We start from the raw sequence: 135264 nt of genomic DNA on the forward strand, positions 1-135264 counted from the left end.
TTACATCCATACTACCTTGAAGTCAGTATCTCAATAGTAAGAGTTTCCTGTTTCAAGGGCCAGTTTATTGAATGAGTGTAATGGGGCAGTTTTCACACTTACAGAGATGTCAGTACCAAGACATCTTATATCACGAACTTTAGACAGTTGTGTGAAGTATGAAGCCCTATTCCTATTTGACTTGATCTAAAGCACTGGTGTTTCCATCTCAGAGTGCACTGAAGTCTCCTCAACTGGAAAAAGTACATAGAGCCTTGAAACGAATTATGGAATAAGAATGTGATAAAATAATAAATTTATTAGATTTATTCAGCAGCATCATTTTACAGTTGTCTTTTCTAATCAAAGTATGTTACAAAGTAATTACAAGCATTCTAGTTAGAAATAGTATATATTTTGAGAATTTAGATATAAAACAATCAAATAGCAGAAGTCTCAATTATTATAACTTTAGGAATCTTTTATATGAGTACCTAGCCAGGAGTACTGAAGAATATGTTCCTGTAATTAGGTTTCCTCAAATGGTTCATGTTGTGGGAACTATCCTGGCTAATTAATAGAAGAGCTACTAAGATCAACAGTATGTTCTGATGGAAGGTTATAGAAACAACCAGATAACTACAAAGACTGCACTAGTAGAAATTGTTTCCCTTTCTATTCATGTCCACCTTAGGAAATAAATAGTCAATAAAATTAAATTTTCACATTAAAAAAAAAAAACACCTGAATAATTTCTTAAATGAACCAGTATCTTTCATATTTTGCTGTTTGGAAATAAGCCATTACAGAAATCTAGCTACTTCATTTAGTAGCACAAATTACTTCCACAGACTCCAGCCAAGAACAGAGCTATTCCATTGATGAGCAAGAGAAAAATCTCATTAAGTAGTCATGGCACTAAAATCTAAATACATCCAATCTTTTTAGGAAGACTATTAATGGAATGGTGTTAATTGGAACCTAGGAGAAAAGTATGTGCCTTATAGATCGAGAGGAAATTATCTCAGGCAGTTAAAATATTGTAAGAACAACATTTTCCACAGGTAACTATTCAGCATAATGATGCTGTATTGACTCTCCCATCTTTTGTTTGACACAAGATAAACAGAGACATCCTTTTTTACATACAGTAGTATATAAAAGGGTGGTAAAGATGCCCAGAGCACCAGGAGAAGTTTTAAAAGGTGCTGTTACAAAAGGTATACTCTAAATACCCTGTATATCAGTAATGTTCCTATATTTGCCTTGTTTGGTTCTTTTTTTAGTTTTAAGCACTTATATAATTAATTTATCCCTAAATATATGACCAATTCCATACAAATTTCTACTAGCAACATCACTGAACAACATAATCAGAAAAATTTACAAATGTACAATATATTTATAACATTACTTTCAGACAGCTTCAGTGCAAAGATATACATATAGTACATCATGATAATTGTTCACAAAAATAGAAATTGGCATTTGTCAAAAAACAAGGCATAGTTTCAATGTACATCTCCAGCTAGTGGCTAAGAGATGTGTATATTTTTATAAAGCATTTGAATGTGAACCTTACTCTTCTGTTTATAAAAAATATATGTGCAAATGGATGTGTCTAATTTTCCCTAAATCAGTTACCTAGTTATACCACAGAGTCCTCTTTAACAAGATTAGCGGTGTCTTTAAATGTATCCTCTGTTGCTGTGTAAGCTAATGGTTGGTCTCTCTTCAGAATAATCTTGGGAGGCAGTGAAGGAGAAGGGGTAGGGATATTTTCTGTGTCCTGTTGCCGTTCCTTTTCCATCTGAAACAATAATCATAAAATCCAAGTTTATATTCTAACGCACCATATATCCAACCTTAATTTTCAGAAAAGTTAAATAAATATTCCTAAAGTCAAATTTCACTGTCACTGACGTTACACTGTCAGTGTAAGTTATTTCTTCAAATCACCACCTGTAACAAAATCAAATGCTAAATTCACCTCAGGTAGTACAGCTAAGTAAATACAATATTCCAAGTCACTGGAACTTCTACTTTAATGCTTAGAGTCAGGAGTAGTTTGATATATCTTTATGCACATGCATGAGTGTAGATGCTGTTTGTAAGTGCTACATTCATTGGGGAAATGAATCTCCAGCTTTCTGAACTCTCTCACATTGTTCAAGCATTAGAAACCTAAATTCTTCACATAAGGCAGACAGTTTTAAGTCATGTGACTTTTGGAAGGAGGTTCTTAAGTCACTTAGGCTATTTGGAAATTTTAAGCTGTAAGATGAAAAGGGCTGGAATTACTGGTTCAAGTCAGTAGAACTCCAAAACTTCACACCCAAGCCCGGGGGGAATTCCTTCAGCACACATACCACCTGTTGGCACACTATCTGAAAAGAACTGTCTCACCCAACCATATGGGTAAGAAAATAATGCTGTTGTAGAAACAAGGCTGCAGTGCACAGAGCTATTGAATTTTTGTGCAGTGCTGAAGCCAGGACTGAGAGGACAGAAATAGACACTTCACTCCTGGTGCAGAAGAACAGCCTCCCAATTGTGCTGGGTCCTGGATCTGTGCCAGAATGCACCAACAAGCTGAAACCAGTCCCTGAGATCTCAGAGTAGGAGCAGACCACAATGTTCGGGCTGGGAATGCAGGGAAGTGGGGAATGCAGCTGTGCTGCCTAGCTGAGCCTGCTCAACATCTCATTTTGCAGGAGGCTTAGTAACTTTTCTCACAATTACTTTAGTCCTACCCTAACCTGGACTGGAATTTCTGTGCTGTTTTACATAGCAGCAGAATCTACCCATAATCTTTATTCTATGAGAGCAAGAACGAAGTCTAGCAACATGTTATCTGGAAAATAGAATTATTCAATATTAAACAATACCTCTGCATATATTGGGTTTTCAAAATTAGTGTTTTGTTTCATTTTTCTCTTGAAGAAACGCCACTTTGATTCCTGAAACATAAAAATTATTAGAACTTCACACATTTTTTCTGACAATTTCTCTGGAAACTGCCATTATAGTTGTTGGATTTCATTTGCACTGACTGCTAAAGCAGTGATTTCAGCTGGATGTTCTTACATTACCATGTTGTAATTCTAAGCATAGGACCCAACTTTCTTTTCTGCTACATAACCAGTTATTGTTACCTTACCTAAAGCAGCATTCACACAAGACTAGGCAATAAAAATGACTAAATTAATTCATGGAAGTCTATCATTCCAGACATGTACATCAAAGAAGAAAAACTGTCTTGAAAACAACACAAGAGGGACGTGAAACTACAACAGGTTGACAGTTGTCATTTCAAAGCTCATCAGAGGTGCCTTTAGGGCACAATGTATGAAAACAGTCCTGTAAACAAGCCACCACCAGCTCATTCAGATGGATTTTAAGATACAAAAATGTATCTTCCATGAATCAGTAATAATCTAGATGAGGCAATACTTCGATCTTGATTGCTGAAATGTCCCGCAAGAACACACAGAACAAGTGTCTTAAATGTCCTTGCTAGCTCTTTTAAATATGGATAAAATTACAAGTACCTGCCCTCAAAATATAGTACAACAAACAGTGAAAAAACCCTCTCTATTCCAATCTGTTCACTTTAAAATAGCTATGTAGGCCAGGAAGAAGAGGGGGTTTAATCTAAATAGACCCTTATTGTGTGCTTTAGGCAACCCTGTGATGCTTTTCTCTTATCGAACTGTTCCTGACCAGCTGTTGTAAATCTTGTAAATATAGTACAGTTAGGTGGACTTGATGCAGATGATGTGCCAAGCCCATGGCATTATTTAAAGAGATCAATTCAGTTTTGCTGATCTGGAGCAGAAAACAAACAAGGTAGCCTTAGAGTATCTCTATTTCTTACCTGAGGTGCATCTGTACTCTGAGGGGTTTCCTTCGGAGTAGTAGATATCACAGAGGCATACACAGGATTTTCAAAATTTTCATTTTCCTCACTGCCAGCTGCTGCTACCTGTAGGAGAAGAAGGAGAATCAACATTCTTCAAAGAAGAAAAGAAGGTCATAAAGGAAAATGAAAGGTGAAAGTCAAGCCTAAGTTTCTCTTACAAGTGTTGGTCGAACAACTGTAACTGCACCAGCTGTGCTGGCTCCGCCATCTCTGGTTGTATACATCGGATTTTCAAATGTGATCGGCTGTTTCCCTGATTCCACTGCAAAGTTTTCATTCTATGAAAGAAAAGAAAAGCAACAACTACTGCAGTGCAATAAACACTTCCATCCTCCTAGGAATTCATTTATAGTCAAATTTTTCATCTTGGGGAACAACACATGTTTACTTTCATATAGGCTTAGACAAAACCTAGCGTCTGTTAAAATCATAACATCAGTTTACCATCCACTATTTTACTCCCTGACTTAGCACCCTGGACCAGTGGTTGTTCCAATATTACCCCATTTCCTAGCTGGACAAAAAAACCCCCCACATTTCAATACTTGACTCAAAGTATTTTATGATGAGGAAAGATGACTCACAAATCACACCTTCAACAGAGAAGAGATATCAAAGGAAGCATAATCACAAAATAAATATTTTAATTTAGAGACTTCAAAATTACATACAAACTAATAAGCAGTAGCTTATTAGAATGAAATTCATGCATTTTGTCCCAGCAAGAAGATTGCTATAGTTTTTGAGACAAAGTAGTAAGCATATCCTCTTAATTAGTGCCATTCAGGGCTAGCCAGCTATGAATCAACAGGTAGAAGGGTAATGAAAACAAAACCCCACCCAGACTCATTTGTCCTCCTTCTTGTTACAGCCCCACCAAAGAACTAGCAAGGAATAAGACAGGAATAGTTCCATCAGCCAGTTTCTTAAACCTGCCTCATTTTTACAAACCCCTGCTCCATGCCACAAGAATTCATGCTTTATGCTATCAGAGTATACGTTTTTACCACACAGTAAACTCTTGTCAGCTCCCTCAAATTGGCCAAGCTCTGCTAAAACAGCCACACTGAAAAACATCCCTCTAACATCTACTCATGCATATATGACGTTAAAATTTTAGGAGGCACATCTCACAGTTCTTCACTTCAGTACACCAGACCCTTTGAATTCTCTCAGTGAACTACACAATTTTTTGTTTACTCTGAATACATAGGGAGAATTAATGCTACTTAAGTAGAAATAGTCTGTATCCAGACATGTTATTGGCAATGTATAAACTGCATTGGTTGAACTTCAGTACATCAATGTTAGGCCAGAAAATGCAAAGTACTATTTACCAAAACATTCATATGGTTGTTTCCTTACACAAGCTGCCTAGTTTTAACAAAGACTGTGTTTCTTCATCTAGACAAAGGTCATATATGTATATTATGAGCTTATCTTCTCTAGCTGTCTCATTTCATATTAATTTACCATCAGTTAGGTTTGTAATTTAAAAGTTTATGGAGTTTCCAGAGCATACTTTACAGCAAGTGCTTACTATTCAAGCATACCTCTGATCTGTTTCCTACAAGTAAAAATCTTTAGTACAATGTTCTTCTTATGGTAAACATGGGAATACTTTTTCCAGTGAAAAACTATACAGTATATAAAACACAAGGATCTGCTATTTCTCAGATGTCCTTAACAAAACATGTATGAAGTAGAGTTACACTTTATGATGTCCCCATAACTATTAAACATGATTTGTTTAAACTTCATAAATTAAAAATCTGCTGAATTTAGAACTTGCTGCACAAACTAGTGAATCCTGTGGTTAGGCTTGAGTTTTACCTCTGAATTTTCTAACATACCATCTGTATTTGAAAACCAGACATTTTAACATGTTCTGTGGAAGACAAAGGCCCTCAAAAAATTCTCTGTCACAATGCTGTCATTTCTCTATTCATTCCCTGCATATTCCATGAATATGCTGAAAGAGAAGAGGGGGTAATTGACTTAATTTCTACCACATAAATCTTGGGAAAAGTCACATTATTTTGAAGAACATCTTTCATTTGTCCTTGCCTTCAAATCTATTTCAGGAAACTATCGATCATTGTTCACATCTTTTTCTAGAATACATGTATCATTTCACTGTCATTTTTACATAAAAGGTTCCCCTCTATCAGCCAATAATTACACTAAAAGGACACAAATTAAGAAATTATTTGAGAACTAAACCTTACCATTTGCATTGCTCTGTCTATAGCAGAATCTCCCCCAAAGCCAGAGACTCCTATGTCCATGCTCACATCTGCTCCAGATCGGAAAGTTACCCCATTGCCATTTTCATTAGATTTTACAAGACTGCTTAAACTACAAAAAAACCCCAAACAAACCAAAACAAAATAAAGAAAGAAGACGTTACACAGAAAGAAGGCTTATAATACAGATTTTTCTACTTGTTCTTCTAAGTAATATTTGCTGGCTTTAAGCAAGCTAGCAAGGGTACCAGAATTTGGATTCCTTTATTAGTTCAACAGGTTTTTAAAAAAATCAAATAATTTAAAATATATTTTCTTCATCTTCCTTTGATTTAAAACATCAAATATTTCACAAAGCTGGTTTTCACTGGACAGTATGACTGTCAGCAGAGTAGATATTGTCTCAGGCATTGGAAACAGCTGGAAGTTCACTACACATGCACCATACTTTTAAACAGATGAATACAGTGTTGCAGATGAGCTCGGGTGTTCTATGTTAAAAGTCTCTTTGCCAGAATCTTCTTCTGACGAAGTTTTTTTAAAAAGCAAAACATGTAACTATGGTCTTTTGTATCTTTTTCAACTGAATATCTAGTTCCAAGTCTGGTAAACAGTCTTCTATATTGATCATTATTTAAAAGCAAATTTAGAATGTAGAAGTGTTTTACAACACAATAATGATCAGCTATGATATTGCTTGAATCGAAAATCTATTGGAACTGCTGCAACACTGCACTTCCTATATTCCACCAGAATGGGCACACAGCAAACAAACTGGATTTTTCAGAAATATTTAGAAACAAACATACATTTTCAGTTCATACACATTCCAGCTCTGAAAGCCTTCAAAACATACCTTGGTAGTTTGGGAAGCGCTGGTAAAAGGGAGCCTGTTCGTCTGTAGTTAAAAAAGCCTCCAACCGCTAACACTCCAATTATTATGATCAGTATGACTGTCAGCAACACTGCTACTGCTGCTATCAAAGACAGAAGAATAAGCAAACATTCAAGCAAGCATAGTTCAGTGCAAAAAAGGGCCCAGAGAATTAGAAGCTTGACCCCGAACAGGTATCATGGTGAGATATTATACATTCTTTAGCTCAAATATCAAGGGTAATATATACTTGAATCTTACTTGTTCCAGGAGGGACTCCTTTTGACAATCCTATTTCACAATAATTCCCAGTGTATCCATAAGAACATCTGTAAACGTAAGAAGGACCACTGACTGAATAGCTTTTATGAAGTTTAGGATATCAGTTTTATTCTTATATTCTACGTGCCATAGATTTTAACTCCATGTTCAGTAATTATATATTTCACTGACTGCAAATACAGTATGTCTGCTATATTCACAGAATTAAAAGTGGAAATAAAAAGTGCTGAGTCAGAAAACCAGGCACTGAAGTCAAAAGATTTGGTTTCAGTGGAGCATTGGTGGCACCTGCTGGCTGTTCCAAGCTACATTTACTGAGCAGTACTTATCCATTGTTATAGTTTTTTGGTATAGCATTTTATTAGAATCTGCAGTGGTTTGCCTTCCTTTGGGTTTTTGGACTTGGTGTCTTGGGGATTTTTTTCCACAAACTGATGCATTTACATTACTTATTTGTTGATATTTTTATGTATGTGTGTTTTTCCGTGGTTGTTACAAACATGCTCCGGCAGATGTATGACATGTTCTGAAGTGTGTCCAACACATTTCAAAGAGTTAAGTGTTTTGTGACATTAAATGAGCACAATCTGACCCAGGATTACCCTAACAACATACGGACTTACTTGCATTTTGGGAGACTGCTTTCATCTATATAGCAAGTTCCTCCATTCATGCACCTGCAAGCTGGTGGCATTGTGGGAGGGGATTCAATAGCTGCAAAAGCCAAAAGCCACACATGCATTGGCAAGACATCCTCAACAAAATAAGTACTACCAATAGATCATTTTATTTTTCTCTACAGAACTTGCATATGCAAACTCACTAGCTACTTTTCAGAACTTTTGTTTTCAATAGCACATGTGTTTGTTGCTCTATCTCTATTTTTTCCGCCAAAACAGCTTATTTAAATTGAAGTAAAACCTGTTCTCAGAAAATAACAACTTACTCAGCAGAAAGTAGGCACAGTCAACTCAAGAGCTGTATGTCTGCTCCCTTTATTTTGCTCCTACAATACAGCCCACCACCACCCTTCAAACGTCTCCATTCAGAAAGCAGCAATGCTTTATCTGTTTTGTCCATCCAGCCTGCTGGATGTTGCACAGAAAAGGCCACACGGGAATGCATTTACTTATAAGGGAAAGCATGGAATGGAAATGCACATACAGGAGGAGCATTATTCTAATGATGAATCAAGTGAAAAAAAAAATAGTATTAGCCTTCAGTAAGGGCTCAGGATATGCTCTCAGAAAAGTGCAGTTAATACAGAAAAAGCTCTGGATCTTAGCCATCAATATAGGCTATAAATTAAGGATGGACTTTGGCAATCTATCTTACATGGATAAGTTAGATCATAACAGTTTTGTACCAAAATTTTTATCAGCCAGAGGTAGAGGAAGTCTGTTGCTACAATGTTCCTTAGAGGTGAAACTCTCTTTAAGTAAATGGAGTACAAAAAAGGCAAATGCAGAAGTTTTACAGGCTGTTTCTCAGCAGCTGCAATATGAAGAAAGGACCAAATAAACCAAATGTATATAGAAAAGCTATGTTTGGTCAGTACACAGGCACAGTTTTCTTAATTCCTATATGTTTTATGTAAATAAGTTTCAGCAAAGAATATCAGTGTCCTCAGAGCAATAAACAGCAATTAGCAAATGCAATCAACAGTGTTATTGATCCCTAATTTAAACACATACTGCATACTTCCATGCATTATTACATATAATTAGCTCCTCTTTCTGCAGCTCACATCATGTGGTAATAGGAAAAAGCATTAACAATTTTTAAGAAAATGTAATTTAGAGGTAAGGTAGTGTAAAAAGTTATGACATTTTCTCTTTGAGTGCAAAAAGAATATAATTCAGAGAATATTAACCACAGGAAAGATGCCAGACATAATGTTATAAATCGTAATATATTAAAGATGTTGCAAAGACAAGTACAAGGACATCTGGCTACCACCCACATCACTGTAAGCTAAGAATGCAGACTCTCAGCCAGAGAGAAATAGAAATCCTGCAGTGTTATGCTCTTTCTTCTCAGTAAAGGCTGAGAAGTTCCATTTGATTGGTGCTCCTAGAAGCACTGTGAGAGCTTTGCTGCAATGCAACAACCAAGCACAAAATTCTAGTTCTTAAAAGGCTTTCCAGAGTATGCTAATTATCTAGAAGTTATCTCTGTCCAAACTCTGAGTTTTGTAAGCTTTAAGTTTCTATTATATTCTATTATACTGATTAAACAATACCTTTTACCAAATAGTAAATAAAATTGTTAAGAATAAGTTGTAAGAAATTCTTAGTTCTGAAATAAGTGCATTTAAAAAAAAGAAAAAAAAAAGAAAATATTTTGGAATTTCAAAACAAAAATCAGAAACCATGACCAATTTTGTAGCTGGGTCTGGTGTGGCTGGAGTAATATACCTATATCCATTTTACAAATGACATGCAAAGAGATTAAAGGAAATGCACAAGATGACCACAAATCAGTGATGACTGAGAATAAAAGCCAGATGTCCTGACTTACCAGTATCTATTAGATCATCCTTCCATATTTCTAATTCAGTAATGCATGTGCATTCCTAAAGAAAAGCTTCTTTTGCTTTCATATCCAGTTTGAGAAATTATTCTACCTGCATCACACTCTGTGCTGCTGCCTTCTATGAACCGAGTTCCTTGAGGACACGAGCAGGTGTACCCTCCTGGTCTCAGCAAGCAGAGATGGCTGCAGACATCTTTACAAGGATTAGGCACTGGAAAAGTGATAAAGACATTTGAAGAGCAATGCAGCATAATCCAGAGGTGAGGTAGGGCAATTCCATTGTCAGTAGTGCCAACAACACACACCAAAAATCTAAACAAGTCCGGATCCAGTTTTTAAAAGAACTGATGTCCAAATATCACATTTGTACCAAAACCTTCTCTCTGCCTTTTCTTACATTCTTAAGGGAGAGACAATGACTGTTGGGAGCCAGTGCAGCACCAAGAAGACACTGAATATCCCCAAGCAACCAGGAGCTTTCTGATTGTGAAAGCTAGAATGCCTTTAATGAGGGGTATGCTGGATGCTCCTCTGGACATTCTCCTCTGTGATTATTGTGGACATGCTATAGCAGGACACCCTGCCTAAGTAGGGGTAAAACACTTCACACTTTACTTTGCAAAAGTTATCAGTGATCGATGGAGAAGAGGGTTTACACTGCTTTTGGTGCTGAAGAATGCTAAAACCAACCTGACTCAACAAATCCCAAAATTAAACCTTCTGAGGCTGTGAAAAACAATGGTGTGGATATGGCAAAGTTACTGATAAAGGAACTGAAAAGTTACAGTACTGATAACTTAACTAAAGGCTGCTGAGCTGGCATAGCTAGTCTAGAAATACATGACTGACAGTCAATCACTTTGTACTATAAAGACACAGTTCCACTTTTTAACAGCAGGGTCTTCCAATGTACTCCTTCTAGGAGTGTGTGTGGAGATCCCTCCTTTGAGTGGAGAGGTCCTTCCAAGTTACTACTCAAGGCTGAGTGAAAAGACTTTTATCCATGGTCATTGGTATGGATAAGCAACATCAAGCTCTACTTTATAATTATTAATCTAGCTTTGAAATTATTATTTTAATAAATAGTGTTCTATACTAGTAGTTATAGTTATGACTACCTATACTGTATAGTAAATAATTCTGATTAAATTATTTTATTATAATCATTATAACTATTATCATCAATTTAAATAAATATTTTATTCATATTTGGTTTGCCATCCTAAATCCTGCAGGATGAAGTCATGTAAAGGCTCAATTATGCCTATATAATCCTTTACACATAAACCATTGACAAGTCCAGGATAAGGATTGGAGCAGCCACACCTAGACTCCTTTCTGAGAAGGAGTTTAGAAAGAAAGGGGGTCCTTTCTGAGCCTTGTGATTCAATGGGAGGGTGTCCTGATAAACTTTACCTGAAGCTTCCATTTTGCCCACAACCCATGTCAAAGCTGAAATATCCCCCTTGGAGGCAGTATTAAACAGCCAGCCCTTTGCCAGGATAAATGCATATTGTAACTGCCATCTCTATGACAACTCCAAGATGGAGAGGAAAAAGAGAAAGGACAAGGTCATAACTTAGAACTAAGGGACTTGAAAGAGCAGCGTGTGGTGTTCCACTGTTGATTTAATTTTGCATGGGCAGAAAATACTTGCCAGCCTCTATTTAATTTTTAGATTTTCAGAAACTAGTATTATCACATACTGATAGACACATTACCAGAAGATTAATAAGCTCTTTGAATACATCGATACCAACTTTGATCTCAGAGCAAAGCAAGGCTCACTGGGATCCTGATTACCCACCTGACTGGTTGTATCTGTGCTGGTGATAGATGCGCACTTGAGTAAGCCAGGGATTCACAGTCAGCACTTTCACTTTTTCTCCATTTCCAAATTTATCTTTCTTCCAGACTTCTCCTCGTTCTTTAGCTATCCAATATAAATGGCCTTCAAAGACATCAAGGCTGTATGGACTGCCTACTTCTCAAAGGAACCAAACAATAGACCATCAGCAAGCAAATCTCCAGCAGGAGTGACAAAACTGCTGTTCTTCAGCTTAAATATATTATCTCATCATTTCATTTTAAGACATTTGCAGCTATATATTTACAACCTTATGTGCCTGACCTCTTCACATCACTGTTCCTGCAGACTACTGAATTATATACTTTAAAAAAGCAAGAAGCCGATTTTCCACATTGTCTTCTATTAGGGTCATGTAAATAACCCTCAGGGAGTCTAGTTACCAGGAATCATGAGCTCTGAACCTGGTGTGCCACTTATCCCTCTACAAAGAAGAAAACACTACCAAGACTTACTCTTCAAAAAGCTCCCAAATCTAGTCCCCCTTGTGAAGCCCAAGTGCCTGTTAGCACACATCTTGGTTACTATTACATTAATTGCATAGTAAGTTCTTACCTCCATGTAAGACAATGGTTCTGTCTGTCCCATCAGGTCTCATAGATTCAATAATATTTTCTTTAGAATCACTCCAGTAGATCCTATCATTGTTCAAATAATCAATAGAAAGACCTGTTGGCCAGCCAAGGTCTTCAGAGATCAGGGTTTGTCTTTGTTGTCCATCCATCCAAGCACATTCAATCTTCGGCTGCCTTCCCCAATCAGTCCAATACATGAGCCTGAAAGGACAGAACCAGAATTTAATATAGTTCAGAATTTGGTTGCCATGAATATCCTTTGGAGTCTCATGGAAAAGATCAGTTGTGGAACAAAAAGCTGTTCAGCACCCTATGTTTTGCAGATGTTTTTGGGAAGGTCACAGAGAGTTCACTGAACAAGCTTGTTTTAAGTAGAGAAGATAAATACCAAAAGAACATCCATCAGTCACAACAGAGCTGCAGCATCCAGGCAACTTCAGGAAGCCATGCTGCTTTACCCCAACTGAGAGAAGCACATATCACAGTATGTCCTAATCCATCACATAATACTAGTTGTAGCAAGCACAGCTGTTGAATGTAGCAGTGCATTTACATTCCTTTCCCCTGCAAAGGAGCCTATGTCTGTATTGCTTGGAGGTGGTAAAGAGACATTCCCATCTATTTCCCTATTTCAGGAGTAACAGAGAAATTTGGTGGGCACACACAGATTCTTATTTGAACTGCCTGGCCTTGTCACCAACTCAAGTATCCACGTGAAATCTAACCCAAAACACTTTCCCATGCAAACTTCACAACATTATTAAAGAAAAATTCCAGAGAATATTCCCTTAGTCTTTCCTGGAAAAATTACTATTGCAGAAGGTTTTGGGTTTGAATAGCACTGAAAACAATTCTTTTAAGTCCTGTAATACTTACCCACGTTTTGGATTGACAGCGATAGCTGCTGGTTGATCCAACAGAGAAAAAATAAGCCATTTTCTGTACCGTCCATCTAATTTTGCCACCTCTATGCGATTAGTCCCTGCATCAGTCCAGTAAAGATGTCTGAATTATGTAAGACACAAAACATTCCAAAAGTAAATAGTTTACACTTGGAAGAGGAATAAAAAAAAAATTTAAGAAGAAACAATATATATAACCCAAGCAAAATTCATATAATGAAACTGCACTGATTACATCCAAACTTGTTCAGTTTGGAATATACAGGCCCTAAATACAGGTGAGTTTAGCAAAAGAGATCTATTGGTTCACCAGTTTTTCCCTCTGACAAAGTTTCTGCAGCTGCTTCTGTTACCTGTCAAATAATCTTCACTGAAGGGATACTGAAAACTTTTATTGTTACTTTTAAGCAGAAGAGGTGCCTAATAAGCATGTTTAAAGACTCTGCTCTCCAGGACGATGAGGTTCATTACCAGTAAAAATTTATTTACCATGTAATTTTTGCAGCAGCTCTGAAGGTGTCCGGCTTATTAGTTCACAGCTCCTCTCTAGATTTTTGTCTTATGACAAAGATACTAATAAATAAATTGGTACCGCATCAGATGCAAATGCTTTTAGTCCTAATAAACAGGGCACTCAGTCTAATCTTCCTTGAATTTTGTTTATCTTTATCATCATGGCTTTATTATATTTTTGAGCCTAGATAATAAACATTATTATGCACTCACTAATCACACAGTGCCTCCTGATTGAATAAATTATCTGATAACTGGCTTGGGAATATGTGCAGAAAATTAAATGTGGTTTTTAAAATAAGTTTCAACATGATCTGAAATCAGTGTAACACTATGTTTGAAGTGCTGAAGGTGCCAGCCTCACCAGGGTGATAGATACCCTTTATCCTTGCTCTCATGACCATTTAGATTTATGAATAGAAACTCAGATACTCCCTTTTGCCCTCAGAGACATTTGGTTTTCTAGGTGGCCTCCAGCTGATGATGCAAACAGCAAAATACTCTGAAGACTATCCCAGACCTTAATATATCTTTCTCACATTTTAAAACTGCTGGAAGAAAAGAGCGAATTTTTCACTTCTTTTTTGCTATCATGATTTATACCAGGGACATCCAAAATCTGGCAACAGCGTTCAGAAGCTTGACTCATGTGTGTCCATTCAGCTTCAAACAGAATCATAGACTACGCAGACTACATTTCATAGTGCCTATCTACAAGCATCAGGATCCTCTCAACATTATAGCAAATGAACTTCAGCTATGTCTGTCCACCACATCCTTTAAAAGTTACATTGCAAATAAATGATGCCATCAACATCAGAGTCAAACTCCCAAAAGTCATGCCTAACTTTCTCCCAGCTCTTTCCCGAGGTAGTAAATATAAGAAGTGATCTAATATTTCTATGATTAAGTTAAAAAAATTACCATGCTTTAGCCTAAAAAAATCCACAGCCAATAAAATGGAGAAAAGCTCTGTATAAGAACACGATTACAAAAATGTAACTACTTTCTGAGGAAACACATCTATTCATCAAACTTCAGAGCTGTTTCTGTTTTGGGGTTGCTCATATAGTACATGGTTGGTAAGAAAGGAGCAAAGATAAATTACATTGTGGATTGGGGAGGTTTCCCTTCCAAGAGCAGAAAAAGCTTGTTCCCTGGAGCTTACCTAAGTCATTGAAGAAGAATCCATCTGACATGAAGGCTGATGTATGAGCACTTTACTGCTGCACAACTGATCTGCCAGTTGTAGAGTAAGGCAAGTTTCCTCAGAAAATATGTGATGCAGTCAGCTGCATGCATGGGACCTATTAACCTGCTGCCTGGGCAAGGACACCTTACTGAACTACCTTCACACTAGACATCTTTGGAGACAGTTCATAAGGAAGAAAAAAGTGGATTTTGCACTGCCCAATCAAATCCTTGACACATTAAATGTACAGCATTTTTCTAGCTTTTCAGTGCACTTACCTTCCAACCCAGTCAACAGCCAACCCATCAGGACTAACTATGTATTTGAGATTTAAGTCAACTTCCTTTGTAGGATTGTTCCTACTGCTGTCAAATGTGGGCAGATAAGCACGTTTGATGGCTCCAAACTCAGAACCCTGTCCCAGAATGCTGAAGTACACAATACCTTCAAAAAAGATGACAAATGTCTAGTTAATTCCATATTTGTTGAAAATTCTAATCTTTCTGAGGCTCTTATGTGAAGTTACCAGACCCATTTATTTATGAATAACAGAGTCGTTCCTTCATTTAAATTACGTTGTGTTAGTGTGTAAAGTTTTAAGCCATCCATCAAATATAAGATCCACATCTAAAGTCATCTTGATCTAGATTACCAAGAAATATTATGTATCACATTTTTCAACAGTAAAGGATATTAGTTCTGAAGCCTTTACATATGATTTTGAGAGTAATTTAGAGTCTCATAACCTAAGGAGCAAGTATGGTCCAGGACAGTGGCCCTGGGAAAATGGCAAAGAAAGAGAACCTGAGGAAGAGCCAAAAAATATAAGCTAATACAGGGATCTAGTAGCCATTCCTGCTTAGTATAAGGATTAGTTCTGGCAAGACTTGAGCAAGGTTTGGGGATTTGAAAAGGTAAAAGAAAAGAAGGGGTTAATTTATAATAATCCTCTGTTGCAGCATAATCCTAAAGAGCTACAATTTCATAGCTAAACTCACACTGAAACGAAAGGAAAACCAGAGCAAAATGTATCTAAACTAAATTAAATCATCAAAGGAAACCACACTGATGTTGCAGAATGAGTAGAGGGGAGGGGTAGATTCAACCAAGACCTGGCCAGTTAATCTAATTTAATTTTGACTTCCAGTGTAAATCAAACACCTACACTGCAGAAATGCATCTTTTTAAACCAACCACTGCATGGTTGAGTATTAACATACTCACTCAGGCCTATCCCTTCAGGGTCCCAATCATAATCCAGAGCTTGGATGCGCTCCTGATTATCGATATAGTCAGAGTACTGTTCTGATGAGATATTGTACCTTCGAATCCGCACATTATCCGGCAGCAGTAACAATGGAGGATTACCTGGGAAATGATCATGAATTTATTTTCATGTATTTCTCATTTTAGAAGAAGCAGAAGAAAGTCACTTCTAGTCAAGCCTAAACTGGGATTTTCACAAGTCCTATCTGGACAAGAAGAACACAAGGCCACTTCTAAAGCTTCAGAGCTATTCAAACTTCTTGGCTTTGCAAAATTTATTAAAAGTTATTGAAATGCTTAACAGTGAGGATAGTATTATTCTTTTCACCATAGATCTTTTGCAGAGATAATCATTAAGGGATTATTCCTTAAAAATTCTTAAACATTACATTGTTGGCATATCATCACTTTACATTTCAAAAATAGATTGCCACTACACACTATGCGCTTCCACTTTCCTCCCTCTAAGTACAGGAAACAATTTTGAAAGTACAAATAAAGTGCCAGTACCCTATGACATGACCTGTCTTGAGTTGTTCTACCTGAAAGTCTTTAAATCTTAATGTCTCCATATTCAGATGAATGTTCTCCTGCCCACAGTTTAATTTGGAGTTAGCCTAATAATGTCCCACCAGGCCCTCACTTATGAGGGCTGTGAGTTTGTACTGCAAAGCGTGGCAGAATTCCAGGCATACATAGAAGTAGAACTTCAGGCACAACAAATTTCATTATGTAACCAGCTACAACCATATTATCTTCCATCATTTGGCCTTGAAAACCTGGTGTGCCTAGATGTTTCCTGAATAAATCCTATGAAGGAAGGTTTCAAAGAACTAGATTTCTGACACAGGCATATAAAGAGGCAGCCAGGCAGAAACTCAGGTGCAAATGTCCTTTTGCATTTCCAGCCTCATGCTCAGCAGTAAATATTTGCTGAATTAGGCCCCCGGACAGGAAAGCTGGAGACATTGTTTTCTCATAGCATTTTTCATAATACAAATAATTTTTAAGTTTCAAAATCTCCAGTAGCATGCAGGTTTGGTCACAGGCAGTATGTTCTGAAGATTTTACTATTTCACTAGGCACACCATATTTCTATCATTTATCTGTTAAAGCTGTTAAAGTCTAAATACTTTTCTAAATACAGTATTGTTTCTGTTTTATATAACATTGTCACTTTTTTCCTATCACCTCTTTATTTTTATTATTACTATTCTATTACTATTATTTTCTGAATCAACTCTACCTATTCAAAGACTGCCACACACTGTAGTCATTGCACTGAGGTATGATAAAAAGCCAACGATTGATGTTAAACATTGGCCAAAGTCCTTCTATTTGTGTGCATCAATCCATGAACAATGAATGGCAATCTGTCATCAAACTGCCTTTGATTTGTACCAGCTTAATGCAATTTTTTCTGGTGCATTATTTTGTTGAGAAAACCTTAACTTCAGGAACAGGCAACATTAATTTCCTTCTGATGACAACCACAGGATAACCGGTTTTTGTCTGCAGAAAACTTCAGGAGAAAGGAAGGCAGGTATCCAAATCAAGGTATTATTTGCAATGTTTACAATTGGAAGGAGAGATGAGCACTTTTTTTCCTGATTATGCAATAGTTGGAACACACAGATGCTACTATCTTACAGAAAAAGGATTGGTTTTCATTATCCCCTTCCTATAAAAGAGAGGATTATACTCATTAAGTTGCTATATTCCACTTGTTCTTTACAGGTAGTAATCTTGCTATCAGTTAACATACCATTAGCTGCACACTGCTTCCCTTGTTGATCACCCACAGACCTGAAGCCATCTGCACAGAAACATTCATAGCTTCCTTTGGAATTCTTGCAGTCCTGGGTGCATGTTCCAAAGATCTCACACTCGTTGATATCTAAACACAAGTAGAGAAAAGATTCCTAGAGCTTTCTTTCTTGTTTAGCCTGAAGGAGGCTCAGGGGGGACCTCATCACTCTCCACAACCACCTGAGAGGAAGTTGTAGTGGGGTGGGAGCCGGTCTCCTCTACATACCTGCAGTGAGAGGACCAGAGCAAATGGCCTTAAACTGAGAGAGGAGAATAAATGGCCTTAAGCTGAGACAGGAGAGACTCAGATTAGATATTAGAAAATTTTTACTGTTAGGGTGGGTCAGGCACTGGAATAGGTTGCCCAGGGAGGTTGTGGAGTCACCATCCCCGGAGGTGTTTAGGAGGCATCTGGATCAAACTCCATCAAATTTCTGTCCCTTGGATTGCAAAGATAGGACAGAACCTATATGCTGTAGAGCAAAAACATGTATCTACAGCCACCAAAAGCTTAAAACAAGTCTGAACTGTGGAGCCAGTTCTTTGTTGAATGAGGCCTTTGTGTTAGAAAACATGATTCAGCAGCAAAACTTTTCAGGAAACATCTGCTAAATGTATAAAAACGCTGTTAGGATGTGAAAATGGATGGTCACAATAGAATCACGAAGTGACAGGTCACAGAACACTTATCAGTGAGAAGACATTTATAAGATTGAAAATACCATCACAGGAGTTTCGGTTAGTTTCACTGGCCTTGTACCCTGGCCTACAGGAACAGATAAAGCCTCCTTCATTCAGGTTGGTACAATTATGTTCACAGATATTTTCCGCACAAGTTCGCTCTGTTCCAGGATCTGGGAAAAAAAAAAAGAAAGTATATTATGCAATTATAACCAAAAAATGAAGTGATATGGGGAAGGTATAACAATTTTTACTGTAATTGAAAATAGTTTTCAAGTAGACAAAGTTAGCTTTCTTTCCTTTTTTCTAACTAAAATTAGAAGAGAATGGTAACCACTGGTCAAGAGGGCTGTCAACTAAGAAGCAGTGAACAGGGTCAGGATAAAGAGCCATAATCATTAAAGCTCACCTTCCATAACAGAAATTACATTCTACATTACCACCAATCTGCAGCAACTGCAGAATTTCTTGTTCATGCCATACCTAACCTAAAGTCAGCACGGGTCATTGCACAGAATGCACTGCCCTTTCAAACATGCCTATAATGGAAAAGCCAAGTCAGCGATAATAGATAGTCTGTAACAGATAATGAAAATGATACTCTTCCCAAAGTACATGTAGAATTCTATTGATTCTGACATACTGTATATATGCACAAAATACTTGAGTATTTTTACTGAATACTTTGAGTATCTGTTATATAAGCAGAAAAGATAAATAATATGTTCAATGACAGATCATGAAGAAAAGATACAGATGTACAGCAAAAACATTACATTAAGCTGATTATCTCCTTTATACATTCACATTCCACTGCTGACTAATTTAAGTTTAAACAGCTCAATTTCACATATATGTGTAGAAGCATAAATTACTTGTACACATATACACATATATATAGTGTTTTTTCTACAGCAGGTATTTGAAGTTGGGAAGGCTCTGAATGTTACCATCTGACCTGCATTCACATCCACCCCCAAACAGTACAGTGCTGACTGCCAGAAGGTGTCTGTTTCACAGCATTTATACTTTTATATTTTCCTCAAGTCATTGCATTAGGTTACATTACCTAAAGACCATTGGGATGGTAAGTGAAACAGAAAAACCAGCTGCTTCAAAATAGACTGTGCTATAGGTTTCCAAGTTATTTGTGTTCTGCAAGTCTGCTGGATTGCAAATCACCCATGCAGCATTTGGCACACTTTCACTTGAAGCCATCACAGCCTGACAAATTGAAATTGCAAGTACATGCTCATATTTTCGTTGTGCACATTGATATAAAAAGTTAGGAGTTTTTGTTTCCAGATTCCATGGAATAATCTCTCTTCCTTCAAAGCTCAAGTCAAAGCTTTTGCGTCTAAATGGTTGCTAGTAAATTTATAATACACAGTTAATAAAAGCTGTACAGGGCATTCAAGAAGGCAGTCAGGCCAATGACTGCCTGTCCTTATAGAATTCTGTGGTTATGTCTTTAAAAAGGAAATAGCATCTCAATATACTTTTAACAGGGCTAGAGCAATGTATAGCAGTTCAGAGTCTCCCATGAATAATTCCACAGGTTGGCCTATTGCAATTATGATTGAAACAGCTGGATGTTCTTGCCTCTGTAATATAATTCATTTTAAAACAAGATCAAAAAAAAAGATAAACTCCTTTTTTTTTGGTGATACATAAATACCCTAAGCCTAAAAAAGACTGTTCAGAGAACTGATTTTCATAGAATCATACAACCATCTAGGTTGGAAAAGACCTTTAAGATCACCAAGTTGTACCATAAACCTAACACTGCTAAGCCCCACTAAACCATGGCCCTAAGTGCCACATTTACATATTTTTGTACAGTCATGTACAAAATAATGAAAACAAAAAAGAATTAAACCAGAATGAATTAAAATAATGAAAGAATGAAAATAGAAAAAGATTAAAACCAGAAAATATTATCATTGGGTAATCCTAGCACAGGCTAATCAAAAAAAAAAAAAATTAAATAATTCACATAGGCTAATTAAAAAGGAATACTTCTTAGTATGCTGTTCAAGAAGATGTATTGTTATCAGTTTCAGAAATTTTTATTTCAATAGCATTGCAATTTTATGTTCTACTGATATTATTACTTACTGCAGCCCATTTCATCAAAATGGTCTCCACAGTCATCATAATTGTCACAGACATAATGCAGAGGAATGCAATTTCCATTATTGCATTTGAATTCTTCAGTTGTACACGGTCTTGGTGTCGGTTCTCTACCTACAGCCAAGAAGAGAAACTTTTCTCTGTCACAGTTTCAGCTACAAAGTACCAAGAGACAGCACTATTCCACATTGCTAATGGGGAAGCTGATACAATCTGGTAAAACAATGATTAGAGTGACTTTGAAAGGCTGTAGTAAAGCTAAAACCATAACAAGGACATAAACCTCCTGACTTCTAGTCACATTCCTGAACTGAAAGAAGTTCCACTATTTTATTAAAAAGACAGAAGGAAAATTCTTCTTTTTAATAGTTGATTAAACTTTCTTTTAAATAATGCAAGCCTATTAATATCCTTTAGTGATATACTTCATACATCTACTGGAGACTTCAAGAGACTACTGAGATACTAGTAATCTATTAACTTCTAGAATTTTGTGCCATAAAGTCAGCAAATAATATCATTAACCAACTAAGAATATGATTAAACTTGATAATGTAAAAATCAACATAGTCAATGAGAACTACATAAGATATCTGAGGGCAAAAACCAATTGAATATTAACAGAGCTTCTGCAGAGTGTGGACCTAAATATCAACACTATTAATATGTGCACAACAGTGCCACAAATTCAGAAGTAGCCATTCCTTTATTTTATCCATCCCATCCTAATTTTATGATACAGCCAGACTTTTTCTTCTTCCTCATTTTAAGTGGAGTTCATAGTAAGATGATAAAATTTAGCTGCTGGCTCATATTAAAATACAATATTGTTTTGAAAATCATTATCTTTACTTTTCAGACAAATGTTTGCAGATTTTTGCTACTTGTACAGAGACCCATAAGTACTTAGTACCAATAACCATAGTTTAAATTATTTCATACCACTGCTTTCATAATTTATGTTTAATTTTGACATTTCTTTGGTATTAAATATTAATCACATCACAATTACTGAATTTGATGCTCAATTTTGTGTAAACATACAGTGTTCCTCTTTCTCATCACTTCCATCTCCACAGTCATCCTCCTGGTTGCACAGCTCATGACTGTATATACAGCGATTGTTTTCACATCGGAAGCGGAACGGAGATTCACAAGCAATATCCACTGAAATCAGAGATCAAGTCAATCACACTTTGATACTTGATGCCATTGAGACACAAATTATTTCAGTCACTTTTATCTGGTAACATTTATATGCTTTGTATATTTCAAAAGGTGAGAAGGCATTCAGACCCAAAAGGATATTTTCTTTTGGTGACTGTATGTTAGGATATTACACATTTTTTTGTCAGAAGACAGTACATCATCTTTGGCCAAAGGCATATTCTCTACTACATATAACACTGAAGTTTCTAGATTTGTTCATGAAGTATAGTGACTGAAAATCCAACATGCTATTAGTGGCTATATAGTGTACAACTGACAAAACCTGTTCAAGTAGCACTTCCAATAACTAATTGTTAGAGCTGAAGTCAGGACTTCTCAACCATACTTACAAAGACACCGTGACAATACCAATAGCTTTAAAAGCTCAGCACCTTTGAGAATATACATCATCTGAATTAATCTTTAATTTCAAATTGATGTTCTTATTTTAGATAACCAACTGCAAAATGCTGTGTCCTTATCTCTTTGCTATGCTTCTCCCTACTTTTATAACCACATATACAAATATCTGCAAAGCAGTGAGAAACACATTGTTGGAGGATGAAGTGAACTTGCATATGAAGTTCTCATCCCGAAAAATCAAAATTTATTTTTTAATTGTTCTGTCTATTGTAGGTAGATTTATTCAGCGTATTGTTCATTTTAGTATAATTTCTCTCTCTTACAGCAAAGGTGAAGTTCTTCGTCAGAGTCATCTCCACAGTCATTATCACCATCACATTTCCAGTATGGCTGGATACAGACGTGGTTTTTACATTCAAACAGCATGGGCGGACAGTATGTACCATTAGGGTACCGTGTTGCTGAAGAAAGGAAAATGATTATGACATTTGCATTTACAATAAAAATGTTATGTTTTCCTGAAAAATATTCAGCCCAGTCCTATGTTATTTTTAAAAACCCCTCTCTCCATAATAGGAGATACTACATGAGGCACTGCAAAGATGTACAGCAACAACAGACTGCAAGGACTGAGGACTTCTTGGTAGCAATAATGTAATTAACTCAGGTTTAAATAAATAGTGAAACAACATAAGTTACAGAAGTTTTTGAAAATAAATTTTAACTTAACAAATGCTACATGAATTTGTTCCTGACAAATCTAGTTCAGTAATAAAGGTAACTAACATCACTGGCACAAAATGTGAATGACTGAAAAAGTACCTAAGATATCCAATTCCAAAAGGACTCATGTTGGTATAGAAAAAAACCCCACCCAGATTCTGTAAAAACTGTGAAAGAAACTGAACTAAAGGAAAGAAAACAATATGATTCTACCAACCTATATAAATAAACCATACCCTTGCTCTTTCAAGGGCTTCTCATACACTTTTTCCTCCCTTTAAGAACAGCCAAATGTTGTGTAACTCAGGTTCTGAAAGACAACTATTGTGATGTACATTCCAGGATGCTGTTACCATCAGAAAAATACAGATAGTAGTGTGCAGATGCCCCTTCTTACTTGAAGCACCGGTGTTAAAATGTAAAGATGCACAGAAGTGCCATGATACCAACATAGAGTTCTCTCAAGTATTGAAGCCTAAAATCATGTGAATATATAAGTCAGAACCAATACTTCAGTATCACCTAAAAAGCTGATGTCAGTCAATGCAGATAGAGCAGAGAGGTGATATTTTCATTCCAACTGTGAACAGTACTTTCTGGTTTAACAGATGGAGCTGGAGCTCCATGCAAGCTACAGATATTTTTTCACAGTAGATTAATATACAGAAGGAAAACAGAAATGGAGAAGTATTTTATTTCCTTGGCTTCACTGATACTTTGGGAAACTTTACAGAAATTTGGGTATTATAAAGAAAAATCTCATTACAGAACCTTATTAGAATTTGGTACAACTGAAACAGTTTGGATCTTGCAGTGTCCATGGGATGGTCAAAAATTTTAATTTGATCACACATGTATCTTCTCCTGGACCTTGTAAACACATTCATTTCCTACCATTAGGAATGTGTTTACAACTAGTATAAGAGAGGGCAACCTATCATTATATCAAAAAGCTGATTCAAAATATTATACTTATCCTGAATTTTTACTGACATCGTTGAATGCTGCATAATTCTATACCTCTAAGGAGTCATCTCACTTAAAGATAGACAAAAGTGCAAATCTTTTTGGAAGTGAGCGCAATGAGCACCAACTGCAAAGTTTGAAACTCACGACAAGTTGCTTCATCAGAGAAATCAAGGCAGTCTGCATTTCCATCACATCTGAAGCGTTCTGCAACACAGTGTCCACTATCACACTGGAAATAACCTGGGTGGCAGGTCCTCAGCTCTGAAAAGATTCAGAAGTAACTTTTGATATGTCTTCTTCTCCAAATCCAGATGTTGTTTTTGAAAACAACATTCTAAAAAATGCTGCAAAACTCCAGACCACTAAAACTGTAGTATCCTCTACTTTTGGTGGAAGGACTAAAGTGATCTGGTGAACATTACTTCATTAAAGATGCTTCCCATAAAAGATTATTTGGCAGAATAATTTATCACACTAGAAACGAGGGTATGAATATGTAAGAGAGTACACACCACAGTCACGTTCATCTGAATTGTCTTCACAGTCATCATCGTGGTCACAGATCCACCGGGAAGGGATGCAGCGCAGATTGTCACACCGGTATTCACTTTCTGTGCATTCGCGAGGACCTTCATTTAAAACGAATACACAAATATGAAAAGTTTCCCAGATGCACAGTTAAACATCCACACTTGTCTCACTAAACCAGACAAATGTAATGTGGGCAGATAATGTGGTAAAATCCTTAAAACTAAATGATGTTAAAACAGCGTTCTCCTCCAATACTCTTTAAATATGTTACACATTCTATGTCCCCCTTGACTTAGAAAAAAGGAAATTCATTGTGGACTTTGTTTCATCACAGAATTATACAGGAGTTTTTAATACAAATTCGAAAAAAAAAATCCACTGTCATTGTTTAAGAAACTATATAATACTACATTTGCATATAGGACAGAATTCAAATGTCACAGTGGAAAACAGGAATTTGTGTTATTGTGATGACTGGATTTATCACTGTTTTTATGTAACCAGGATGCATCCTTGTGATATCAGTGCAGTATCAGCAAATAAAAGGCTACAGTGTAAAATAACAGAATGGTTGCAGTTGAGAGCTGTCTGCCTTATTCTCATCAGAAATACAAGGATAGTTAAGTCAAAAGCAGGACTGTGTCATTACAGCTGAAAAAGAACTCACTGCAGTTGTGCTCATCAGAGTTATCTCCACAGTCATTCTCTCCATCACACTTCCAGCGCAGTGGGATACATCGATGATTGTCACAACGGAAATCTCCAAAAGGATTGCAAGTCATCTCCTCTGTAATGTAGACAGTTTGCCAACAAAACAGCACACATTAGCACAGTCTTTGGATAAGACAGAATGTGCACAGATTATAACTGAAGTAGACAGAAATCTCTGCACCACAAACTGGGCCAAGTAATAGAGAAGTGATTAAGAAATGGCTGAAATTACATCGAACTGAGACGGAAGCACAAAGAGAAACTCAGTACTGTCAAAGGAGGGCATCTTGACATCCTGGTGTGCTACATTTTCAAGTGTTTTCTGATTCTGCTACAGTGATCCAGTGATCTTTGTGTATAACTGTATAAGTGAGTGGTTTCAACACAAATCCAAAAGGTACTGTTATATTTCCCACACTGATGGTTTCACCAGCACAGGAGGTAAGTTACATAAATGTAGAAAACACTGGCAGTTTTAATACTTTTAATAGTTCAGCTCATGCACCAGTATTTCTTTTTCATTTGATGACGTATCAGGCAAAATAATTAAATGATGATCTTCAGAGCTCATAAACATGTGAGCTGCACAATGCATTGCTGCACAGAGAATTTCACCTGAAGACAAATAACTAGCAGAGCAATTAAGTGATACCAAACAAAAGAGGCCCAGGTACATTATTATTGAAGACTTTCAGAAAATCAAGGTGTTTGCAAATTGGATAAATATTTTAGGTACAAAGTTATGTTGAAATGACCTTCTCCAAACTCACCACAGCCTTGTTCATCACTGTTGTCTCTGCAGTCATCATTCCCATTGCACACTGCCCACAATGGTATGCAACGGTAGTTGCTTCTACAGCTGAATTGTGTGTGATTGTCACATCGATAGGCAGGTCCCACTGAAAGAGGCATTTGTCAATGTTAATTGAGTTACTTAGCCATTAAACTGTCCTTGCTATTCTGCCTTTCAAAACCTGTTTTGAGTTATAGTCAATTTTTTCAACTAAAAAGAGCTCTCTGCTAACTTCAGTGTTGTAAAAGAAAAAGCATTAAATGTATTGATTTTACTATCTTCTCCAATCTATGCTGCTTGTATTCTGCATATGCTACAAACCCATCAGAGGTTCAAAGCACACACATAGTCTTTTCCCCTGACTATTTAGATCTGGTAACAATGGCAATAGCCCCAAATCTGGAAGCTAGAGGAGGTGGCTTGTCCTCAGGTGGCAAAACTTGGTCACAAGTTCTTCAAGATGGTCAGTGGTTCAGAGAGACATGCTAGAGCACATTGGAAAATCCTGGCATCAAGACAGTCAAAGTGAGATGCTGCTAGTTTTTGATAGTCTGACCAGCATAAATAAGATTTATCTTCTTCCAGAATGAGTAAATAGGAAATTATCACACAGTTTGTCATAATTTCTATCACACAAATGCTATCACACAGAGTGTTTTCTAACTCTTTACTACATGTATGCAATTAGCTTGCAGAAAATTCCTTTCCAATAAACTTTCAGTCTCAGGAAAATCAAGTAATGTGGTTTGCTCTGCTTTTGGTGCACTCAGAGTTCACAGATTATTCTGAGTTGGAAGGGACCCACAAGGATCATCAGGTCCAACTCCTAAGTAAATGGCCCACAGCTGTGTGCTTACTGCATTCGTGGAATGGCTCATCAGAGTTATCACCACAATCATCATCCACATCACACTTCCAGGACAACGGGATGCAGCGGCCATTGTCACATTTAAATTGGCCTGGAGGACAGGTTCTACTTGCACAGTGAGTACTATCTTCATCTGAGTTGTCACCACAGTCATCCTCTCTGTCACACTGCCAGGCTTCTGGGATACATCGCTTATTGGCACACTGCCACTGATGAGTTTCACACTGGTGATTAGCTGGGAGAATACAAATCAGCTGTTAGGATACCAAAAGTTATAGGAATGGTCTGCTGCTGTGATATCTATTGAGTCACTATCATGTTTACACCAAAAGTTAAAAAGAAAGCCAGTAAAAATTTAAAACATCCCATTTACTTGCCCAGTTAAGGTAGACATTTCTAATGTCACGTCACATTTTTCTCAGGCATCTTTAGAACAGCTCACCAAGATTCTAAATTTTTCTAGGAGCAAGACAGATACTACCTTCTCCTAAAGCAGAGGGGAATAAACCCAGCATTCAACATGATTGAGGCAGGGGCCATCAGTCACTTCACAGAGGAGATAAGCAGCATTGTGGCTCTGGCCATTCTATGAACTTGGATGCCCACTGCCTGATGAGCCTGTTCCTCTATGAACGAACAGGTCAGAAAAGATAGCAGCAGACCACACTAATACCAGCTCCACAGCCTGCAAAGGTGTAGTCTCTGTTCCCAAAAAGCAAAGCACTGAAAGCTGATGTCAGCAGTGCTGGCAAACTAGGGGAGCTCTGAAGGTCTATGAAAACAGGAGTCAACACTGACCTCTACTTCCAGACTTTGTATGTCTCACTGTACTACACTACTACTTTTTTAACATATACTGCCAAACTGTTCCAGAGAAAACAGTGTCTTATAATTTCCATACATGTTCTAGACCAAGGGATTCTATTGCCATGCACAAGACAATGAGCAGAAGGAACTACATAGACCTAAAATGATTTTTATTGTACCCACTATGTTAAAATCACTGCATTACACAGCTGCCACATTCCTACTTTTTTAATTCCTGTGTGGCATACTTAAGAGCTTAGCTTTTGCAACTCAGGTAAAATTGACATTTCATTTAATTTGGTCATTTTTAGAAACACTTTGCTAATGGAAGGCAATGACTAAACTATCAATTATCTATCAATGACAAACTATCAATTATACAACCACACTGCTTCCCCCTCCACTTTTTATTACTAAGCTTGCAACTGTCAGAACCACGTCATGTACAAAAAGAGAACTAAGGATGTGCTTTTTTAAATTAGACATAAGTATGTGGAACAGCATAGGTTTTTAAGGAAATAACATTATTTCATAAGCATAATTATGCTACATTTCTATAATACTGCCATCACATACAGCTTTCTAAAACAAATCTTCCCACATTGCACTGCATTTTGTACAATGCAGAGGGTGCAGTAATTTTGTCCCATCACACTAAGTGCTAAAATACAGGGAAAACTAGCACACCTGTTAGATTGACCTGGACATTAGAAAGCCTTAAATTCCTCTTATTCACCATGGCTTTACTTAGAATAAAACAAAGTGAGTCCTGTTTCTAATATTTTATACCTCAGATCGTAACTTACAACAGTGTAAATCTGTCTTAAAAGTATAGAAAATGTTTATGTTTCGATACAGTATATTTTTGCTCTTCTTTATCCTGCTTGCACTGAGGTGAATTGCTCTAGCAGGTGCAAGACTAAAAAGACTATATTTATCTCACTTTTTCATCTTTAAACAAGCGATAACGATTCTGAAATTTTTATGTTGTTTACTCATTTTATACTGGCAAAACACTTAAATTTATTAGTTGGAACATACCACAAAGTACAGGATCTTCATCTGATCCGTCATGGCAATCTGGCTGGGTATTGCACAAGAAATGTGAACTGGTGCAGTTCCCATCATTACACTGGAATTGCCCAACAGGACAGTAGCGGTGCGGACAGGTTGGGGGCTCATCGGAGCCATCTCGACAGTCCCTCTGTCCATCACATTTCCACCAGATAGGAATACACCTACAAAGAGAAAACAGTTTTCTTTGTTGAGGATATGGCTTTATAGATATACAACTATCCTTTTACAGCACAAAATACAGCCTTTTCTCAGTATTTCTTGAAATGTCCAAAACATCTTGAACTTAATTTTTTCTGTTTCATATGCCAAATGCTAATAAAATATGCCATAATACTGTCACCAGAAACAGATGATAAACAGAGGATACTGGCAGGCCTCTAGGAGGAATTTCACAAAAAATTAATAGGGATTTGATTTTTATGTATATTTGTGCTCATACTCTCTCATGCCTTTTAGATCACTCTTCAACTGGATTTTTAATGGTGTGGCATTTCAGTAATTCACTTGAACTTTAGCACAAGAAATTCACCAGGGATTATCATTGTAACACTGCTTCAAATAAGCACACCTGCCTCACAGGGTCAGAGTGATACATTAGCACAAGAGCTGTTGTATCACCATTCCTCTCCCTCCACTGCTGTCTCAGAGAAGTGTTGGAAATGTGCCCTCACATCAGCTAAATGGCTTTCCTGAGCCACAGGCAGACAGCATATATTTGGCAGAAGCAGATACATTGCAAAAGATGTATAAAAAAAAAAAGACAAGGTTGCAGATTTTTTAATTCAACAGGAAGCTGTATCTGGAGGTACATGTTTCTAATAACCAAAACTTTGCTACATTAGTAATGCCATATAACATCAAGAAAAGTAAAAAAGTACTACTTAAGCAACCAGTCTAGAAGTCTTTTCCGAAATGTAAACCTGTCTTGTCTTGGTGTTGTCTTTGTAAGCACATCAAAAACTCATAGTAAGAGCAGACAGAATCCCTAATTTCATGTCCTTTTGAAGAGACTAAACTCTAAAATACATCCATCCTTAAAAAGACTTTGAAAAAGCAACAGTGAGCTGTGGACTTACCTCTCAGTGTCTGCACAGAGAAACTGGGTGCTGGAGCACATAGGAAGGCAGTGGGCTGTATCACCAAACCGTATTATCATGAAGTTATCGGGACATTCACAGGAGTAACCCTGACCACCAGCTTTTATTAGACAAAGATGGGAACAGCCACCATTATTGGTGCCACAAGGATTATTAACTGGTAAAACAGAAGAAAAATATTACCATAATTTGTAACTTCCAGAACACAAAGGTCTCAATCTACAATAGATTCCTCTAACACTGTTCTGAAACTTTAAATGTGAGAGACTGAAAAGCAAAACCTAGATAAGTAGGCACTTATTGAGAGAAATACATGTGATATCATATGCAGGAAATGTATGTTATTAAGCCATGATATTTTAGAAAATAATATAACGATTAGGCACTTCCATTCATTGCTTTTCAAAGAAAGGGCAATTTATAAATGTAAAGTAGATGCCTACATTCACTCTGTGCATTTTATTCCCCTCAGCAAAGGTAAAAGCTGGGTGCACTCAGGACCCTTTACAACTAGTCTCTGAATACAGCTGACCCTCTAAATGTAAATCTAATTCTGTTTTCTCACCAAATGGCTGTCTGTATGGATGGTAAACATGGATGTCAAATGGCCTGTGTGTGGTGTTCACAAGAACAGTCCTGTCTGATCCATCATATTTATTTCCCTTTTCAACTGTCCTTGTGTTCCAGTCAGTCCAATATATTGTGTCTTCAAAAATTGTTATTGCAAATGGATGAGGTAAAGTCCCATCATATACTGTGTGACGATGATGTCCATCCAGGTCAGAGTACCTCCACAAAGAAAAATATGTGCAAAACATTCAGATAAATGCTAAAACATCTTCCCATCTTTATTATGTATGCTTATGGTACTTCATCATTGGTGACCAGAATCATGCAATGTAGAATTCAAGCTACTTTATGCAGTAATGACAGAGCACCGTCCTCAGCAAATTCATTTTAATACATGGAGGAAAGTAAAACAGGCTATTTTAGGCAAATAAATGGAATAGAGCAACATCCACTGAAATGTATATTTCCCACAGAAGCGCACTGGCTAGTCCAATGAAATTTTGCAAATTTACTGCCTTATAGCAAATTATTTTTGTCACACGAGACTAGCTTGCCTGGATGATTCAGACTGTTAATAACGGAACACTTAAGACAATAATAGGCTTCCTATATTCCTAAATTTTATATATCTTTCTTATTTAGAGCCTCCTCTGATAAGCTGTCTTTGATAAGATTTTACATTTTTACTATCACCTTGCTATATGGGGAAATTATGAAATACAAGAGAGAAAAAGAGAGAAACATACATATAATTAATATGCATTAAAAGACATTTTAACACTTCATCGTAGAAAAGGCTGTCAGAAGAATTAATGTAGAGAAGAATAAAAGTAAATATAAATATAAATGTAGGTGGAAATATGAATACAAATATAAACACTAACATAAATACAAATTATTGTTTTCAAAGTATTTCAATGTCATGACATTGAAACAGTCAGAATACTATTACTCATTTTTACTGATATTTAATTCTCTAATACTAGAAGCAAATAATAGATTTTTCTTGATTAGCAAAAAAATCCCATGTGCTAACAGGAAATTCCATGTCATACCTAGGGACATTCAGACATCTTCTAATAGTTTGTATACTATTTTATTAGCACATAACTAGTGTAGTTACAGCTCATCTCTTATCTATAGGCAGAAATAAGAGAATAAAAAAACAGGTATTTTATACTCAATTTTGCTTTGGTTCAGCCTGTATACTACATACAGAGAAGTTGCATATTTGAGTACAGAGTGTAAACCTTTTCACTATACTTTTTGGACCACTTCCAGTGGAATCTAGGATGCGAATATAGCAACTAGGCTACTGTGTCTTCTAATGATACTTATCACCTACTACTCCAGACATTTTAATATATATGATGCTTACAGCACCAATAAATGCTCCCACCAAAATCTGACATGAGCAATTATTCAGTTGTTTTAACCTTTTCTGTGTACATACTCAATATAATCTAGATGAGCATCTGCCCAGTAGAGCTTGTCATTGGTGTAGTCTATGGTAAGTCCATTGGGCCACTCTAACTTTGTAGAGATAATCACAGTCTTCTCCTTGCCATCCATGCCGGCTCGTCCAATATAGGCTCGATCGGCAAAGTCTGTCCAGTAAACCTGTCTGTTCAAATGAATACTTATAGTCAGAATTGTAGTAAAAATATTTTGAAATCAATATTAGAAGCCAAGTCTCAAATATAGTATTTCCTGTCACAGAATTAAAGCAGAGATTAAGGAAGAAGAAAGCTAATATATTCATTACTTGAATTGCTACAGCAGACAATTGCGCAATCATAATTGCCTTCAAAGAATGCAACTGTCAGACCCAATATCTGCCAAATCACACACACATTTAGCAACCTTTTTTAGCATTGCAATCAAAACTTGCTATTTGGTTCCATATGGAACCAAATTCCACAGTGACCTGCATATATACCTACGAACAGGCTAGCTATTAAGCTGCAACTAAGAACTAACGCCATGCAAATCCAAATGCAAGCAAGCAAAATTTACTTCAGATTTTCAGAACAGTGTAGGATTATTTGCAAAAGAAAGGAAAAGTACTCTTGAAATGTCATACCCATATTTTGGATGAACAACAATTCCTCTGGGGTACTGAAAGCAGAAAGTGTTGTTGGCATCCACACACCGATCCACCAGTTTTTTCCGGAATCTTCCATCAAGTTCAGAGACATAGAGACAATCTTTGTAGGCATCCACCCAGTACAATTTTCTGAAATTAAGTTTCAGAGTTATTTAATATTATTTAATTATATTTTTTATTTTGCTTCACAGAATATTTAAATTTCAGGTTTTTTCTCCTAGAAAAAATATATCCACTGTAAAGGAATGCGTACTCCACTGACATCTCTTCTACACCATGCTCCAGGCTGCCCTTTTCACTCTGGCTGTTCCTGTAACCATGATTGTTACTGCCCAATTCAAACTTGCAGTTGCCTAGTTGAGTAATAATACACCATCTACCTATAAATTCCTAAACCCCTCTTCCCTTTCTGTCCTACCAACAAGGGCCAGGAGCAGGAAAACAGACATGCAGTGTAATGGATTGTGACCAGGGGTGTAAAATACTGGAGAGAAACATCATTGTTCCATTCTTCCACCTCTGCTCTCATCAAACAGGTAGAAAATTCCTAAGTAATCTGACACCCTAATTTAAACTTCACCTAGAATTTTTTAACACTTCTATTACTTTGCCTAGGAATATACACAGCTGTAAGCAAAGAAATCATACAAGCAAAAGTGATGATTTTAAAAAGCCTGCATCAAAACAAAGCATTTAATTCACTTAGACCTGCAACAGGGAACTTTGAAATTCTTTGCAGAGCTGGTCAGCTCCAGCATCCACAGGGTCATTCTAGAAATAGCCTGACAGATATAATCCCTGCCTACACCACCCTAAGCAGTGCCATTCCCACCAGGGAGGAGGACAAAGTAGTCTTCCCCAACCTGCATCTCATGGCATCCTCCAATCCTCTCTCTGCATTGAAAACAAGCAGAAAAATTCAACCATTGTACTGTCCTTCAGCCTTTCTGAAACACCTAAACAAAAACCAACTAAACTAAAACATAGCTAATTATAGCTGAAGTAATTCAACAGCTGTATTAGAATGAAACAGTAGAACCACTTCAGCTAAAATTAGCTTTTTCCTTCCTCATCTATCCATGAATCATAAAGCATTTGAGGCTGTTGGCAACATTAATTATCATTAGGTTTAGAGACAAAGTGGTTTAAAAATATCAACATATTTATATAAACACTCTCATAGAAGTTCCAAAGTGACTTTTTGAATGATTCTCATTGTTTTGCAGTCTGATGCACTTTTTATGCTTATAGTACTGCACTCAGAAAGCAAGACATGATGAAACACAGCCAAGAACACTGTCAGAGAGGGCACCATATAAGGACAGAGTTTCTGTGGCAGTCAATTAGACTATGTTTTGACCCATAGCAGGCAATTAAAAATTTGCCATAATGCAAAGTGCTTTCCAAATCCCTCACTCTCATACTGGTCTCCTGTCAGCAAATGATGTGGATCACGTCGTTTATCAGTTAAAGGTACATTTTTCAAGAGCAAAAGAAATATGCTCTTCACATTGGTACAGCAGGTAAATTTCATTAATGTTTGTTATTCCTCACTTAACTGGAACCTAGTTACCTGATATAACACTTTGGTTATGCAAAGAGAGAATCCTGCATCCCAACCCCAACAACTGCTAGCAAAGGACTGATTGATGAGAGAGCAAGTCTGATATAACCTCAGTATACTAGATGAGAGTAATGAAAGAAAAGTGTTACGTATTAAACCCTGATAAACAATTTCAGCTCAGTGGTGTGCACTGCATTCACAATCCAAAACGATTTCAGGACTCATCAGAAATTTCATATGAAGTGGAGAAAAACCTTAAGATAAACTCCTTCACACATCATTTCCTTAGGAGCCCAGAAAGATAGAAAACATATTTTCTTACCTGCCAACCCAGTCAACAGCGATACCTTCCCCGTTGGGCACACCATCACTTATCACTGTCTCCTTATTTGTTCCATTTAGGAACATTCGTTCAATGACACTCCTCCCCACATCAATCCAGTATAACCTCTTTTCCACCCTGTCAAAGTCCAGTGCCACCACATTTCTCAGTCCTTGCAAAATGAGAGAGTAAGACTGGCCATCTGCTGTGAGATTTCTCAGATAGTAACGGTTGCTAAAAATAAGGTATGGGGAGATATTACTATTTTGCCGGCAACTTTTTCCATCAGGCTCCCGGATATAGCCTGGGGCACACTTACAGATGTAGGAGCCAGCTGTGTTCTCACAAATCTGGCTACATACTGATGGAGTTTCATTGCACTCATCAATATCATCACAAGTCCGTTTATCAGACATAAGTTTGTATCCAGGATGACAAGAACAGTAGAAACTTGTCTGTGTGTCTGTACAGTCGTGATCACATCCACTGATTGAAGGGTCACTGCATTCATTTATACCTGGGAAAGGAAAGGAGTTCTATTCAAGGAACTGGATGGAGTACTAGGGCAGTCACTTTCCAATGTACTCTGTCTCTCTCTCCCTGCTACCCCCTGAAATGCTGAATGTGAATGTGGGCTGCTGTAATAAAGGAAAAAGGAAAACAAGTTAATCAAATACGAAATTATTCTATCATCTTTGAGGTCTGTCACAAAACACCCTGAGTACCAAGCATGGACTTCTGAATGGCATATTTTGGAAAAGTAAGGGTAATACATAACAACGAATGAACTATATGTAGTTCATATAATGAGCTCATTGTCACAGTCTGTTAAAACAGCACATAATAAGTATGACTTAAATAAAACAAAACCAAAATTAAATATATACATTTCTTATAATTTTCATTTCTGAGAGACAGCCATGGGATAGACACAATTGTAATGAAGAAATTGTCTTACAAGTTCATTTTTTTAAAGCTGCTTATGTATATTAAATTAGACAGTACAAATAAATCTATACATACCACATCCTTTTTCATCACTGTTATCTAAGCAATCATCCAACCGATTGCAGACTTTAACCATTTCAATGCAGTTTCCATTGTCACATTTAAAATGGTGGGGAGAGCAGGTCGCTTCTGGTGTATTACAGAGATGTTCCAGCTCATCAGATTCATCACCACAGTCATTATCCCCATCACAGAGGTAGGCTTTGGAAATGCAGCGCCCATTCTGACAAGTGAACTGGTGCTGTTGACATGGTTCATAGATGCATCCCCTTTCATCACTGCTGTCACCACAGTCATTCCGCCTATCACACCTGAAGAAGAACAAACACTTTCTTCAAATATAAGAAGGCAATCACTGTCGCTAGGGCAGATGGGTGGATACACTGTCCCGGTTTCCAAAGAAGGTGTGATATAGAAGGTGTATATTTTGGCTCCAACAGAAGAGACTTTCAGAAACCGGGGTCATATTATATAGTCTGATCCTGTGAGTCCTGCTTGTATTCCCTGTATGCATTACAGGCTGGACAGAGTCACCCCAGGATATGTTACTAGCCACAGAAAAAAGTATTAAATGCTAGTGGTGAGCACTGGGGATATTAACATAGAAAATTCTGGAGCATTTTCAAGTCAAAGCTAATGCATGAATGAAGAGCAGATAAACAGTTTCACTACAATATGTAGATGTACTTAGAACTAAATGATGTGGAAAAAAAAGGTTGAATTAGCTGCTTCACACGAAGCAAATTTTGAGAATTTATACAGCTGCCCAGGGAGTTACAAACCTGTACGTATTACGGATGCACAAGCCATTAGTACAGGTGAACTCATTTTCTGTGCAAGATCTTCGTGTGCAGTTCTGGTGTTCATCAAAAGCATCACTGCAGTCAGCATCACCATCACAGACCCAAGCCCGAGGGATGCACCTCCTGAGTGGGGGCCGATTGTTGGCACATGTGAACTCTGCTGCTGTGCAGTTGCGGTTTGCTGAAGGAAAAGCATGTCCACTAACCAAGTTACACTCTGTGTGTGTACCACCCTCCCCCCCCCCCCCAAACAGCCTGGATATCCACCCATAATCCATAACACAGCCATGCTCTGCTGCACATGCACAGATAGATATCACTGCACCTTCTCGTGTACAAAACTGTGCATTACTCTTCATGGAAGCTGACTGGGAGCCAAAGCATTCCTTAGGGAATGCTGACGTGCAGAAATCTGGATCTTATCAGCTTCTCAGTACAAGATTTTCATGTATCTGGCCACATTTTCTGGGAGCTGAACAGGTATTATGCCTAGGGCCTCTATTCCCTGTTTTCTTCAAGGTATTTTGTTCTCCAGGGAGCAAACAGAGTGAGCATCATTGCAGTTAATAAGGGCAAGGATTGAAAGTGTATCCAGCTGCTGTCAAAAGTATCAAGAAGCAGGACGAGGCTTGGTGAACCTCCTTCCCTTTGTTCACTCTCTAAACAGACATATTTATTTTGCTAACTAGATTTTAAAGATATTATGCCAAAACTATGTGGTTATTAATATGCAGAAGATGCAGTACATGACCATCAGGGAATATCTCCACTGAAGCTGCTATTGCTGCCCTGATCATACACACAATGCAGGTTAATTGTATCTCTATTTGAACACATCAATTCAAAGAAGAGTAATCGCAAAATTATAACAGTGTTTTTTGGGGGGTTTTTTACCTGTAAAATATTCAATTTCAATTCAATATAATGAAAATTAAGGTACAGAAAGATTGTACCTCATGCTTAATGTGCACCTTTGTGGGCAGAAAAACTGGTAGTGGGTGAGAGTTTGGGGGTTGGCTGTTTTCTAAAAAACGCCCACAGGACAAATAAAGTGCAGTATCTATTTGCATTAACCACCTACCACAATTATGTCTTTGATCCTCATCACTCATATCCCCACAGTCATTATCACCATCACAGATCCAAGTTCCTGGGATACATCTGCCATCATCACATCTGAACTGGTCACTTGAACAAGTCCGCAACTGGGGCACTTAAAAATGAACACAATCACCTTGCTTGTTAAACCAATCTGAACTGCCATGAAAATCTACTGAGGAGTGTATTTTAGAGAGAAGCTTATGAGAGTGAAATGTAAGGGAGAAGCTTAGGCGTCAAACAGTTAAGGTACAATCTGAAGACTTTTTCTTAAGCTAAAGGTGCAACTCCAGCAACGTGCAAAGTGAACTACCAACCCTGCTTAAAAAATAGAATAATCTATTCTACCTTCTGTTATGCTTACTTTTACAATGAGAATAATAATGATCTTGTAATATCACTTCTCAGTGACTTCAGTCAGCCCTTTCTCTTCCTCCCTGGAGATTAGCATCCTTTTTTTTCACCTCCTACCCCACTCCTCTGCTTATTCCTAACAGTTTCTATTGTACATACAGGATTCGTTTACTGTAATACTGAGACAGTCGTATATTGTGTCAACACTATTCACCTCTGCTTCCCACATTCCTTTTTTCCCCAAATGCAATACTGCATGCACACTTTCTGTACAGCATGACATCTGTTTGTACATCCAAAACAATATCAAAATACTTGCTTCTTTTTGCCACTTGATTCACTGCTATCACAGTCTGTTACAGAGACAGGAGGTTACATAGTAAGAGTAATCACACTACAAGTAATCAATTGTTGCAATTAAAAGCCTTCATATTCCATACACAGCTTTAAGGATCAAAATATTCAGTGACTCAGATTATTTAATCAGTGAATAAAGCCCAGAAGATACTTATTTTCCACCCAGTCTGGATTCAAGCTACTGCCTACAAGAGAAACTACTGATTTGCTATAACCCCTCAAGTTGTACCCTCTGAGTGCAGACTTACCACAAGAGGCAGGTTCATCAGAGCCATCAGCACAGTCTATTCCTTGATCACAGTACCAATGAGCAGGAATACAACGTCCCGATGTACAGCGAAACTCATTATTCGTGCAAGTCAGTGAGACTGGAAGAAAAAACCTATGTATTATTTCTTTTTTTCTGTTACCTTTCCAACTTGTTTTAAGTTGCTCTGGAGTCCATTTTATGCAAAAAAATACTACAGTCCCCAAAAAGGAAAGAGAAAAAAGTATGCTAGGAAGGATGTCTTTTCTCAGCCTATCTGTAAAGAGTTCATAGTACAAAGTAGCTTGATATTTGTATGCAAAAAAATGGGTTTACTTCTCTCCTTGGATATACATATCAGCTAATAAGTAGACAGAATTTGCCTTGGAAATAGGATTGCATGCAGCAATATGTTTTATATTTATACTTGAGATTTGTGCGCAGGAAAATGACCACAGTCCAATATACTTATTTTTCCAGTGCTCAAACCAGGTGTAGCAGACTCAGCAGTTTACAGTAAATCAAAATGTACACTAAGGAAGTAATATCTCATGGTAGATAATGTTTTCATTTTTCTCCCACCAATTTTTCTTCACCTGCTGGTAGGAATCTTTTCTTAATGGCAGTGAAGAACAAACCATAACATTGAGTAGTTCCAGCTAAGCATGCTACAAATATTCTTCCTGCACTCTGGCTGAGCCCCTCAATCCTGGCATATATAATGGGTTTCATAATTTCTTCAGTTGTTACTGATACTCTCCTGTACCCTCTGACGGGTTCAGAATACCAAAAGGACAGTCTGGCCTTTTAACTTGCTCTTCCCTGTGCCTTTGATGATGGAAATCAAAGACAATTAACTATTGCTCATTAATGCCTTGGGGTTTCTTTGCCTCTCATTCTCTTTCTCTCCCTCTTTCTTGCTCTTCAATAATTGTCAATTTAAGTAATTCCCCAGGAACATTAACAGTAGAAGGGACAAAGTACATCTTTTACGACCAGCACAAACTCACTATTGCCACATATCTTTGACACGTTGGGGCCCATAGATAAAAGTGGCCATGTTCTGGCTACAGAAATTGAACTCATATTTTAGAAAAATTGTGGCATAGCTAGTTCAAGGCATGTAACTTTAGGAAAATGAGTGAAAGCAAAAATACTCAGGCAATACTAAAACCAAATCATTATCTGAAAATATCCATTATGTGTCATAAATTGATCCAAAACATTTCATATGGAAAAAGTACTGCCTAACTACTACCTAATATAAATGTCTTAGAAAAGTTGAGCTGGTTTGTAATTAAGGCAGATGGAAAACTAGATATTTCTGTACACTAACTGGAAGCTCCAATGAACAACGAATCATATGTTAAAGAATCGTTCATAACCACATGAAAGGGCTAAAAGAAACTACATTTGAGACTGTATCAATTTCATTTGTTTAGAAGAAAAAATATTCCAATGCTAAAGTTTTAGAAAAGACAGCTCACTATAATACTTAAGTGTCAAAACACCATGTAAAACCATAAAGAATACAGATCAGAATAAGCAAAAAGAAAAACCTCTCAAACGTTTTATGAAAATGCTGCAAAAATTTATCACCTTTTTTATTAGATAAAATCATGATTTAGATAATTGAGAGATAAGAGGGCAACGCATTAACTTCAGTATTACAAAAAGAGATATTTTGAGAACAGTGTGAGTTATGTCAAAAGGAAAGAGCAGTAGAATAAATTACTTAAGTAAGGAAGGCCCTGTTAACTTACCACAGTGAGTAGGGCTTTCATCACTCATATCTCCACAGTCATTATCACCATCACACAAATACGTACGAGGAATGCAAATATTTGTGCTTTGGCATTTTGTAAAACCAGACTGGCAAGTACGTTCCGCTTTAAGGAGGGAAGAAAAAAAAGCAAAAGTTCTTTAGAGCTTTTTAAAATACTGTTATGCTGCATCTCATTCAGAGATACCTAACATTGTTAGAGTCCCACATCACTCACTTTCAAAAGTGCATCACTCATTCTGCTCATGCTATATGGGAACAGTTAGATCATTGCTTTTATTGCAGAAGTCCTGACAAAAATATGATCCAAAAATGCCAATACTACGTGCCAATACTTGTAGGTGAGGGAACAAAAACTGACATGTATTCGCACTGTAATGCCTGCATTTGCAACCAGTTGGTATGCTATGAATCATCAGACCAACTACAAATGACTAATAGACCAGGAATTTCAAATATTCAAATTTCTCTGAGATCAAAAATAAAATTGTCACAAATAATATAAACAAAATCAGTGCACACACAAAATGGAAAAAAAATTCTCTAAAGACATTTTCATTAATTTCTTCAACTCCAAATACAAATTTTCCACTAAAGATTTTAATCTTAGTGTATAGATATGATTATTTTGAGGAACTGCAATAGTAGTCAATATTGAGTTAATCACAGTTTACATCTTAAGGAAAGCAAACACGACTGATATCTTTTTGAGACCCATAAGGCATATAGTTTTAAACTGTGCCATTACGGAGTCATGATATACACTCCTGATGATTAAATCTAGTATAATTAATATAGCATGACACAAAGCCCATTGTCAAATTCCAGTCTAATCCTGCTAAAATATAAACCCTGCATTTAATTTATCTGAAAAAATACTTGTGAAATCCATGGTGGATTGATCACACACAAAACTTAACATTAAGCACTGCATGAGCATTTGTTGCATTAAGGCAGACTCCGAAAGCGACATTTATTATGTAATAATATTTTATATATGTATAAAATATTATGTATTCCAGAATATCTTTTAACAATTCTATTTGCTTCAAATAACACAAAGCATCATCTGCAATAAAAATAAAGAAATCTTTTGTCCTATTTGCTGATTTTGTCACAATTCTTCACACAAAGCCACATTTCCCTCTTCCTTCGTTTAGAGAGCCAGACTCAAACAGGCAGTAGGTAATAGGGCTAAACTTACGGCAATTTCTCTCATCTGATGTGCCATTATCATAACAGTTGTTTACTCCATTGCAGACATACTGAAGAGCTATGCACCTTCCATTATTGCAAGTGAACTCTGTGTGGGAGTCACAGGTTCGGAACAAGCAGCCAAGCTCGTCGCTGTTATCTCCGCAGTCGTTGTAGTGATCGCAGCGGTAGTGGTAGGGTACACACCGCCCATTGCCACAGGTAAATGCTGTTGGCTGACAAGTATGGAAAGCTGCAGAAAATTACAATAAAAAAAAATGTGGATAAAACATAATCTAAACTCTGACAAAGTAACAAGTAAAATCACAATATTTTTACCTGCCAGGGCAAACACAGCTGCAAAACGGACTGCATGAAAAGTAAAATACATATTTGAATTAAAAAAGTAGAAATTGGCTACACATGATAAAAATTCCACACTACAGTGCTTTTGGATTCTAAAGCAAATCACTAGTTATTCGGACCTCAAACCCATGAGCAAGCAAGGGATTGTTTCCAAACTACAGCCATAAGATCCATGATCATAAAGCCACAAAACTGACATAGAATACAGAACAGGCAAGACAGACTATACAACCACTTTCTAATGCAGTTATTTTAAATGCTTACCACACACACTTTCCAACTCATCACTGCCATCAACACAGTCATAGTCATTGTCACATTTCCATCGCTCTGAGATACACTGTCCATTGAGGCATGTGAAGAAACCAGGATCACACCTGGTACCATTATCCACAACACAGTGCTTGTTGTTATTTGCTAAATACCAGCGACCTTCAGAGGGGCACTGACATTCTGCACCAGCTGGACCTAAATTTATGTTTGACAGTTTAAAAAAAGGACAAAAAAATTGAAACAAACTTAACATTGATTTTTTTATATAGGATTCTATTAAAGCATTCATAGTTGTAGCACTGGAAAAGGCAAAGAAATCTTCACAATTCCTGTATGACCTCTTTGCTTAGATAGTACTGTGGTGACTTAGCCAGGCTTTTATCTTACTTAAGCATATGCAAACTCATTAAATCCCACAAAAGTTATTTCAGAGTTCCTCAGAGGAACTGAGATTGGAATTTGGAGTGTCTTAGTACTTGCTTGTTGTCCAAATAGCTTTTTGGTGGCAGCAAGATGGCATGTGATGCTTTCAATTATCACAGCTATACCCACTGAGACTTTTTTTCTCAAAATCAAAACAGCTGTTCAAAACTGCTTGCACTAGACAAACTGTGCTTCTGAAAATCAATGAGAAGTTTGAGTTGTTTTCAGGCAAGACAGATTTGTAAAGGCATTTAAGATGCTACAGATGAAAACAGGCCCTGAATGAGTTTTTCGAAGTCAAGGATCATAACTCTCAAAAATTTACAACATATGAAACAGCTCTATAACACATATGTAATAAAGAAATAGTGATCATAAAGATTTTTTAAACATGTTGTAGGAAGTATCTGATCAGTATACAGTGTATGAATATATATTCCTAAGGTAAGCATATCCTACAGCACTCACTTCGTGTCTCAACCAAGAAGAAAGAAAAGTTCAAACCCCAGAAAAGAATGCTTTGGTTTGAATTACAGAAACCCATAATTTTTGTGTGTGAGGATTCTCAGACACAACCCTTAGGTGTGTTGGTAAAATACCATTGTCTTAAATGGCAATCATTTTGATTGCATTTATAAATAAAATAAATATTAAAAATTTGGGAACACTAAGAATTATTTCAGCTGTTCCCATGTGATTAAAACTGCTATAGTATAAACTCTATACAGGGAATAGTAATAGCTTACAGTCATCAAGCATAACAGCTTACCTGGTGCACAGATATGACTGCAGCCACCATTGAACTGGTTGCAAGGGTTGGTACACTGCTGCTGCTTACTTTTTGCCCAGACATGAATATCCATCGGTCTTTGTGGAAGATTCATGATCATTACAATCTGATCTGAACCATCGTACTTATTAGCTCGATAAATGCTTCGTGTGTTCCAGTCTGTCCAATATATGTGCTGATCAAACAGTGTCATTGCAAATGGATGCAGAGCAGTGCTAACAATTACCTCACGATTTGTACCAGTGAGAGTGCACCTCTCAATCTTCTGCCTACAATAACAAAGAAATTATTACATCTTAAAAGAAAAAAGTCTTTTAACTTATGTATAAATCCATGCCCTAATTAGTCCAGCAATTCAGTAAGGTTCACCAATATCTAAGGTGCTATTATGCTGCCCCACCTCCATTAACTAGAGTTTGAAGCAGAAAAGCATATGTTTCATTTAACATCCTGCATTCCCCTTAAAACAGACATCCCATTACAAGTGCTTTGCCCTGCTGCACATAGATGAATCCAAATAACACCTTCTTCCCAGAAGGGCACAGGTCATAGAAGTTACTCCATTACAGACAACACTCTTCTGACACAGCAAAAGAGAAGTCTGAAAAAGAATTGCTATGCTGAAGGAGCCAGAGAGGAAAGGTATGACTGCTGCAGTGATCTCTCTGAGACTACAAGTGAATTTAATGGACAGAAAATTAAATAATTTTTAAAAACTCCCCCGATGACGGAAGAAATTCTGATGGCATAAATTCAAGGGTAGAGGTCTGTCTGGTAGGCAACAGCAAGAACATCAGGCCAAATTCCACAGGTGACAGGCATTAACCATGAATAATGTAAAATGTGTACTGGGACTGTATTTGCTAGAGAAGATACCTACAGAAGTCCTGAATTGCATGTATGATAAACAAACTGCCAGCAGGTACAAATGCATAAAGCAGAGGACTAAATCTACACTATGGCGTAACGAAACTTCTTATTGCACAGTAGTTTCACATCAATATCAAAACCTGACATAGCATTGCTATTAAGTAACTCTTAACATTCTATACTGTCAAGTACCAAATTCAATTGAAATGCCAAAAAACAATTTAAAAATGAGGAAAAATAAATAATAGAGCTATTAAAAAATTAACCACATGTAAACCAACAAGTGTGTTATTAATACATACAGATTTGCATCAGCCCAGTACAGCTGCTGTTCTTCATAGTCCAGGGTAAGCCCATTTGGCCATACCAAATTGGTGCTTACAATAGGTGTTCTGAAGTTTCCTCCAAGTGTAGCTCGCTCTATCTTTGCATTTGAACTCCAGTCAGTCCAGTACATATACCTGTCAATAACATGATTATATTTTCAGCAAATAAAACTCACAAAGCTCTTATCTGCTCCAGGATATTTCCACCCTGGTGTCCCTCACTGAAGTGTGCAGTGCAAAACAACTGGAAAAGAACTTCTTCCTCTCTTTTGGGACACACTGACAGGGGATTCTTCTAGCAGGGATAACTGGGGTCTGCTGAAGTGAACTTCAGAAAATTTTTTCAAGCTCTTATGTGAATCCAGTGAAGTCAATTAATCCCTTTCTTATCTTTCTTAATTTTAAATACATCATATTTAATAACAAAATTAGAAGTACAGTATAATACAGTAATGCCCCCAGCCTCTCAGGAAATGTTTTGATATTGAAACAAGAATTCTTCTGAAGCATTCAGGGAATACAGCAATAAAAGGCTAAGGGTTAGGGTTACAGGAAGTGTCTGGTAGTCTTTGTCAAAGTCTAAATTGTAGTTTCACCTGCAGTCAAAATAAAGAATAGCACATACCCTCTGCAGGGATCTAATACAACAGCTCTGGGTCGTGGCACCCGGGCAATCACTGTGTGATTCGATCCATCCACAGACATGGAGCTGATAGTCTGATTGAGGTAGTCACTGTAATAAACTCTGTTGTTGATCCAGTCAAACGCTATGCCATCTGGAGTCCCCAGGTCTTAGACACATGCAAGCAAACACACACAGCTCAGTATGATTTCCTAGATACTGCAACACTCTTCATCTATTATAATTTGGCAACATCAAAGACTTCTTTGAAATGCCACTGGTGCCAGAGCAAATTTGTCCATTTAAAAAACCCAAGTAGTAATACTTAACACTCAGGCAGTCCTGTGTATGCCGTAGGGTTACAAACACCTTTTCCTTACATAAACATAAGTTTTGATTGCTATTCTCCAAGTAGCAGGAATCCTCCTTCACTTCATAATATTAATTTACTATACATCATTTTAATTTATTACTTATCATTTTATATACAGAATAATATCTATCCAGTTTTATATTTCCATTTCATTGTGATCAAGATGAAATAAGACTCTCAGGAGAGGAAAAAATGAGGAAGCAAAAGGTACATTTCATTAGACATTTTAACTAAATAGTCTACCTTGACCATCAGCACAAAAGTACCTCCTTAGCTAATTCTAGGTGCTGCAGTCTATTTTTTTAACACCTAATTACCTTGTATCACATTTCAGTGCACTTACCAGATGCAACTACTGTTGGAGAGCCAATTCCTGAGTAAATATTAACATAACTGATTCTTCCTGTCCCTGAAGGAAAACTTTGTGTAAAATATATTCGGTTGTTTATGCTGTCAAAATCCAGGGCCACAGCAGTTCTTAACACGTTGACTGTGCGGAAGGGAGGACTGTGATTTTCGGGATCCAGGTGGATACTTCTGAGGGCATTCTCAAGAGCAAAAATCAGGTAATCATCAGTTGAAATGGAACATCTCTTGCCATCGCTGCCTAGTGTTCCAAAGGCACAACCACATTTAGGTGTCTGCACGTAAGGGATGGCAAAACAGAGGTGAGAACAACCTCCATTGTTGTCCAAACAAGGATTGTTGTTGACATCAAGGGGTGAACGTGACTGGAAATTACTGTTGTAAATCGTAACATCCCTTAGCCAATTAATGTTATCTCTTATTACTGTTGGCTGATCAGTATTGCCTGGTTCCTTGCTGGCTTGGAAGACTTTTTTCAGGTTTCGATCCACCCAGATCATAGAACTGCCAAAGACAGTGATACCATATGGAGTTGGATAGCGGCTGCCATAGCGTACGATTTCAACATCACCACCATCGGGCTGAATTCTTGCAATCATATCTAGGGAATCATCCACCCAGTAAACATAGCCATTGCTGTGATCTATGGCCAACCCACGAGGTGTGACAATGCCCTCAGACACAAGAACTGTTCTGTTGGTGCAGTCAAGAAATGCACGTTCTATCTTTGGATTTTGCCCATAGTCTGCCCAGAACAGATATCTGTTTTTTGGGTCAACTACTATGTGCCTTGGCATATCTATAGTAGTTTTAAGCAGCACACGACGATAAGTTGTGTTTAAGCGCAAAACTTCGATAAAAGTCTCTGTCAGGAATGCATTTGTAAAATAAAGATTTCCTGTATATTAAAAAAAAAAAAAAAGAAAGTTAATATTAACATCAATACCTGAGAAACACAAGCTGTTAAAAAAATAGTAAACCATAAAATGAATAGCCATCATAAATATCTTAGTAGTTGGAAGCATAAAGTACTTGCCTACAATTTGAGGAATTAGAAAGACGACACCTAAACTGACAGCAGTCAAATAATTTCTAAATCCTAATGGATTGCCAAGGGTATCAGTGGTAAAAGACCAAAGTGCATTAACTACAGTTGTCATTTAGGTGTACTTTTATATACATATATATAAAAATATATATATTTTTACCTTTTACAACACACAACTATGAAATCCATGTTATGACACAGGATTGTATACAGTAACTAAATTAAGTGTTTACAGAAGATAGTTGTCCTGAAACTCATCCCAACAAGCCTATCAATCAACTGAAGAACTTTTGCAAAACATATATACAGTACATATACACATAAAATCAAGGTAGTAATGTCAATGTTTGATTAATACTTTCTGAAGAGTTAATATTTGAATTAATCTCTAATATGTTTAAATAGGAACAAGAAATGAAAGTGGGGAAATTAAAGTTCAAAGACAAAGTATATCTTCTGCTTTTTTTACTTTTCATTATAATTTACAGTATTTATACACAGCAATCTGAGGGTAGATGAAAAGTCCTTTCTTATTTACAATGTCTTCAGACAAGTTTTGTGCACTCTTCTCTGGTACATGTTTTTCACAATGGTAGTACACTGGATAACAGCAACTTACAAATGTACAGACAAGAAGAGAGACCTAAGACAAATACGAAATCCTTATGAGAAAAGACTCCATACATTTATTCTGATAAACTTTCATCTTTACACATTTATAAAAAAATAAGAGCCATTAATTACTTCCTCTTGTTTTCAAATCAGTCCATAGAGACACAAATTAGAACCATGGTACTTCCATTCAAAATGGTTCCATTAGGATCTGTTTATGTTAGTCTTAAAATTTTACAATCTATAAAGAGTAACATTCTCCTAAATTCAGCTGTGCTTACCTGCTACCCAGTCAATTGCAATGCCACGGATCCCATTTCGTCCTATTCCATTTGTAACAACATTTCTAAAGTAAGAACCATCCGGTTTAATTTTACGTATTGCATTCTGAGAAGAAACTGTGCTACTGAAGTCACACCAGTAAATGAAACCAGAAGGCATGTGAACATCCACATGAAGTGCATTTCGTCCTGAAATATTTTGAAAAGTAAAAAATAATATTTTTTATATAAGCTAACTTATTTAAAATGTGTTATGCCAGAAAGAAATGCCAAAATACTAGGCATTACAAGATTTTTTCCTATTACAATATTCACATACCTCTTCCTGCCAGTGGTACCATGGCTTCAGAGTGATCTGATGTCTCTAAACTAAATCCTTTAATTGCAGAAAGCATAGATACAATTACAAATGAACTGTATGGAGAACAGGTTCTGTTATCAGGATTTAGCTGAAAGCCAGTAGCACAGGCACAGGAGAATAATCCATGAGGTACAGGCAAGCAAAGCTGCTGGCAAACTCCAATATTATTACTGCAGCCATTTGAGGAACCAGCAGAATCTGTGAAAGGCACAGATGGCAAGACATAAAAATCTGAACTGTATCATCCCAAACACCCACAGATATATATCCAAATTCATACATTTGTACAGTATTAACAATAAGATGACAAAAATAAAGATCTTAATCATTTTTCATTTTAGCACAGATGTGTTAGCAAATAGATTTGCTGGTTTCTTGTCATCTAAGATCAATGGGGTCAAGAAGCAGATAAAACAGATTTGAAGCTAAAGTAACAAAATTTCTTATTTAGTCAACACTACATTGGTAATATTTTAGTAAAATTACGTAACCCAATAGATGCTTTAACTAGATGATGGACCATCTCTTTACCAAAACCAGGCAAAATGCTTCTGACACTTTTCCTGAAAGCTAAATCGAAGCATTTCCTTTGAAAAGGCATACATTCTATCTCTAAGGGAAGTTTGAGTTTTCACAAGTTGAATATCCTGAAATATCTCTCTTGCAAATACTCACTGTCTCGGTAATACACTCGCAGGCCTTTCAGTCTTGGGACATTATCTCTCAGTACTACTTTGTTTGCACCAGTGGATTTGTCAACTCGTTCAATAACTTCATAATCTCGGTCAGTATAGTACAGAAATGTATCATACACAGCAATTCCCCACGGATGAGAAAGATGAACCACCAGGGTCACACGATTTGTACCATCCACATTGCCTCTCTCAATCTGTGAAATCAATTCAAAGATTAAGATAAGGATTACATTTTTTATAATAAAAGTTCAATGTTATAATAAAACTAAAATGTTACATAAAACTAAATGCAACACATGTTACTAAAATCTCTTATGCATGAAATCTCTATGTACAAGGTAAGAAGGAAAGGGCCAGCAGTATATGATTTATGATCATATACTTGTAATGGTATTTAATAAAACACTTATTCGAATTTTGCCTGGCCCCGCAACTCCCAGTTACAAGAGAAAACTGAAGTAACTGAATCACTCATGTGAATCACAGATGCAGAGACAGATAAAAAAGTTATTATAAAAAAATATCTCCTACCACTCCTGTGCTTGTGACAGCCCAGTACAACCTTCGTTCCTTAATGTCAATGGTAAGGAACTCTACATGGTCCAGGTTGCCAGTGAATAGTGTTTGTATGCCTGATCCATCCATGTTTGCACTGGCAATCTTTGCTGGAACTCCACTGTCAGTTCCTTGGTCTGTCCAGTACAGCCTCCTATAACAGACATTACCACATTTGTTAGCAAGCTGATAAGGGAGATCAGTGGACCAGAGTCCCACTTTTCTGAGATTTTTTCACAGTCATAATATCCTGAGATTCTTTTTAACTAAAAAATGTTACCATACAAACATATGGTAAATTAAGGAGAATGAACATCTACACAACAATTTATGAAGCTATGCAATTATTGTATAGAGCTTAAAAAGAGTAAATAAATTCTGTACAAACATGAAAAAAAGCAAAACCATGTCAAATCCAGGATGAAATTTGAAGACCCTAAAAATTAAGAAAAATACAGAGAATACACTAATGAGCAAAGACAACAGTAGGTTTGGAAATTTACCCTCTTGCTGGATCAACTGCCAAACCAATTGGTGTGCCAGCTCCCAGAGGGGTGCCATCATTGGTAATCAGTGTTTTCCTGTACATTATGTCACCATGCAGCTTCAGGACCTATGCAAACATTGAACTCATAAGAGCATGTAATACAGAATTTACGGTATATTTTCAAATTACAGGAAGGAAGCCTAAATCAACAGGGAGTTGAAATTGCAGAAGACTTTCTCAAACTTTCTCTACTCTAAAATCTCCCTTTTCTTACGTGCATCCCTCGAATGAGCTGCTTGCAGCTCTGAACCTGTCTATGTTAACAAGTATCCTAGGTATGAAAATAGTTCATTTTTCAGTTTCCATAATATCTTCAAAGTATTACAGCCTGAAGGGGTTGATGAAATGCTGATTTAGGATGTATCCCATTTCATTAGCTCAAATTAGCTGCTGTTTAATTTAATAGTACGTATTTATATTTTGGGACAAGGACACTAATGACTGGGCTTATTCACAGTCATTATTGCATTATATATTACTTATCCTCTATTTCCCTACACTAAAAGGCAATTTTATCCTTCACATACCATGAGATTGTTAGTCTCCAGAAAGCTACCTAATATGCTATCAAAGCATTTGGGAATAGACCTTACTGCATTCAATGACAACATTCCTTTACTATCAGAGGCACTGCATTGGGATCACTGATTTGAAGTGAGGATGTAACAACAGCAACTCTAGTCATCAGAGAGGTGTGTCAAACGCTAGAAGCCTAATGAGTTGAAGGAAAAAAAAAAAGAGAATAGATGTATGCACAAATAAATTTTCCTGCTTTGTATCTCTTTGACTACGCCCAAATTTAACTTTATCTTTCAAGTTTATAAAGTATTTTTCTACAGACTGATTGCACTTTAAAATAAATCTAATTTCATCTTTTCATTAAATAAATATTACTATTTTAAACCTGTATACATAGCAGTGAAAAATCTAGGTTCTTGCTTTCCAATTGTCCCTCTTAAATAATTACCTCAATTGACTGTGTCCCTGGGTTACTGTAATACAGGTTTGCAGATATCCAGTCCAGTGCCAGACCAACAGGAGAACCAATAACAGCTGCTGGAGCAAAAACTGACCTGTTGGTTCCATCTGACCTCACTCTGTGAATTTCACCCTTGGAAAAAAAGATAACAAAAGTGAAATAATGTCAAGAGCAGAAACCACTGTTCTATTCCAACTATATGAGTACTTATTCTATATTGCAATCTTTTCTAATGCTAGCCCAGTTCAAGGAGGGAGGAGGTAGAGGCAGAAATACAGCAGATCCAGGAGTAAAAAATGGACAACAGGTTGCAGTTGCCACTTAGAACAGGAACAAGGTAGAAACAACTTTAGGAAAAGGACCCAGTGATCATACGGTCCATGTATAATCTTAATTGCTTTGTTACCATGATATCAGCCTACTGCCTAAATATCTCAGTGCAGAATTGAAAATGGTGCTTCAGAAAGGAATCAGCACCTCAGATGGTAAAAAACTGAGCTCCAGGCCAAACTCACTGTTGACTTAAATAACTAAAATTTCTTAGACACCAGCAGTGTGCTGCTTGCTGAATCCAAACAATATAATGCTATTTGCAAATTATCCTGCCCTTGAATCCCTAGGCCTTCAGAAAAAAAGTAGGAAAACAGGATAATTTTTGGTACTCTATAAACCCTACTGTGAGAGTCTGATGGATGTTGGATGTTTACAACAGTGTCTAATATGATAGGCACTTTAAAGACAGTTATCCTGCCTATTATTGACATTTACAATTAACAATCTATGGAATATGATGGCTAAAGAAAAAAAACTTAAGTGTTTACAAGTAGAATAGCAGGGCACTCCTATTTTTATCTCTGTTTCCTGAGTTTGCTTCAGAAAGAGTGAACAAGCTGGATGTTCACTTGAACTCTAACTACAGCTTCAAATACTGCCAACACTGGCCCTGAAATTACAGCAACAAACTATGCAAGCGTAGACAAACCCCAGGAAAAGCCAAACATGCAATAGATGGAGGCAAAATGTGGTGCTAAGGAAGAGGCCCTGTGGTAATGGACAATTAAGAAAGTAGGCAAATATGCTTCTGTCATTGGAAAACAGAGAAACATCTTTTTCTCAGAGTGAGCCATGACTGACACAGGTGTCTCGGCACTGTTTGGGAGCAACAGAAGCCTGAGGTCCGCAGGTCAGGGATACAGTCACACATTTGTCAGGCTTTGTCAAGACCTAACTAAAACAGAGCACATACCCACACTCAGCCTGCAAAGGCACCTGGCATTTCACTTGTCAGCGCTGGTAATGGATGTATCAGCCCTTGACCTCCTACAGAACTGAAAAGGCTTTTGTATATGTCAGCTGTATGTGCTGGCTGAGGTCTGTCAGAAACATTTTTTCAGACTGCAGGAAGAATGAAATAGATTCCTGAGTATTTACCTAGTTTCTTGGGCAAAAGTTTGCTTAAATAGGTCTATTCAAATACTTCATTGGAACTAAATATTCTAACTTTAAAAGAATAAATAATTAAATAAATTGTGGTTTCTTTATGAGCGACATGGAATAGGCTTATTAATTAGTAGTTTTTAAAATTATATTTACTTCAAAGATGCAAAATGTAAAGAAAACAAGTTGGGAAAAAAAACCACAAAAATTGGGTGTGGATGAAACATTACAGGTTTGTGTGAATTATATAATTATATAAATCTCCTTATCTACCATCATACTTCTCCAGGACCTAAGCACTGTTTTTCTTGAAAAAAAGAATTGTTTTTATGCTTCCAAGACTTAACACGTACTGTTGAATCAGTAGCATCCTCTCTCATCTGTTTCCCAGACTACCATAGATTTTTTTCTTTTTAAGTGTCCATCCTGCAAAAATTTGGATTTTTTTTTTTTTTAAGTGGCAAATTAGGCTTAGGGAACACATATAATTTCCTTGTTCAGGACCAGCAATAAAAACACTTCATCAAACAATTATAATCAACTATTAAAAATTAGTTCAAATTATTTTTTAGATCTATAAGCCTCATATGTGCTACCTGGAAATTGTTGTGACTTTGCAACAATTTTCTGTTTAAAGGAAAAGGTGCCTCTCTACTGTGTTACTTCATTAAGTGCTCAGATCAGATGCATACACATTCATTCTAATATTAAGTGCCACTGTGTCCAGTGTACTACTTCCATGGAGAAGTGCTGTGGCCGTGTTCGCAGAATTAAGTCCTAAGTCAAGAGAGAGGAGAGAGAATGGACTATAGTACAGCAGGGCTGAGAGTGTGGGTCTGTCAGTGCTTTCCAATATTTCCTGTTCATGTCTCTGAGCCAGAAAAAACATTAATCAAATGTTTCTGCTGCCAAAGATAAGAACTACTTTATAAGAGAGATGAAGTGTCTTTATTTTGTCCTAGTGGGGAAAAAAACCAAACTAAACCAAAAACCTAAAAACCCCACCATTGCATTCTTTTCTATTATTTTTATCAAAAATTATCAGCAATGCTAATATATTGCAGTCCAAAACACTTTTTAAAAATAAGAAGTCTTAATTTAATGCACATTTGGAACCCAAATACTAACTTACCGGATTTTCAACCCAATAAATCATCTGCTCAGAGTCATCAAAGTCAACATCAACACCATTTTGAACTCCTGCTATTGGAACCATAGCATCATTTGTCTTCTCCTCAGGGTTCAGAGAAATTCCATAAATTATATTATCTCTTACAGCAATAAGGAAAGGGTGTTCAACTGTGAAAACATACAGTGTAACTCAGAGTTGCTTCTGCTCAAGAAAATGTCATTATAATATGCTTTCCCACTCCCACACAGAAGTTCCCTGGTGCTGAGAAGGGTTCAATTTTACCAGTGGTGCTTTGAAACCACTTACCTAGAAGTTTGATCCCTCACTAGGAGCGAGGTTATCAATTACTGAAATTGTTGTAACATTTAAAGTTTCAGCACTGGGCAATCACAATGCAAATTCTGAGAGGAAGGAAGTAAATAAAGCAGGATCACTCACTGCTAGCCAAGGGAAGAAGGACATCAATGCAGCTGCTCTAAGCAGCTTTTACAAATCTCTGAGAATGGGAACCATCAGGACAAAGCTCTGATGATTGTGCATGACCTGATGGGAACCAGCCAGGCAAAGCTCTGAGATTCTGCAGGACCTGCCTGTGATGGGTTCTAATGGCTATTAAGCAGGACTCACAAGCATAAAATAATGTCACTGCAGCAACTGCTGATTTTCATTATTAAATATAACTGCAGTGTTGTGTTTTTTCCTGTTTTATCTCTAAGGCAGTAGACATACTCCCTTATAGTATATTTACTTTCCGGTAAACTTGTGCTGTCATGCTTATATCTTATTAACAACGGGCAGCTAGGTAGGTAATCTGAGAAAATGCATTGGAGAGCTGTAGAGTGAGAGTCAGTAACTGCACTTCTCATCTGCTAAGGAGTAGGGGAAGAGAATGTTCTGAACGCTGATTCCCCTCTTCCTTGTCCTTTGTCTTTGGAGAACAAATTCTAGCCTCTTCTCCCCATAGGCACAAGTTACCATTTAGAAGGAAAATGGGTTGCTGTAGTAATAACCCATTTCCTCTTTTATAACAGACCAAAGACTTGTTTGTTTGGATTGGATTTTCTTCACTGGCTGCTTAATTGCAATATTTATATAAATTTTGCAGTGAAAATTTTGACATGAAAACCCACAAATCACAGCATCACTGCACATCTCAAAAATTATTCTCCATACTTCTCTCTGGCTGCTGGAAGTATTTGTCAAATTTGATTTACTGCTTTGAGTTTTACACCTATGTAAATCTATACAATCTGATTATTCCTCACTTTTAAGATGGACAATAGAGCAAATTTGCTGAGCTGTAGAGATTTAAAAACCTGTGTAGCTTCATCAGATAGACATTAATATAACTTCTGCAATTTTTAAACAATGTACATGACAAATTATAATCTATATAAAATTCATGTATTATATGAAATATGCACATGTACCATTTTAATATAATATTTTAATATACACAAAGTTACTTCTTTGTTTCCAAGGCAGCTTGCTACATTACCATCTTTAAAATCAACCTGAAATGCTGTTTAAAAGTGCAAAGGCAAGATTTCTTCATCTTATATAAAGCTAAAAAATGGTGCAATCCTAGAATAAATGCCTTTCCATCCACATGAAGTTAGTAGTGTTTAATATGCAAACTAAGTAGGCAGAGACCAGCAATATCATTGTTTGTAGAGACACTGGGCAATCAAATGCATGCAGTGCAGTTTAACCTCTCTTCTGAAAGACTGTTTTGGTCTAATAAAGTAAACAATGACAGCAAGGATAAGGACAACAGTAAAAATTAGAAAAGAAATAAAATTGCCTACTCCCATGTAATCATGAAATGGCCTGGGTTGGAAGTGACCTTAAAGATCATCTAGTTCCAAGCCTCCTGCTATCAGCAGGGACATTAGTCATTAGCAATGATTAAAATATTTTACCATTAAAAAACCCAATATATATTTTTTAACTTTTGCTGATGTACTGACCTTCAGCAAATATCCTTTTTTTTAATTCCCCACATCTGTAGATGTTTTCTACATACTGTTTTAACTGTATAAATTCCATCTAAAAAGAATAAAATAATCCCGTATAGTTTAAAAGAACTGTGCTTTACAGAAGGATACTTCTGTCTCTTTCTTACACAGTTTATATTGAACAATTATGTAATTTTTAAAAGGGACACAACTGTACCTAAGCAGACAAAGGGAAATTTACAACATGCAAGAAGTAAACAACTGTCAATAGTTCAATTCAGTGGCAGATTTGGGTCAACCTCTACATGTGCATGTGCTTCATCCCTGCCATGTTCCATTTCTTTCATTATGATCTCTCTATAAACCCACACATAACAAAACAAGTGCAGATTTCTAAAAGAAACCCTCTTCAAATTTGCACTTCATTTCAGATCATATAAATTGGTAACTCCCTTGCTGCTGTTCAGAAAAATATGAATGCAATACAACCCCTTCAAGAACATACAGCTAAGTAACGAGCAGGAAAAGAGTATGATATGGCCTTTAACATTTAGATAGTTTTAAAAGAAAAGGATTTCTTGATGGACAGACATTTCTAATGTTAGCTTCTCCCAAAGATAATTTCTACTTAAATTTCAATGATTTGAAGCTTCCCTATACAGGGAGACACCAGTACACTTGATATCTGTACAATGATGAAAAAATTAATAATGAATGCTTCATCTGACAGCAGCAATGTGGTTAAATTTCTAGTCACAAGTTGCCTGTCAGTGCTTTGAATTTTCTTTTTAAATGAACAGGCTAAATAATTTTTCCAAATCATTGTGGACTATTCAAAGAACGTTCAGTAGAACATTTTGACACCACATTTTGTTTGTAAAGGTTAGTTCTGTTACAGCTGCATCGCATGTATGTACACGTAATTTTAGGCTGTGTTTCTAGACCTTCTGCATTTGGCACACCAATATTTTAAACAGGGGAGGGGAAAAAGCTCAAAATGAGAAATTCTGATATGAATTTCAAAATGCATTAGTTCAGATAGGCTGAAGAGAGTCATAAGAAACAGGGAGAACATCTCTCCTGATTAGAGGAAACCAAAAGATCATAACTTACTTCTTAGCAAAATAAGGTTGAGAAAGAATAGGATAGCCACTTCAAATATACACAACAAAACACATACCAATGCTAAAGGAGAACTACTAATGCTACTTATCCTGAAGGACAAAAATGGCATCAGAAATGGGAGTAAACTGGGAAGATATTACATTTGAACAAAAAAAAATCAGGTTTCCAAATACCAAATTGTGAAGTTCAGTGAATTTCTGGCAAGAACCCACATTAATCTAAAACTAGAGCTTGACTGGTGAAAGAGGACATATGACACGAGGTCAAGGGCAAGAAGGAAACAAACTTGAGTAACCAAGGGAGTCCCCTCTAGTCCTGCATCTCAACATTCTTACAATTACAACTCTTAAAAACATGTTTCTGAGCTGAATACTTATAATGAACACAACGATCTGCCAGAGTATGTTTTCATTTTTAACTGATAATAAATTCCTTCCAGATGTATTCCAACAGCAAAACATTCAATGTGGTGAGAAATTTTAAAATGTGGTTTCTTTAAAGTGCTTATAAGAAAATTGAGTTCATCGATTTTCCCCAAATGAAGCACCTGAATCTCTGACTCAGATGTTTCCCAAACCTGTCTCCAAACCTTTAGGCCAAGTACATTACATGTGTCCTAAATGAAGGCTGCCTGAAGTGGCCCCAAACTTTGATTTCATGAGCAGTAGCCCACTGAAGTATGCTTTTTGCCTAAGAGAGAGATATACTTGACAGCATTTGGGTCTTTCATTATTACTGCCCTACCTCTCATGCAGTTCCTGTTATCAGGAGAAAGGATCCATCCTGAGGGACAAGCACAGGAAAAAAAAAGCGGTCCAGATGAAGAAAGCAAGCAGAGGTGGCTACAGGGGGACGATGCACAGGAATTAATACCTAAAATTTAAAAAGGAACTATTAGCAACTGTAACAATAGGAGTGACTGGAAAGAATATTCTATCTCATTGCTCCTGGTAATATCAACTCAGCACTAAATTTTGCTATTTCTTTAAAATTAAAAAAATGAAATAATGTCCAAGAACCACAAGCTATATAATACACTCATAACAGGATACAATTTTCCATGTAAAATAAGGACTATTATCATAGTGGTCTTTTCAAATTTTATGCATCATAGAAAATCTTTCAAACTCCATTTCAGACTTTTTTTAACTGCACCAGGAGGCCTACGAGATTTTCAGTCCTTGATTATTATAACCTTTCTAGATGGGGGTTTTAAATTATTTACTGAGACTTCTTGGAGAAACCAAAGAGAAAATAGTTGGTATGTCTTGTTCAAAGACAGTGGGAGTTCAATGCCAAATTTCTTGGATCGCTTTGAAACTGCCAGTTTAAGTTGTAAAATGCCAAAAAAAAAAGACGGCGAAGAGGATCTCTCCTGGCTGCTATTATTACTATACACTAAAATTCAACCTAGATCACTTCCACAAACTTGCTGCTAAAGAGGATTTTTCAGGATGAGCCATCTTCATAAGAAAACAAAAATCAGATTTTGAGTATATCCTTAGCAATTGCAGGAGACCTTATTTTAAGAAGCTTGGAAGTTCCAGGAAATTGTGCAATTGTTCCTAAAATAAAAACTAACAGGAACTGAAAACAAATTAGCATGACAATAAAACCATAGCATAAACTCAGAAATCAAATTGTAAGAAAATTATTCACCTCATCAGTATTATGAAACTAAACGCCGGTTGGTGTAAGATCCAACGATTTACAAAAAAGGAAAGTGGGTGACAGTTTTAATACTGCATCTGGAATTTCAATCTGCAAATAACTATTTCTTCATTTGTAAGCATCAGCATGTTTTGCTATTCTGCAAGTGATTTATTCCCTTCTCTGTCTGGTCACATAAAGTACAACAGAATAATTTAAAATGAAAAATCATAAAATGTACTAACTTAAAGCAACAAAGAAAAAGAAAGAAATTTCTCCACCAGCGATAGAAAGGTTTTTAAACCTTGGGTTGTAAAATAAAACCTCTTAAACCATAACTATGATCCATAAATTAATGGTACTCTCTGGTAAATGAACAATTTGCAGTGAGAATGCTAAGTGGCTTTAGCTCTAAACATGACTGAGGAAGGTTTTGTTCCAAAACAAATACAGCACTGAAATTACTAGTGCCTTACTCAAATGCAAGTCTCTACCCTCCCTGGTATGGGGGTGTGTTTCAAGGCAAAAAAAAAGTAAGCCATTGTAATATTTATTAATTGGAAACACCTCATACACAAGAAATATAACAAAAGCTGAAAGACAATATTCATATCAATATATTTCGCACACTTCAAGTCATGCCATGAAATGAGGAAAAGTCTGATTTGAAGGATATCTCTACCTAACAGAAAGAAAAAAAAATTTTTTTACATCCTTTCAGCTGCAAAAGATCCCCTGCATAAGATCTTAGAGGGAATACTTAACGCAATGAAGGGGTTTATTTATGATTATTGAGTATTTATGATTATTTCATTGAGTAAAATAATGCAGAAGTACTTTCAGAGAAGGTTGATGACAGTCATCTTTTCAAAAATAATTGTATTATTAACACACAAGAAATTGAGTCCAGTATGTCAAACACAGAAATTTTTACAATTAAAATACTTTCCAAAAATGCTCCAATTGTCTTACAAAAACATTCAGAACAAACTGCAAAAAGATGACACATACTATTTCCCTATTATTCTTTTTGGTTAGTCATTATCCTTAGATGCTGCCTAGGTGGTTACTTTCCCTAATACCAGTTTGGCCAGTTGCAAGTCAATTGTTTGAATTATTTGCTTGTTTTAGCCCAGCCCATTTGCTGACAAGGCTGATTCTCACTGTGCCAATGCATGATGGTACTGCATGTTATTTCTGCAATTACCGAAGTTGTTTTGATGAACTTACCATCAGGCTGCTTTACAGGATGGACTGCCACAAGCCCTAAAGGCTGGTGAATGTTATAAATCATAACTGTCTGGTTTCCTCCATGCCATTTATTAGCTCGAATTACTCGGTTAGTATAGCGGTCACTCCAGTACACAAAATCTTCAAAGACAGTTAGAGCATGTGGATGTTGCAATATCTAAAAAGGCAAGGTTGTTCATCAGTTTAGTTCTGGAGATTTGCATATTTAAAGCTTGCAATGAAGTAACAACAGAGTCTAGCATGTTTTTTAAATAAATAAATAAATATTTAAGTAGCCATGTCTAAAAGATATTTTTCAGCAAAAGAATATGAAATACCATCTATTGTCTGAAAACAAGACATTAATTATGGGGAAAATATATTTTTTTTAAAAAATTAAAATGCTATATGGACCTTGTGAGATGAATAGAATGAGGAATTACCACAGTAGTCTAACTACAGGGCAGAACACAGGGAACCAACAGGTAAAGACCCCACTGTAGATTTTCAGGAGCACAATAGGAAATGTCTAGTGAGAGTTACAGACATTTCAAGAACTTGCATCCCTGATACGCTCCCCTAAAATTTACCAGAGGGTCAGAGAAGGTGGTTTATCTAAATTTCAGCTAAACTAGGGGTGGAAAGATTGCTTTGGCTTCCATTTCATACAAATTGTCTCTCCAGTCAACAGTAAAAGCCCCGAGGCTCAATTCTTAAAAACATCCATGTGGTTATTTATACAAGTTTCTGTGTACCAACTGAACATGTGAACCACTGTGTTGGTACAGATATGGGGCTACAAGCTGCCAGCAGCACTTCATTGAGAGATAGCCAGTAAGAGGGATGGCCTTCATGAAGATGCTGCACACAGCAAGTCCTGGTAGCACAAAATCCTTCAGTACTGCCAAGAACAGTACCAATAATCACTCACAAAAAGTGACTGGGAAAAGTTCTTTCAGGCTTTTTGTACATTTGCCTACAGCAAATGCACCACCTGGTAGAAGCAGTGCCAGATGTCACCTTCAGACTTCATGTGTGCAGACAGAACAGATAAGAATGATCTAAATAGCAGTTTCTCTTTAATGTCTTACCAGATCGCTTGCAACCACCTGTCGTCTGTTGTGTCCATTGTAATCACAAAAATCAATATAATCAAGATAAGCATCAGCAAAATAGAGAAGTCTATTTGGGTAATCAATGGAAAGTCCATTGGGCCAGTAGATTTTATTATTAATAATCACTGTGCGCATTTTGCCATCCATGCTGGATTTTTCGATCCGAGGGTTTTGGCCCCAGTCAGTCCAGAACATTACATGAGCACTGAAAAAAGTAACGTGTGGTTACCAGTCTGTGAAAAAATCTAGCTGCCTATTGAGAAATGTTACATGAAGACTCACTAGATCAAAAATAGAAATAACCTTTTTAAGAACAGTCCTACACAATGATACTGAAATTATTTATTTCACCAATGTGCTTACTTGAGATACTACCGTAATTCCTGCTGTAAAAATTCTTTTAACACTTCTACTGCTGTTTCCATTTGTCAGTAATAGCAGCATACAGAAGCTACCGGTGTCACTGTTTTTCACTGTTGATTATAATCTGATTCTCTGGTTGCTATATAATAATTTGATACAGGTTTGTACTTTTATAATGTTAGTGACAATGTTAACAGCACTAAAAATGAAGAGCCCCAAGTGGCTGGCAGTAAACAGAGTTCAAGGCACTGAAGACTGTAAAAAAAAGTAAAAGTTTGCCCATGGACAGTTCAAATCATCACATTTCATTAACTCTATGCCACCTGATGTCTGAAATGGGAAGGTACTTCTGTGATAACATTAATACAACATAGATAATTATTTTAGACTTGGGGCTATGAAGGGAGGCATATGACATTAAATCACATATAAGTTTGTGCTATACCACTAAGTGAAATGATACATCATAATTTTGAATTAACATTTCTTAACTAGGAAGAAAATGTAGGAAAATCTTTTATAGGAAAAAAGCCATCTTGTCACAGTGAAAGAGAGTAACAGATCACCAATAATTACCGCATAACTTTAAATATTAAATCAACTCTGCAAACACACTATTTCTAAAAATTGCTTTAAGTTTTCTCTTCTGCTTATAATTTAAAATTACAATACAATTTGGGTAGATCTCAAATTGTAATAGTTGTATCACAAAATATTAATCTTTTCAGAACAAAACATAAAAAAAAAAATCTTACTCAGTTCTGGGATCTAACACTAGTCCCCTTGGGTTTGTTATATTTTCACTGAGCAGCACAGTCCTGTGGCTCCCATCCAGTTTAGAGACTTCAATTGTTTCCAGAACAAAGTCTGTCCAGTAAAGGTTACGACCTATCCAATCTACTGCTATACTTTCAGTCACGGTGACACCACTGTCAAACACCTGTTTAATAACAAAAAAAGGAGGAGGGGGGAAGTTGATAAATTTTTACCCTTCACGGTTCTATAGATATGGAAAATGGGGAACCAAATCTCCAACATTTTCCAGGTCTAATATGCAGAATGAGTCACGATGTACATACTCAAAGTGCTGGCAAAGCATAAATCCAAACACTCCTACTAACTTCCTAAGGTCTATTGAAGAAGTTATCATTTACTAATAGGAAAATCAGCTCATAGTTTGATGTTAAAAAGGGTTTCTTGAAAGCATTCAGTTTTCTTTTTCAAAAAGCTGTAGGAAATGTAGGCTTAGCATCTACAAAGTTGTTTCAATTTGTCTATGTTACCTCTCTTCTTACTATGTTTGGATTTTCCTCTTCCCCTTTGTTAAATGAAGAAACATTGTCTTAATTTTCTCTACACAAAAGAAAAGAAAAACTCAGCAAAACTTACTATTTTTCTGTCAGTCCCATTTTGATAAGCACTCCAAATTTTATCCTGTGTTGTATCAGACCAAAAGATACGATCTGTGATTGAATCAAAATCAATAGCCACAATATTGGTCCCATCCCGAACCAGAGAATAAATGCTGTGTGACTGAGAAGTGATGTTATCCACAACGATTTGGTTACGACTTGCCACCAGCAAAAGAAGATTCCCAGACTCTGTCGAAGGAATAGAAATTAAAATAAAACAATAAGCTATTCGACAGTAATTCTGTGAGAAAAAGAAACACTGAATAATTTTACATGACTTTATAGCATCAATATATACATATTGAAAGGAAAAATTCAAATCAATTCACAGGCCAAGATATATTATCATACCCAGTCTGTCCATCCTGACTTTTTAATCTACCTTGGCTTTTCTCCATCCTTTCTCCATCACTCTTTCTACAGACTTCTTTTCTAGGCTCATATCTGGACCTCAGGTCTTCTTCCCCATTGTCTAACCAGTTTGCTGCTGACATCCAACACTCATTTCTCCATAAACCTCTCTTATGTCCCACTCCTGATTTAACCCCCTAAAGTTTTTTGTACCACAAGTTAATCTATGTAGCCTGGCTCTTCCTCCTCTGTAACCTGCCTGCTCTTTTTTCCCCTCCTTTAGACTGCATGGGAACAAGAAACATTACAGGAAAGCCACAGACTGCTGTGCAGCTGCTTACACTGATAAGATGCTGAAAAACCGCTGAAGAGCAGCAACCCTAAAGACAGCAAACTATGAGAAATTCCCTATTAGTAAGGGCCAAACTTACATGCAGGTAAAATTCAAGTGTCTTCCATGACCTGAGTACACCCCTAAATCAGGAAACCTGTGGTGACAAATTCCACTGGGTACATAACTCCTACATACTGCCACTATGCTACGTAAGAGACAGAGAACAACTGGCAGCAAGGCTGTATCAGTGATGTTTGGTCTTTCGAAATGAGCGAAGTGCAGCGCAGGCACTAGGTAAGGCTTGTGAAACACTGGGATTTAAACATTTTGTGAGCATCAAACTTTACAGAGGTTTTTACAAACTTTAACCTCAGGCTTACAGGTGTCTGACACTGATTTTCTCCAGAATATTATTTTTGATGATTCCAGGATTAAAAATTACGCTGTTAATTTAAATATATTATCTCAAGGAAATAATATTTTCCATTTAACTCCTCAGTTGACAGCTTTAATACTCAAGGTCATCTGCCAAGAACAACTCTAAGTGGCTGTTTACAATAGCTCTTTTAAAAGAAAACAACATTAAAATGGCAAAGCTGGACAGTTTCCAGACCCTGTTGTCATTTTTTAGATTGACCTCAATGTTCCTCACCTGCTGCTTTACATGTCCTCCCATTGGTTTCTAGAATGTATCCTTCATCACAGTAACACCTGAAAGACCCTCTCTCATTGTAACAGTGCTGACTACAAAAGCCTGGAGGGTCACATTCATCAATATCTTCACAGGTCTTGGAGTCATTTGCAAGCTGGTATCCAATAGGACAGGTACACTGAGCTCCAAAGGGTCCTTGAATACATTCATGAGTGCAGCCAGCATTATTGTCAGAGCAGCTCTCCTGATCTAAAATTGGGTTGAGAAACGAAACAAGTAAAGAGTCAACAAAAGCTTCTTATGCTAAATTTAGTTCTTTACAATTGCATTACTGGCCTAAGACTGCTGCTAAAACATGACTGCAGAACCATCAGTTATGCAGTGTGAGACTGGACTGCCACCCTCACGCAAAATGTAACACACACAATGCACATAAAAGCAGGTACCAACAAAACATGTACTATCGAATCCAGTCAAATGAATGCTGTCCAACCATTTCAACAAATTTTACAAAAATAGCTAGAAATACACAAAAATTTACTGTGCCACTCCAAACCTAAAATTGTATAAATAAATAATAATTTAAAATCGTTTATAATCATACCTGGCTGGGGTTCATCTGAGAATGTGCATTGATTAAAGAGAAAGAAGAAAGAAGGAAAGAAAGAAAAAGATTATGTTTTAATCAACTCATAATCAACATAAATACAAATTCTGGCTACACATGAGCTTCTAGATTTTTTTCATGATTCTTGAAGTTAGAAATTTAAAAGAGAATTTTAAGGACTGAATCACATTTCATCTGCATTTAAAGCATACTATGCTTTAGTGAATGTGTTCAGGAACACAAAGCTCATTCCAATGTAGTTGTATAAAATCCTATACTTAAAGTCAGTAGAAGTCACACTGGAATTCAGAGCACATGATTGGACATAGCTAATGAATTCATCAATCATTGTGGTCTCCTTCATTGCAAGCAAGTTCCACTGAGTAATCTGAGCTCTAATTACAGCGTGTTTACATTTCTGATAGAAACACTGCAACACTAAATAAAGCATGCTGAATATTCCATTTCTTTCTGAAGCCATAACACATAGCAGACTATAGTAGATGCCTGAACAGTAACTTACTGCACAGTGGGGATTCATCAGCTCCATTGGGACAATCAGCAGAATTATCACACACTTTGCTCAGATTCACACAGATACTGTGACCTGGACATTGCCACTGCCAGCTGGGACATCGAAAAGGCTGAGTAGGACAATCTCTCTCATCGCTCATATCCCTGCAGTCATTATCACCATCACAGATCCACGCCCGATAGACACAGTTGCCATTATCACAGCGGAAAAGAGATGGAGGACATGTTCTGGCAGGACATCTGTGGTGTTCATCTGAGCCGTCTGCACAATCGAGATGACCATCGCATTCCCAGTTATCAGGAATGCAACTGCCATCTGATTGACATTGGAATTCATTCTGGTGGCACATCCCTGGTGGTCTTGTAGCTAAAACAGGGACATTCAACAGTTCAGAAGCTGTTTCCATTTTTGACAAAGAAGCAAAATCACTATGTTCAGTTAATTTCTTACATTACTTACAATACTATTAAGAACTGTGTTGCTTTTAGATCAGGTCACAGAGTCACAGTTAATCAATTTACATGACAATTCAATATCTGAGCAATTTAACTCCTACTTTATAATGTGGTAAACAAGGCAATTTAACTATTGTTATATTTTGAACAAGCACATATGTGTTCTGACAGAGAGTGTGTTTATATTAGATACTGGGAATAAATACTGTGAGGATGGTGAGGCACTGTAAGAGGTTGCCCAGAGAAGCTGTGGATGCCCCATCCGTGGAAGTGTTCAAGGCCATGTCGGATGGGGTTTTGAGCAACTTGGTCAAGTGGAAGGTATCCCTGCCCACAGAAGGGGAGTTGGAACTAGATGATCTTTAAGGTCCCTTCCAACCCAAGCAACTCTATGATTTTATGATACTCTTGAGCAGGAACCTACTGTGTTTGAAATTTCTGCTCAGGAAAGTGATTTATAGACAGGTTTCCCTAAAAAAAAATTGAGATTTTAAGGATAGTACTCAATATAGCAGATAAAGGAAATCTCCAGAAGCATCACCTAATAACTGAAGTCTTTCTTTCAGCATCAATATACTTACGGCAATCAGTCTCATCTGAGTGATCATTACAGTCAAAAACACCATCACACTGGTAGTAAGTGCTGATACATTGGTCTCCACTTAGACATTTAAACTCTGTGGCACTGCAGTTATATACTGCAAAATCAAAGAATATTGATGTTATTTATTTATTTATTTTACAGAGCTAGACTGCACCAAGTTTACCTACAGGTGCACAAGTCTGATATGGTATCAGTTCCACTGAAGACCATAATTTCCCTGAGACACAGAAAATGCCGTGACTTTGGTATTTACAGAAAACAGAGGAAACAGATTTCAACCATCCACAACCAGCCTAGAGATCAAAGGGTTTACTAACATGCTAAAGCAAGCATTACAAACAGGGTTAATTTATGGATAGGCTTATTATGCATTCTCCTATGTTGGAGCTGGTAATATGAGGTCACCATCAGACTCCTCAGGGGGCAAGAGTGAGGAAACAATAAAGAGGCATTCAACAAATAAAGTTACACTTACTGCAGTCATGCTCATCAGCACCATCTATACAATCTTTGTCTCCATCGCAGACATAGAACGGGTCAATACAGCGATGGTCTGGACACTGAAATTGCCTGGGTTCACAAGTACCTGCAAAAGCTGTTAATAATGACAATACATGCAGATGTGTTTTATTTCTCTTTTGAGATCAGCACAATACTGAAACAGTAGAAAAACTTTATCACTAACTTGCAGCATATAATGCAGCAACTAGCAATCATAAATTACAAGCACTTATATATTAATAACGGGTCCATTCGTATGTAGGCTCAGACTCATAAAAAATAAACAGAACATTCCACTTAGTGGTAAATAATGCTAAAGGAAGTATATGAAAAACCTAATATCTTACTGCTGGTAAAAACTTCCAGCCTAGATTAGCTGACTACACCATTAGTCATTACTGAGATCACTCATGAAGTAAGCGTTCAGAACATCTAAGCTTTAGTTGCTTTTTCTGCAAATTACAGTGGATGACATTATGTGGCACCGTGATTGTGACTATCACATTTGCACCTTTCTAGTTTTCTGAATTACATTTCTGCATTCTACTTGGCTCTGGTAGTTCAAATTAGACAAGTTTTCCACATCCTCTGGACTACAAAATATTAGTCTAATTTAAATATTAGTTCTTTCTTCCCAATTTCATTTATCATCCTTACACCAACAGACATATCTATGTCAATATACACAGTTGTTTATAAAAACAAGAGACAGTCACGATACTCACTGCAGTTTTTTTCATCTGAGCCATCACCACAGTCATTATCAGTATCACAAAGCCAGATTCTTGGAATACATCTTTTATTATCACAGGTGAACTGCGTTCCAGGGCATGAAGAGGGTCCTTGTGTAGGACAATGCAATTCATCACTGCCATCAAAACAGTCATTATGTTTATCGCAATGCCAGCGACCTGGAATACACTGTCCACTGGAACAGGTAAAAGCTGATGAAGCACAAGTATTGTCTTAAAAAAAACAAAACAAAACAAAACAAGGAAGACACTTTTATAAAGATCTCCAAAACTTGCCATTCCTGACAGAGCAATCAGGACATTCAGTATACTTATAGAATGTCTAAAACATGCATCAAATTCTAAAATGCACAGTGCTTAGAATTAAAATGTCTGTTATGCAACATGACGCAGAACTGGACAGAATACTTACAAACTTTTTATAAACTGCAAGAAGTAATAAGAAAATTAAAATGTTAAGCCCTTCGAAACAATTTAAAGAACAAGAAAAGTAAATTCTTCAAGGAGCCATTGGTTTTATACTTTCCTTTTCCCCAAAAGACATTCTAGTTATTCTAAATAGCCCACTAATAAGAAAGAGTTTATACCTTAGTCATACTAGCTAATCCCTTGCATTAAGGAGCACATTTTATTACTGTGTCCCACTTTCTTGTTTGTGATTTAGAAGAATTAACACTCTGAAGAAAGAAATACCAGCTATGTCATAAAAGATTCATAAATATCTTCAGTATCTTATCAACTCTAATTATCCAATTGTTCTCTCAATTTACTTGATCAATAAATATTTTGTGTGAGACACTTCACAGTAAAATCAGGAAATGAACCAATGTGCATTTAATTCCCTTCATTATAAAAGTTCCAGATGTAACAAATAGTTCAGCAGTGCCCAAATATAACGAAAACCAGAAAATTTCTATTCAGATGTTAAGTGAAATGAAAGGTGTCACTTTAATCTTAGAGGAAGGTTAGGCAATGCATATGGTTTTGTTATATTCCTTACAGTGTTATTTTTTATTCTCTTCACCTTCTGAAGACAGTTTGTTTCTCCCCACGCATCACAATAAGGCAAGCATGTGATATTCCAATATCTTTCAAAATTTACAAAAAACTAAGACTAAGGACAACTTTTTTTATTTAGAAGATAAACTTTTTTTACACTGTAAATTGAATTTTGAGAACTAGTGAGATCTGAATATTTTCATGCATTGTTTAGGTAGCTAGTATTGAATCCTGTAATACTGTGATATAATTTCCAAAGTAACTAATTATTCCAAATAATTTCCAAATTAACTAATCTCCCAGGTAGATTTCAGGATTTATTCACAGACGCAACCCTAAAAAATTGGGGTTTATTCCAACAAAGCCATACTGTCTCAAAGTTCCTGAACTGCAAATAATGAACACTAACTGCAAATTACAGGGATTACTTACTTGAAGAACCACAGTTTTGTTCATCACTGTTATCGTGGCAGTCATCAACACCATCACACTGATAGTATTGTGGCACACATCTTCCATTACCACAGGAAAATGAGTAGGAGCCACACTGCAAAGTGGGTGGCTCATTGGATGGATCTTCAACACATGTCAGCTGATTTGAAGCCAGCTTCATGCCATAGGGACAACCACAAACTCTCTGAAAATTTGGTACTGGGAAGCAGAAATGGCTGCAGTCTCCATTGGGATTTGTTCCTCTATTACAGTAGTTAGAGCCTTAAAAAGTCATAGAGAAGATCAATGTACACACTGATGGTAACAGCTTGGGAACTATTAAAAGTGCATAGTCACTGTAAGAAAAGATGCTGTAGCAAATCCTGGTTTTGCATACACCACAAAACAGGGTCAGGTTCATGGACAGTAGTAACAATAGTAGTAGTAACAAATAAGAAGTGTCCCATTCTGTACACTCTTCACTGACACAAATGCTTATGGAAGATAAGAACACACTATTCAATTTCATCCAATTTTCTGACAATTTTCAGCAACTGTCTGGAAACAAGTAGACTACCACAAATGAGAAGATCTGTCTGACCAAGGTTGGGAGACCTGACCCAGTCTTTGGATACCAAATTGTCAGTGAGCCTTAGTACATGGTATGTATGTTTGACAAAGGCATTGGGTGCTTTACTAAATTAACTACAATACCAAATCCTTGGTTTAGATCATGCAATTGCATTGATTTCAGTAGTGAAAATAAGAAAAAAATTAGATATTTAAGCATAGTAATCGCCTGAAGGATAGTAATTTGATTAATAAACATTTACCCAATTCCTCAAAATAAATAGACTAGTTTAACTGAAACTTCTACCAGAAAAAAAAAATGCAAAGTTGTAATTGGTGATACAATTACACAAAACACAACAGAATCATAATTTCGTTTTACAAGGTTATTAAGTAAAGTAACAGAGGTGGTGGAGGAAAACTGAATAGTCACAAAACAGTGAAATATCCAACGTGTGATTGCAAATGCCTATGCTGCCTCCCCTGTATGTCCCTTACGATTCAGTAAAGCCATTTCTAGAATTGAAAGTGGAAATCTGCTGTCCTGATATTCTGTTTCTTATTCCCTATTCCACGTCTTTCATCTGTACAACAAAAGAGCTCACCTATCTGGGAATGAGCGTCGTAGGCTTTAACATGCATAATGTTACTAATGCCCCTCCTAATAATAGTCATTTCACCTCCATCAGACTTCCTCACTCGAACTATTCCACCAAGTCTCCAATCACTGAAATAGGCATAACCTGTTTTGAGAAACGTTCAACATATTATAGAGCAATATAACATAAAAGATCAAACATAATGAGAAAAACCCTGGAAGACTTTTTATATAAATTTAACCATTTTTCATAACTGTTTCATGAAAAAGAAAAAAGGACTTTTATCACTCTAATGCAGTCAAAGTCAGCCTTTCAGTCATAGGCAGACAGAACTTAGAAAAATCAAACCTTCTCAGATTTCACTGAAATTGAAATACAACAAACTCAACTGACATTTCAAATTCCAAGACAATTTCAAAAGTATTCATTACAACTACTTTCCAGAAAATTTTAGAGTATCTTTGAAAATATTTTTATACAAAACCAAAGGAGACATATACTGACATTCAGTGATAAACTCTACATACAATTATTAAAATCCTGAAATTTTTTACCATCCCTAGAGTTGTAATTTACTTTGTCTAGCATAAGTAGCCCACCTTGGAAGCTATAATTAGTACAGCATATCTGACTTGTTGCTCTAAATGAGTTGACTGACCTACCTCAAATTATTTCTACACAGATATACATAAAACCAGTTCTAAAAAGAAGCAAGAAGTACTAAATACATATTTTTAATAGAAACTTCAACAATGCCTCTTTAGGAAAAGCAGTATTACAAAGGCTATGTTATTTTATCTCACATACTCACAGATCACCATATGAAAAAAAAGTCTGTGATAATAATAGATAATATTTTTCAATGCTAGACTTACCTCCAAAAATAGTAAGGCCAAATGGGTGAGTCATCTGAGTAATATGTTCAAGAGTCCGTCTGTCCAGCCCATCAAAGGTGCTGTGCTCAATTTTATCAAAAAAAGCATCCACCCAGTACAGCCTTAGAGAGCTAAAAATAATGAAGATGTCATATTTCTTCAAATGGTATTATGTCACTTGGGAAGCTCTAATATTTTCTCAAATAATAATCTTAAACCTGACAAGAAGTTATTGGGGTGTATGAGGAGGAATTCTGAGAAAACCTTACATTTTAAGGCTTTTCAAACAATGGAAAGTTCAGGTCTTCAGTACAAAGTGCCAGTGCATGCAACCTGACACAATTCCTTTATTTTTAATCCCTAACAGTTTAAAGGAAGAAAATGTTTGCTCAAAAAGCTCCTCTGCCTTCAGTGTTGCCCTTACCTCCAGTCAATGGCTAGGCCGTTAGGCCAGCCTAGCGTTGTATTCACAATTGGCAAGGCATGGGATCCATCACTCCAGGCCCTCATGATTTTTGCAGGACGGAACCAATCTGTCCAGAATATATACCTGAAAGGACACATGTCAAAAGACACATAAAACAAACTATGTAAGGTGATTAAACAAGAGAAAACATTTGAACAGCATTAACATTTTGCTTTGTACCACATCCTTCATATACCTAAAAAAAGTACATTTGTATGTTGACCCTCTCCCTCTCCTCAATTGTCAGTGGTACCAACAATTAATATTTATCCTAATTATACAACTTTCAGAATCTTTGGAAGTGGTTTGTCCCTTTAGATATTTAATTATTCATAAGTTGGTTAAAATTGTTAAGGTTCTCATTTAAGTACTGATAGGGAAAAAGAATCAAGAAAAACACATCTTAGAGATAAAACTTAAAAGTATGCATGAATATTACACAGAATTTTCTCCTGATCCATTTGATTTATGCCTATAGCCAAGGAGTTGAAGCTAGTGTTAAATAACTTCACAAAGCAGCACACAAAAAACGTTGGGATACCCATGGATTTAAGTTCAACACTGTTTTTATGAGCTTACTTCCAAAATAGTGTATTTGGTTACTCATGAAAAACCAACATCCAGGAATTAAGAAATTCAGTAGTATGGCATTAGGAAGCCAAACAATGCTGTGAAAGAAACACTGTTTTGGCATTGGCAAATAACACAGAGTACAGACTTTGAAGGTAAGCATTTCCATCAAAGAAAAGTAGGGCTTCATTTTTATCATTTGTATCAAATACAGCCAGTAGTATCTAATATATTTCAAATAAAGAAATTCAGACAGATAAAATTACGGTACCAATATTAGCAGTACAAGGGAATTGAAAATATATTAAAAATAATTTAGAAAAGTTTATCTTTTAACTATGAGAAATAGCTTTCTAATCTGAGTGATACAAAGAAACAAAGTTCTTTTGCCTGTTTATCAATGAACAAAAGGATAAGGAAAAAAATTGGTGCTTTTGAGTGCTTCTGTCATGTGGAATCTGCCTCACCTTGCCCCTTCCTCTGGGTGCTGAATCCTAGGCTGGAATAAAACAAACAAAAAAAAAGACAAGACAACTGAAAAGAGATGGTATTTTGAAAAGAACAGAAATCCAGAATCAGATATAAATCTAATCTCACCTATTCTGCTTAAAACATAAATTTGTACATATAGGTTAAAATGAGAATCAAAGCTAAACTTACCCAACAACAGGATGAACCACTATTGATCGAGGATTATTTAAATTCTGAACAATAGCTCTCCTAGATTTATCTGCCAGCCTCATAACACTAATGCTCCTGTATCGAGGGTCTGTCCAGTACAGATTCTTAGAGATCCAGTCAAAGGCCAAATCTTCAACACTTTCCACTCTATTAGCAGTTAAGATCTCTCTTCCTAGAATTTTTAACACATGTGATGATTGTAAATGTTTAGGAACAGAGGAAATAACATGAATGCAGTATTCTATTGACAAAACTTGTGGCTCCCTTTCATAAAAATGTCGCCTCGGTGCTACTTAGTATAAAAAACAATAAAAAAGGGGAGGAAGGGGTGCCCTTTGTTCCACATAAAGAAGGTGTATGTTCAGGAGCACAAAAGAGGGGAAATACGGACTAGCCAAAGATGAGAGAAAAATCTGTCACTAAGTTTACACTGAGAGGAGTTTTATGAATGAAGGTCAGAGGTCAGTAAGGTCAATGCAGTAAGGACATCTTGCTCAACAGCCAGACTTTACCTACTCTTTGCATAGTAAACCAAAGGTCAGTTGCAGTCTACCATTACCCTGAGCCAAGGCAGCAAGCAAGCTCAGAAGACTATATGCTGATTTAATATATATTTTGATGATCATTATAAACAGGAGAGAAACACTAGCACAAATAGGATTTCCAGAAGTCTCACAAACATAATGTTCTTTTTCTATATTACAATGTCATAAAAAACATCCTGCTCTCCAGACAGAGAAATGAAAATAGAAACTGAGTTTCATACTACTGAAAGGCATACTTGTTTGCATAAACAGGCTGGTGAGGGTAAAAATTAGTTGTGAGAAGTGCTACAAATAGTTAATTCCCAAACACATCCAGCAACTTTGTCAAAGAACAGAAGACTTCAAAAAGCCTAATATGAGTTGTACAAACATTTTGGAGAAACATTTTCCAGGTTACTGGGTTGGCACTGAGATTTGTCTGTTTATCTCACAATGTGACTTCTCAAGCTTCTCTTCAGAAAGACAAATTTTCTACTCTTCTTACCACAATTACTCTACAATTCCCAAGTATGTTTCTCACCTGAACCATCAGTTTTCTGTTTATAGATCACATCTTTACTTGTGTCTGAAAAAAAAATGGTGTCATCCTGAGCACAGAAGTCAATTCCAACAAAGTATGAAGGGCTCCCTGTTACAGGTATGATCACATCTTCCTGGCTGGAGAGATTGAAAGGGATCCCCCTCACTGCCATCTGGGATGAAAACAGCAGAAACTGCCGCACAGCTGCAAAAGATCAGACACAGTATTTACTTATTCACAAGCTTTGTTTTCCATGCTAATAGCCTGCAAGTAGGAAAAAAGAAGAATTGGAAAACAGAGATTAAATACTCACAGACCTAAAAATTGAAGAAAAACAAAATCCAAACCAGAATATTACATGATGTGGTCAGGTGTTCCTCTTGCATTGTTACTGTGGTCCTAATACACTTTTACAGCAAACATTACCCTTATGGAAGCAGAAATCATCTTCTGTGCTCGCCTCTTTACAGTTACCAATAAAAAAATAACTCACAGGCTTTGTGGAGCCTCCATACAAACAGACCATACCTGGGCTAGCCAGACAAACACATGGTCAAATAGCAAAACTATAAACTACAGACAACATATCTGTCTTAATTTGCCAATAGTCATAGTAAGCCTCCATCTGCACTCAAACAGGAAGCAGAATATCACTGATCGATACCCACAGCTCCAAAACTAAATCTCTTATTCTTGCCATGTGTGTTCAAAGGGAAAAGGCCAACCTCATCAGCACATTACTGCACAGGAAAGCAGGCTTTGAACACATGTGTTCAAAATAATGCAAAAGCTACATATTAGCAAGCATTCATGCTTGATTTCAGGATAAAGAGTTTTATCATACAGCTGTCTACACATATTCTGTACGTAACTCTCTTAAAATACTCATTAAAGGTGGTGAGTTTAAGTTGCTGTGGCTTAAAATGAACCTCAGCAGAAATGATTACATTTAATGCTGTCAAAAAGAGTTCTGGTGAAAAACCATGAAGTCCTCAGGATACTGAACCCATAAAGCTATTGAAGAAAAGAAGGATGTTCTAGACATAATTCTAGATCTAATGGAATAGTGCTATTTCCAACAATTGCAAGGCATTTTCTTACCAACACAGTGTCGTCCATCTACATGTAGATCAAAGCCCAGAATACACCTACAGCGATAACCTAGTCCATCATTATCTGTTCTGTGGCTGAGAATGCAGATCTGTTCACATCCTCCATTATTACTTCCACAAGGATTTCTTGCTGGAAAATAATACAGCAAGATAGGTTTATAACTTCCTATATTAACCCGCTTGCATGATTATCTTGATTTTTCAGGATTTTTTTCAACATCCACAATAAGTCATGTGGACCATGTGAGAGTTACATTACAAGGAAAACACCTCATCATTTCTAGCCTGGAATGCACTGAAATCATGTCAGAGTTAACCATCATTCAAGGTATTCAGCTCAGTGCAGAGACACTCAGTACACAGTAATAAGGTTATAATTTGGGCTACAGTTTTCTGCATACAGACCTATTTCAGAATTATATCTCACAGAATTCCTTGAATACTGATAGCCTTTCCCACTGCATTCTTTGCAGTGTTGAGGAAAAAAGTCCCAAACATCAATATCACTCAAGTGATATCAAACTGCAAGTTTGACTCTAACAAATATGACTCCAAGCTCCCTCTACTCTTAAATGTTGCATTTGACAGTTCATTAGCTACAGAAGCTGGATGAAACCATTGTGTGACAAAAATCAGCCCAGTTTTAAAACAGAAATTTATGTATCGTAGTTATTAGTTCTTTATACCAAAATAACAGTCTTATAATTTTTACCAACTTTTAGTAACATAGTTCCTAAATCTCCCTTCATAATCTACTTTTGGTCTTACCATATGGCTGCCTGGCAGCATGGTAAACTGTCACTCCATAAGGTCTCAGTGAAGACTGGTAGATCACTTGAGGGTTAGATTCCGAAAACTTGTTAGCTTTCACCACTGCCATTTTGGTCCAATCAGTGAAATAAACGTTGTGTTCAAATAAAGTGATTCCATATGGATGAGGAATCAGTGAGCCTCCATGAGCTACAGTTCTCCTGTTATGAAGTTGATTTGAAAATTATTTACAAGATATTATCTAGAAAATAACATTATTAATAGAAGAAAAGATACAATATTTTTAATTCATTCATTGGCTTTTGTTTCAACAGAGATGCTACCAAAGTACAAATGAAAAATACCAAATAAACTGAAGAGATGAAGATAAACATACAGGATTCATAAACATAAAGGATACAGCAGTGACAATACAGCAAAAGTAGTAGCAAATTCCAAGAAAACACAGTGAATAAAGGTGATGACTCACAAATGCAGAAAAAGATTCATAAAGAGAAAAAATTGGAGAAAGAGGCCAAACAGAGGAAATCAAAGACATCTGTAGCAATTTGAAATATTCAAGAAACCTTGAATGTAAAAAATGTATGACCCCAACAGCCACTGGCCAAAAATAAAATCCTATGTATGCAGTAAAAAAACCGAAGCAACCAGCTAAAATCAACAACAACAAAACCACAAACAAACAAACCAAACAACTTCCTTTGGATTTAATTACTCACCCATGCAAAACCAATGAAAACCAAATGCTAATAAACTGTATTTATTCTATGAAAGATATTGTGACAATATTTTTCTGGACAAATATTAGGAGATAAAAACAGACATGTAAGTCCTCAAACAACACATAAAAATGACACCACATTTTTATTTTCATAGAGTCATGAAGAAAGCCCTATGAAATCAGACTAACTCTACAGCACTACTCTAACAGTTTCCTGAGTGATTTAGGTTCATGCTGTAGACATGTACGATTTGATACAAGTGGACAGTAAGATCTATTTTAACATTTTTCACAGACTATGCCATTGCCTCTTGCCCACTTACACAACACCTACACAATTTTTGCTATTGCTGTGAGGGATAAGTTTTTATCACCAAAACCCAGAGATTTTACTAAACATGTCTTATCTATTTTACTAAATATATCTTACAAACCCTAGTAAAGATGAAAAGATAACAACATTATAATTTTGTAAGTGAAAAAAATACATTGAACAATAAAGCTGTAAAGTGAGCAGGGGACTGTGTTTCAAGTCAGTATACAGAAGGTATGCAAAAGAGGACATTTTTTTTCTTCTCTTCGAATAACTGACACTAATCACAGATGCAGAGATAAGTAGGCTTCTAAACAGTATACTGTATGACACAGTCCCATAAAAGTTCAAGCACTCCCTTCTTGCATGCTGTGATTTAGACTCCCCAGCACCACAATAAGGGAGTGATGACTTAATTTTTGACAGCGAAGATTTATAAAATATAAGAAGAGCATTTAATAGCCATAAATTGGTGTTTTGGTGTGGAATATTTCAGATAAATTCATTCATAAAAAAGTGCAAAGAAATTATGATGGAAGACAATTAATATAATTGAAAAAATAGTAAAAAGCAAATGCTCTAAAAATGTGTATTGCAGTGGTGGACTGTAAATGCACATTATAAAATAAGTGCAAGGGTATTCAAGGTAGAAAAAAGGCAATGAATCATGAATTAAGGACTGTCTAGAAGAAGCGTAACACCACAGAGATGAAGGTGTATCACATTCTTCATGTTGTAATTTTCCTCCTTTGTGTATCTCATTTTGTTAGACAACTCTTTCTTTGAACTGGATACAAAATGATCAGTATATCTGTAACCTCCAAGAAACAATATTGATCCTACCTTTGAAGTCCATCATAAGTTACAGTCTCAATGTAATCAAACCGGCTGTCAACCCAGTAAAGTCTCTTTGACACAATATCCAAAGTTATTCCAGCAGGCCAGCCTAATTTTGTTTTTATCAAATCCTGACGATTTGTGCCATCCATGAAGGCCCTCTCCACTTTTGGATCACCAGAAAGACTGTCCCAGTCTGAGAAAAACAGGTAACTATAGAGGGGAGAAAAAAGAAAAAAGAAAAGTGTGACATGTTTCCTGGAGATTTTACAAGAAACTCCAACGTTTTACATGGAATTTAAAACCAGTACCCTTTCGGGACAGAGCTTGTTTCTCAGCTGGCATACTATGAAAACGTACTTTGTACCTTCTACACAAGAAGTAATTTACATTTTCTTTTAAAGAATAAATCCAGAAAGAAACATGCTTTCACCCCAAAGACCTCAGAAATACTGTTTGTTTCCTTATTAAATTACATACTTAAGTTTACTGCCAGAAATGAACCAAGCAGATGCATTATGAAAGCAGCAGCCCAGACTACAAGTCACATGAAATTCCTCTTCCCATTTTCTGAGGATCCACATTTTCATGGCTCACATACACTTTCGAAGTGCACGAGTTAGGAAACTCTAACTTTCCTGGCTTCATTCCACCTCTTTATTTAATATAGTTGGAGGTCTATGGATGGTATTACAATAGAAATCTCTGAGGATAATTTCTGCTCCTCTGCAGGGCAATTCCACAGTTCCCATTTTCAGGGCTGCTCGTCCATGTACAACTCCAGCCATGAAACAGATTCCACACACTGGCAATAAAAGCAGTGCAGAGCTCTCTCATAACTTAAGGTGCAGAACAGGTTAGGATACAATGCAAATATTTAAAATATTTTATATCTGATTCTAAAAAGATCACTTTGCTGTTCTTAGTTGTCCTCCTTTTGCATGGGTATAAAGGAATTTCTGACACCCTTTACCATTACCTGGCAAGTATCACTTACCCAACAGTTGGATCAAGTGCTATTCCTCTAGGATTTCCAAGATTTTCAGCAATAAGAGTCACACGGTTTGTTCCATCCAAGTTAACCATATCTATTCTGTTCACACTGGTCTCAACCACGTATAGTTTATTGTTAACCCAATCCACTGCTAGGTTTTCAGGTGTGTCAACTGAAACATTTAATACTTCTTGGAAATCAGAGCCATCAATATTAATAGAAAAAACCTGAAAACAATACAAATATTGTCAGTGCCCACATGATATTTTGCTAATGACAAGGCACATGGTACTTGTCCTTTATCATCACATTGAGCATAGATCCATAATTGGCCACCAGCTACAACCAAGTTACCCACTAAGCTACCCTTTAGCTTAGAGTTTTTAGCAAAAATTTGGAAAACAATCCAAGAATTACAGAAAAAGCTTGCCTTCAACTAGCATTTCTGCAAAATGGACAAGGTAGCAGACTAAAGCAGCCTTGTGCTTTAGCAAATGTGCCTAATTGCTGGATTTAAAACAAAACCAAAAACAAACCTCAAAAAAAAAAAAAAAAAGAGGAAAGTCCATCTTGCTTTTGTGGGATCAAGAAAAACCCAGTACTTTCATTGACTGACAACAAATGAACATGCTTTAGCAAAGCTCTCAACAGTGACCAGAAACAAGAGGGGGAGCTGTTACTACACCAACCATTAAGGGGAAATTGCAAAATGCAGAAAGAAAGTGAAAGCTCTCTGTCCTGATAGAAAGAAGTCGTCTCAGCTTGTGGTCTCAGCTTGTGGTCAGAAATAGTGTTGTTATTTTATCAGCAAGCTCAGAGCTACATGAAGCAAACAGTCCAAACACAGTGTTACAAATCCAGAAATCATGTGATTATAACACTGGGTAATATGAAAAGCTAGAAATCGTTATTTTTTTGAAACAATAGCATGAGGCTTGGAATGCATTTAAATGAAAACACAGATTACCACAAGTAAATATATGCAAGAAAAATAACAGCTGAAATAGTATCATTTAAAATATTCTTCAGATTCAGGTACCAATAATCTAGACAGCCACTTGACAGTCTATTCTGTTCTTTGGAAACCCTGTTGATGAAAGAGCTTATGGGCATTAGGTTATCAGGCAGTACACTAAATGAGATAAAGATGACAGAAAACACAACCCACAATTTTCTGGCTTAGTTTACATCTTAATCTTGAAAAAGGACAACCAAAAATGCCCTAATAATGTTATTATTTTAAGACACCAGGTAGAAAAATACATCATTTAAGAAAATTCTAAATGTTAAATGTTGTTTTCATCTGGATATACTAGCTTGGACTTAATTAGATTAATTGTAATTAATTAATAAGGATTAAACTATATTGGGGCAGATAAAAGGCAGTCCTGGCATCTGAGGTGTACAGTGAGAAACTCCATATTATCTTTTGTTTATACCTTTTACCGAGAGACAGTATATACATCTCCTGTCTCACAAAAGTGCAGATTTGACTTTGACTTAATTCAGCCATTGGCAACATAACTGCAGCAATGGGAACCTACTACAGTGAAAATCAAAATGCCAGAATTGTGAACAAGTCAAAAATTGTGCATACAAATCTTGTCCTACTTGACAGTCCTGCAGTGAGTGTGCCTTCCAACAGAACCAGCATGGCACTGTAGTATAAACTACAGCTTTTACTACACTTCTTATGCATAGATTCAGAATAATGACAGTGACACCAATCTGATCCATTCATAGTGTCAGCACAAGCTAGGTCATGGATCCTCCCTCACTCTGCATGACAATCAACATGGAGTGGAAGATTGTGGAGTTTCAGCATTTGACCTAGGACTTTTCTGGTTTCCATAAGTTATGCACAGAGAAAAAGAACAAGGGTGACATCCAACTTCCACAAGAGTCTCCAGACTATTTTTAAGTTGCTTTGCTCTACTGTATCTTGAAGCTGAAATAATTTCTCTTAAAAAAAAAAAAAGTAACACAATATTGGCTCATTACACAAAATACTGTCAATATTTGTTATCCAAGCTCAATTACAGTGCCATTTGAAGTATATGAAGAAATCTGATTTTTATCATCTTGGAAGGCACACAGGTTTTACATTTTAAATGATCATGTTTCAAAAAATTACCAAGAAAAATTTGTTCAGTTTTGAAGGAATGTCTACTATTTCTCTTAATTAGTTTTTTGGACTCTGTCTCAAGTAAAACTAAAGTTGCTCAAGACATTCCCATATAATAGGATTCTTTGTTTAATATGTCACATGTAATAGTATAGTTGAAAAAATGCAGTCATTAACATAAAACATTTCAAGGAGCTTTTTTGTTAGAAAACAAAAATACAGCCAGCTTTGGCTCTCAAAAATGAGGGCCTATCAACACATTCTGCCTCTTGTAGCTCTCTCCTTCCAGATACACAGAAATATATTCTTCTTGAAATTTCTACCCACCTTATCTTGCACCGTATCAGTCCAAAAGATTCTGTGCAGGTAAAAGTGAAAGTCCACTCCAACTGCAACCCCACGGTTCTGTGACTGCACCAAAGTACGAAAATTTCTTCCATGAAGATCTCCAATCAGTAAATCACGGCCATTGGAAAAAATAATTGATGCAACACCAGCTGAAAGCAGGGGTGACAAATATATGACTATTCTGCAGGCATGATACTTTGCAAAGGGGCACTGAAATATATACATACTGGTTCACACACACTGAACACAAAAGTCTAGATGGATGTTCAGCCTACAATCTGTATAAATGTTTCTATGTGAGTACTAACTTCCTGTGATTTGCCTTTGGTTTCTACACTTGGAGAAAACCAGGCACAAACACGTATTCAAAGCATCTAAATGCTAAAGACCGTTTCTACTAAAGCTAAAATGAATCCAGTGGAACTGATTTAGAGCAAATATGAAATTCTCCCATTAATAAGATAGAAACTCAACACACTCGCCCAAAAGACATTAATTTGAATGGAAAGCTTCTTGTGAAACATACTGAATTTTTCTGGAAGCGGAACAATCATTCCAAGTGCTGGGACATGCATGTTTTAATACAGACATATTTCATTACCTCAAAAAGCTTCATTACCTCAAATGTTTTTTGAGAATATACTTGGAAAATTGTGAGATGACTGCTCTGCAGATGTGGCTGAAGAAAAAAGGATGAGGGAACTGAGCACTTTATGGTTTTCTAAGAAGCAAGGCTGCTAATCAGCTATGCCAATCAGGGACTCAGCTTCCCACTGATTTCCTGCAGGCAGGAACACCTGCCTCACACAAAAGCTTGTTAGGACATTACATCTCCAAAAGGAAGGGTTTCCCAGGGCGTGCCTTCAGAACAGAGCAGGAGGCCAGGAGCAGCTGCTTACAGCTGATGGGGAACCACACTCTAAGAGGCAAAAGTTCTTGCCAAGTTCAGGTTCTGGAACACTGGAAGCCAAGGGCTTCTGTCACAGGCAAGTGCTTCATCTCACCATTCAGCAAAACCACCTTCTGGTGCAGTTCCAGAAAAAACAAGGTTTCCTGATTTCTTGGTCACACTGACTTCCACAGAGAGCATGTCAGGAAACTGCCTCCCACAGAACAAGATTTTCTTAGTTCAGGTGGGCTCTGGCAATGATCTCCCAACTCTGCAGAAGCCAGGAGTGCTGAGAAAGCAATGGAGCCTAGAAGACATTTGTTGATCTGAGGAGAAGCAGCCCTGATGAGGGTCAGCTCCACAAAAGACTACAGATGCCAGGACATGGAGAGTTTTGGTATTTGCTGATATTCTGAATGCTATCCTGACCATAAGTCCTTAAGGGCAGAGTTAAGTTAAAATTAAACACAGTTGCATGGCAAAGCCATGAAAACTGCCCCACTTCACCTATCTATCTACCTATCTATCTATTAGCTCAACAACAGCAGGAGACTTGAAGTGCTCTGCACTAACCTGAAGTGTTGGCCCGACAATGTCGATGATGCTCTAGGAAATAACCTTCCACACAGTGGCACTGGTGATGTCCCACACGATCTTCACAAAGCTGGTCACAGACACCCCACATTTTACAGTCATCAAAATCTGTCAAGTGAATAAGGCATATTAATAAACAATGCTCTGTATAAAACAGATGTCATAATTAGGAAGCTGCAAATTTGTCCTCTCTGCTTGCTTTATATCTATTTGCAGAACTATAGCATGGAAGAAGACATTTGGTATGTTTTTCCACAATGTTTCAATGTTTTTATTTCTGGATAACAAAAACCCTGATGTTTCCTGCCTGAGGACCTACGTGCACCCTTGCCCTTGTGAAAAGAAACCAACCAACCCACCAACAAAACCCAAACCACATCTGTTTGGGAGAAAAATCATTGGAAGGGACATCATTGTCTACTTTTCACAATACAAAACATGTCTGTGCAGTATTCTTCCTGCAACAGATCTCTACACTTTGCACACACACACACACACACGGTAGGATTTAAGCCCACTCTGAAGGCGAGCCCTACCTTTATGTTAGTGCAGTGCTCAGGCCAGTAAGTCCTGCTAGAAGGCAGTGTTTATTAGCTCAGACTTGGTACCATGCTAGCAGGTGTCTGATTTACAATTAAAAGCTGGCTGTGGACCAGAACCAGACAGCAAAAGTACAAAGAAGTTAATTTTGACACGCAAAATACCATACAAGTAGAGTGCACAGCTAGGATGACCCAGCAAGAACTCACAGATGTGCTCTACAAGGAATTTACAGGGTTGCTGCAGAATCTTTTACGTATAAAATTGTGAAATATTTAACTAGCCGTTTTTTTAAAGCAAGGATTTTTAAATGTAAATTACTTTCATAAAAAAAGGCATTCAGATCTGAACACTGTCTAGTGTTTCATCCTATCAGTGGTTATTTAAACTCAGATTTCTGAAAATACTTAACACACAGTTTTGACACTAAAAGTCTGCCCTACTTCACTTGAAAATCTGAACAGAATATGTTACATTGCTGGAAACTGGTAATTCTACCATTAAGCCAATAAAAAGGTGAAAATGAGATCTTAAATATGCTTCCTATTTGAACTTCTGGTTTTAAATGCTGATTAACACATAAGTGAAAATTAAATATTTCCTGGATAGTACATTTTGGTACTGAAAAAATGTTGTCCTCTGTAGCTTTCCAGCTTCCATGTGTTAAAAACCTTCAATCTGTAGTGATCCAGAACCAAATAAAGACAACTGAAAAGATTACAGTTTCAAAAAGTAATACACTTCATTAACACTATAGTTTCATAATTTTGATTTAAATTAAGATCTGGAATTACACACTACTGACCATCAGCCATTCCTCCATGCCAAGTCTTGCTGCCAATACAAATATATGTCTAGATCTCAGCAAACCAAAATACATTGACTCAGATTCACAAGCCTGAATCAGACAGCTAGGTTTACAGGGCAAATTAAAACAGAAGACTCCCTGAGACTGCACCAGGTTTGGGAATGTGTCTTTCATGTACTTCCCACATAAGAGTGAAAGAATGGAGGGAATTTTATGCCTTACTCCTTTGTCTCTATAAAGAGCAACTATTCTACCATTGCAGCTTATACAGCCCTAGGTCACTCAATATTCCCAAAAATACAAAAATTTCATTAGAGGTTGAGCATCTGGAATACTTAAAAGAGTACAAACAGCATAGCTTGGGTTGAAAATCCATAACGGGTATTTACCCCATTTCTTTTATTAGGCAGTGCTAACCTTCATGATTCTGAAGTTACTCTGTTTCCAGCTACTGAGATAAATCATTTGTACTACCAAGTTACAGCAGCTGCAGAATACAAATGCAATACCAAAACACCTCACTTACCTTTACATTCTTGTAAATAGTCTTCATTTTCATGTAAATCATGTATATACTTAAATCCCATAGAAGATACAGCCTTTTCAAAGGCAAAGCACCTTTTATTTTCAAGTATAATGTTCTACTGTCTTAATATACAGCCACTTTTCAAAAGTACCAAACAATTAGACATCATTAGACAATTAGACATCACTAACTGTTTTTCCAGACATACAACACAAATGAGTGAGGCAGAAACAAACTCTTCCTATCCAACCACTAAAAAACTGGTAAAAAATTTTGATAATAAAACAGCCATCCAATAGTTAATCTTTTGAAATCTAATCATGCTGTCACTATGTCTTTAAGGTCTAAGTGAAAGAGATCTTCATGATAGCTCTCTGGTTTGTTTCTGTGACACCATGCTGCCATTATACTACTAAGATTTTTATTCTTTTGCTGACTCCTGAGATTTTTTTATTTGCCAGTACATCCACCCACTTAGAATTTATCCACCTTCCTGGAATTCAGACTTTCCCGATGAGCTGTGAGAAGGTACAAGATACCTGTAATGACTGTAAGATATCTGTAATCACTGTGCTTCACTTACCAATACAAGTACGACTGTCATTGCTGCTTATTGTATATCCTGCAGGGCAATAACACATCCCTCCTGATGGGGAAGAGTGACAGCGATACTGGCAACTCAGAGCAGGGCAGCGGGATACGTCTGAAAAGGAAATGAAATATTTCAGAAACACACACATTACCAGTAGAACAGCCTCCTGCCTCACTAACAGTTACAAGGCTATAGTCTTTTCTGCAGTGAGCCTACAATGTTAAGAACAGCTTATGTCTGAAGTTCCATAAAAGCACATACACTTACATACATGCAGGCAAGGACATGGAAGACAGAAGATAAGATAATGGTTTTAATAGATTTTAGAACAGAGTTAAAGCACAAGCATCGATCTTATATGAACCATCACTGGTAAGGGCTGTGTAAAAAAGGTGCACGGAGGAAGCCATCTGCAATGCATCATACCTTGTTCCACAAGACCTACTTGTGAACAACATATTTTTGAACTCCATCTATTGGCACATAACCTCATCATTTACTCTTTTATACAGAAGAAAACCTACTATATTATATTAAGAAGAATATCTATATTACTCCAATATATTAGAATATATTGGCTGGATTGTGTACATGGATGAATGCTTCTTTATCCTTTCCTTCTCTCTTTCTCCCTCTTCCTTTTTCCTTCACTATTTCTGCCTTTCTCTGTACTATTATTTAATAAACAATTCAGTAATAGGTGAACAAGTTATGATTATAAAACAACTGCTGACTGACTTCCACCTCCTTCTTTCTCATCTTCCTTTTCCTCAGTTTTTTTCTGTTAAACACCTTGCTTTGCAGCCCATATCTGCTGTTGCTACTAAACCACTGAGCAAAGCAAGAGTGCTTTTTTACAATAAAGTTTAATTTGCTACTATTTTTTTCAACCCTCCTATTCCAAAAAGCATGATTTTGTTAATAAGAATTTTCATCTTCCTAGAAATTAAAAACCAAAAATACCATGGTCCTTATTCCCAGAGGGATTCAATGTTCATAAGAAATTAAGAGGAACTATGTATGCTCATTGCCTCCAACAGAGAAAAACCCAGTGTACCACCAACTGGAGAAACAGGCATCCCAGGTGAAGATATTTTTGAAAACTCTAATCTTTAAAGTGAATTAGCCAAAGCTCAGGATACACTGATTCAATCCTGTGTTCTGATCAGTACAAAACATTCCTTCTCACTTACACAAAGGGAAAACCACAGATATTTAAACAAAAAAGGCATATAGCACACCTTTCTCTGTCTTTGTGAACATATTTTAGGATATGGAGAGTGAGTTAAAATCCTTATTTGTGAAATTTTGTTTTACAAAAGGAATGGGGTTTTTTGCAGCATATATGCCTCTTTCAGATCATCCAATCAGAACAGTGTCAATGAAAATAGCAAGCTTCCAAAATTTCAGTATTCTTTAGGAGACAAAAGGTGAATATAAAAAGATATCAATGCTGGTGTTTCTGCAATTCTGTGTATGTTTTTGATTCTAACACATACTGCAATGTCTGCCTGCGGTGATGTTAGTTTCATCCTCTCCTTCTGGGCAGTCTGCAGTCCCATCACACACTTTTCCAATTGGAATGCAATGCCCTGACCCAGGGCAGGCCCACTCTCCTGGGTAGCACTCATGGCGACCACTTTCTACGGAAAAGAAAAACAGGAGTAATTGAAGATTATGTTCCAAATATTACTTAGAATTTCTTCTCTAACAACTTTGCAAAACTTCTCTATTCCTTGATTTTCTGTTTCTTGCACACAGTTGGGAAAGACTATAAAGAAACATCATCTATACTTCCTTGTCATGCAAACAATACTTGTGCAGACAACACATGAATCCCTTTAGTTTTCTGTTTTGTTAGAAACAGTAAAACCATTTAGCTTTAAACTAACTGTTGCACCAGAAGTGGAACTATAGTTTTATGGTTTCAAAACACACAAATGCTGTCTGGATACAGAGAATAATGCTCATCACAGAAAAAGCCAATGAAAAAGAACATTCATTCATTAAAAAGTTTCTGTTTCTCACACAAAAAATCTTGGCAGGAACTGAGTTATTTTCATTTTCAATCAGTTACTTTTGGTTATTAGATGCCTCATGTCCCCTTAGGGATGACCTGAAAAATCTCCACAGATAGGAAGACCAAAACAAAATATAAAAGAGAATACATAAAAGTAAAAAAGGAGATATTGCTATATGTAAAAACTTAGTTGGTATCATACTCAGTATCACAACAATAATTCTCACACACACAGCAGTAAAAATACTGCATAAGTAAAAAAAAGAAGAAACAATTAAGATATAATTCTAAGGTTTTAACAGAAATAAATTATATTGAGAACATCTTGATTGGTCAAAATTTCAAGGATGTAGCTTAGTGTGGTCTTCCTCTGAAAATACCATTAGAAGTTAGTAATAGCATGTACCACATCCTCTTTCATCTTCATTATCTTCACAGTCATCATCTCCATCGCATATCCAGCTCTGATGAATGCAGCGGCCACTCGGGCAAGTGAAGAAGTTGCCTCTGCAAGTTGCATAAGCTAAGGAAAGAAACATGAGAAAATGTAACTGTTCTAAGTGGCTAAAAGGTTAAAAATAGCAACACTGTCTCAGCAATGAACAGTCATTTATAATACCTCCTGAAAAACTGAGGTAGTTCCATATCTTGTATATATTGCAAACACTGTTGGTTTGTTCTAGTTGTAGGTGGGAACTTCATTCTGCTCTAAGTCTTTACAGTAATAAAAGGGAAGGCTAAATTTATCAATTAATTGTGCAACTAGATGCAGAACACCTTATTAGCAAGGTTCCTGAAAGTGGACATGATGATACTCAAGACTTCAGGAAGTAAAATATCTGCATGCCTTCACAGTTAAAAAAAAAAAAGAGCATTTATGTCAAAGCCTTCTATTCTAAGAGTTCAGAAACATTTATGGGTACTCCAAAGGACAAGCACTGCCAAAGACATAAAAGAGAAATATTTTGGGTGGAGTATGTGGGGGGGGGGGCAGGTGGCATGGGATTATACTGGTGTGATGCCCTTGGTAGCACAGAGTAACTACATGATAACATGTGACCTTCCTGCAACACAAAATAGAAAACTAACTTAGATCCTATAAGCAGTGAGGGACCTTTCTATATAGCTCACACAAGTGATAACTGTACAGCCATGATTCTGGCTGGAGATGCAGTATTTTAGGATACCCTGATCGTGAAGAAAAGAATGAGCAAGAAATTTCCAGAAATGGAGCAGTCAATTGAAGACCTCACATGAACATCTCAAGGACAAGTATCTGTACAGTTATCGGTCCATAAAGTTGTACATTATAGTCACTAGGAATAATTCTAGAATATTCATTCCATTTATCAGAAAATAAAAATGTTAAGAGTCAAATCAATCTGGACAAAAAACAATAGCATGCTGCAGCTAATTGGTATTTCAGAGCAAAGGAATTATCTCTGGGTCATGTTGAAATTAAGAATATGACAACAGAATGAAGAAGTGAAACTGTATGAAGAAGCAAACTGTCACTGAATCCAGAAAATTCAAATAGTAACCATACACCCAGGGACTTAGCAGCAAAGACAACCTGAAAGAAGTATATCAAAGTAGTACTGCAATTTTGATCTTTCTATACAAAAAAGTCATTGTAGAAGAGTGACTAGCTTTTGATGGCTGTATAGCCAAGCAATCTACTTCCTGCTATTTGCTTGAACCAGTTCTTAGTAAAACAGTTAAAGAAACTGAAAAAAAACCCAAAACATACTGCAAGAGTTTTCATCACTCCTGTCTCCACAGTCATCATCATGGTCACAGATGAAGGCTCGAGGGATGCATTCTCCATTAGCACACTGAAACTGAGTGCTGGTACAGCCATGGGCTGAAAGACATTTTAGCACAAAAAGACATAAAGAAAATCTGTCAGAAAACTACAGTCTTTAACTCTAAAAGGAGGTCTATAAAGCATATTTGTTTGGGATCACTCTGCACACGGTACTTACTGCAATTAGCTTCATCAGAAGAATCTCTGCAATCAACTTTGCCATCACATCGCTGGCTTGCATTAAAACATGCTCCATTTGCACATGATAACTGTTCGCATCTTGGGTAGTCTGCAATAAAAATCCTTTAGTATTAGCATGAATCTTAGACTCTAATGAGTCATACACATTCAGTGTCAACAGAATATCTTGATTTAAAGAAAAACAAAAAGGTAATACAAAACTTCCTGTACTAGTACTGACTAACAATCCCTTTACTCTCTTCCCCAACAGATATTCAAAAAATATCCTCTAGACAGATGCTACAAAACCTTGCAAGCAACAAGGGAAAAATTAGATGCCCTCCCACATCCCAAAAAGATTTGCAACGCAAACAGTTCACAATATGACAGAAAACAATGCAACACAAGAGAGCAAGCAGTGAACATTTGTTTAATTTATTTGTACCTCTGTTTTACACTTTCTTGATCTTTATAAAAATGTTTAAATAGCAAAGGAATTCCAGAAATTTACAGTTCCTAGGTCCACTTAGAATGTCATGAGTTCTCAAACTCAGATATTTCAGGTTTTTATGGACTTGTTCTAAATAAGCCAAGGATACTATACTTCCAGGTCCATGGTCTATGTTAGGACCTCTCTTTTTTATTACTTGCTTTTCTCCTTCAGAAAAGAAAACAGATTCTGCAGAAATAATGATTTTTCAGTTTTTTCATATTCTACTTATGTAGATGACTTACAGGCCAATACAAGGGATTATCTGAAACAAATTCTGAAAATACCTCTTTATACAAGCAGTCAGTGAGTTCAGTGGAACTATCTAACAAATTAAGCATAGGCACATGGTAGAGCTGAGTGGGAGAACATGAGCTCATAGTTTAGCTCATTGCCATATACACAAAAATTAATTATTTTGGCCAAATGGCAAGTATGAAAGCAAATAATTGCTGATTTTAGAAGTGAGTTTTATTGAACCCTTATCTCTATACAGAAGATAAATGAACTCAAGACACAGAAGAGCCAAATTACATTTTGTACCTTTTAGATTTTCAGTTTGAATTCTTATCCCATTTTACTTCCCTGAGAGTTAATAAAGCAGATGGAGCAGGATCTCATCTAGGCACATTTTCGTTCATACCCCTGGAATTCAAAACATGCTACCTGTGGCCTTCTGGTGTTAGTTCCCAGGGGAAATAGCTATGGCAGTACAAGAATACTGTTAGTATTACAGGGCACATTGAAGAAAAAGAAGAATACAAGGTATGTGCTCGTAACTGCACTGAAGCAGAAAAGCTTCTAAGGGATTTATATTGGACAGCTTTGTGATTTTCTCCATTTTTCTTCATATGCCACAGAAATACCTCCAGTGATGCTCTATGCTGTTTCTGATGGACTAAATGTCAAGCAAATAGACAGCTGAACCCACTGCCTTGAAGCACCTGCTTCTTCAAGAATGCCCAGGCAAACTAAGGATCTAGTCAGTAATGAGATTTTCTCAAGCCTATACTAAACTCCCTTAGAAGAAGGAAGACACTGTCAACATCTTCTCTCCAGCAACAAGCCTGGCAATGTCCTCAGCCTGGAAAAATCTTTATTATATTATATAATCTAGTGTATTGTATAAATGCATATTACTGTAAAAATATCAAACAGAACAATAAATAAAGATGTTTTGAAGACAGTTGAAAATATACATTCTGACTAAATTGGTGTTTTACCAAAATGTGAACAAAAGCTTCTTTTTCCTTATTTTCTTTTCAAATCTACTTGGCATACAGATTCTTTATTTTAATTGTACTTGCACAAGCAAGAATATTCTTTGAAAAGCCCAGTGGAGATTAATTTAATTTTTAAATTCTCTACAGGTAATCCCATTCCCAATCCTCTGTCAAAAGATGGTGCTTAGTAAATTATAGTTCTGATCACGGCCTGCTCACTGATCTGAAAGATATTTTTCACTGCATTATGCATTGTACATTGTACTCTTTGTACCTTATAGCATATTATCTTAATAAAATGGTTTTAATTATTTTGGGCATTAAGAACTAATCCTCGTGAATAATGGCAAAGTTGTGAGCTACACCAAAGGCTGTAGCCAATGCACTGCAGGTTTCAGGAGCATCTGTGCCATCAGGACAGTTCCACAGTAGCTGGGTTATTTTTATGTGAGGAGAAGTAGCAAAGGTAAAAGAATTAAGCAAGAAATGCTGGTTTCTGTGAGGGCAAACCACTTTCCAATGGTGTCTAGCTAAGGCCCCTATGGAAATCACACACAAGATGCACCTATGGCATTGAGTTTGTGGTGTCGATGCTGAGAGACTGAAGAAAGCCAAAACAGAACTTCATAACACTGCTAGGATATCTGAAAACAAAGGAATGCCTGTCCTTCAACTGCAAAAAAACTGAACTTAAACTCTCTTTCTTTCTGTCCAAAATTTTGAAAGTATCAGCAATGAATGAGCCTAGTTCTTCTACTCCTATCACCAAATAGGAACTTCTTAAAAGGAAAAAAAGAATCTGAACCTTAGCAGTGAGGAGGGTAGGAACAGGATGAACTCTCTAAACCAGAAGACCTATACAATTTAGCTTAATGAAAAGCTCTTTAGCAAACAAAGTCTGGAAACTGATTATCATGACATTTTGAATTTAAGTGGGGAGCTCTTACATTAGGCACTGCTTTGGGGCTTGCACAATAAACATTTCCTAGCTTTTACTTGAATTTTTGTTTAAACTAAGGTTTCTCTGCACGCACCCAATTCAAGATTGATTTATTTGAGTATAAAAACCCACTGCTATGCAAGAACTGACACCAATCAGAGAAACTGATGATACTGCCTCTGTTGTAGGGGGCACATGGAAAAAGTCTCTGTGCTCTGTGAGTGACCTGAAAGGGTTCTCTTCCAGGGAACTGAACTTCTTTTTTTCTGCGTTGGTGACGGTTGAATTGGAAAGAGCTAAAAAGGAAGGATAAGGTTCTGAGTTAAAAGGACAAGAAGGTAGGTAGTTTGCACCCAAGGAGGTCTGAGAATACAGCTGTACAAGAGGAGAGAGTGAAAGGAGACAGTATAAGACTGAACATGGCATTAAAAGTGAAGGGACAGAAAAAACATAAACACTGTTTTCTTTCACCTTGCTTTTAATGGTCAAGAGCCTCCAACATGAAACTGTTTCCTTTATCTTTTCCTCCCAAGAACCTCTGGATAATTTTACAGAAAACTAAAAAGAAAAAATGTTTCCCTAGTCATCACAATTCTAGAAGACAATATGTGAAAACAGAAGGAAATTATTTTCCCCTATGTTCATTCCCAATGCTCAGGAAGAAAAGGAGCTCTTCTTTCTCTCCCTTTCTCTCAGGCATCTCTTTCTTAGCCAAAATATTTCTACACAATTTGTCTCTCCAGGCATGCCAGTACTTCAGTTGCAAAACACAAACTGGCAAACGCCAGCACAAGTGACAGATGAGGCACCTTGTTCCTTTTAACTGTTTTGGGGCAACAGCTGCAAATCCCTTTGAAATGGCATGTTTCCATTGACCCGTGGAAGATGCTTGAAACCTATGTCACAGGACTTGCTAAACCTACATTATTTTGCTTTCTGTCTAACACTTTTGTTCTGCAAGCTGGAAATAAGTCCATATGAAAACAGCAACAGGAAACAGTTGCAAATGGTTTTTGATTCAGCAGAAGCTAATTTCTGTCACATAGTCAAAAAGTGTAACCTTCTGTAATCCTAATCCATGTTACAAGTAGGAGAAATAAAAAAATAATAATAAATGGCAATTTCCTACTCACAAGTGTCTTTTATTGCAGCAACATTCCAAAACATTTTACAAAATAAAATTAATTAAATCCCTTTGACTCACTGCCATGAGTCACCCACCACCTTACAGGTGGCAAAACATTGCCCAGACAGCTCACGGACTATTGGAGACACCAGGAGGAGGACTTACTCCAAGTCCAAGAATCCTGTGAGCTAGATGATGCTAAGCAGTGTTCACAGCAGAGATGCTTTCAGAGCTGGCAGACTGACTAGACTAGACTCTCATTCCTGGCCTTAGTTCCTGATTTTGATCCCTGACACTCTAGTCTTTGGTTGCCTTTCTTACCACGATCCAGTTTTGCTACTTCCCTGTAGGAAAAAAGCCATGGCCTTTTTCTTCTTTCTTGGACTACATCCCCTATGATTTCTTCAGTTCTTGATCTCTGTTCACTTTCACCCTGATCTCTGCAAATTAATCCCAGAGCTGGCTGCCTACTTCCTGACCACAACAGCTATTTAGCACAGCAAACAAGAGGCAAAAAGTAACAGGTTCAACAGTTGACCTATGGCAGCAACTCAACATGAAAATTAGAATCAAAAATATAGAGTCTCTAGGCTCACACTCAGCCCATCAGCCTCAAACAACATGTCTTTAACATACTTCCCCTTCCTCCCTCACAGCCTCAGAGCAGTGCTCAGCTGCCAGAGCTGTATCCAGGAAGGATACATTATTCTGTCAGTCACAGCAAAGCAAAATGGACAGGGCTGGGATTTTCATTTTTCAACTACGAAGCTGAGGCAGGAGAGAGAATTCTACCTTAAACTGAGAGAAATAAAGTATGTAACACAGAAAAATGACACCAGTTTTGACTACTTACTCCCAAAAAGTATTTGCTACCCCAAATAGTCTCCCATTTCATTTTATGTTTCTGACGTTTTAAAATTAAAATATTTGCTAGCTGCTGACTATTTTAAAAAGCTAGAAAAACAGCCTGATACATGTATTTAAAGAAAATTAAACCCCACAATTTTATGAAATTAAAACAGCTTCAATGCACTAATTAAATGACCTGTAGCTGAAACATTGTTCTGATGTTTATCTTAGCCCCTGCATAGGCAGTTTTCCCTTGCTGTTAATCCTATTAGCAGTAAAATGGACTAGGGCTCTGAATTCCTTTGTTCTATTTTTTTACACATTTAATTGCAGAGTTACTTTATATTGGTGACATTTTGCATTTGACTAGTTTCTTAAATAGTGTAACCTATTCGGCAACAAAACTTTATCATCTTTACAATCTAAATCTGCTTCAGGACAGATCAGTGAGTGCAAGGCATAAGTAAACGGACATACATTTGCATTTTGTTATGCTCCATGAAATAACAGAATCAATTATAAATAGCTTTTTTCTTTTGTTTTTCATAGATGATTCATTTGTATTTATGAAACCTTTTAGTACATATTAAATAAGGAAAAACTAATGACAAATGAAAAGGCTAAAATAGTAATATTCCTCATATTTGTTTATATCAGATACTGTGGAAAAGGAAATGGACTAAACAGTGGGGAAAAATAATAGTCAAAGCAAGTATTAGAATCTGCTGCAAAAATCAAACACTTACACTAATCCCTACTGTATGGTTAATCATAAAATCACCAAACTGTTAATCCCATGTTATGGCTTCTGTTTAAAGTTCCAGGCCTTGCAAAGAAAAAAAGGTAATAAAATTAATCAGCCTTCCTCAAGGGTCTTGTCATTACATTCTTCTTGATCTTCTTGTCTTCAGCACTGTCACATTTCTTTAAACTAGTCCAACACAGCTACTCTCAGTGTTCCAAGTCACAGTCATTCTTCTGTCTTAGAGGGACTGTCAACACATAGCCTAATAAACCAGAGTAGAGGCTGTTGAATGATAGGAGACAGTCCCTCTCCCTGGGGCTAAATATGCTGTCTTCACAACAGCCACGGGGGCCTACTGGCTGATGCAGCACTGATGCAGTGGGTTTCCCACACAGGAGTAGAGTGCTACTATTAACATATCTAGAGGGCCCCTTCCTAACTGCCTTTTTAATTTACTTAGATGAGAATGAAATAAAATGCGCACTTCAATTTTCAAACATCACAGCAGCTTCTAGTCTTAAAAACTATTACCCTTAGGACTCCACTCCCAGCCTGCCATAGGTTTACTGCATTATAACAATCACACTGTGGCATCTGAGTGTTCCACACTCTATTCAATGACTACTCACAGGTTTCTCAGAGACGTTCAGCAGTTCCCCTTTCTTATCACAGATACTGCCTTTTTTAAAAAAATATCTTTTCTTCAGGATTTTTTTTAATGTGTCATAGATTTGTTAAACAAAGTTACCAATCTCTTTTCTTCCTCTAAACTTTGAGAGGAAAAATACCAATCTACAGAAGATATTCTTCCAGCAATGATATGGGGTACTTGGAATCTTTTAGGCATTTGTGTTGATGACTTCAGAACTGGTTGTGGGTCTACCACATAATAAATTCCAAGCTGGATGACTCAGCAACATTTTATTCCAGACTACCATATAGTTCTAAATCACTTCTCAATCTACATAGTGTACCTTTTAGTCACTTGTGAGTCAGGGATAAAACACACTAGCAGTTGGCTGACCATGCAATACTCTAGTTTTCCTTTATACAGCATGTGCACATGACCTTTTTTCCTCTAAGCTCAGCCTTAACAACATTTTATTTCTTGCTCCTTTATCCATCCCTTAGCATCCTATCCTCTTTTCCTCACCTCCCATCCTGGGTCTGGTTCTGAGCGAACTATACAATTATGTCTTTTTCCCAAAGGCACACTAAATTCTAACAGCTGGAATAGCAGCTTATGTGTTAGATGTCACTCAGGGTGTGTGAATGTTGTCCTTAGTACTAACAATGAACAGATATGTTGTTACACACTGCTGTGTACATGTTAGACAAAAACATTTCTGGTCTCTATTCTGTGGCCAGCTTTCCTTTCCATCAGTATTTAATCTAGGCCAGGATCTAGGGAGACTGTCACCAGTTAGGCCAACTCAATTCTGAGGAAGTTAGATTCAAAAAAACTACTTGTCCATCTACATGTTGTTGGCACAATATAAACAACTTGTCTGAATATAGTATGACCAAATCATCTCCACAGGAAGCTGCAGTCTAGAATACAAATGCTTTTGAAAGGGTGAAAGTTCCTCAAAAAAATGATTTGGAGTAAAATTCTGATTTTCTACACAGGTTATAACTACTACTGATTTCACAAGAAGCAGGAAAAAAGAATATGAAAAAATTTGGCAAAGTTAGCCCTGAATGTCCCAAAGCTATAAGTCAATTAAATATGGTTACTTTTTCCCAATGCAGTAATAATTATCTTTCAAATGATGAGAAACAAGAAGCCCCAATCCTGTGGTGGCAGTTTGCATTTGAGTTCTGCGATAAAGGATCTGTATCACTACACCAGTTTCAATACACAAGAGAATCTGAAATGAAACTCTTGTAACAAGAAGCATATTGTGGTCATCTTGTCTATCAACAGGCCCTTTAATCTTACAAATTTATTAAAATGCCAGAGAGATGAGATGAAACCAGATCTCATGCTAAGAATTAACACTCACGGCAGGCTCTTTCATCTGTTCCATCAATGCAGTCCTCTACTCGATCGCACCAGTATGTGCTCGGGACACACTGTCCATTGGAACACGTGAACTGCTCACTTGAGCACGTCCTTCCCGCTGCAAGAAACAGGCACTCCATCAGTCTTTTCCATCAACCAAGGCTTTTTATGAAGAAAAGCATTATCCTTCTTCCTCTTTAACTTCTTAATCTTTCTCATAAATATCAGCACTTTCTCCTCTCATGTACTGATATTTCAGGGAGACTGAAGAACATTTGACAAGTACATGGCAGATAGGATAGCTCTGTGAGCCTTCTGTAAGTCAGCAAGTTCACTGCTTTTCTCACTGAAGGGGTTGACCCCCAGGTTAAAAATTACCTCCCTACAATTGTTCTGCCAAAAACATTAAATTACTAATTCTCACTGATTAAAAGTTTTCTCTATTATTTTATTTACTGGGTCAAAATCTGTCAGTAACTAAGTTATTTGGTCAATCAGAATGTCACAACATAGAACACAGCAGAGCTGAAGGTAAGGCACTGCTTTCTAATACAGCCAGGGCCTCAACAGTCACAAATTGTTTACATTTATAACTAAGAGAGGATCAAGAATGATTATGACGGTCTTATGATGACAGGTGTCAGTGAAAAGCAACCACATAAAATTGTTCAATTCCACCTTGATTCCACTACAGTTAAATCAAACATTCAGTTCTTTTTAGGCAAAGTAATTGAATATGTGAAGATATAGCTGAAGGGCAAACTTACAGCAAACTTTTTCTTCCCTCTGCCACCTGCACATGTTTCCTTCAAACTCATGCTATATCTCAACATATCCCAGTCTATACACGGGCATTTGGGCATCTGCTGCTCTACAGGGGCTCTCTATGCTGCCTTCTGCCAGCAGTGTTCTCAAAGTAAGATCAGCTACTGGGATACTAGGGTCATGAGGAAAAACAAGAGCAAGACAGTAAAGTAAAACAATTTGTTTTAATTCTGCACATATGACTTCCAGAGCTGTCGGCTAGTTTTCTCAGGAAAAATTTTTAACATTTCAAGGAGGAAAAGCTCCTCTAGGTTTCCCAAACACAGAGATAAAAAGTCTCTTTAGAAGAACAAGGACAAATACCAGGAGATTACTCAAAAATGGCAGCAGCACAGTGCCACTGTGTAGTTACTAACACTCATGATTAACTAGTACATGGAGAACAATGTTACAGTGACCTCGTTCAAAAGTCAGAGTTTTTGCTCATTTTGCATTTTGTATCTACAGATTCCTTAGTTAAAACATAACCAGCAGCTGTGCTGACACCTTCTCAGAGGAAGAGAGGAGCAAAAGGCAGTTAACTTTCATTGAAATTTTTCCATCCTCAGTGGGAACAAGTATCAAGATATAAAAGCACAAACCAAGTCTGTGAGCAAAATCCTTCCAAACTTAAAACTTTGAACCTCCCCAGGGGTTGGTGAGTTGCTCCAGAGTTGTTCAGTTTAAAGAAATGATAAACAAATTATACATAGAATCAAAATGAAAATAAATTAATCTTATCCTCATCAATTAAAGTAACTTCTAATACTAGAAGTAGCAGGAAACCAGTTCTTCAGAACACCCCATCTTATGCAATAATGCAGAGAATGTAATTTGGTGCAATAATCATTCTCAGGTTTTTTTATATATAGTTCTAAGATGCCAGTGTGAATTTTGTTAGGTAACAGATAAAGCAGACATCATAGTATTATGTCTATTTCACTGTTTTTAAAACTACTAAATTTTGTATCAAGTGTAAAACTAATATACACTGTTTATTTTTCTTTTTTTAATTAACTGAAACATCAGTAATTTTCAGATTTCAATATCTGGGGGTGTCTTTTTCAACATATTTTCTGTATTCTATCTACTTCAGACTTCAGATCATTTAATTTCTAGAAACACTTTAGAGAGACTCTTCAGTACTTCCAGCAGGCTTGTTTGTGTATGTTCTCAATGTGATGCTATGTAAATTACCTTATTTCACAAAGCTAGGATAACATTAAACTTAAAATACTTACGACATTGTTGATGCTCATCTGAGCCATCTTCACAGTCCTCCTCATCATCACAAACCCATGACTGTGGAATACATTCGCCATCAGTCTGACACTGAAACTGATTTCCCTCACAGGTAGGGTGGGCTAGTGTAAGCAAAGAAAAAAAGTCATTTCACAGACACCTGGGAAAGCACTTTCAGAGAAAATAATTGCATAAGAGAAAAGAAAGCTTAAAGTTCAAGTGTTGATGAACTTTAAGTTCCACAAAACACATGAAGCGTTTAACAGATCAAAGAAAACAGACAGACCTGAGAGGGGAAAGGGGACCAGCAAAAGGATGCTCAAAGGCAAAACTCAGCTTAGTGAACTTCTGCACAGGAATGTTCAGCTTTATATCCCCTCCTAGAAACCCAGGCTCCTCTAGAAGGCAGGTCCCAAAGAGGTTCAGGTTCTGAACTGCCCTCCAGCAGAGCCCCTTTTTTTTTCAGTAATCTATGGAGTCCCACTAGCCTGCCTAGTCTCACACGGGTCTGTTCAATTGCTGTCACTCCACCTCAGGTGCTCTATCCCTGGTAGGAAGAAGGCCTTTCAAGACAAGCTTGTGATTCTTCCCTGTGAATTCATGAGGAAAGAGTGAGGGCCAGGTCAGAACAATCTGAATTATTGTCCCAGCTCCACCCTGTACTTTTCAAATAGACAAACAAAAAGGAACCCATCAAAGAGAAAGATCAAAATAAATGTTTGAAACTGTATTACAGCCTACTCTGTCCCTAGTTAATAACCCTGGGAAGAATCACTAGCACAACACAGTCCAGTAGACAGGACCCTGGTCTTAACCATCTTTTTTTCTCAGGATTGTGTTTTTGCAGTTGTGCAAGGTTAACTAGAAACACTTTGTGCTCATGGGATGATGTGTAAGCACAACTCCCAGTGTAACTAAAGCATCAAGGGAGAAAATTTGTAGATTTAGAGTTGCAAAGAACAAAATAACATTAGAGGTAAACTAATTGGAGGGATAAAATAGATCACATACTAGACATATACTTCTTGCATACTTTTTTAATTCCTGCTTTGGGAACCAAAGAATAATCTTTTAATATTATTTTAATCTCAGACCAGTTTTAAACAGTTTAAAACTATCTTGCTACACCTAATGTGCCCTACTACCTATGGCACACTAACATACTGTTTTTAGAAGTACAATTAACTGAAAAAAATTGAAAAGTTTAATTTTCGTCTTCCTAATTCATCACATGAATTAAAATGAGAAAAATTTCATGTTTATAACTATGACAAATGTAGTAAGGGTCCTGATTTTTGTTAGTTTTTTTGTTTGGGTTTTTTTTTTATCTTTCACAAAGTCAAGATGAATTTTATCTACTCCTTTTTCAAAGCCCAGTGACTTCTTTTCAGTTGCAGTTCAGAACTAAGTTGATACATAATATTATGTCTAGTTGAAACAGCTAGAAAGAAAAAAAAAAGGCTATAGGACAACACCATTCAGTTTAAAGGCATTCTTCACCCAGAACTGCACTGCTTTTTTTAGGCTAACTAAAGTGCTATGCAACAAATCAGACTGCCAAGCCATGTCAATGACCTCCAATTATTATATGGGTCAAGCAGTAAAAAAATAATACAATGTAAAAAGAACTGACATAAAGTAGTCTTCCTTACTCCCCATCAGCTGAGGGGCAAAAACTGTAAGTGGGCTGATAACTGCACCAACACACAAGACCTCAAAAAACACTGTATCCAAGAAGGTAAAATGCAGGTGAGTTCCTGAAAATAGACTGTGGAAGAAAATTCTTCATCCTCACGCTTTTCCATTTAGCTTGAGAGAATCTTTGTGCGTGGATATTACAGTTCATATGAATACAACTGTCCCTGAGCTGCTGGCACAGCACAGCCAACTCTGGACAGCTAAGCACAACTCTACTTCAGGTGCAGTAGGCAGAGTTTGTTTTCTAGGGCTTGAAAAATCCAAAGATTTGGACCACAAGTGATGCTGATATAGCTGTGTACACATGCAATGTTCAGGATTACTGCAGTAATAGAATACAATACATTTCTACATCTACTTAGAACATTAGTCACAAAATGAAATTGCATTATTGGACAGTCAGATTTTTAAGAAAAGATTAAGTCATGTTAGAAGCTGAGCAGTACTTGATTTTCTGACTACCAAACCAAATAAACTCATTACATATGACTCAAAGAGATTCTGCAGTATCTCAAGACAACGAGTTTTCTCCCTCTTCAATATTCATTCTTGTACCCCATGTACATTGGGATCTTATTAATTATATTACAAAACAGTTGCTCTGTATTTGTTTCACTTACGGCAACCAGCTTCATCTGTGTCATCCGAGCAGTCTCTGGCCCCATCACACCTCCAATCCGCGGGAATACAGCGGCCATTCCCACAGCGAAACTGCCCCCGCTCACAGCCTGTGGTAAACCAGAGGAACGAGCAGGTTAGCAGCACAGGCACATCAACACAGACAGTGACGTTCATTCCTGTTAAACAACTGTAATCTATCCACTGCCTTGTGGCACAGAAAGGAGAGAAAATGATATTACAATAATACAAAAACTATTAAAAAGTACATAGGTAAAAAAGATCTCTATACACTCAGTCAAAAAAAAAAAGTAAATAACCATCTCTAAACATTACAGGACATTCCCAACTAAATTGTTAGAAAATTTCAATAATTTTTATATTTTTATATTATACAAAAAAAACCAAAAACAATTTTAAAAAAGGAAAATTAACCTAAACAACTCTCAGAAGAGCACCTACATTATAGAAACCTATTTAGCAGGAATGTATCAATGTTAAATTCCCAAGCAGTATAGACTTTAAATAAAGGTAGGGAATCATTTTGCATGTTATTTCTAAGGACTAAACATGTTAAACATTAGTGGTCTCCAAAGTCTATGAGGATTTTAAAATAATAATAATGATAATAATCCTTTTAGCTAATGTGGAAATCTTGTTTCAGCAGTAAATGCTTCAAAGTGTAGAAAGATCTCAGGTTTGTTTTGTTTTTTAACAATGTCCACATATTTAAAATCTTTTCTCTGAAATACAAGGAAGCATGTCTCCAGTCAAGATCTGAATAGCAAATAATTTTTAAAAAATTAAGCTTTCAGCCATTTATGGCTGATCAAAAGCTGTCCTGCTGTCATTCCCTCCTGCTTGATCTACTAAGGATTAAGACCTGATAAAGAATCATTCATTCCCAGGTGTAAATGCAGCTCGATCAGGCCTTTATTAGTCAACTAATGAAATCTCCAGTCCCATAGGAAAGAGAAAAGGCACCGTTTATGGCCTTTCATTGTGATTATGGCCTCATAAAAAGGGAGTGAACAGTTTTATAGGTCCCCAAAACAATGAGCTATAACATAATTAGGTTCAACAGCGCTCTGTTTCATGTTAATCTGTTGTCAGCACCTCAGAGAAGGGAACACTGAAAAAACCTGAGGTAGTAGCAAAGTCCAACTCTGAAGAAAAAAAAAGTCCTGTTTCCTGATTTAATTAACAGCCATAAGATAAAACTACATCTTTCAATTATTCTGAATGATTTGTCCAGAGAAGATAACCTCAGTATATATAAAGCACAACCACCTACTTCATGAATTTGTGATGACATAAATAACACACTACCCTAACTTTCATGTAAAACCAGGCATATCAACACTGTCACATAAACACAGTTAAGTGATGTATTCCTAAGGGATATAGGCAAGCTACTTTATGCAAGGAATGTTCAAATCTGATTGTCTGGTAGTGACATCCTGATTTATAATGTATCCTGCAAATGGTCAAAAATTTCACTTGGATAAATGGTGGTACGGAGTGGTACAGGAGTATGTTCACCCAAATACCTTCTATAGACTAATGCATGATGGTGGTTGGTGGTGCAGGTCTGGGGTTGGTGGTGCAGGTCTCTTATCAACTACCTTTAAAACACAACAACCTCCCTTGCAAAAATGCCCTGAAGGAATGTACAAGTTCACTCTGGAATCCCAGGCCCTCTCCCTGAATTTTGCCCTACAAAGCAATATTTTCATATAAGATTAGCAGTTAAAGCTCTAATAAACACAACACATAAACCACCATTTATCAATTGCAATTACTAAGCAAAGCAAACACTAAATCTGCTTGTATATTTAATATATTATTGTTTTCAAAACTACTGGAATATTCATAGTCACTTACTTAAGAAGTTACAATAGAGAATTAAATCTGCATCCACATGATTAGAATTTTTAAATAAACACATGCTTATAAGCAATCAATATGAGTAATTTGTACATTATTTCTAAATAATAATTAGCTAAAAAAATTCAAGCACTATGTACAACACTGGCAATTTATTTTGCCTATCTTGTATTAAGTTCCTGTAGTTAAACATACCCTTCTAGTGATTAAAATGAGAAGATAACACTGATAAACTTTTTTAAAAGCATTATAAACACAGCAGCCTTTGTACAGTATGAGAAATGGTAAGTGAATGTTAACACAAAACCTGAGAATCACACAGTTCTGCTACACTCTGTAATACTTTGCAGAATCATAGTTTAAGTTGCTCACACCTACATACAGTAAGTGCTGTATCAATGTCCATTATATAATTCTTCAGCAGAACTGTTATAACTCATTTAATTATGGCATTAGGCTTTACAGTGTTGTCTTCTACGCTTATGTATAACTGAAGGCAAAGAGCTCTGAAATACCTATAAAAATATGAAAGACTGATACTTACCACTGTTTTATATTATCTCTAGAACAAAGAAAATGACATAGCAGATAATTATGTAAATTCATTAAAGAGATAATCTTTGAAAACAAATAATATGAAAGAAGTAAAAATATCAAGGGCACTTCTCACAAAGGTTCTAAAAAGCTTATGCTTCAACTGTGGTCAAAAACAATTCTAACTTTGATAAAGGAGAAAGTAATCAGGAGAAGAATGCATGATTACAAAATTACTCCTACAAATACCCAGGAGAAATACCCAGAATGAAAGAAAAATAACCATGTCAGCAATAACCAGGTTTGGTATATGCTATGCAACGTGAGCCTGCAGCACCTGGGTTTCAGCAAGAGTGGGGACTGTCAGAAGACAAGGGATATTAGCTTGTTTATGGACGTTATTTGAAGCCTCCATTCACTCCAGATTTAGTCATTAGTAATTTTTTTGAAGGTTTTCCTTTTCATAAGAGTTTTTGTGGGTTTTTTTTTAATGGCAAGACAGCTCAATTATCAGTCAGATATTGATAAAAATTAATACTAATGACCTAATTTACATGGGAATTCAGATTTACTCTGACAAATGCTGATAAAACCAGACACTTCTTTTAGGCAAACAGAATCCTGTTAGTAAGATTGCTGGAGGAAATAACAATTGAGTTTTAAAAGGAGCAATAAAATAATCAGTCTTCACTGTCATGCTTAAAATTTGCTAACAGAAAAGATTTTGAGTGACTTTTGAAAGTTTGAATTTCAGAAATGATTGAATTTTTGGTGTTGCTCTACTATTACCATAATTCTCACTATCATTAAAGCATTAGTAAAATACAGGCTAAAATGCATGGCAGACCTTAAAATGACACCAGAATATATATGAAGAATCTCTGGGCATTAACAAAAATAATTTGGAAAGGTAAGATCTGTTTCAACTGCTCAATATTCAGGAAGACACCAAGGCTATAACAAATATATGAGATAATATTTAATATAAGCCAGTCTAATACTGAAAAATGCAAATCAAAGATCAGAACCATCATTGCAAAAATATAGCCCAAAGCCTTATTTCTAAACTTCTTCCTACACTTGCTATATTTGGACTTTATGCTGATTGTGTCACTAGACTTTCCATTGTTCTCTGTGTCTGGGATTCTTCTGTAAGAGATTCTGAGTGGATATTTAAGATTCAGAAGTTGCTCAGGTAAAACAAGGTCTTACATTACTGGCTCTGGGAAAGCTGCTTGAACAAAGATTATGTCAGGTAGTCATTTTCCACTGGAATAAAGTAACATGATAGCGATTTTGCCAGAGCAAAGATTGAACAAAACACAAACTAAATAAAATCTTTTTCACTTTTAATTTATTAAAAGTAAATGCATCTTTCACCAAAGGAAATAATGCAATACAAGCACTATTCACCTTCTGTTCTGTAACAATTGCTGCCTGCATATGAATGAAGTATCCTATGGTAAACCACTGCCTAAGACAAACCCCACTGCCATTAGAGGATGACAGTCAACCTTTAGAAAGCTAATGAATGTTACTCAGTGTCACGGGGAACTCCAAGTCATAGGGAACTCAAGCAGAAGAGAGAGAGGTTAATAGCTTCATACATTTCACAGCACAGTGCTCTAACCCATAGGGCTACAGTCTTCAATAGGAAGGCAGTCCACCACACTCTCTCAACCTTCACTGGGCTTCATTTGTGCCAATGTTTCTGCAGAAATATCTTAAATTCAATCATCTTGTATCAAAACCAGAATGTTATGTTTGACTTACAGTAGAAACCAATACAGCCTTACTCTTTGCTACTCTGCATTACTTTAGACTCCTTGCAGTTCCTTCCTGAACAGTTCTAGCCCTTTCTATTCTTTTCACACATTTTCTACCTGCCCATTCAACCTTGAAGTCCCTCACACTTTTAACTCTGACTACAAATCTTTTGAATTACATTTGTCATCCACAGATTAAGGGTCATGACTGTTCATTCTGACACCACAGAATAGGCCAAACCCCCCCTCATTCGTTCTCCCTTCCTTGTACTCACAATACCTTTGAGAACTGCTAACACTTCTTTAACAGTTAAGCCTGAATGAAGGATTTAAAGTAATGAGGAATGTATTAAGCCCAGGGTAGATTGTACCACTCTCAAACTGTCCACTCAAAAATCAAACTTACACTGCTGCAATTACTTTACACTTTAGGAATCAACTCCCTCTACAGATTTTTCTTTTTAATTTAAAAGAGTAATGTTCTTCAAGGCAATATCTTTTCAACTGAACAGTTCCACTTTTAATACATCTTCAGGTTTTCAACAAGTAAATGCAAACAAACTGGGCATTACAAACCTCTTCCACATAAAATTCACAAAAAGAAAAGTAAGTGAGAAAAATAAGTGACAAGCTCTCTTTTCTCCCTTTCTGTCTTCCAGCTAAGGGTATTCTCTGCTCCCATTCCGCCCCCAAACAGAGCAGCCCATTCCAATGGCCTTGCAGGTAAAAGAATCCTGGAGAATCACCCTCCATACACTTTGATATCCTATTTTTGCCTTGCTTAATTACATGCCAAACAGCACAAGTGTTTGGAATGCTCAGGGAGGGGAAGCTGAACCTCTGTAAATTCCATCTCTGTTCCCCCACACTAATGGAGAAAGAAACAAAACCCATAGTTTAGGAAAAACTTTAGCTTATTATTGTATAATAATATCCTATGATACTGAAAAGCAGTATTCTGCTAGCAATTACAATTGGCAAATGAACAAATATTATTTAAAATATAAGAAAAAATAGTCTGATAAAATTACGCTAAATTTCATATACCTTGAGACAATATTTAACCTTCAATCTTTCTACACTCTTCAAACTTCATTTTATTTAATACAAACTATTCCAATCTACAAAAAAAGACCACATAAGCATTTATAGCTATTACAGAAAGCAGTAGAAGATTTATCTGCAGTCTTCAAGACCTTGCAACACAAAATGTCTTTTGTATCTATGTGTCTCTAAACTAGGTTATATTCGACAAATAATTTTAACTGACAATATCAACAAAAAGGCAGTACATATGTGTGTCTGCACCCACTTCACATGGCTGCAAGATCTTAGTGTACAGATCTATAGGCAGACAGGGGACTAGTCAAGGGACAATCTGTAGCAGAATACCTGCAGTGCCAGAGAGACAGAAACACAATGTTAATAGGGAAGTGTAGGATTTATTTTACTGAATTGTCATCCAATTGCATATAATGAGATTATTATTATTAGTAAATAAAACAGCTGCTCAAGAACTCTTTGTGCCTTGCGCTGTACGATGATGTAACAAAAAGAAGGGCCATACCCAGACAGTTTGCAGCATAAAGACGACAGACTCTTGAACTCACCTGGGTGCCCCAATGCCAAGAGGCCAAATGGCCCTGGTTCTTCCCCTCACCAACATATATCCTGTTGTCCCTCTGTTAGCACTCCAGAAAGGCACCATACATGAGAGGCACACTCTGCGTTGCTGGTACATTTATTAGACAGTACAAGAAACAAGGCACATTTCAGATTATTTGGGGGTGGGAGTCAGGGGGCAGTGGTGGAAATGATAAAGGACACAACTTGAAGCAATAGATCTGGTTCTTCACTGACACTAGCTAGACTTAGTTTTGAGTAAACCACATTCTGTGTTCAGCAGAATGACAGGTATCAGAAACTGTAATAAATGGGTTCTACTCTGATAGGCAAGATCCAATACCTACATTTTTAATTACTGATTTATAATAAAAAGCACCTTAAAATTCAAGACCAAAAGTGAAAATATTGTCTTTCAATATGGACTTAGAAATATCACATTTCCTTGCAGCATCAGCAGATTTATATGGTTTCCCTTTACTTGCCAAGCAGTAAAAAACCCCAGCAAAATCTACATTATAGTCTATGCTTTGTGTCTGCATGTTGTATTGACAATTAAAGCCATCGTTAAAACTAAAGCATCAAATCTCATTTTAGTAATGCTCACATGCAAAATCTTTCATAAAAATACTTTAAATTAGTGTACTTTATGTTAAACTATTTGTTTTCAGATAATACAGTTATAAAAGGACTAAAGATTAATTTCTGCTAATGCCTCAACATAAATCCAAGAATTAAAGAAATTCAGGATTTTAACCTACTGAAACTAAGCAGGAAAGCTTTCCTGCAAAATAAAGAGTCCAAGTCTCCTGTAGACAACAAGTTCAAAGGAATGACACTGTAAATGCCTCCTAGCAACGTTAAAGATATTCATAATCCTCACGCTTTCTACCTTACTTCAGCTTTATTAATTGAAAAAGCAACAACTGCAAACAGCCTGATAAAAATAGAAATGGTTTACTAATTATTTTTTAACAAATCTACTCAATTTTATTTTTTAAAAGTATAAGCCTGAACTAATAATAAAGAAAAAATGCTCCTAATTTTTTGATAAACCACATATGGACCAATTAGGGAAAAAAAATATCAGTTTTAATTTTTTTTTTCCTTAAAACTCTGGTACTCAGAACAAAATAAGCATGGTTTCTACATTATCACTTCAAAACCAATCATTCTGTAAAAAGTAAAAAAAATTAAGATATTTAATATTTTAAAATTATTCACATCGACCCTAAAACTAAAAAAAATAAACTTCTTAAATTTAAAACCATGAGAGTTTATTTATCATACGTGCTGACAAACAGAACGTATCCATACTATGTATCTTTTACATCCTACAGTACTATAAGCAAATCAATAAAAATTGGTCCTTTATAATCTTGCTTCAACTCACACACTTTTTCAAAGCAAAAAATAAACTATTACTATCTTCTTAGTCCTAGAACAAGGCAGGAATGAGAAATATTCCCTTTAAGCAAGGGCTAATTCTAATAGACAGGAGGTGATACTCCTTTCTACTGATAAAGTAAATATTCCTTTTACAGAACAGACGAGGTTCCTTCTTCCATTTAGGTCACTGTCAAATTTCTTGTACTTCAGTGATAACTGAGGATCAGCCATTAATTTTTGTTGGACACTTTCTTTAATCTCAACTTTATATAAGTATTTTCCAGGATGAGACTAATAAAACCTATTTGTACTCCTTTCTTAGAGAATTTAGTAAAGGCATTATCTGTATGGCCAAATTCAAGAGAACCAGTACCTCCAGTAGCTTTCTCAATATAAAAATGTATTTCAGACACATTACATGTAAAGAACATGTTCTGTACTAAATTGGATAACCTCAACCAGTTGTCTTGGCATTAGGTGTCTTAATCCACACAAATCAGTTGTGATTGTGTTAGCTGCATAAGTGAAGCAAGCCCCATGAACTCCAGGGAAGCATACACTGTAGGAGCTCTCCTAAATCTCAGAAGCTTCTTTTTCATGAATGGCATACTAAATATGCAAAAATCTGTTCTAATTGACCAAATGACATAAAAAGGAAGAAGAACAAGCAAACACAGTAGAAATAAAGACACCCTCAGTTACTCACAGAAGGAAGCATCCCAAGCATTTTCATAAGAATGAATCTTGCTAATGGCCCCAAGGCTGCTGTAGAATAACAATTGGGTAATAGAAGGAGGGGGGGAATATGACCAAACAAGGCAAATCTTCAAGACTAGGAAGTATTTACAACTACAGTGTGTGGAAATAGAAAAAAAAAGTGCTTAAACAACTTAAAGAGAACATGTACAGTACATATCACTAAGAAAGTCCAATAGATGCAGATAAACTTCTCAGGAAGTTCTACTCATTTTGAGAGCTGTACTGTTTTTTAAGTAAATTTTCCAACTAGTGTGCTGTTTTTTCTCAAAATTAGACCCCATGCTGAGATGAGGACCTGCATTCAATTCAGTCATGCACTCCTGAAATCTGATGAGTCATTGCAGCAGTAAGAATTTGCCTCAGTAAGAGCCTTCCAATGCAGTTTATGACAGTGAAAATTGCTATGCAACATATAGCACTTTGCCAAATCATAAGCTTTACTATAATATTATATCACAAGTTATTCAATGAAAAATGAAACCTGTCATGCAAAAAATAAACCATTTTCCCTTACAGATAATAAAATACAGTAAGCACATAAAATGAAAGCTATTTCTGTCTTCTCACCACAGAACACATATCCACAACAAAGTTCTTCACCAGCATATTAGTAGGATTCTAGATTTAAAAAAAAGACAACTTAAGTTGTGTCCCAAAGCTTTACAGGACATTAGTCATCATTTTGTACTTCAAAAATTGCGACTGTTACTTGTTGCAAGCTAAAAATGTGAGAACATTTTCAAAAAAGCAGAACTGATGTTTCAGTATAGTAAACAGATAAACTATATACTGTAAGCATCTAGTGTGCCTAGATAGACATTCTAATGCTGCTTACTACTGCCCATGACATTGGGAACTACATATATTTCTTTGGATGTGTTGTCACTTCACATTTCTCCCTTATACAGTAGTGAGACTGTTTCAGCTCGCAGCTAATGGCTGATCACTCCTTATCAAGCTTCCTGAAAAGCAAATTCCATATGCTAAGGAAGGCCTGAGTAAATGAACAATCATAGAGTCACAGAATGGTTTGGGTTGGAAGGGACATTAAAGATCATCTAGTTCCAAACCCCCTGTCAAGATCACCTGAACTGAAACAACACTGTTGTCCAATATGCTCACACAAAATGCAGCTTTATCTTAATAGACCTGAAAATGAACAGTAATAACTAAATCATCCTTTGCCTATTTCATTTCTAAGTGTAGTATATTTTCTTTACAGTTTTCTATTTTAAAATAACTTTAAAAATCCTTTTACACAAATAGTAATATTAATGAATGTGTCACATTAAAATGACAAAATCCTTTAATTCATCAAAGGAGGACAGCTACAAGAAATACCATCTCCCACTGAAACATTATTGCTTCCCCAACACCAATGGAAGCATTTTAGTCAGATCTTCTCTAACCATCCAAACTCTCTATCAGATTTACTCATCCATTTGGATTTTTTTAAGGATGCTTGATTCTGCTGTTACTTTCTTTCATTGGTGGCTGCTAGGCATAATATTTTAAGTAATTGCCTTCATTATATTAGCTAGTTACACTAAGCAGCATTCCAGGCAAAGAGGTGAATAGTAGGGAAGAACTGCTCTAGCTTGTGTAGTTCCATAAGCCCTACACTTGCCATGTCCCTGGAAACACAAGCACATACAACTACTGCACACTGTCTACTGCCCATTATGTCCTTACATTCAAAAGGAAGTACATAAAACAACAGGAAAGGTATACATTGTCTCCCAAGTATGGCAGTGGTAGCACACAACATACAAATAGCATTGCTCAGAGAACTGCAGGCATTTGCCTGCAGGTCTGCAGCCTTGAAATTGTAATCCCTTCCTCATAGCAATAGTTTTCCATAGGTCTTTCACAACTGCTAGAAGATTGCAACCATGCCTGTTATATTGCTGGCCAGAGAGTCAGTGTCTCCATACAGAATGTTTAATGACAAGATTTTTCATTTAGCAGGGTGGTAATTTGGGTCTCTCTCTCTCCCTCTACTGCCTCATGAAATTTCTTAGGATTTAAGTCTCCTATTAGAAAAAGTTAAATAGGCCAACAAGTTTAAAAGTATTGCACCCAGTTTCAGCAAGGCTTTAAAGTGTGTTCTGTGGCTGAATTCATGCAGAAAATTAAAAACTGCAAAGGTAATACAAACAGTTCAAATATTTTTATGGAAGATACCACAGACTTTGTCACTCATTTCAGACATAAACTCGAGCTTGTTTCTTTCATACGAAATGGTTTTAAAAACCACTAGGCCTTGCAGTAGTAAAAGTTATTTTTAATAACACAGCTAGAAGGCCAACAAAAACTGCAGCAGCATTCCATGTCGTTGGTTATCATCCAGTTCATTTATTGCATTGCAGGTTGAGAACAGCCCTACAATCCTGCTCAAAAGTGAACATGTGAGCAGTCCCACTCAAGCCAAGCCATCTGTTTACACTAGACAACTTTACAAAAGGGTTTCTGGCAGCACTTACACTTGTTCACTACAGCCCTGATGGACCACTCTTGATACCAGCATGCTAGCCAAGCACTGCCTTTAAGTTTGTAGCAGTAGCAGTAGGCAGTGGTTGCATGGCTAGCAGAGACAATTCACTGACTTATCACAGGAGAATCCAGTGTCTCTTTCTCTCTCTCTTTCCAACACCTCTCTTTCTTTCACTTGTGCTCTCCTTCTTATTCTTTCTTTTCCAAAGTCCAGTAACTATCCCCCCCACTACTACCTGCATGCTGCTCAAAATCACTAAGCCACTAGGAAATCACCTAATTCCCTAGGTCTGGTTTAGTTTTCCCTCAGGTTTCTAAGTGAAAGCACCTCAGAGAAGGTCTGATGAGCAGTGGCACGCTAGCACAAAGCACACACCAAAAACTCTAGGTTGGCAGCAACATGGGTATGGGATATCAGAGAAGAGAGGGAAGGATAGTGGGGCATCCTACTTCAAGCAGCACTGAACTGTTCACTTGGCTCATCACTTCTCAGAACTGTGCCCTTAGATGGCAAAGGGCTTGATCAGATCTAAATGGGGTCTCCCACTGGTGTTGAATGACAGGAACTTTACATAGCAAATTATGCCCCCATTCTTCGGGACGTATCTGAGGAGGATTATTGATGTATGTCTCTACTCCAGTTCTGCAGGTCTTATACTTCCTCAAAATAAACTAAACTTTATATGGTATATTTATCTGAGTTGATAAATGTGCACCATGGTTTATAAAGATAAAAACCATTACCTAGATCCTAAATACATCAATGAATGTATCAGTTCCTCAGATATCTTGTGGACTATGCCTTTTTTTTTTAAAGAGATGCCACAGAAGACAACGAAACCCCCAATCTTCTTGCTCCACAAAAGAATGACCTTGTAATCCCCATCAAAGGGAGTCCCAGTTGGAATGGACCCCCATTCTCTGACTCAACTCAGCAGGGTGTAGTATCATGACCTGCTTGTGCAAGGAAATAATTGGGTTGACACACTGCTGCTGTAAACAGTGCCCTTTTGCTGAAGATCTGACTTCTTGATTGTAAAACAAAGGCAATTTATTCATGTTAAAAATATAAAATAAAACAGGTCACAGAAGTAGGACAATTTCAGTCAACTTTTATATGTCATTTCATTAATCCAAACCAAAACTTGTAACAGTGATCCTTGATCTCTAATCCACTTTAAGCTTTGCAAAACAAAGAAAACATTAAAAGCCTTGAAACCAACAGTAAAAGCTTAAGGAATCCACTAAAGGCTATCCATTCCATTAGGCATTTCTATGCATACTAATGAAACTCCGTTGTCTTAAACTGTTCTAAAAGTGCACTGACATATGGAAGCAAAAACTGATTAATAAAATTAACATTATCATAATAAAGTGGACTTCAAAATTGATCTAAAATAATACCAAGCTATTAAAAGAGATGTTTAGTCTTCCTGAATCCTATTTTCTGTCTTAGACCAGTACAACTCAGGGTAGTTTCTTTTAAATTAAAGGAGTCACACTGGGTTGATTCAAAAGAAAACTTATTATTCCTTCATCTAGAAACAGCTCAAGAAATTTTAAGAATAATGTGTTGTCATGAAATTATATAAAGAAGCACATTAATTTTAAATAACTTTAAAAGTATCTTTGTGCTTTATCTGCCACATTCAGCATAAGTTACTAAAAAGAAACTGGCAAATTATCTGATTATCATCACTGATTAGCCGCAGTGGAATAAAAACATCCACTTCTCTTTAAATAGAAGTCAACCTGTCAATCATTAATTAGAAGGGACCTTTAGTGTCAACAATGACAACTTCTAGAAAGTGTAATTTCCTTTGAAGCATCCAAAGTCCTATATGGTTCCAGTATGTTTTAAGAAGAGCTCTGGAAAAGAAGAGACAACTCCAGCTTAAAAAAGTGATAGTACAATATGATTCAAGTTACATATTTGTCTATCTGAAAAGTTATCACAACCTCTCAGACCTAAAAATAAGTATTGTAGGAAGACTAAACAGATTTTGATCCAATATTCATAAAGATAAATTGAACTTCCTCTACAATGTGCCTGCTTACAGCTCAATTAAAAATAAGAGTATTCAGATTTTAAAAAAAATATATATATTGACAGAAAAATCTCCAGGTTCAGTGCTAAAGAATGAGAAGTTAAAAAACCCAAATACCACTAGACTTTGATCTGGCAATAATCTAAGAGTGTAAGAAGGTATATGGAAGGGAAAGGCTCCAAATAGTATGACTGATTTCATGTCAGTCCAGGAAGCCCAAAAGGAAAAGAATTAAAAGGTTTTAATGAAATTGCATTCTACCTTTCCCCCAAATGAATCTTTGCTCATTTCCTGCAAAACACATGGCAAGTAAATCTGGATTAAAGTAGGATTTCATTGCTCAAATTTCCAATCAGCTCAATATATGAAAGAAGGTTTTGATTTGTCTTACAGGCAAATAGAAGCATCGTACACATCACACATTTATCTTAGTTAAAATCTCCTTAGATGCTCTGTCTCTATTTGCCTTCACTCCTGTAAGCTTAATTATCTACTGTAATCCTAGCATTTGGCATAGAACCTAAATCTAACCAGGTGTCATCCAATTACTGCTTTCAATTTTTAACTAAAATTCTGTGGTTTGCTTAATTCTTTGCTTTAGCTGATTACTTTGCAAATACCTGATATGCTTCACTGAATAGAATACAGAAAAAGGGTAAATTATTAAGAAAATTCAAGAGATGTACTACAAGTGGGCTATTCATTAAAAGGAACCAAAAAAAAAAAAACCCAAACCTGTTAGAGCACAGAAATACTCATGAATTAAAACGCGAGAAGACTATAATGTGTTTCACTGATAGGTACTTTTAAACTGTCAGACCCCAAGAAATAAACCAGTTTAAAGCCAGGTAGATGGACACTCAGTGGGATTTTTGCTCTTGATTTTGTGTGAGAACATCTCCAAGACAAACCAAGAAAATTGCACTAGTGCAGGATTATGAACACTGCAGCCCACAGGTCATGCACAATACCCTTTCAATTGTATGACTGCATTGCAATATTCGTTTTTCTTGCCATCCTTTTTCCCTGCTCATTATTTCCAAATCCTCAGTCTCCAAGGAAAGTCTCACTCAAGGTCTTCAAACACTAGGTCTTGGCAGGGGTGGAATCTAACAGACAGGCTTCTCTGTCATTTAACTGTGCTCAGTGCTGTACAAGGAAGTATGAATGCTGACTGTGGCCTGTCGCCTACAGCAACGTCACTGTACATCATCCTACAGACAAACTAAATAGATTTGAGTGAAGACAATGTCTAAAAACCACTGAATTATTAATTTGGAAATTAAACTACTACAATGCCTGATAGAAAAGTATGTTTCTCCATGCCATTCTAGAAAGAGTTGCTGTACCTCTTCTCTACTCGAGTTTTATCATACCTGTTCCTTTCTGGCCTGTCCCACTTCGTGCAAACGTTCATGGTGATCTCTGAGATATCACACCATATGCATTCATTCTTAGAATAGCCTTCATTCTCAGACTAACAGAGACCTTATAATGGTAACAAATTTTACTCATATTGGTCTGGGATGCATTAAGCTGATGATTTATCATTGCGGAGATTTAGGATGCAAATCAAATTTGATACACTAACTTTCATGTTACAGCAAAGTTTCTGGACAAGTCACATTTTGCCAGGATGCATACAGAACAGCTAATCAGCTTTCCTAAAAGAAAACAAATAAACAAACAAAAAACCCCCAAGAAAAATCAATAACAGAAACCTTTAAAAAAATCATAAACTATGAGTTATTGAAAAGAGAAGCAAAAAAATAAGCACTAGAAGTCAACAGAGCTATGATCTTCTGGCCTCTTAATAGAGAATGTACAATTCAAAAAAATTTCCATATATGTAGTGAGAAAGACCATTAATAGAAATGCTTGCATTTCCAATTGCATTTCCCAGAATTTGAAAGTTTCCATGATTATGATTATGAGCAAGGAAAATACACAGCATGGCTAAGCAATCACTGATCTCATGTAATTCAAAGTAAAGTGAATTTATCATCTATGATTCTATACATGAAGCATGCTAAAGAAATAAAAAGATCCTCAGAAGTATCCGCCAGAAAGAGAGGAGATGCAAATAGCAATGTAAAGATTGTAAACTACACAATACAGTGGAATCCTGGCCTTTACATAGCAATTTGGTATTTTGCAATAAATTGCAGCAAAGCCAGAATTTCAGTGTAAGTACATGCAAGTCTGGAAAAGATGATGCTGGCGCTGTTTTGTAACTTGCACTAATTTAACAGAATTTGTGACAAAAATTAACACCAATGTCCTTTATTAAATAATTAATATGATTTTAATACTAATACATTTATTTTCTGGAAGATTTACATCATCTCAGTTGAAAGCAGGTAATCAGGACCTGAGGGACACCAAAAAGCAATGAACGAAATTTAAGTATTCTGAATTATACAGGTTACAGAAATACTAACTATATTAAATTTGTGAAGAATGTTATTCATACTTTGTGTCTAGAAAGAAAGCTTCTTTTTATAAAGAAAAGCATATTTCTATTAATTATATATTATTGTATATATTAATGATTTTATAAAGAAACTAAAATAACAGTACCTCTGATGTTTAACCATTAACAAAAAAATATTCACTCATCAAAAAAAGTACAGCAGGCCTTCCACGTTAGACAAGGTAACAGATACTATGTAGAATATTGCATGAGTATGTAGATCTAGTATGCTTTGCAGTAACATTAAAGAACTCATGGTTCAAACGTGAAGTTGCCCTAATGATCTCATTTGCTCTCTGCAAAAGTGCTGACCTACAACATCCATCCATTGTCTCTAATTTATGACTATGAGTGTGAAGCACTTTGATATTCCTCAGAACAAACATTAACCATAGTCCCATGATGCTCCTGCTTGACACTACCCTCACTTAACCAGTTTTTGAGATTCCAGAAGCAATTTTTTTCTGAGAACAATTACCCCACAGGCAACAAGACTTACAAAGGTTGCAGAACCAGACTCTGTACTCCTAGCAATAATGAAAAGCAGCATTTTTATTCAGTTTATAAGCTGTATGTTCAATTCCAGTAAAATCAGAATTAGCTAAATCAAGGAAAAGCACTGCTTCATTTCAACAGTTATTCTACTGTGAAGGCAGGGGGAAGGGACAGGGGAACAGGGAGACATTATAAAAGTAAAAAACTTCTGTACTTCCACTACCCATGGATACTAGTTCAAATCTTCTCTCTGCTTATTCTGTCATGTCATTTACCAGCCACGTCCTGAACAATCGCAAGCAACTGTACAGCAAAGAAATAAAGTTTTAATCTACACTGCAGCCTCCATTCTATCCAATGTAAAACAGTGCATAGGATTAACTCTGCCCAGTGTGACCTCCTTGGCCAGAGTTTTTGCAGGTCTCCTGCTGCACATTAGCTATCTCTTATTTCCCTGCTCAGAAGTGGGAGCTGCTAGCAGCAGTTGCAGTATAATTACTTGGTTGATTCTGTCTAAGGAGCTTAAACTAAGAGTTGAGCAAGGAAAGCAGATTAACAATTTGAACACACGTAATACACAGAGACACACAGAACCAGCAGGACTGCAGGTCAATACACAGGGTGGAGGAAATGCACTTCAGCCACTCTATCCAACAAGACAGGCTTGATTGGCACTGCAAGGCAATTAAAGTGCGGGAAGAAGGGGAAGGCAGGAAGATGGGCTGCAGTCACAGGCCGGAGAGAGGACCTGGGGACACAGCTACTCCATCCCTAGCAGCCAGATTAGTACCACAGGAGCAGCACTCAGCCTGCTCTGCCCGTCACATGCTCCTCGATGTCGCCTAGCAACAGTAAAGCCCAGAGAAAAAGTTCTCCCTCTCTCAACTTCAAATCTGCGTCTGAGACCGACTGAGGGGAGCTTATTGTGCTCCAGACTAAGCATCTGTTTCTTTCTTATAGCCTTCTGTAAATGACTGCATATACCACACGTACACAAGCGTGTCCATGCATAGCCCGCCCCCCACCCCCCAGCCCAACCGGTCTACGTGCAAGTGCCGCAGCCTGTGCACTCATCAAAAACAACTCTAGGTACAACTTTAGTGGTCACCAAACCAGCTCTTGGAATGCAGGTGAACTCTGCTCTGCAAAATCACCCATACTCCAGTAGCAAGAAGGGCACAAAGATCACAAGGAAAAAATGCAAAAAGTCTGGGGCGGGGGGATTTTTTGCCTCATCCACAGCCCATAAGCAGTACTCGCTACAGGAAAAACTGCCCGCTTGCATCTCTGGAAAACTGCGAGTTTATACAGTGAAGTTGCAATGTCTGAGCTGCACCTCCAAATTTAGCCCTATTTGTGTGTTGCTGTCTTGTACGATCAGAAAAAAAAAAGTTTGTACAAACCAGAAAAACAATCAGAGAAAGCATCCTGGGGTAATTTAAAACCAAGATAAAGTGAAGGTAAGGAGCCGGTGGCGCTTGTGGTATTCTTAAGAAACCGACTCCATCAAATGACTCCTGGAAAGAGCCAGCTGTCTTCCCTAGCTATTAGAAAGAACTCCTTGAGTCAGCGCCCGTTAACCCTCTACTTTCAGGCACTTTTGTTTTTTCTCATAGAAGTCCCCGGAGAGGGATGTGCTCCTTGCGGTGCAAGTCCCATTCCGGAGAGTCTGGAGCATAGCGCTTACCTTGGCAACTGCCCCGCATTATGCATGCAGTGAATAATATGAGCAGTTTGCAAGCAGTTGCTGCTCTTCCATCCATCCGATGGTGAGGTCCCATCTGGGCTGGGATGCTCCAGCTTCCTCAGAAGCTGGCTCCTCGACTCCGGGGTCGGGGTGCTGATCTGCACAGCAGCAACACAAGGAGCCTGGTGTCTTTTTCTTATCCCGCTAGTTCCAGGAGAAAGGCGTGTTCGCCTGTTGAGACATCGCGTTTTCTATAAACTCCCACCCTCCAGACATTGGATAAAGCTCTTTATACCCGGCGGCCCCGGAACTAGCATGAGGGAATCAGGCACTGCTCCAGGCCCTGCAGCCACAGGCTGCCTCTGCCCCTCCTTCCACACTTTGCAGGATAGGCAAGATGCTTCCAAGTCCCTGCACTTTGTAGACTTTGTATCAGAGTCCATTGGTGCTACACTGTGTTTTGAGTACTCAAGTAGTTTGAGTAGGTCGGGGAATTGCAGAAGGAAAGTTAAATATGTCCCAGGTTTTAGCGTCCCAAAGGCACGCTCCAAACAAGAAAAGTAGTTTTGATAACTCTGAAAAACGTCACAACACCTACTCATCAATGCAGGGGTAAAGCTAAGAATTTAGTACTCCTCACATAAATACTGTGAAAGGAAAACTGTAGGGATGAAACTTACTTCTGCACTTTCTTAGCTGATGAAATCAGTTTAGTAAAGTGCTTTGGCTGTGAATTCTTAAGATATCAGCTGGAGACACCCTACTCAAGTTCGAAATCTCCAACAGTGTGTGCAGCACACATGAAATGTCTGCCTGTGTTTTACTGCTGCCATTTCAGGAACCATATACCCTCTTAACAAGGGTAGAGCAGTGTGTAGGATCACAGGGGAAAGATAAAGATACCCTAATACTTCAGGCTGGAATGCAGCCTTGGTAAAAGGACAAACATTTTGGAGGCTTTGCTTGTGGGATCAGAAGCATCATATATAAGCTGTGTGAAGTTAAATCATTATTTTGTTTTATATTAGTCAGAAATAGTTTTCCATGTAGAACATTTAATTATGCCGAGCTGTTCCCTTCTCTGCATGTGTGCACACATACACATGCATGTCAACAATGACTACTGTGCATACATACATACCATGGGAGAAGAATGGGTCTACTTGTCTTGCAAGAGGCTTTGTCAGGTTAATTTCAATAACATCACCATTATAGAAACCATATATCATCTGCATGAACATTATGCTATGCTCATTATACTGCAATGGCTGTTTGCTGATGCTGCAACAGAACTTAAGCAATATTTCAAAGCTTAACTCTTCTTCTTTTTGCCATGGATGGCAGTTTCAATTAAGGGGTAGAGGTGCTTGTATTGTTCCTGCAAAAGTTGCAAAGGAACATGTTGCTGCTTATTAGCAGACTGTGATTTTTCTCCAGGTCCTGTAGGACGCTAATCCCTCTAAACCTTTCCGTAAAGGTTTTCTATCTATCAAGATGGAAAAGGGGGGGTGGGGAGAGAAGATGTGGAGCACAGGCTTTTGCAAGGTTGTGATTTATGCAGGTTCAGGGCTGTTTGGTGTAGTGGTACGACACAGCACCGGGGTCAAGCCACAAGAAACACTGGGGGCAGATCAGAATATTCAATTAGCTTCCTGGCACCTCTGAATCACAAAGAGAGGATAAGATCTCTCCATCACAAGATCCAGAGCTGCCGGGGGAGGGGGAGACATGCCCTCTTCAAATCTCTCTCCTCCCTCCCACCCTCTCTCCTTTCACTGTAGGGGAACAGTGCTTGAAACATTCCTTTCTGCACGGAAGGACTTTTCCTATTGTTGTTTTCTTTGTGTTTCAGTGTTGCCAACTTACTGGAATTCTTGTCGTGGTTTCACAGCAAGGCTCAGGCTGACCAAACGGAACCAGCTGCGTTTGTGTATGGGGCCACTGCTGCTTTAATCCCCCAACAAGGCCGATGGGGAGGGAAGGAAGGGATCCTCTGAGGGTAGCAAGCAGATCTGCTCTGTACAGATGGGTGCCTGTAAAGCCAACATACAGATTGACCGTTCTTAATTATAAGAGAAATTGTTTAAATCAGTTCACACCCCAGCAACACGCAGACAGGGCAAACAGCACTTGGGAGCTGCAACCCCAGACTGGGAGCTGCGTGCTCTCCTCCTATTTCCACCACCGTAGGTTTTAGGTGACCTGGATACAAGCTTTGGGAGGCACCTCCCTATGTTTCACTCCCAAACAGTTGGCAGCCAAAGGTTTGCTCCTGCCTCATTCACTATCACCATTTCTACTCATCTGTACTTCCCACAGGATGGTAGGCAAGAGGGATTCTCAAAAAGGAATGCTGGAGATGCTGTTGATAGTGAGGGGAAGCCCTGTACTGAGACAGTGGATCAAGCCCTTCCCACCCATTATTCTTTGCACTCAGAAGACAAAATTTGCATTCAGAGACAAATGAACAGATCAGCCCAGATGCTTTACTGCTGAAGAATGATAGTAATGAAGGAGCCAGTACAGGACAATGGTGTTCTCTGTTAACTTCATCTAAAATTTTCTCCACTCACTTTACCGTGGCACCTCGTTATCCAACTAAAGGGACTCTGTCCTGTTGGACACCAGTAAATAGGACTTCTCCAAGACTAGAGCTGCAAGATAGAATCAAAACTCCTCAAAGCTTTCCCATAAATATATCCAAAATTGCCCATGTGGGTGCAATGCGCTTCTCCCTGTCAGCTTCCTGTTGACTAAAATGGTAGCTGATTGTTTCTGAGTGAACTAGACTGAGGGATTTTCAGTCGATTATTGCATGTTTAAGAAGATGCAGAGTATATCTGTTAGAAAGTTAGAGGGAGAAAACACAGGCAATGCAGTTGTTCACTAAACTCTACTCTTAATTTAAAATATAGTTTGCAATGTCTTTGCTTGCCTGGGTTTTGCTGTAAGCAAGCACTCAGAAAAGCAGTTAAAGGTGTAATTTAGAACTAACAACTGCACTGCTTAAATATTAAAGATCACACTAAGCAAGGAAGTTAAAATTTAAAAGGCTTCATTTTTGACCAAAGTTCAGCTCAAGTCAGTGTCCAAACTCATGCAATTCTTACCAGACAGACAGAAACATCAGGGTTGATGTATGACTAGGTAAAGATACAAAGCTGATAGTTAGAAAAGAAAAAAAATATATACACTCAGTTAAAGAAACTGTGGGTCAGATTTGCACCTGTAAATTTGTCTCTTCTGAACTTCTTGGGACAGTTTACAGAGGCTAAGGATCTGCCCAGTGCATTATCCAATAAAGCTGTAATTGCCGTTGGCGTTCAGTAATCTTGTGGTCAATCTGTCTGTGGATAAACCCAGGTGTTTCCACAAAGAAAATATTTTAAGTTACAAGCTGTGTTTCCAATTTAACATTTAAGTTTAATTATTAAATCCTATGCTTTTATGATGACAAGCTTTTTTTGTTATTTTTGTGTAATCATACTAAAGCAAGGCTACATTTTAAACATACTAAACATGCTCATTTTTTGAGGGAAGACTGGTAATGACAAGTCATACAAATTTAAACTAAGGACAGTCTCTCTGCCTGGGTAATCATATAAGTACCCAACTGCAGTAATTATTCAGATTTCATCCATCTTTGCTACTCTACAATCTAAAGTGTCCTATTTCTTTAACTGAACCTTAGTTTTACAGAAAGCAACGCTTTAGGGGTGTGTGTGTGTATGTGTGTGTGTGTTAGAGGCTTCCATTATTAAGAAGCTATTAATGGCAGGAGGGTCTCTTTAGAGGTACTACTCTTGAGACATTTCCTTCACCTAAGGCCCACTTCAGTTTGCATCAAAACCATCAGACTTCAGGCAGAACAGACTTAGTTTTTTTCATGGGTATCCACAGTAGCAATGTGTATTTGCATTTCACCACTTAATCTTTCCAAATACATATGTTGTGAGCAGAAGTTTCCATAAACAGGAAAATCACATTTTCAGGGACTGAGTTACATCTTGTACAAGGAACCAATATTAATTTCAACTCTACAACAAAGAAAAACAGACAATAGCACTGAGTTCACCAAGTTTCTCATATAAGCCACATCACATTTCACAGTATCTAAAACAATGGAAATTAGTTGCCAGGAAGGTAATTTCTTCCAAGGATTTAAAGAACAAACCAAACCCACCTAATCTCAAACTAAGAAAAAGAGAGTCTTAGTTCATATAGTTCCCAAACATCTAATGCCTATTCATAACTAGAGCACAGATTTCCAGAAGACTGGATCAAAGGTGGATCCCCAGACCACATGAATGTGAGAAACATTAAACTGAGGAGATGTGAATTGGTCCAGAACAGAAATCACAGAGTCAGGATTGCACAATGCAGCTGACACTGTGGCCAAAAATTTCCTCAAGGTCTTCTGGTTAGTGCCACATTACAATTTCTCTCTTTCAACCTGGAATTCTATTAGTGCATCCTGGAACAAGAAGCAGTGCATGGGAACCACGTGCTTTTTTTGGTGACTGCCACTGAACAAGTAAGACCAGTAGAGAGACAGCCAGTAAAGACGCTCCCAAACAACCCCCAGGTGTATTTTGCCTGCAGAAATGGGCCTGTGGTGGAGTTTAACAGTAATCATATAGAGATGAGAGAGTTCATTTACCTGGAAGGCAGAAGAAAGTGAAAAAATATTAAACAGCTTCCAGTTGTCCTCTGAACCCTTTGGTCAGCACTGTCTGGTCCAGCCTGTAAGTCCCTGTGCCCCATTCTGACACAGTCACAAAGTACAGGAAAGTGTGCTTTACCCTAACTATATCTCTAATTACCCAAGATCTTGGTACTTGCCTTAATGTAAACAGATTTCTTTGGCCCTTTGTCTGTCTCTGAGGAACAAAGGTCCTCACTTTTGCCCAATTCACTTGCCCTTCAATGCCATTTCTGCCCTGCAAGGAAGCAACAGAAGGAATTTGTACTTGAAAAGGAACGGGAGGTAAAGAGACTTTTCCAAATGACTCCTGTTCTAAAAACTTTTTAGGGTACTAACAAGGGAAATAGGATAGGCTGCAATAACTCTGAGTCCCTTTTACTATTTTCATTTACATACTTTCCTGTTAATAACATATCAGATCTGTTCAGGACAAACACTTTCGTAAGTGTGACTCTTACATACTAAAAACTGTTAGGTTTCATTCCGCCAACAGCTATAATGAAACACCCGAGAGATCATGAGAGCAGTCAATCAAAGCACCTGAGGAAAGCTAAATAATAAGCTTTCATATCAGTAGTATTAATTAGAATCCCAAGCCAAATCCAGGGTAATAAGAATAAACAAATGAGAACATAGTTTAACAGTACAGGGACTGCAGGTGACAGATTCTCAGTTTTGATATGTATTACAGAACATCAGTGATTAAACGCTGTCTAAAGCTGAAAATATGGTCTAACTGGATTTTGTGAAGAAGCCTGAATGCTCATTGGACAGGAGGACTAGACATCAATAGGCATATGAAACACAATCTTTCTAAGAACAAAGTTACAGTGTATTGATTTGTATAGTATAAATGTATTTTTAATGTTAAATTAAATGGAAAAATATGAAGAAAATGATAGCTCAAGATAAGCCACACTTTGGCAATTCTTACCTGATTGCTAAGGAACAATACTCAAAATATTTGCTTTGAAAATAGTACCTGATTCGGCCAACCTGCAAAACTACTTTGACAAGAAGAGACCAAACTCATGAATGCATGAGGTCAAAAGGATTACAATAATTAAAAAACCCCACCTCTCTCCTCCTTGGGGGACTTGTTCGCAGGAATGAGATATAGGACAGTTCAGTGAGCACAAACTTTGGTAAGCAGGGTGACTGGCTTGAGCAGTCCACCCTTCCCCCTTTATCCACTTTCTCTCAGAGCTGCAGCATTGCCATTCACACTCCCTTTTGTCCCTTCAGGAGAGCGCTGGCCGTGCCTGCTTCACAGCACAGTCCCACAGCCAAAGAGCTGCAAATGGCAGTGGGGGCACAACACCCTCACTCTGACTGTACTGCTGTACCAACATCTCAACAGATTGCACCTTACTACCCTGGAGGAACAGGATAGCGTGCCTGGAGAAGTTAGGTCCACCTGAGCTACCACGAGGAGAGTATATAATGTTATTTTTATAGTCACTTCACAGAATACAAAATTGTGAGGTCAAAGTTTGCCATTGAAAAGCAGCTTGATGTCATGACTTGTGTTTTGCAAGATGGCTAACTGAATTCCTCCTTCCTCTATGCATTCCTGTTTGCATTTGGAAGTTCCAAGATTTAAGATTTTTCCTGATTAGTGTACTTCTAAGGACCTCAGCACAGTAAAGGGTACCTCCTGCTGTTTTACTGTTTTGAATACATGGTGATCAGCATCATGCAGGATGAGATCTCAAATTAAAAGCAACATGAGAGTTACTTTTCTTGTAAGAAAAGTGACTTTAAGAAATTTCAGATATGCAACACTGGTGTTTCTAGTGCAGCTGCACAGTACTATAAAATGAAGGGCATATTCAAGAAACTAGAACACATTCTTTACTCATTTTGCCTAAATTTTCACTGGGACAGTAGTTTGTAAGTTTGAAAAATATGTATGAGAACAGCTAAGCAATATACCCATTGTAATTACTGATGTCTTAAAAGGCTTTGAAGGGGTTGTTCATTGCTCTTTTTTTCTTCTTTAGGATAAACAATTGTGCTTAAGTGTCATTGTAAGCCAGAGCCACAAGCTATTAAAGTTACATACCACATCCCCTAGATATTAAAATTTATTTTGTTCCTTAAAAATGACTGTTTAATGCTTAGCCTTCTTGAAAAACTGAAGCTATGTCACTTTGTGTCAGGCATTTTAAGAGATACTAATGAAAGTGCCCTAGGTCCCCATAATCCTCTGTGGCTGATTAGGTACAGTAGAAGAAGTTGTTTCATTAATTTGAAGGCCATTAGCTTGAAACCTCATACTGACCTGAAAGTAATGTTTTATTCATATTGTAGTGTTGTAGTCAAAACTCCAGAAATAATTAAAAGGACAAGCCTCAAATTTTAGACCTTTGATTTATGAAGCTGGATACCCAGTTAATTATTGCACAATGGAAAAAGGGGAGTAGGGACTCAGCACTCCTGATATATTACAATGGCCATCTACTTGTGAAAAGCTGATGGGTGATGAAATAGATATGAGTGTCTTCCATTCCCAAAGTGTTCAGATTATTTCCACAGGTCACAGTTGAAAAGATTTCTTCTAGATCTTTTAAAAAAATCAGACATTAGGTTAAACTGAGGTTCCATTAGACTTTAGAGGCAAAAGTCCAAAGTTCAGTAGTTTCAGTTAAGATTCATCAGCAATCAGTGAACAGCTACCCATAGCCATTATTCAAATGAAACACAAGATGTCTGGATCTACTGCAGGAAGAAAAGAGGGCGTTCTTCAATAAAAGATGACAAAAACTCATGCCTGACTTTACAAATTAGGTTTCTAGTTGTCCTAGATAAAGGCAGGACCTACTGTAGTCAATAGTTAGTTTTTCCAGTCAACTTTTCAGACAATCAGTCCCCTGAATTTTTATGAGCTATTGTTTCTGAGTGGTCTTCAAGGTTTGTTACCTTTTGAGCATAATGAAGTGATTGAACACAAAGAGGAAAGGCACATATATATGAATGGTGAAGTTCTCATTTAAAAAGCTGCCATCATCTAACAGGCAGAAAATGATACTAAGAGATAACCAAAGTGAAGACTACTGAATAGAAAGTGTGCTGATGCATATTTACCTTTTCCAGCAGAAATACATCTCTCTCTTTATATCCAGCAATCAAAGAAACCTAGTGAAAATTCAAGACAAAGATTTACATCTTCTGTAATCAACAAAGGCATCCCACACCATCCTTGTAATATGATTTAGTCATATCTGTTCCTTTATGCACCTCATTGCCAGTAGTCACTGTTGATTCCATCTTGCTTGGGCTTTGACAAGTCTCATGAGCGTAGTAATACATTATCTTTAGATGAGCTTTTTCATATTTTAAATCAACCCAGATAAATGAGCTGCAATAAAACTTACAGAACACATTCAAAATTACATGAAACTCTTCTTATGTTTTACTGTCATCCAACTTTTCCAAATGTCATCACACTATAACAGTTTCAAATATTGAAGCACTGACTACAATCAGCAGAGATTCAAATTATGTACACTATTAGTGCCAGCACTCTTCCATTTCTGCACAAAAGTCTTTTTGATGAAAGAGAACATTAAACCCAAATCTTGCTCTTCCCTTTATTTATTTCTGTTGCTATACCTGCACTTACCTTAGTATGGATCATATATTCTTCTACATGGACATTTCCTTTTCCTTCCTTGTTAGTATTTTCTGGTCTTCCTAATATTTCCTTGCAGGTATTAATCTGATTCTTTAAATATTAAGAAACAAGAGAGAGCAATGAGGAACGCAAACAAAACTAATGTAATAAATATAAGCAGTAGTTCTTACTAGTCTTCTTATAGCAAAACAATTACTGCTTATGAAAACTGACATAGTGATCAAGTTGCAGTACGAGATGCAAGGTCAGATTTACAGCTGTGAAGCTGCTGGTTTGAACTAACTTATCAGTATAAAAAAACCCATACAAACTGAATATGGTTTAGGGTCACCAGAGCAGATCTTACTCAGGCACACAACTAGAGTGCATACCAGGAAGGGATGAAGGTACGACAGTACACCCTGTATATTTTCCTAGTTCACAGTGATCCCAGGAAAACTATGCATGAGATAGAGCAGTTCATTGACTACTTACTATGCCTGTGATGTTTAAATCCCCATAAACCAGGATTAGGAAAGGACAAAAGGTACTTTAAAACCACCTGTCATCATCTCACGCTCATCCTGAGTTAAACACAGTGAAAGACCAGGGATTTGTGGGCAGTTTTTCATTTTAGTTTGCCCCTTAGGTTTTAACAGTATAAGGTTACATTAGAAGAAAGCTATTCAAAATATCATTCTCTCTGGGATTCATTTAAGGGCTAGAATATAAGAATACAGGATTTTCCATATTCTAGAATACCAAAGAGAACCATTATTATTTTTGAGATTACAAAACCTGTCACAACTGAGCAGTTTCTACAGGGACACAACTGCACTCCATGCCCTCAATTATATGCTGCAGGACACGCCTTTTTTTTTTTTTCCCATAGCAAAAGGTAGTTTCTCATGGGTCACATTCCCAAAATCAGGCTAAAGAATCTATCATCCCTGCTCATGTTTCACTGTTTCTAAATGTAGAGGACATAAGGATATTTCAAGTAATATTTTCATTAAAACCTACTATCTAGGAGCCTAATCATATTTTTTACACTGTTCCATTCAGTTAATTCTTCAGTCTAATTGAACCTTTGGATGACACTATCAAATGAGCATGTAAAGTTATTCTCATAATTGTTTTATTACTAAAGTCTGAAGAATAACTGCACTGGAACCCATTATTTCCATTATTTTTATGTAGTCTAGATATTAATTTAAACCTTGGTTTTTATGTGTGGACATGCAAATTCTAAATACAAAATTTAAATGCTATCTCCTAATGTAGAAAACACAGTAATATATTAACTGATGCTTGCAACCTACTTATGCAGATTTATGATAAAACCATTCTGCTATCATAGCAATTGCTAGCTAGCTAAGTTCCATCTATTGCTTCCAAAATTTCAAAAGCCGGCACTATATTTTAAAGAATTATTACCAGTGTCTAAAAACCAAATAAGCAGGGTAGGAAAATCCAGTCCACACACTAAGATTTAATTCTGGTATCAAATCAGTAATAGAAAAGCAGGCTCCAAGATACAAGATAATTGGTACAATTTACAGGGACTATGGGAATCAGAGGTTCTTTTCCCCTTCCTTCTTCTTGCTACCTCTCTTCCTTGGCATTTCCCTACCCAGTTGCTGAGCAGGGTTCAGCTGTAAGGAGACTTTATTATGTGCATTATGGCTACAAACAATTCAGGAACATGCCTATATTTCATGCAGTTTAATTGAAAATAGCTTCATTGGGTTTGATTAGTTTTGTATTTGTGAAGAACAAGAGTAGACAAATATGATGTTGACTCAGCATACAAGTAAATTCTACAGAAAAGAGCATAGAACTAATCCAGTGTTATTGTAGATTATTTGGGGAGAGAAGTAAGGAAGAAGAAAAAATGTGGGTGCATCTTCAAGTGTCTCCACCACAGCCCACTCTCTCAGATGTGCTCAGTCTGAACATACTATATATCGCACAGAGACTCTCATGTCAGATTCCCAAACAGAAGCTTTGCCTGTGATTTAAACACCTACAGGAATAATGCATTTGTGAGATTTTTGATACACTGCTGGCATACATGCTTGCAGAAGCACAAAAATCAGTTGACAGTAGGTATTGAGCTTTCTATATAAAAGAGTTCAATATTTTTGGGGACTTCATCACACGCTATTGCCCTTGTAGCATCCACGTAACTCATTGCTCATTTTAGAATCCGGTCACAGAGGGATAGCCCAAAAATAAACACCAATACCCATAAGCAATTTGAATACACTAAACATCCCTTTGGCAGGTTTACCTTACAAAATAATAAAATATTCTGGGGAACATTATAGTTTACATTTTCGGACTACTGAAGTTCACAGCTCTAAAAAAAAAAAATAGTCTGTTGAATTTAGTTTTGGTTTATTTAAACTATCTGGAAGAATCCTCTCAGATTTTGGTTTGCAGCTCTTTTAATATTTGGTTGACACAATTTTCCACAGAGAATAAATGACAAAAAGGAGTCAACAGAATTTTTTCTATCAACTCAAATGCAACATCAAAAAAGTGCTCAGTTTCACACATACATTTGCAGAAATGAGCCCTATTCTCCTTGAATTTGCATCTGTGTTGTGATATGTTAGAATTACTCAAATTCTGCAGCTAGAGTCTGCTCCTTTTCTCAGCAAATTTCTTCAGGTGAAAAAGTGGGAGATGGTTGGTAGGAAGCCTGGTTCTTTTAATCTTATCTAAGCACTCCTGCAAGGAATTGCAGCTGAAGATAAGGGATGTCAAGTCACATGCTTTTTCAGCCTTAGAGCTCTTATTGTGCATGGAAAATGATCCCATTTCTATAACACCAATTTTAAGCTACTGGAATTCCAGCATCTTTACAAGAGACACTCCTGATAGGCACAAATATGAAAAGGACCAGGCATAGTCATAACATTTAACTGTGACAGTAAAATTAGGGCTACTATCTACTGCCACTGCAATGCCAAGTAAAAAAAAAAATTACAAGCCAAGCTTTGCCTTTGAAGTGATCTTTATTTGAGCTGCCCCTGGCTAAAAGAGTTTAAAGGGAGGGGGAGAAATTTTTCCTCATCTCTGAGGTGACATTTAACAGACCTGGCAAACACATATCAACTGTGATGGTCTATTCAGGAGAGTCTGTGGCACGAATGACTTCTAAAAGCAAATAAAATAGTAATGCATTCAGTACACTTAACATCTCATTCTTTGAAAAAGGACTTCTTAATTTTTGACTTTATCTTCCTCTTGATAGTAACCAGCAGGGTTGAGATGAACCAAACACCTGACACAGTGAAGACTGTAGCAAAGAAACACAATACTCAAAGAATCTTGCACCAAAATCCTTGTAAAATCTGCAAATTCCTCCTGCTTACATTTGGCAAGGTAACTCTGAACTATGCCACAGTATACAACAGTCAGAACCAGGAGCAAGCATTTACATTTCAGGAAACCTCCCTTTTTTTTTTCCCCAATTACTTTAAAATCCTTCCACTAGAATTTCATATATTTAGAGTGAGGTAAAAAGTTCAACTCCAGACCAGAGTTCTCAAGAGATTCTCAAGCCAAGAAGGCAAAAAGGTCTAAGATCCACTGTTTTTACACCACACTACAAGTAACGGGCAGGTTGGTTGTGTAAGTGGTTGCTGCTTTGTCTAGGTCAGGCTTTATGAGCATGCAGAAGAAAAAGTACTGCTGTTCTCTTCAGCCTAATCTTACTGCATCATCCATCATCTCCCAGTTCCCAGTTACAGTTTAGAACTGTCATCCCAGAATTCAGCAGCCTCTATAGGCATATGGTAGTTGTCATTACATAACTCATGGAAGCAAGTTTCGAACCGTATTTGGAGTAGTTCTGTCACACAGTGCTCCCAGCACATCTACAAACCAAGGTGAAGCAATTAGAGATGCTCCACAAAAAAAAAGCTACTAATCTGTAAAATACATATCTTCAGTTGACATGTCCATGTAAAAAACTGCCCAGTTAGAACATTAAAGACGTGATGAAGATGCTTCAGGATCCTCCTCACAGATGGTAGGTACTTCAATGTTCTAATATTCAGCTAGCATGCATTTGAGGTTATCTCAGTTCAACATTCAATCCCAGGAATATAAGAAATACAGCACTAAGAAGCTTTTTAACCACAAGGAAAATTCTTTCCCAGTTATGTCAGCTTTGTCAGCACTATCACCTCCCTCTTGAAAAGCAGATTCATTAGGGAAAAAAACTTCCTGAAAATACAAGCAATAAATGCAGGTAATCAAAAGAAGTGGAGGAAGGAGCAGACTTTTGGGCTACTTTCCGATCTCAAAAAAGACAGAAAAGATGAGCTTGTAATTTGCTCACTTTGGAAAGCTTCTTAAATGAATTTTGTTTAACTAGTATAGTACATCTTTACACATTTGCTTGAATTTGATTACTGCTTTCTGAAAGTCTTCATACTCTGAGATGATCCAAAACTGAATTAATTTTAACAATGAAAGCATTACAAAATATTTTGAATCAGTATTTTCATTTTAGCTGAATCACTAATAGTCTGAGCCCCATTCACAAACAGAGCTTGGCAAAACTGATTTACTACTATTTGATGTTCTCTAAGTAATTTTTTTGTTTCCATGTCTGTCAGGTGAAGATATGGCTAACATAAGGAAATGTAATACAGCCTTAGACATTTATTGTGCATGCAGTATCCAAAGCTCAGTTAAAAATACCTTTGTGGAGAGAGCGTAGAAATGCCATAATTAAAAAAAAACCACTTTATTTTCTGCAGTGAAGAACAACTGAACCTTTTCAAGTAGTTTTCAGAAAAGAAGGCTGAAGGTCTGTCACATGACAATAACTCTGAAAAGGACTAAGTTCTTATATAAAGGGAAAGTGTAGCCATATACTAAGCAGGCTAGGTTAACTAACAAACAGTTATTCAGTCATTCCAACAGGCAAGGCTATTCACACAAGAAATCTTACTCAAGCCCCCGTTTTCTCTACTTCAGGGACACCTCCAGTAACCCACACTTCATTACAAGCCAGAAAGGAGGATAAATAGCTATTCCCATCCTCATATTTCTGATCCACAAGTAATGTGCAATGGTCAAACAGACCACTCAACAGGAAAACAAAGCTATAAACCCACCAGATTATATGTTTTGGTCTCTTTTTGAACCAAAGTGGCTATAGTGATAGCACTGTTACTCCTACATGACCTCAATTTCCTGAAGTTTTAAAGAAGGCTGTTAGCCACAATACTGATATTATAATAGCCTTGCTCTATCAGTCATCTCTGCAAACCTCTGCAGTCAGCAATGCCCATGCAGTGCTCATACGTGAGTCAAGGCTGACACCCCGTGGCCATATCTTTTAACAGATTTTTTTTTTTATGCCAACCTTATTTTTTAAGGACTGAGATTCCACTCAAGACCATCAGCCTTCTCTTCTGAAAAACACATGAAAGGCCTCAGTTCCTCAATAGCATACATAAGACAAAAATAATTGAAAACTGAAAACTCACACTATATATAAACTTACTTGTTGTCTTAAGAGCCCCTAATAAGTCATATGTTCTGTAGCACTATGCACAAGCATTTAACAAGTTTAGAATACTGCAAGCTTTAACAAATTTAGAGAATCTAGTCCCACCTCCCTAATCATTTCTGTTAATAGATGATAATACCAAAAGGAGAGGAGAAAGATGTTTTGATACTAAAACACTATGGTAGGTTAACTACCTCAGAAAGGGACATCTATTTTATGTATTTCCACATAATCCTTTTTACAAGGATTACAAACTGTAAGTATGGCATTAGATTCAAGGGATTATGTAGTAACTGCAGTATTAATACACAGGTTCTACCCACTGAATTTCAATCTAACACCAAGAGAAGTAATTTTTTTGTGGAAGTAGTCTAATGCATATTTTAAGCAGTTTAAAAATCCATAAGTCAAAAGATGCAAATGCTAATGTTTACACAAGTTTAGAGTTATACTGACAACAATGGTTGTAATATAAATGCATGTCTTTTTATAACGCTATAAGTAATCACCTCTCCAAAAGACAAAACTTATTCCCAATACAAAAAGGATTATGACTTTAGAATTACATGGAACATGACTTTTTCTACCAAACTTCTGTCATTTGCAAAATGCTGTGTACTATATACAGCAACATGCTTTAACTTGCTAATTGTATTTCCAGCAGAGTAATTCCTCCTACAGTTATCAGACAATATCTTCTCAAAATGTGCTAGGTTCTTTACTGCAACTTCCTCAAAATATATGAGCTTCCACTGCTGAAAAACGTAATTACTGTATTTAAAGAGGAATAGTGTGAAAGAGTTTTGTATTGCTAATTACAGTTATCATCATGAAAATCAGGCAAGCGGAAGAAAATTGTTATGCAAAGTAAACTGTACAGTAAGAAGTAACTGAGATGTAACAGCAAATTCAAAATACAGTGTACTTGTCAAAGTAGGTTTTCATTGGCACTAATGTAGCAAATCAAATCTTTAAGATTTAGTTTAGTTTTAATTTTCAGAGTATTCTGATCCAGTTAAATGTTCAATACCATCAAATGTTAAGTCAGATATTTGGGGTGTTAAAACTGTAGCTGTACTGTTTCTTTGTATGCTTTCATCCCTTGTTAGTCTAAATGTTATGAATACTTTTGAAAATAACTGTTACTCATGTATAGATGTGTTTACATACTTAGGCTGTAAGGTGGAAAATACCTCTTAGTGAGGGAAACTGAAAATGAAAGGAGAACTATCAGAATAAAAGCAGAAGTAAGCAAATATCTTAAAACAAAAGTTTTGATACTGGTTGCTATTGCATGCAGATTATGAATATTTACTTACCATCAAAATGCTCAGAGCGAGTTTTTGGCTGTATTGTCTAGAGTTAATATGGGAAAGTACTGAAGACAGTCTGCTCTCTTTTATGCTTTGTTTTTTTCTTGTTGCACCTCCTGAAAAATGTTGCAGAAGAGCAGTATTAGAAAACGGAGATATGGAGAGCCATGTTCACACTAGCTGCAAAAAAAAAAGAGACAAGTTTATACTCCAATATCCAAGAATCTTTAAAATCTGTTGGGAGCTACACAAAGACTAAGTCTTTGCCATCAAAGTCCTTGCTACAGCACTTTCTGTGACAGTGACTTTAGATGAAAACACAATAAACCTGATCTGCTTTGATCACTCTTTCAGACTACATGCTCAAGATTTGTACCAAAAAGCAAAGACAAAACTCTTTGCTGGAATCAATAGTTCCACAACTACTGTGACATATATCACTATTTCATTCTCGGTTTTTATAAGATTGTGTCATTAAGGGATAATTTTTCATATAGAACCATCAGGTTTTGTGGAAGAACATAGGTCCATATTAAAAAATTTTTTAAACTGTAGCCTCAACAGTTGACGAACAGAAGTCACCTTGTCAAGACTTACCATACTTAGCAAACTATCCATCCTGAATCGTGTCAAATTCACTGGAATACATTTTGCAATCAAAAGGTGAAATACAGGTTTTTAGTTTATTTTATCCTTCTTCAGATACAATCCCGAGTGAAGTTAAGTTTTGATGGTTTTAAATTTTCTTGTTCGATTACTTTGAGTATTTGAACTTTTGAACTGTTTTTCCTAAAACTCACACATGTGATACAACTTACATGTGAACCACATTCTTTATAACATTGCTCATTAATATCAGGATTCAAAATATTGTAAATGGTGTGCTTTCATTATTTTATGAGTTCGAGTCAGGTAGGTTTTTGTTTCTTCTGGGCACTTTGGTCATGTACTGACATGTATAGTATAATGAAATAAATACTCTTGAAATACCATTACACCATGATACAGTCAGGTTAAATGGTCAAGACTATCTTGAGGCCATGAAACACTAGAAGAAGCTTGTGTGAAATGTGCACATTTTTAACAGTTCACAGCAGACTTGATATGTGAATTATTCACACTGAGGTGGTAAAAAAAATGCAAATGCATTTCAGGAGCACCATGTTAAGCTATTTGGGACCAAAAAATTACCATCAGAGCAGAGGAAAATTGAAGGCATGGTCTGTCTGCTTAATGCTGCTCCCACAAACTGGCCTCCTTGGTGGTTCTGTATTGCTTTAGCATATAGAAATATTCAGATGGTATTTTGCTAGCTATTCAAAACGTGATTACTCCATCTCCAGTGCTGTTGTAGATTTGTTGGACAGCTGAAGGAGTAGTCAGGGCTCTCTCACATTCTAGTGACATGATATCATGCTAGAAGAGACTAGTTAATCCATCTTAAGAGAAATTACTCAAGGCTTCTCAATGATATACTGAATTTTGCTGAACAGTCGATGAAGGGGTCACAGTTGAGCCAGACGAGGCTGTAGGAGAGATACTCATATACAGAGGGGAGGGACAGACAAAGAGAGCACCAGGAAAGAAGTTTGGAACAGTCAGGCTTGCTGCTACTTCTGGCCATTGGGAAGTGATAGTGAGGGCTGTTGCTGACTCAAGAGGTCATGCTACACCACAGCAACTGGCATCTAAGCCCCAGTTCTTCACTCAGTGTCCCTTCAAAGTGACCTTGCAACCTCATGTAGCTCTGAAGCTGTCACCACCTATGTAATGGTAATGGCACTGACAAAGGGGTGTAAATATCACTTTTGTTTCCTTTCTTAGTAGTGCTTAAACACACTCACTTGCAAAGAGATCTTGCAGATCTTTCTTCAGGATACCTCTCCTCATGACTCTAAAATGATAAGAAATTCCCTTTGACTGAGTATAGCCTATTTAGATGTGGTTTTAAACAGCTCTCATATACCCCTTTATTCTTTGAAAAGAACACTAGATCTGATTTCTCTGACTGAAATACTGAGATCAGACAGCTGAGAACTCTTGGATTTCAAACAGTGATGGAAAAAATGCAAAGATCTGAATATGCAGCAACATCTGTGACCTCAGCTTCAGTTGGGGCAACTGTAACATAGCCTTTATATTCATTTCAGTCTTTGATTCCTGCAAAGATTACCAGTCTTAATGCCAACTACTGTCATGTTGGAAGCATATAAGAGTTAGGGTAGCTGGGCCCAACTTAGTTAAGTAAGTACAGAAACCTGTAGTGTCATCTCCCAGGGACAGCAAAGATACTTAAGTATGTTTAAATATTAGTTGAATGGAAATGTAAATTGTGTGCTGAAGTATACAATGTCTAGATTCCTTAAAATAAAATACTTTTTTTACTCCTTTACAAAAAAAATTGTATTCCAGCAGTAAATTTATAACATTTAAACTACAGCATGAATGTTCCTAACCATACCTTCTAAGGCATCTATTCTATGTTAAAAATACAGTGTAAAGCCATTAAAATATTAAATAAGCACTTGGTAAAGTTTGCTGTAAATGAGGCAAGAAAGTTTGCTGTTAATTTTTATTTTTAAGAGTTATCTCAGATGCGTCAATGCATATATATTTTACATTGGTATCATCTAGGTTTTGATAAACTGTCACTATAAGAACAGTGCAGTTATTGAGAACATCACAACTTCAGAAGACTGCAAGTCTAGAAGTGTGCTGTGTGTTATGTCACATAC

At 36.8% G+C, this 135264-nt stretch overlaps 1 protein-coding gene and 1 long non-coding RNA gene across 4 annotated transcripts; both read right to left on the reverse strand.

Annotated features, from left to right (window-relative positions):
- Positions 1–278: 278 nt before the first annotated feature.
- LRP2 (LDL receptor related protein 2) lies at positions 279–117684 on the reverse strand. Of its 2 annotated transcripts, none has more exons than XM_051787320.1 (79): positions 117360–117684; positions 100208–100315; positions 97889–98011; positions 95845–95961; positions 88464–88574; positions 88229–88342; positions 86885–87001; positions 85958–86101; positions 84450–84569; positions 81972–82100; positions 80489–80658; positions 78040–78263; positions 77049–77255; positions 75169–75371; positions 74390–74530; positions 73289–73492; positions 72203–72395; positions 70931–71056; positions 70507–70637; positions 69638–69775; positions 68463–68744; positions 67005–67244; positions 66254–66373; positions 65756–65872; positions 64708–65085; positions 63578–63826; positions 62218–62429; positions 61584–61768; positions 60442–60670; positions 59351–59528; positions 57215–57343; positions 53388–53554; positions 50807–50950; positions 49796–49905; positions 49269–49446; positions 48718–48931; positions 48001–48240; positions 47682–47870; positions 45718–46638; positions 45005–45170; positions 44356–44514; positions 43163–43452; positions 41962–42165; positions 41342–41584; positions 40118–40243; positions 38356–38475; positions 37380–37511; positions 36278–36479; positions 35511–35806; positions 34488–35004; positions 32578–32730; positions 31948–32118; positions 30490–30713; positions 29904–30081; positions 28792–28988; positions 26933–27178; positions 26053–26181; positions 25239–25358; positions 24553–24669; positions 24185–24301; positions 22672–22809; positions 21821–21943; positions 20762–20890; positions 18685–18816; positions 17919–18050; positions 16112–16255; positions 15166–15331; positions 13157–13285; positions 12261–12481; positions 11646–11822; positions 9930–10049; positions 7927–8017; positions 7283–7350; positions 7004–7121; positions 6130–6259; positions 4060–4179; positions 3857–3964; positions 2868–2939; positions 279–1789 (listed from the first exon to the last, which is right to left on the reverse strand). In XM_051787320.1, the coding sequence occupies exons 1-79, from the start codon at positions 117451–117453 to the stop codon at positions 1628–1630; spliced, it is 13983 nt and encodes a 4660-aa protein (XP_051643280.1). In that variant the 5' UTR covers positions 117454–117684; the 3' UTR covers positions 279–1627. The 2 variants fall into 2 exon arrangements, with proteins under 2 accessions (XP_051643280.1, XP_051643279.1); XM_051787319.1 differs by having other exon boundaries at positions 7004–7124.
- A 1205-nt stretch (positions 117685–118889) lies between these two features.
- Positions 118890–123179, reverse strand: LOC127471089 (uncharacterized). Of its 2 annotated transcripts, none has more exons than XR_007904558.1 (3): positions 123142–123179; positions 122020–122299; positions 118890–119392 (listed from the first exon to the last, which is right to left on the reverse strand). It is a non-coding gene; the product is annotated as an uncharacterized LOC127471089 (long non-coding RNA). The 2 variants fall into 2 exon arrangements; XR_007904557.1 differs by lacking the exon at positions 123142–123179 and adding an exon at positions 122999–123083.
- Positions 123180–135264: the final 12085 nt, after the last annotated feature.

This window comes from Manacus candei, unplaced genomic scaffold, assembly GCF_025592945.1.
Source record: "Manacus candei isolate 608988 ecotype Guabito, Panama unplaced genomic scaffold, ASM2559294v1 h1tg000023l, whole genome shotgun sequence".
Taxonomy (NCBI): Eukaryota; Metazoa; Chordata; class Aves; order Passeriformes; family Pipridae; genus Manacus; species Manacus candei.

Excerpts from the sequence above, each read along its gene's own strand:
- LRP2 (XM_051787319.1), bottom strand. The coding sequence starts at position 117,453 with ATGGGACCTCACCATCGGATGGATGGAAGAGCAGCAACTGCTTGCAAA. Across the intron at positions 28,989-29,903 it reads CTCTGTGCAGACACTGAGAG|GTGTATTCCTATCTGGTGGA; the intron begins GTAAGTCCACAG and ends TTCTCTTTGTAG. Across the intron at positions 16,256-17,918 it reads GAAGCAGTGTGCAGCTAATG|GTAATCCTCCATTGTTACTG; the intron begins GTATGTTAACTG and ends ATCATTTCCCAG.